This window comes from Aotus nancymaae, unplaced genomic scaffold (genome assembly GCF_030222135.1).
Source record: "Aotus nancymaae isolate 86718 unplaced genomic scaffold, 86718_ANA_hifiasm-v0.15.2.pri h1tg000049l, whole genome shotgun sequence".
NCBI classification, from domain to species: Eukaryota; Metazoa; Chordata; class Mammalia; order Primates; family Aotidae; genus Aotus; species Aotus nancymaae.
Window position 1 is genome coordinate 14,757,336 of NW_026988463.1, and position 142,456 is coordinate 14,899,791.

Consider the following 142,456-nt stretch of genomic DNA (forward strand, 5'->3'; position numbering starts at 1 on the left):
CACTGCACTCCAGCCTGGGCGACGTGAGACCCTATCTCAAAAAACAACCAAAAAGAAAAAAAGTGGCATGTAGAAAACAAGTAGCAAAATGGTCGGTGTACATGAACTCCCAACATGCTGGGCCTGGGTGGCTGACATGTTAAATGTCTGGCCAACCGAGCAAGACAGCCATTCATCACCCCATTCTACACCCACAGAAGCAGAACCAGACAGAAGATGATGATATTTGCACCTAGGTCACATAGCTGACTTGTGGCAGAAGTGGCAGCTCAACTGCTGGCTGTTAGCTCTTTGCCTTTTGTTTGTGGCTTAACACCATACTGCCTTAATGCCCTCAAAGTTTTATTTGTCTAGTTTGTAGTTACTGCATAGGAGACCAAGTCTTTCTTTTCTTTCTTTCTTCTTTTTTTTGAGACAGAATCTCGCTCTGTTACCCAGGCTGGAGTGCAGTGGCATGATCTTGGCTCACTGCAACCTTTGCCTTCTGGGTTCAAGCAATTCTCTGCCTCAGCCTCCCAAGTAGCTGGGATTACAGGCATCCGCCACCATGCCCAGCTAACTTTTTTTTTTGCATTTTTAGTAGAGATGGGGTTCCACCATCTTGGCCAGGTTGGTTTTGAGCTCCTGACGTTGTGATCCACCCACCTTGGCCTCTCATATTTCATCATGTTGGCCGGGCTGATCTTGAGGCATGAGGCACTGTGCCCGACCTTTTTTTTTTTTTTTAAACAGAATCTGGCTCTGTCATCCAGGCTGGAGTGCAGTGACATGATCTTGGCTCACTGCAACCTCAGCCTTCCAGGTTCAAGTGATTCTCCTGCCTCAGCCTCCGGAGTAGTTGAGATTACAGGTGGCCACCACCACATCCAGCTAACTTTTGTATTTTAAGTAGAGGCAGGTTTCACCATGTTGGCCAGGCTGGTCTTGAACTCCCGACTTCAGGTGATCCAGCCACTTCCCCAAGTGCTGGGATCACAGGTGTGAGCCACTGTGCCCACTACACCCTGCATGTTCTTGTTTTTTGAGACAGAATTTTGCTCTTGTCCACCCACGCCGTAGTGCAATGGCGCAGTCTCAGCTCACTGCAACCTCTGCCTCCCAGGTTCAAGAGATTCTACTGCCTTAGCCTCCCAAGTAGCTGGCATTACAGGCATGCACCACCACACCTGGCTAATTTTGTATTTTTGGTAGAGAAGGGGTTTCACAATGTTGGCCAGGCTGGTCTTGAACTCCTGACCTCAGGTGATCCACCCACCTCAGCCTACCAAAGTGCTGTTGTTTTTTTTTGTCTCACTCTATCGCCCAGGCTGGAGTGCAGTGGTACAATCTTGGTTCACTGCAATCTCCCCTTCCCAGGTTCAAGTGATTGTCTTGCCACAGCCTCCCAAGTAGCTGGGATTACAGTAGGTGGTGCAAGCCACTACACCCAGCTAATTTTTTGTATTACTAATAGAGCGGATGTTTCATCATGTTGGCCAGGCTGGTCTTGAACTCCTGGTCTCATGTAATCTGCCCTCCTCGACTTCCCAGAGTGCTGGGATTACAGGTGTGAGCCACCATGCCTGGTCATGGAGGTCAAGTCTTGATCTGGGCCCACGTGCCTTGGGGTACACTTGTTCCTCTCCCTCATGGAAATAATTTGTTCCTGTCATTCTCAAAGCACACTTCATCCTTCACTGACTTCACCTTTTTTAAATCAAAAAATTTACTTAGAAAGGATCTGACATTTAGAATCAGGGAGGAACACCCATTATTGAACACCCTCCTTGGGTGTGGCATTTTCAGGAACCTACGCGTATCTAGTGCAGCCAGCTATCAAAAAACTGGAGAAGAAACAACCTGGGTTATATAACCCACAGTCGGGATTCCAGCACTTTGGGAGGGTAGCCAAGCCTGAGACTCCCCAAGGAGCCAGCGATTCTCAGGCTTGGCTACCCTCCTTCAACTATTTCCTAAACAGCAAGTAACATAACCTTGACTTGTGCCCATAAAAAGAGCTGGTGAGACCTTTGGGGGCCCATGGTGCAGTGAACCCCTAGAGACTTCTTATGCCAGTCTGCATTTAAGGCTGAAATTCTTACCTACTAGCTTCATGACCTCAATGAGGTGACTTTTCCAAGTCTTGCTTTTCCCATCTACAAAGTGAGTGCAGGTCTGGGAGCAGTGGCTACTTGGGAGGCCAAGGCGGGTGAATCACTTGAGCTCAGGAGTTCAAGACCAGACTGGCCAACATGGTGAGACCCCTGTGTCTACTAAACATATAAAAATTAGCTGGGTGTGGTGGCTCCTGTGCCTGTAATCCCAGCTACTCAGGAGGTTGAGGCAGGAGAATCGCTTAAACCCTGGAGGCAGAGGTTGCAGTGAGCTGAGATTGTACCACTGCTCTCCAGGCTGGGCAACAGAGCAAGAGTCTATTTCTAAATAAATAAATAAATAAATAAAAGAAAATAATAATAGCTGGGAGCCATAGCTCACACCTGTAATGTAGCGCAAGCTTCTAATCTCATCACTTTGGGAGGCCGAGGCGGGGACCACAAGGTCAGAAGTTTGAGACCAGCTTGGCCAACATAGTGAAAACCCATCTCTACTAAAAATACAAAAATATTTACCTGGGTGTGGTAGCAAGCGCCTGTAATCCCAGCTACTTGGGAGGCTGAGGCAAGGAGAATTGCTTGAACCTGGGAGGCTGAGGTTACGGTGAGCCGAGATCGTGCCACTGCACTCCAGCCTGGGCGACAGGAGACTTCGTCTCAAAATAATAATAATAATAATAATAATAATAAAGTGAGTGCAGGCGGTACAGCCCCTCTGCCTCCTAGGGGCTGCGTGTAGGGAGATGGTGCCTGGACACACAGCACTCAATAGATGCAGGTCACAGAGTGGGAGACAGCAGTAACTAAGATTTATTGAACACTTACTATGGGCCTGGCACTTACCATCAATTCTGCAGGGTCAAGCCCCACAGGGTCTACTGGGTATTCTTTTGTGTGCTGAGACAATAGATCGCAGGAAAGACACAAGACCCAGAGATAAGAGAAGACTTCAGCGGGGCTGGGGGACAACTACTACAAGGTGCGGAGTCCAGCAGTGGCCCCTGATGCCTGGACGCGCTGATATTTATTGTATACAAGGCATGGGGAATGGGCAAGGAGAGTACGTTATTTGACATGATTGATAGGGTCAAGCAAATCACGTGCTTACAGTACAGGGAGCCCCTCCCTTTCAGGTAGCCGCTGCAAGGAGGGGAGGCACATACCTCAGCATCTTTCTATGCACTTAACAGAAAGATCAAAAGCTTTTAGGATTCCTCTGTTCTTACTTCTCGCAACTTCTAAGAACTTAAAAAGAGCACGGGGTAGGAAAGTGGACCATCAAAGCGGACAAGGATGGTGACCATCAGAGTACAGCACCAGAGAGAGGCATTTAAGCCTCTGGATGTTTGCGGCCGGCCAGGCTAATGTCAGGCCTTCTTCAAGAGTAGGGCAGAGTGTTCTCTGAATTCCCCCAGTGAAAAGGGAAACTCCCCTTCACGGCAGGCTAAGTAACGGGCGCCTTCCTAGGCGCTGGCGCTACCTCAAGGCTCTCACCCTTGCCTCCAGATCACTTCCCACAATGTCCCTTCAGTTCCTAATTATATTTCACCGGATTATGTCTATACTATACAACTAAGATGATTCTACAGTATAATACTAAGGCAAAGTTTAATAATAGAGAATAATGATTTAATAAGATTGATTATGTAATTATGTGATTGTTTCTAAATCTATTTGGTGTCATTGCTATAACTAAGTAATCAGGAAATATATCATTGCTATACTAAGTAATCAGGAAATATTTTTGGTATCATTGCTATATCTAAGTACTCATTTATTATACTGGGACGGATTGCCTTCAGTCTCTTGCCTTGGCACCTGGGCAACTTTCTTCCCACACAATTCACTCATTTTTTAAAAATGTAATATTTGTTTAGAGACAGGGTCTTGCTCTGTGGACTAGGTTGGAGTGCAGTGGCTAGATCATGGCTCACTGCAGCCTCAAACTCCTGGGCTCAAGCAGTCCTCCCGCCTCAGCCCCGCCAAGTGCTGGGACTACAGGTGTGAGCCACTGGGGCTGGGCAATGCCTCTTGAACCCTCAGAACAAACCTGTTAGAGAGGTCCCTCTCACTCTGTTACCCAGGCTGGAGTACATGGCGTGATCTCGGTTCACTGCAACCTCCGCCTCCCAGGTTCAAGCAATTTTCCTGCCTCAGCCTCCCAAGTAGTTGGGATTACAGGCACATACTACCAACCCTCGCTAATTTTTGTATTTTTAGTAGAGACCGGGTTTTGCCACGTTGGCCAGGCTGATCTCGAACTCCTGAGCTCAAGTCATCTGCCGGCCTCGGCCTCCCAAAGTGCTGGGATCACAGGATTGAGCCACCGCGCCCGGCCGTGTTTTTTCTTTTTTTCCTTCAGTTAAGTGGGGATAAAAAACGGCTCGGGAGGCTGAAGCAGGAGAATCACTTGAACCAGGGAGTCGGAGGTTGCAGTGAGCCGAGAACGCGTCACTGCACTCCAGTGCGGCGACAGAGCGAGACGCTGTCCCAAAAAAAAAAAAATGGCACCTACGTGCTTTGGGGCCTGTAGTGAGAACGGTGGACACGACTGCTGTTGTTGTTACGCCTCCTAAAACCCAGAGAGGCTAGCGGAGACTACAGTGGTGCCAAGGTTCACTTGCCCCCGAGGACCTGATCCGCGTCCCGCGACGGCTCCTGCACAGACTCCGTGGGCGCGGGCGGGGCCTGTGGGACGGGGGCGGGATGTGGGCGGGGCAAGAGTCCGCGTATTAACGTAGGGTGCGGGGCGTGGCCCATTGGGGCGGGGCTTTGGGGCAGTGTCGGCCTTCGCGCCGACTCCGTGAGCGGTGGGCGGAGCCGTGTGCGCTGGGGTGTTCGCTGAGGCTGCCCCCTCGGCGGCGGCGCGGCTGACGTGGAGCGTCCGGGTTAGTGGGCGCGGCGAAGCTGCGGGATTGGGGAGCGACTGGCCGGGTTGGGCCTTCGGGCCCGAGGCGGCGGCGGCGGCGGTATAAAGCCAGCTACTGGGAGCATGTAATGTCGGAATGCCGAGGCTGCGGCGGCGGCAGCAGCAGCAGCGAGGACGCCGAGGACGAGGGTGGGGGCGGCGGCGGCCTCGCGGGCTCCGACTGCCTCAGCCCGAGCCCGGCCCCGGCCACAGCGTCCTCGGCTGGCCGGCTCCGTCGCGGGCTGCGCGGCGCCTCCCTCATGGCGTGTCGGCGGCCAGAGCTGCTCTGCGGGGCCGTGGCACTCGGCTGCGCGCTCCTCCTCGCCCTCAAGTTCACCTGCAGGTGAGGCGGCCCGGACTCCGGGGCCCCGGCGCGGCGCTCCCCCTGCTCTGCCGCCTGGAGCCTGCAGGGCCGGGTGGCAGCGGCCTCCGCCAGGGAAGTCGGGCCTGACCTTGCCCGGACGGCTGACCCCTTCCGGAGCCTCCGGCCACGGCCTCCCAGCTTCCCTTCGTCCCGGCCGGCCCGCGGACATTATGGCGAGGCTTCCGGGTGCAGCCTCGTGCCGCATCGTCCCACTTTTGTGTCGGGGGAGGCGGGTCAGGGGTGCTCCTCACCTGTTGCAGTCTCTATGTGGGGACCTGTCACTTCTTTTCTGGCAGTAGGACCCTCATTTCTCACCGATTTCATTCCACTTAAGCTTCCCGTGCAGTGATCCACAACCGTCTGCGAGTTCCAGACCCCTTTGAGAATTCCCGCAGTCATTGATCTAATGATTATTATTTTTTTGAGATGGAGTCCCGCTTTGTCGCCCATGCTGGAGTGCAATGGCACAATCTCGGCTCACGCCAACCTCGTCCTGGGTTCGAGGGATTCTCCTACCTCAGCCTCCCGAGTAGCTGGGATTACAGGCAGCCGCCACCACGCCCGGCTAATTTTTGTGTATTTAGTAGAGACGGGGTTTCACCATGTTGGCCATGCTGGTCTCGAACTCCTGAGCTCTCGTGATCCACCTGCTTCGGCCTCCCACAGTGCTGAGATTACAGGCATGAGCCACCGCGCCCGGCATCATCTAACGATTAATTTATCTGCACCTACTGCGTGCTGGACACTCATCCAGATGAACTCCTTGTTCCCTTGAGTGACTAGGACAGTGAACAAGTAAACATGATAAATTTTTTTTAAAAGCTTCTGTGCTAGGCAGGGTATAGAAACAATGGCGGAGAGGAAAGACTTCCTAAGGAAGTGACATCTGAAGCTCATACAAAAAGGAGAAGGGACGAGCACTGGGAAGATCTAGGGAGGAGCGTGTCCAAGGTAGAGCGAACAGTAAATACAGAGGTTCTGAGGCTGGACGAGCTTGGTGTTTCCCTTCAGTTGATAAGAAGGCCTGACAGTAGGCTGGGGTATAGGGGGTAGGAAAAGGAAAGCTCATGTTTGTCTTTTCAGGAATGTACACACATACAAAATTTGCTCTATATTTCAGGTGTCCTTCTCGGCTCCCATATCCACAGTGAATCTTCTGGGTTTCCAATTTTATAAGATCTGTATTGCTACTGTGATATCTGTGATTTTGCCTCGCAATATTTTTGAGTTTATTTAGCACGATAGACGGCCGATTGTCAAACAGGTGTCAAAGGATTAGGGATTTTAGTGGAAAGATAAATTATGATAACTCTCAGCATTTTCCATATGTCAGGTACTGTTCTATCAGCAGGGTTTCTCAGTCTTGGCACTGTTGATATTTTGGGTCAGATAATTCTGTGTTGTAGGGGCTGCCCTGTGCACTGTAGGGTGTTTAGCAGCATCCCTGGCCTCTACTCACTAGATACAGGAAGATACCTCACAAGATGTAACAGCCCACAATGGCTTCAGACGTTGTTAGATGGCCCTTGGGAGCAAAATTGTCTGCTTGGGAACCACTGTTTACATAAATGCATTTATTCATTTAAAACATAGTTGAGAGCCTAGTATGGGTGTTATTTAAATCTTACAATCCCCATTAAAGTTTGAATATACTGTTACCTTTCCCAGTATACAGATGACGGAGTCCAGCCTTGGTGATGTTACAGAAAATGGCAGCCACCTGTTAAGTGGCTGAGCTGGAATTTGAATCCTTTACTGTCAAGACCTCCTAGATTCTTTTTTTTTTCCTCCCTCCCTCCTCGAGATTCTTTTTTTTTTTTTTTTTTGAGATGGAGTCTCACTCTTTTGCCCAGGCTAGAGTGCAGTGGCGTGACCTCTGCTCACTGCAACCTCTTCCTCCCGGGTTCAAGCAAGTGATTCTCCTGCCTCAGGCTCTGGAGTAGCTGGGGTTACAGGCGCACACCACTATGCCTGGCTAATTTTTTGTATTTTTGGTAGAGATGGGGTTTCACCAAGTTGGCCAGGATGGTCTTGATCTCCTGACCTCATGATTTGCCTTCCTCGGCCTCCCAAAGTGCTGGGACTACAGGTGTGACCCCACCGCCCCATTGAGGACCTCCTAGATTCTTAACCTTGCATTTTATTGTTGTCTCTCACAAGGACAATATACAAAATATTTTACAAGGTAGAGTGTTAGGAGGTGACATTTGGGTTCAAATTAGGAAGAGAGGTTCCCCCCTCCAGGGATGTGGAGTTAATTTTCAAGGGTTTGTTAAACTGTAGAAATAATGGTTAATGTTTGTTCTGAGACAGCATGGCTTAATTGATATAGAAGTCCTTTGAGGTGCTTAATTGATATAGAAGACCTTTGAGGCCTGTCGTGGTCGTTCACGCCTATAATCCCAGCACTTTGGGAGGCTGAGGTGGGTGGATCATGAGGTCAGGAGATTGAGACCATCCTGGCCAACATGGTGAAACCTCGTCTCTACTAAAATACAAGAAAATTAGCCAGGCACCTGTAGTCCCAGCTACTCAGGAGGCCGAGGCAGGGGAATTGCTTGAACCAGGGTGGCGGAGGATGCGGTGAGCCGAGATTATCCTACTGCATTACAGCCTGGGTGGCAGAGCAAGACTCTGTCTCAAAAAAAAAAAAAAAAAAAGAAGTTCCTTGAGATTCAGAAGGAAGGAAGAGAGTAAGTAAATCCAGTTACTGGAGTAGGCAGAATGAGATCCTTTCTTGCTTCAGGCAAGGAGAGTGAACCAGTAAATGGCTGCTGCTTCGTCTCCTTTCTGTGTCACTGGCAAATTTGACAGTCTTTTAATAGACTAATTTCTTTAGGGTCATCTTTGATTGAATAGTGTCATGATAATATACTATTGCTGTACAACTGGCTAACATTTCTAGTCCCCTTTTCCTCTTTAACTTTTAAGATCTTTGCTTTAATAAGGAGATAGGCTTAAGGGAGAATAGGATTTTTTTTTTTTTTTTTAGACGGAGTCTCAATCTTTTGCCCAGGCTGGAATGCAATGGCTCGATCTTGGCTCAGCCTCTGCCTCCTGGGTTCAGGCAGTTCTCGTGCTTCAGCCTCCCAAGTAGGTGGGTTTACATGCACACGCCACCACACCCAGTTAATTTTTGTATTTTTAGTAGAGACTAGGTTTCACATATTGGCTAAGATGGTCTCAATCTCTTGACCTCGTGATCTGCCCACCTTGACCTCCCATAGTGCTGGGATTTTGATTGACTGTTTACTTTATCTGGCTCATTTAGGAATGCTTCTGAACATGCAGAGCAAAAATACTGAGTTGCTCTTTATCCTGTCTTTGGCTGTCAGATCTACATTTTTTCCTCAGATTGCATTATTTGATGCTTACATTGCAATTTTTTTTTCTTTTGAGATGGAGTTTTGCTGTTGTTTCCCAGGCTGGAGTGCAATGGCATAATGTCGGCCCACTGCAGCCTCCACCTCCTGGGTTCAAGAGATTCTCCTGCCTCAGCCTCCCAAGTAACTGGGATTACAGGTGTGCACCACCATGCCCGGCTAATTTTGTATTTTTAGTAGAGATGAGGTTTCACTGTGTTGGTCAGGCTGGTCTTGACCTTCTGACCTAAGGTGATCCACCCACCTCAGCCTCACAAAGTGCTGGGATTATAGGCATCAGCCATCACGCTTGGCCATATGCAATTTGGATGGTAGAAAAATACTCCAAAGAGCAGAATTTTGGATCTCTTGAAATTGTCTCATTTTTTTTTTTTTTTTTTGCTGCAGTGCCCTTCCCACCTCTTACATGGCTGTCTTGTCATTCAGGTCTCAGAGCTTAAATTATAGCACCTCCCAAACCACCATCCCATCAGAGGAGCTACCATGTCCTTCTGTACATCACTTTGTTAAATTTTCCACATAGCAGTGAGCATTTTGTATATTTTTCTTGTTTACACATTTGATGGTTTTCTTGTCTTCCTCCCCTAGAAAGTGAGCTCCTCAACAACACACTGCTGCAGCCTCAGTACCTGTGCCAGAAGCACAGTAACAGCTGCTCAGTAAAGAGTTTTTGAATAATTGAGTAAGTAGTTGAGTTTTTCAGGTTATGAAGGCATTCTGTGTAGACTGAAAGCTCTCCGATTGAAGGTTAAAATACTAGTTTGAGTGAATAAATTGGTGACTTGCTTCACTGAATACTTCTGCCTGTTTTGGAATTTCATGTAAGTGCATGCATAGTACATAGTGCATGTACTCTTTAGCGCCTGTCTTTTTTCACTCAGCATAATTATTTTGAGACTCATCCAAATTATAGTATATATGAGTAGGTTTTGTTTTTTGTTTATATCGTGGAGTAGCATTTAAGTAAACTGGGGTAACAACATACCCCAGTTTATCATGTTACCTCATGAGTCATGCCAGCTTTCTTACGCAGTTTACATAGTTTTTCTTTTCCCATCCTTAATGCCTTTATCCTGTGTCTTTATATTTAAAATGTATCTCATCTAGATAGTGCATAATTGGGTCTTGCTTTATCCTGTCTGGCTGTCTGTTCCTCCTAACTGGGTTGCTTCCTATTTTTATTTTTTTATTTTTTATTTTTAGTTTTTTTTGAGACAGAGTTTTGCTCTTGTTACCCAGGCTGGAGTGCAATGGCTCAATCTTGGCTCACCGCAACTTCTGCCTCCTGGGTTCAAGCAATTCTCCTGCCTCAGCCTCCTGAGTAGCTGGGACTACAGGCGTGCGCCACCATGCCCAGCTAATTTTTGTATTTTTAGTAGAGATGGGGTTTCACCATGTTGACCAGGATGGTTGACCTCATGATCCACCCACCTCGGCCTCCCAAAGTGCTGGGATTACAGGCATGAGCCACCGTGCCCGGCCTCCTATTTTTATTTTTAATGTGATTGTTGATGTAGTTGGGTTTAAGTCTTCCTTCTTGCTCTTTGTTTTCCATTTGTACCTTCTGGGTTTTGTTCTTTTCTTCTTTCTCCACTTTCTTTTTTTTTTTTTTTTTTGAGATGGAGTTTTGTTCTCATCTCCCTGGCTGGAGTGCAATGGTGTAATCTTGGCTCACTGCAACCTCTGCCTCCCAGGTTCAAGCAATTCTCGTGTCTCAGACTCCTGATTACAAACGTGAGCCACTGCACCTTTACTTTCTTTGGGACTAATCTAATTGTTTTTTAAGGTTTCCATGTTTATATATTCTGTTTGTATATTAGCAAACATGCTATAATGGTTTTATGGTATGCAAGTGCAGATACATGGACAGCTCAGGGTGTTTATTAGGGCCCTTTTACATGGTGGGATGCAGACTGTGTCTAGACCTTTATGTCTTTTTTTTTTTTTTTTTTTTTTTGAGACAGAGTCTCACTCTGTCACCCAGGCTGGAGGGCAGTGGTGCATTCTTGGCTCACTGCAACCTCTGCCTCCTGGATTCAAGCGATTCTCCTGTCTCAGCCTCTCCAATACCCGGGACTACAGGTGTGCCACCATGCCCAGCTAATTTTTGTATTTTTAGTAGAGACGGGGTTTCACCATGTTGGTCAGGCTGGTCTCAAAACAGTTGACATCATATTCCGCTCACCTTGGCCTCCCAAAGTGCAGAGATTACAGGCGTGAGCCACTGTGCCCGGCTAGACCTTTATGTCTTGATGAGGAAAGTACTGGCAGATCCATTACTTTTGACTACTTGTTTGTTCAGTGTTCGTTTCTTTTTCCTCCTAATCTCTTTCTTCTGGGAAGCTCAAGTGTTCAGAAAGCCCATTTTCCAGTTAAATAGGCTGTTTCTTTGTTACTCATCTTCATTAGTTTTAGGATTATGATACATATATCTAGAGAAATGTATATTATTATTTAATTGTTACTGTTACCTGAATGCCCTGGATAAGTACAAGCCAACTCTAGCTAATAAGCTTAAAAGTTGAGTTGATTCTAAGTATCTCCCATAGAAATCTTATTGGTGATAGTGTACATGTTCCCTCACCATAATTCTGAGCTCGCATCCTGGTGGGTCTAAAGCCCTGGAGGTAAGTGGCTTCTGTGGAGAACCAGGCTGCAGAAAAACGAGAATGAAGTCTTTGAGTTGTTGGGGGCAGGAATATAGATTATTCAGAGACATCCTTCTGCTCTCCACTGCCCTCCCAGCCTATACCTAGGGGACAGAATCTCAGAGAATTGTTTCCAGTGTATTATTCATGTCTTGCATTTGCTCAGCTTCTTTTGCCTTTCTAGGGCAGTGATTTTGGGACTCTATTTTCTTATTCAAAAGAGGACTTTTCTTTTAAGCTTCATTCTACTTCTACAGAGCTACTTTTAGAAGAAGATAAACTAAGCAATCTTTTTTGTGTTTGCTCTTTTTTAGTCGAGCAAAAGATGTGATAATACCAGCAAAACCACCTGTCAGCTTTTTCTCCCCGAGGTCTCCAGTCCTTGACCTCTTCCAGGGGCAGCTGGACTATGCAGAGCACGTTCGCCGGGATTCAGAGGTGGTACTGCTGTTCTTCTATGCCCCCTGGTGTGGGCAGTCCATTGCCGCCAGGGCAGAAATTGAGCAAGCAGCAAGTCGGCTTTCAGACCAGGTAATGCTGACATTCAGCCTAAGAACCAAATGACTGTCAGTCCTTTGTGTAGGGCAGGATGTCCCCACAGAGGCACCTTGCCCAACAGGCAGGTATTGCTAAGGTAAACTCCAGGAGTCCTTTCTAAATTACAGCGCCTTCTATAAAGCAACAGAAAGGATTTCCAATTGTGGTGATTGTAGTCAGAGGCAAGTGTGGGAGCAGATTCTACACCTCGTAACACCAACCAGTGTTCATCCCAGGGTGCTATACTGTTTGTTTTCAGCATTGAAAAAGGTAGAGGGACTAAAAATCCTAGTTCTTCCATATCCATTTGATACTTGCTGGTTAGGTATTTTAGGGAAGAAAATTTATGTATGATATGACTGCCTTGTAACAAGGCTGACCTTTTAAATATGTGGACCAGAACTATATTCAACAGATAAGGAATGCCACCTTTGGGCTAGGTAAGAAGGAAATATACACAGATAAGTCACCTGTTACGGCAGTGGTTTTCAGCCCAGTGGATCCCAGTTGCACTTTTGAAAATAAGTACTGTATGATGTCCCCTTTTCTTCCTGAAAAGGAATTCATAGATGATAAAATTTTCCTATACATGTAATTTGAAAATAATCTAATGTACTGATTGTAACATAACGGGGGGGGGAAGAAAGTAATTTGTAACTAAATGATACTTATTTTAGTATATAAGTGCACACTTAGAACAGGTCCAGATACCGTTATGTAGAACCACTGTGTAGACTGATAGAGGTATGATATGTTGGTGACTTACATGTCACAGGGACATTGGTCTTAGTAGTTGATTATCCTAAATGGTGAACGGTTCTTGATAAAATCTTGAACCACACAAAGCCCTTTTTGCTCTCAGTTTACACAGAAGTTGCATTCCTGAAAAATTCAGTGAACACAAAAAGGATGCTTTAGATTCACATGTAAAATGCAGCTTGGTTCTGGGCTTGGGTAATAATAGTTTTTTCCCAACATCAGTGTTTGGCAGGCATTTTGAACTACTCTGGAATGATATGGATGACTCTTCCTTGTGCAAAGCCGTTATGAGTGTAGCAGGACATCTACCAGTGCCCCTGCCCCACCTATGCACTGTAGCTTCCCCCAGTCATTGCAGCAAGCAAAAAGCATCCCACAGATTTCTGAGACGCTCCTGATCAGAACTGCTGATCTGAAGTAATGTGTGTAGGCAGCTGAGTTCCAGAAGTTCATTTGGAACTCTCAGTTGGTTTTTCTTAGAAATAGTGTTATACATGGTGGCTAGGCTTCCTGCCCAGCCCAGCAAAGCCTTTTTAACCATTACATCCCTGAAAGTGGTACCAAGTACTGCTTAAATATAACTTTCCATTCCTAATATTTATGTTGATTTGGAGAGCAGGATTGGGAGGAAGTGCTGTGGACCCATGGAATTTATCTATTCCCTATTTATCTTTCCCCCACCCCCCACCTCAAAATGGATAATAGTAACCAAGCTGGCAAATACTTCCAGGGAGGAAACAGGAACTCTCAGGAGCGAGTGGGAGGCAAGCAGTATGTGAGCATAAAAGAAATCAACAGTTTGTCATTTTATGAGCCTTTTGAATTTAGAGAACAAAGTTCACCTTCTCCATGTTGGGCACAAGAGGGAAATCTATTGTGTTTTATTAATAAGTGTGTCCTTCTGTGTGATGGTATTAGTATAATATTAATAATGGTATTTTGGTGTGCCAGGCCCTGTGCTAATTCGCAACCACTTTGCAAGCTGATGCTGTTGGCCCAGTTTTTCTGAAGCAGGACCTCAGGCTTAAAGGGGTGAAGCAATTTGTTTACAATTACATAGTGATAAGTGATGGGGGTTATAGTGTAATCCAGTGACTGCTGCTGCTTTTTTTAAAAAAAATTTTCAGCTCCTTCCAGATGAAGATCCTATTATTCCATGTACTCAGTAGGGAAAAAAGTGGGTTTATTTTTGGAACACAACAAAAATTTTTTGAACTGTTTTGCATGGTATAAGATTGGTAAACATGGTCTAAGTCCTGGCTGGACATCATAGGTAAGAGTATGTCTTTCTTTTTTGTTATACTGGTAAACGATGACCTTTGAAAACTTGAGACAGTTATTTTCATACTTTCTGTTTCAGTGAGAGAGGAAGAGTTCCATTTTTAAATTTCATCTTTTAAGTCTTGGTAACTTTTCAGTTGTTATTCATAGTCATTTGAAAACCTTTTTTGGCTCTGCAGGTGTTGTTTGTGGCAATTAACTGTTGGTGGAACCAGGGGAAATGCAGAAAACAGAAACACTTCTTTTATTTTCCTGTAATATATCTATATCATCGAAGGTAAGAACTTTTTAAATAGTGTTTCTCATTCCAGTTGGGTTTGTCAGTTTATAAATGAATTTGCGTTTTTTCTATATTAAAGTATTAGATACTCACTATAGAAAATTCAGATAATACAGATAAGTAAAAAAAAGAAAAAAAACCCTGGATAATCTGCCCCACTTTTTAAAGCTAAACATGGGATTTGGCAGTAATACTGTTTCCTAAACTGCTTTTCTCACTTTTTTGAACATCTTTTCATGTCATTACACATTTTACAGCATTGTTTTTAAAAGTACCAATTACTTCAATGTATTGCTGTACATTTCAGATATTTTAAGAGTGTTTTGTAATATAAAAATACACCAAATTTCTTGTCCTTTCACCTGGAGGCATAGCAGAGTCCAGAGGGTATCTTACCATCTTTTCTAATGGGAGGAAAATTACTACAGGTACACAGTCCCATGCCCACAATTCTAAAGTCACAAACGGGGCTGAAAAACTGAAAGAGTCTTATTTTAATTTTTTTTCTTGTTTTGAGACAGAGTTTCGTTCTTGTTGCCCAGGCTGGAGTGCAGTGGTGCAAACTTGGCTCACTGCAGCCTCCATCTCTGGGTTCTAGCAATTGTCCTACCTCAGCCTCCCAAGTAGCTGGGATTACAGGTGCCTGCCACTATGCCTAGCTATTTTTTTTGTATTTTTAGTAGAGATGGGGTTTCGTGGTGTTGGCCAGGCTGGTCTGGAACTCCTGACCTCAGGTGATCCACTGAGCTCGGCCTCCCGAAGTGCTGGTATTATAAGCGTGAGCCACTGTGCCTGGCCAAGAGTTTTATAAATTTTGTCTCTAGTTGCATTCACCTGGCTTGAGGTAACAAGAGATACCTTTGGTCTGTATCCCACTTAAGGTTCCTCTTTAGTCATTTTGCTGCGGAAATAATTTGTGTTTGATTGTGGGGTACAGCCTACACCCAGCTGTGAATGATAAGTGATGTCTAAAAATCTGACTTGAAGGGCTTTGGAGATAGGAGATAGGACTTTGGAATTTGTTCAGGGTGATTGGCTGGAAGTTTGTTGAAGGTAAAATGGGTAAAGGAGATTTGATTAGTAGAGAGGTTTATTTTTTTTCTCTCTCTAAACTTCCTGGGCCATAGTCTATGGGGATTTATAGCAAACATCAACAAACAATGATTTGTGGGTTCTCTGTCACATTCCATCCCATTTCTGTGTCTGTAACATAAACTGTCATCTGGCACATAGTATTGACTCCCAGGAACTATCAGGTAGTATTTGGGCAAAAATACACTTTCCTACCCCATCTCCACCCCCATATTTTCCTCTGATATTAGATGTTTGTATTTTAATGTTTATAGTAATAAGCCAGTGTTTGCTTAGGGACCACTAAGACCATTTTCAGATATCTTCCCCACTGTTTGGCCAGTAATTTGGAGGTTCTGCCTTTACATGGAAGGTTCAAATACAGGTTTTTTCAGCTACAGGAGTACTTTCTCAGAGTTATATCGTTTTAAAGGAAAGTGTGAGGTGGTGTGCTTACTCTGTGCTCTGTAACGGGATGATGAGCTTGCCCTGCTGAGGTCCTTGCATTTCTTTTTGGCTTTGAAAAAGGGCATGGAAACCTAGTGGGGGTATAGTCCTTTTGAGCTGCTCAGAGGTGAACTTAATGTGATGTGACATTGAAATCAGAAGAGTTTCATGGAATCGAGTATAAATGTCATTTTGGGGTATGTGGGTATACAGTATTGTCATATGTATACTATTTGTTTGCTTAGCTTTTGCAGAAAGATTGAAGGGACCTTAGAGGAACTTTAGAAACATGTCTAACCTTCTTATTTTACAGATGAGGAATTTGAGGTTGGTACGCACCTTGAAATGCCTGTTTCCACACCCCTGTCTTTGCGTTGTTAGTTTTTACAAGTCACTAGGACCCTTACCACACCAGGAACACTCAGCAAAGCCTGTTTACCTGAGTGGTTGAGGTTCCAGATTGGTAGCTCCTTTTTACTGAACAAAATAAGTTAGATGTTTTTTTGATTTCTTCCTTTAAATTAAAAATTATTGGTGCTTGATGGGGGCTGGTGGTGGTGGTGATAATTTTCAAACTGAACTAATTTGTATTAAGTCTTGATTTCATTGAATTCTTAACTGTCTCCCAGCTGTACATGTAGAGAATGCTGTTTTTCATCTTTTTCATGCTAATATTCCTTTGACATCATGCTGCAGTGCACATCGAAGAATTGTGTTTATCTCATTATTGTGTGTGTGTGTGTGTGTGTGAATTCTGTAACCATGTATTATAGTATTATCACGGCCTTTATAAAATTCTTCACTGTGCTCTATTGTTGCTGTTAACCGTAAGCTTAGTGTCAGTTTCTGTGTAGAGACGGTTATACAGTTGTTGAATTTCACCATAACCCCCCACCTCTGCCACCTACCATCCAATTATATTTGGGCAGTGTCTGTATTGTCTGAGATTGAAGAGAGGCACATGAGAATTCCGATTAGCTTAGGAATGGTGATGGTATTACTTAGCAGCACTGAATCAAATTCTGTGTGTCCCAGGCACGACTGGAGGGGAAAGGAAGAAAGATCATTTATACAGGTCACTGACTTCAGCCCTTCACATAATTTGTTGTTGTAATAAAGCTTCAAATAGGTTTAAGGTTCATTCAGTGATCCTTTTTCTGCCTACTACTTTCTAGTAGGTCAAGGGCTAAGCGCTCAACCTGTTCCTTATCTCACAGTGACTAGTAGAAGGAAAGTCTGCCTGTTTACATTGAATTCTGTAGTGAAATCCTGGAATCCTTTAGCATGTGGTCAGTTTCCAGGGTTGTCTTTTTGTCTTGTTTTGTTTTTAAAGGCAATATTGTGGGAATTAATTTTTTTTCAGAGACTAGAATGAATGTTCTTTGTTTGGCAATTCAGTTTGCAGTTGAATTCAAGATCATAGAAGGGCAGGGGCTGCTTGCGCCTGTCCTCACCTAAAATGCTTATTCTGAATTATCTGGTCACCTCCTGAGCTGTGACTTGGTTGGATCCCAAAGTAAGACATTTTCATTTTGTGGTGGTGATGATTTTAGTTATACATTACAGGCTTAATGCATGGTGTATTATTTTTATTATTTTTATTTTTATTTTTTGGTACTAGTTTTGGACCAATCGAATACAAAGGCCCTATGAGTGCTGTTTACATTGAGAAGTTTGTCCGACGGGTGATGAAACCACTTCTCTACATCCCATCTCAATCAGAATTACTAGATTTTCTCTCAAACTACGAGGTACTTGTCTTTCATATCTCCTCCTCCATACTCAAGGCCTTTTACTGGGTTGTTATAGATTGTTTGTATTAAAAGTGTTTAAGAAAATACCTCCTGAATTGTGGCAATTAAAAGGTCATGTGGTAGACCCGCCCCAGTTAAATGCTTTTTGAGATACTAATTATAAGGATAGCTTGTCCAAGGGAGTTTTAAGAGAATAGAGTACTTGAAAAATCTTTTCTGTTTTTTGTTAGGGAATTTTCAACAAATGTTCATCTTGCCTCACAGTTAACTTAGAGTAGATGAGAATTAACTTACAATTTATGTGCAGCTGCACATTTCTAAGAGTATTGTTTGACACTTCTCATAGCACTGTACTATGAGATACCTGGTTTTTCTTGTCAGTTGTAGTTTTTTTTTTTTGAAAACTGGACATATGTTCCCTTCTGTATTATGAAGTCTATGACTATTTCAAGGTCTTATTTACAGAAAGTTTTCTCACTTTCCTAAAGCAGCTTCTTTCCTGCTTTCTCATTGCCAACTTCAACCCCTGACAAATTATTTTCATAGTATTTTTTTTTTTTTTTGAGGCAGAGTCTTGCTTTGACTCCTAGGCTGGAGTGTGATCTCAGCTCATTGCAACCTCCACCTCTCATGCCTCAGCCACCCAAGTAGTTAGGATTGCGGGCATGCACCACCACACCCAGCTAATTTTTGTATTTTTACTGTTAGCAGATTCCCCAAGCAGCAATATGAATATCTAGTTATTTTGCTTATAGTTATTAGCTATGCGTCAGAATAAATATTCCTTAACAACATAGATAGCAGATGGACTTCTGTGTACCTTCCAGGCCTATCTCTTATTTTCCCTGGGCAGGCTGGTGGGTGAGGGCTATATTAGGAGGCAGGGTACCGGGGCCTGATCCCTTTGGTACACTCACTGGGTCTGTGATTTGGGGTGGGTTACTCACTTCCTGGGCATCAGGGGCCTGGGCCAGGATATCCTTGAGATTCCTTCTAGCGGTAAAGTTGTGATAAGTGGGTTTTGACATGGATTTGCAGTGGGTTACAGCCAGAGCCACTGGAGATGGTACAGCAAAATGATGAAGAATCAGGAGTCAGACGGACCAACTTTTAGCAGTCCTCTGTTTTATTTATTTATTTTGAGACAGAGTCTTGCTCTGTTGCCCAGGCTGGAGTGTAGTGGCGTGATCTGGGCTCACTGCAACCTCCGCCTCTTGGGTTCAAGTGATTCTCCTGCCTCAGCCTCCCAAGTAGCTGGAATTACAGGCATGCACCACCACACCCGGCTAGTTTTTTTTTTTTTTGAGACAGAGTCTCACTCTGTTGCCCGGGCTGAAGTGCAGTGGCACAATCTCAGCTTACTGCGACCTTCGCCTCCCGGGTTCAAGCAGTTCTCCTGCCTCAGTCTCCCAAGTAGCTGGGATTACAGGTGCATGCCACCATGCATGGCTAATTTTTTGTATTTTTAATAGAGATGGGCTTTCACCATGTTGTCCAGGCTGGTCTTGAGCTCCTGACCTCGTGATCCGCCCGCCTTGGCCTCCCAAAGTGCTGGGATTATAGGTGTGAGCCACCATGCCTGGCAGTTTTTGTATTTTTAGTAGAGATGGGGTTTCACCATGTTGGCTAGGCTGGATTATTTTATTTAATTCTTTTGAGACAGGGCTTCACTCTTGTCACCCAGGCTGGAGTGCAGTGGGGTGATCTTGGCTCAAGTGATCTTCCTGCTTCCTCAAGCGATACTCCTGCCTTGTGGGCATTTTGAACCAAAGTGCTGGGATCACAGGCGTGAGCCACCATGCCCAGCCCAGCAGTACTTTGAAAGACTGTGCTCCAAGTATTGACGTGGAGTTAACTCACTAATCTGCTGATGACATTACTGCGGATGACATTTAAAACATTACATTAAAGTTTTTTGGCAGCACACTTAGAGTTATGTACAACGGTGATTAAACTAGACTGCCTTTAAAATGGAAACCACAAGAGGGCCACCAAGATGGAGTCCCTAGATCACTTCTGTCAGCCTTTAAAATGACTTTCTCCCAAAAGCTCTGGCTAGCTTTTATCGGGTTAGTATCATCTTTTGCTGGGCTTCTCACTGACATGAGATTGTCTTATTGGCAAAAGATAGATAGTACTTTATTAATTGTGAAATAACTTGCTAGTCAAGCCCAGCATGACACTTGTGAAACCATTTGTCTTGCAAAATATACCAAATAGCCCAGCCTAGAAAATGTGACAGTTTCACACACAGTCTGTAAGATAACATACAGAATTCTCGATCCGGAAATGAAACCACTGTCATGGTTTTGACGTTTGAATGATTAGGAAAGGTAAAGGAATTTTTGGAGTCTGAAGTAGAGTACGATAAGCTTTTGAATATTCTGCTAAGTTAGGGTTTCCCAACCTTAGCACAACTGACATGGGAGGTCAGATAATTCTGTGTTTTGGGGGGCTTTTCTGTGCTTTGCAGGATATTTAGCAGTATCCCTGGTCTCTACACACTAGATGCTGATAGGACCCCATTCTCCCCTCAGTTGTGACAACCAAAGATATCTGCAGACCTTGCCAAATACCCCTCAGGGGGCAAAATTCCTCCGGTTAAGAACTACTGCTCTGAATAATTGAGTTTTCTCAATTAAGGTCTTAAGAGGAAAAGCATATCTTTTTTCATGTAGCTCTCAGAAGGCCTTAATCTAATAGTTCGAAGTTTATCTGCTTATAATGGTGGCAGTAGAGAGATGAAAATTAAACATTGCCTTGACTACAGAATGCTGGAAAATTATTTGGGGGGAATTCTAGCTAGGGGTGAGTTAGATTGTCATCATTAGAGCTGTCTCTGATACTCAGCTTTTTACTCAAACTCCTTATTTTTTCTAAACAAACAATACATAGCTTAAATATGTGAAGGAGCTTGCTAAAGATACCTTGCTATGAAAGATACTTGTTTTGATCAAGAACCTTATCTCAGTTTATATTTTTTATTAATATGGATTTCAGTATCAAGTGTGTTTAAATTTAAGTGTATCAAAATTGGGTCAAAATAATGAATGTTTTCATGGAACTTCTGAGGTATGACATAATGGCAGATTTTTTTTCTTTTTTGCATGACTTAATGTCTGTAGATGTGTTTGTAACATCTTGTAGGAGTGTGTGTGATAATTTCCCCCTCGCTTAAAAAAAAAAATTTCTTGTGTAGGATCTGGATTTTAGGGAAGGACAAAAAAAAAAAAGAAAACATATTGATTGATTATAAATTTGTCTCTAATCCAGACATTTGTGAGCATTTTGGACCATTATAAAATTGTATAGTTAGCATTCATTACTTGGGAAGTGATGATGTCCTGAAATAAGTAATATTCTCTATTGACATAAACTCTTTTTTTGAGACAGAATCTCACTCTGTTTCCCAGGCTGGAGTGTGGTGGTGCGATCTCAGCTCTCTGCAACCTCCAGCTCCTGGGTTTAAGCAATTCTTGTGCCTCAGCCTCTTGAGTAGCTGGGAATACAGTCATGTGCCACCACGCCCGGCTGTTTTTTTGTATTTTTAGTAGACAAAGTTTCACCTTGTTGACCAGGCTGGTCTTGAACTCCTAGTCTCAAGCAATCTGCCCACCTCAGCCTCCCAAAATGCTGGGATTACAGGTGTGAACCACTGTGTCTGGCTGACATAAGCTTTTATTATATATATATGAAACTCTATTCATATATGCTTATTCCATGGTTATAAAAAGAAATGTTGTAATTCTATCTTGGTCTTAATTTTTTTTTTTTTTTTTTTTTTTTTGAGACGGAGTTTCGCTCGTTACCCAGGCTGGAGTGCAATGGCGCGATCTCGGCTCACTGCAACCTCCGCCTCCTGGGTTCAGGCAATTCTCCTGCCTCAGCCTCCTGAGTAGCTGGGATTACAGGCATGTGCCACCATGCCCAGCTAATTTTTTGTATTTTTAGTAGAGACGGGGTTTCACCATGTTGACCAGGATGGTCTCGATCTCTTGACCCCGTGATCCACCTGCCTCTGCCTCCCAAAGTGCTAGGATTACAGGCTTGAGCCACCGCGCCCAGCCGGTTTTAATTTTTTAAGTCCTATAGTTGAATCCTTTCAAAGGCCCATTCAGATGATTTGATACTGAATTACTTAGAAGAGTGGAAGTTTTTATCCAATGGAAAATATTTTATTTGGCTTAGATATCTCAAACTAACAATATCAGATTGCTAATCATTAACCATGGTGTATGTTTATAAAATATGACTCTAAGAGGCCCCGTGAGGTGCCTCACACCTGCAATCCTAGCACTTTCAGAGGCCAAGGTGGGAGGATTGCTTGAAGCCAGGGATTCAACACCAGCCTGGGCAACAAAATGAGACCCTGTCTCCAAAACAAAATGTGAAAAATTAGCCAGGTGTGGTGGCACATGCCTGTAGTCCCAGCTGCTTGGGAGGCTGAAGCTGGAGGATTTGCTTGAGTCCAGGAGTTTGGGGTTACAATGAGCTATGATGGCACCACTGCACTCCAGCCTGGGCGACAGAGTGAGACCCTGTCTCAAGACAAAACAAAGACTGAGCCCAGAAACAATTTCTGGGAGAACAGTTTTGCCTTTACTTAAAACATCACAGAAAGACATTAAAGGGTGAATACTAAAAATTCTTAATTTTGTAAACTGAAATACTTTAATCGTTATTAGCAAAGAAATGCATAAATGATCAGGTGTGGTGTCTCACGCCTGTAATCCCAGCTCTTTGAGAGGCTGAGGTGGGCGGATCACGAGGTCAAGAGATTGAGACCATCCTGGCCAACATGGTGAAATCCTGTCTCTACTAAAAATAGAAAAATTACCTGGGCATGTTGGCACATGCCTGTAGTCCCAGCTATTCAGGAAGCTGAGGTAGGAGAATGGCTTGAACCCAGAAGGCGGAGGTTGCAGTGAGCTGAGATTGGGCCACTGCACTCCAGCCTGGGAGGCAGAGCAAGATTCTGTCTCAAAAAAAAAAGAAATAATGTGTAAACCGCATTGTCAAATGCTCTTTAGTTTTCAAGTGCTTATTTCTGATGTTTCTAACAGCCGTATGAGGTAGATGGAAATTGTAGATCCTTTGAACAGATTGAGAAGCTAAGGTACAGGGAGGCTGTGATTTACCTCTGTGGAGGTTGGACAATTGCCCTGCCTTGTTGCTCCACAAATTCTTGTCTATCCTGTTTTTCCTCAAAAAACTATGTAAGGTTTTTGAGTTGAAACTTTAATATCTACCTAGAGGTTACAACTTCAAATACTTAACTATTTAATGTCATTTTTTGAACCTTTTTTCTTTCATCATAGAAAATTTTGAAGGTGTTGGCTCCTTAATTTGGCTGTAACTTTTTTTTTTTACTTAATAAATATGGATAAAGGATGATGCCATAGCTCTTAAGCACCCAATTTCCTGTTACTAATTGGGTCATTAACATTTATTCTGCATAACTGGGATTATTCTGTGTATGATAGTGAAAATATTGAGGCAGGGTAAGGTCTAGAATTTTCTTCCCAGGTAAGCACTACAATGATACTTACCTTACAAATAATGATTGTAGCTAAAAACTGAAATGAACTTGCCAGGGGATCCCATATAGGGAGATTAAGAGCTCTATGTCATTTCCTTGCAAACCATGTTAATAAATTTTACTGACTTCAGTTACTCCAATTGTGAATCCCTCTCCCTCGCAGGTTCTTCCTGCCAATTTAAATACAGATAGGAAAATGAAGTTGATTACTGTGGACTAACAGAACCAATGTCATTTTTATTTTTGTTTTATAGAGATGAGGTCTTGCCATGTTGCCCAGGCTAGTCTTGAACTTCTGAGGTCAGATGATCCATCTCAGCCCCTAAAAGTGCTGGGATTACAGACATATGCCACCATACCTGGCCAGTGTCATTTTTATTTCAGTGGACATTAAGTTGATTGGAAAAGGAAAAGGAGTGAGCAGTGGTAATTTAATTTTCAGTGACTAGTTTTTTGGCTTCTCTAATTTCAGTATTGTTTGGACATCATTTGTCTTAGGTATTGGTAGCTTCTATATCAATAGTGTTTGCTTCTTATTTATTTATTTGTTTTTTTGGGACAGAGTCTTGCTCTGTTGCCCAGGCTGGAGTACAGTGTTGCATTCTCTGCTTACTGTAACCCCCACCTCCCAGGTTTAAGTGATTTTCCTGCCTCAGCCTCCCAAGTAGCTGCGACTATAGGCGCTGGCCACCATGCCTGGCTAATTTTTGTATTTTTAATAGAGACAGGGTTTCACCAGGTTGGCCAGATTGGTGTCAAACTCCTGGCCTCAAGTGATCTGCCTGCCTCAGCCTCCCAAAGTGCTGGGATTACAGGCATGAGCCACTGCACCTGGCCTCTTTTTTTTATTTTCTGAAGTATTTGACAGATTTGGTTTGACTTGTACCTTATAATTTACTCACCAAATGCTAACAGTATTATTGTTTCAAATGCTTATCTTCTATCTGCAGGCAAAATATTTTTTTTTTTTTTTTTTTTTTTTGAGACGGAGTTTCGCTCTTGTTACCCAGTCTGGAGTGCAATGGCGCGATCTTGGCTCACCGCAACCTCTGCCTCCTGGGTTCAAGCAATTCTCCTGCCTCAGCCTCCTGAGTAGCTGGGATTACAGGCATGTGCCACCATGCCCAGCTAATTTTTTGTATTTTTAGTAGAGACGGGGTTTCACCATGTTGACCAGGATGGTCTCGATCTCTTGACCTCGTGATCCACCCGCCTCAGCCTCCCAAAGTGCTGGGATTACAGGCGTGAGCCACCGCGCCCGGCCTGCAGGCAAAATATTTTAAGAATCTTTTTGTGAATTTCTGTATCCATTTAAGAACACTTATTTAGCATACACTCATTCATTTATTTCTACCAACTTGGTAAACAAAATTGTTTTATATTTAAGTGGGATGGGAAAAGCCTTGTAAATCTTTTAGGGGGAAGGAGAGGGTTAAGTAAAATTGCCAGGTGACAGAAAACCTGAGCATTCTGTGCAAAATTGTAGAATGACTGGTATCCGACATTGTCATATTGTTTGTAAAATTCTACTCCGAATGTTGAGCACATAGGTACTGTTTCTGTTAGTTCATAGTTTTGCATTTTTTTGTTTTATTTTTTGAGACAAAGTCTCATCCTGTTGCCCAGGCTGGAGTGCAGCAGGACGATCTTGCCTTACTGCAACCTCCACCTCCTTGGTTCAAGCAATTTTTGTGCCTCAGCCTCCTGGCTAATTTTTGTATTTTTAATAGAGATGGGGGTTTCACCATGTTGGCCAGGCTGGTCTTGAACTCCTGACCTCAAGTGATCCACCTGCCTCGGCCTCCCAAAGTGCTGGGATTACAGGCATGAGCCACTGCGCCTGGCCTAAAGTTCATAGTTTTATAACACTGTGAATAGTTTTACATTTTCTAGGTGTGAGTTAACATTGGTACAAAAACATTTCAAGTGCCATTGAGCAAAAACACACCAGGCCGGGCTTGGTGGCTCCCGCTTATAATCCCAGCACTTTGGGAGGCTGAAGTGGGTAGATCACTTGAGGCCAGGAGTTCGAGACCAGCCTGGCCAACATGGTGAAACCTGTCTCTACTAAAAATACAAAAAAAAAAAAAAATTAGCCAGGCGTGGGAGGGCGAGGCAGGAGAATTGCTTGAACCAGGGAGGCAGAGGTTGCAGTGAGCTGAGATCATGCATTGCAGCTGGACAACGAGAGCAAAACTCAAAAAAACCAATACAAAACCAAAAAACCAAAACACACCAAGGTAACTGTTTTCATGGCCACTAGAGGGTGTGTGCACCATTTGCTGAAATTACTACTATTCTGCAAATGGTGCCTGCTGAGGGAAGAAATTACTTTATGTAAGTGAGGATTTGCTGGCCTCCTATGAATAGCCTGTTTTCAACTCTTCGTTATGATAGGTCCTGCACTTACTGTACCTTATTGGATGGAGTTAAAATATACAAACTGGATCAAGTTATAATCTGGCACTCATTGAGTCTTATTTTTTGCTAAATTGTAAACTTGATGGAGGAGCCTCGTATTATCCTTTTATCCCCATTCATTTGTTGGTTAACAAATAATTATTGTGTGCCTGCTCTGGGCTGGGTACTCTCTGAGCTGGAGGAATGTAGTGATGAGCAAGAGAGAGGCTTTGTTTCATGGAGTTAAAAGGGAAATAGACAGCAAACAGAAAACAACGTTTACTCGGTTGGTATCCTCTCAAAACTCAAGTCTATGTGGAACTTAAGAATCTGAGTTTATTTAGGGTGGGTCCTTGATCCAGTGGCTGGTATCTTGATGAGAAGAGGAGAGGACACAAACATAGGGAAGAAGGCCATATGAAGACAGAGGCAGAGATGAGAGGGGTGCAGCCTCAAACTAAGAAACACCCAGAGCCACCAGAAGCTAGGAAGAGACAAAGAAAGACTCTCCCCTCCAGCCTTCAGAGAGCATGACTCCTGATACCTTGATTTTGAACTTCTGATCACCAGAACTGGGAGAGAATGAGTTCTGTTGTTTTAAGCCACCCATTTTGTGGTCACTTATCACAGCAACCCTAGGAAACTAATGCATGGATAATTTCAGAAAAATCACCAAGAGTGATGTGATAGAATTGGGGGCCGGGAGAAAGGCACAGCTGTTTTAGAAGACATGGTCTTCTTTTGAGGAAATGAGACTTGAGCAAAAACATAAAGTAAAGCCTATATGATATGACCCATCCCTAGAAGATTGGAGAAGGTGCTCCAGGAGGTGGGAACAGTAAGTGTAAAGACCCTGAGGAAGTATAAAGACCCCAGGACAAGGACAGAACTGGTGGGGCCAGGGGAGAGGAGAGAGTGGTAGGAGATGAGGTGGCAGAGGGGTCTTGATCATCTGACCTGATGAAACCTTTGGTTTTCGGTGGAGTGAAGGGAAGAGGAACACTGATAGTGGAGCTCCTGTGGCTGCTTATCTAGTAGCTGTCTAAGCATCTGGTAGAGGGCTAATAGAAACACCAGCTGGAGGCTGGGCACAGTGGCTCATGCCTATAATCTCAGCACTTTGGGAAGCTGAGGCAGGCAGATCACTTGAGGTCAGGAGTTTGAGACCAACCTGGCCAACATGGTGAAACCTCATCTCTACTTAAAATAGAAAAATTAGCCAGGCTTGGTGGTACGTGCCTGTAATCCCAGCTACTGGGGAGGCTGAGGCAGAAGAATTGCTTGAAACTGGGAGACAGAGGTTGCAGTGAGCCAAGATCATTGGGCAACAGAGCAAGATTCTGTTTCTTTTATTTTTTTTGAGATGGAATCTTGCTCTGTCCCCTCCGGCTGGAGTACAGGGGCATGATCTCAGCTCCTTGCAACCTCTTCTCCCTGGGTTCAGGAGATTCTCTTGCCTCAGCCTCCCAAGCATCTGGGACTACAGATACGTACCACCATACCAGGATAATTTTTGTATTTTTTAGTAGAAACAGGGTTTCATCATGTTAACTAGGCTGGTCTCAGACTCCTGATCTCAGATGATGCTCCTGCCTCGGTCTCCCAAATTTCTGGAATTATAAGCATTAGCCACTGCGCCAGGCCTAGATGTTAGGTTTCTGTCAGAATGAAAACCAATGGATTCATTTACTGTTGAATCTTAGAACAAGCCAGTGGTTTAGATTGGAAAGATAGTATATTCCACTACAGATCAGTTTCCTCTTTTATGTAACATACTGATTTTAAACTTCACCAACAGATTAGATTTCTACCCTAACTTATGGATGCAATTTTGTTCCAATGATCAAGTTTGCTTCCACAATGACTTACTAATATAGAGTGTGGTGCTGAGTGTTTTGGGGCTCAAAAGGTTTCTTTTCATTTGCCTAGTGCTTTATGGTTCATCAGGCCTGCTCTTCGCTTAACCCTGTGAAAATTGTTCCTGTTTCCACATCAGGCAACTGAGGCTTCATACTGAAGGGTTCACCCAAGGCTGTTCTTTCAGCCACTAGATCTCAGAGTTCCGCTTAGGTCTTCTGACTCCAAGTCCAGCACTCTTTTCTCAGGGATCTCACAGTTTGACTTTTAAGGCAGATATGATTGTTACAGAAGAAAATCTGACTGAATGAGTGCCATAGTGCCTTCAAAGAAGGAAGAACATATCTGACAGGGGACAGTTAATTAGTTTCACAGAATGAAGGGGCATTCTATGCCCAGCTTAGAGAAGTAGAATGATCAGGTGGAAATGAGTGTAGGACGGAGGAGCCAGAGGGCCAGAGATGGGTCTCCTGCAGACCTGAGGGAAAGGAGAGTTGCCATTGTGGAATGCTGGGTTTTTGGCAGAGTGAGTGTGGGGGATTGGCGGGGGGTTCTATGGTTTGTTTCCCATTGAAGGGGCTTGATTACAGGTGAAGATTAACCCTGATTTCCAGCAAAGTATGAAGGTATGTTTGCAGTGAGTGAGAGAAAGTGATTCAAGAAGAAACTTAAGAAAGGTTAAAAGAAAATTATTGACATAGCTTGTCTAGAGTTACTAAAAGTGATTGAGAACATGAACTTGCTGATGAAGATTTGAGCCTGGGAGAATTGTACTGTCAACAGAGCATGGAAAGACCTACTCATGGGACAGAAGGAAGTTTTAGCTTTGAATGTTCCTGAATGACCACTGTGCAATCCTGTTAAAGCTGCTGCAACTCCATCCCTTACCCTCTTACTGTTAAATGGAGAGGAGGGCATGTTCAGCCCCAACCTGCAATCTTTCATATGTGGTTAGGCTTTTTGAAAAAATGAAATGCAACAAGATGCATTAATTGTCAATTATAATATGTGTTTCTTCTTTTGAAATATCCTCCATTATACTGTGGCTGACAGTGCCTCAGTTACCTAACTCTGCTCTTTTTCCTGCAGCCTGGAGTACTCGGGTACTTTGAGTTCAGTGGCTCACCCCAGCCTCCTGGTTATTTGACCTTCTTCACCTCAGCATTACATTCACTAAAGAAAGGTAAAAAATGATTCATATTAAGACATGGGTACTTCGGTAGAATTGATATTGACATCTTTACCATGTATTATTATGAATATGTATTTTAATTTGCTTGATTGCTTTCCTCAGTGTATTTTTATTTTTATTTTATTTTATATTTTTTTGAGATGGCGGCACGATCTTGGCTCACTGCAACCTCCGCCTCCCGGGTTCAAGTGATTCTCCTGTCTTAGCTTCACAGGCACCCACCACCACCCCCAGCTAATTTTTGTATTTTTAGTAGATACAGGGTTTTGCCATGTTGGCCAGGCTGGTCTCGAACTCCTGACCTCAGGTGATCCACCTGCCTTGGTTCCCAAAGTGCAAGGCTTATAGGCGTGAGCCACTGCACCCAGCCATCAATGTATTTTTAATAATTACATTGTTTAATGTTCCATCATTAGCGAACAGGAGGTACTGTTCTATTTGAAGTATAGTCTCTTAGATGTTTTGCTTTTTAAAAATAAAGCTTGAGGCGGACACAGTGGCTTATGTCTGTAGTTCCCCCCAGCACTTTGGGAGGCTGAGGTGGGTGGATTGCTTGACTCCGGGAGTTTGAGACCAGCCTGGCCAACATGGCAAAACCCCATCTCTACAAAGAATACAAAAATGGGGGGTGTGGTGGTGGTGCACACCTGTAATCTCAGCTACTTGGGAGGTTGAGGCAGGAGAATCACTTAAATCCAGCAGTCAGGGGTTGCAGTGAGCTGAGATTGCGCCACTGCACTCCAGCCTGGGGACAGAGTGAGACCCTGTCTTTAAAAATATACACACACACACACACACACACACACACACACACACACGCACGTCGGGCGTGGTGACTCACGCCTGTAATCCCAGCACTTTGGGAGGCCAAAATGAGTGGATCACCCGAGGTCAGGAGTTCAACACCAGCCTGGCCAACATGACAAAACCTCGTCTCTACTGAAAATACAAAAATTAGCTGGGTGTGGTGTCACCCACGTGTAGTCACAACTTCTTGGGAGGCCGAGGCAGGAGAATCGCTTGAACCCGGGAAGCAGAGGTTGCAGTGAGCCAAGATTGTGCCAGTGCACTCCAGCCTGGATGACAGAGCAAGACTCCGTCTCAAAAAAAAAAAAAAAAAAAATATATATATATATATATATATGGCTTGATCATGCTGTATCTGTACTTATATATTTTGTGCTTTAAAATTTGTTACATCCTTTTTTTTTTGTTTGTGTAAAGGTTTTGATCAGCATTTTTAGTGGTTATCAAATCTGTCAGATAGGTTGTAATTTAGCAATACATTTCCTTTGAGAAGTAGTTTTACAGGTATAAAACTCATGTCACATTACAGCATAGGCTTCTGCCAGCTTCTCACATCTGTATTTTTCTTTTGAATTAGTGGAATCGTACATTGTTTGGTGTCCTGCATTTGAAGTGAAAGGTCATATTCTCCCAATTTTTCCTTGTTGTTTTGTGCTCTCTCAGTCCTGACTCTAGAGCCTGTCAGTTCTGTGTCAGATACATTCTTATCTGCTCACTTGTCTCCATCCCCTTTGTTACCACTCCGGTCAGTGCCCATTCACACACACATGGACCAGACCAGTGGACATGTAACTGGTATCCACACACTACTCCTTCCTTAGACTGTGGCCTTTGCACATGCTGGGTCTTCTTCCTGGAATGTGCCTTCACCCTTAGGGCCCAGTTCTCCACCTGTCAGGGTCCAGTTCTACAATTAAATAACTGAAACCTCTACCCCAGTCTAAGTTGGGTACCCTGTTGTTTCTTTTGTAGCACTTAACACAGTTTGCATTTATGTATGTGGTTACAAGATGATTTATTTCATGTCTTTTTCTTTAGACTGTAAGATTTCTGAGGGTAGGGACCACATTCTTCAGGTTAGTATTCTTTCTGTACAGACTGGCACAAAGCAGGGGGATCATCAGTCTTTGTCAAGCAAGTGATCACATTATCTTCCCCAAGTAGATCAAGCCTATCATCTTTCCCCAGTAGATTAACCAAAAATATGTAACTATACTTTTATTATTTTTATTTTTAGGATATTAAAATAGTATGTATGAAACAATTACATGACTGGCCATTTTAATATATACCTTGAAGGTTTTATGCACTGAGAATCTACTATATTCACATTGTATGGGACACATTGGGGGAGAAAATCAAGCTGTCTTATGTCTGTGTAATTGAAAGACTTTGAGCTGTACAATTTCAAGTGTCTAAGAAGACAGCAAATAAAGTTTGAACTTTGAAAACAAAATACGCCAACTTAAATAAACTTAAGAAGCATCCATTCAAACTCTTCATGGAAAATTAAGTAAAGCCCTTCAAAGAAGACAAGACCTTAATGAAGATTATATATAAAAGGGTAACCTAGAGTTTTTCACTAAAGTGATGGTAGCATTCAAGTTCTTGAGCTGAAGAGGCTATTTCAAGGTTGTATTTTTGTTATTTAAGCTTATATTTTGTGCTGCTATGCTGTATTAGAAATACATTACTCATCTTGAATTATTTTTTCATTCAGAGGTTTCTAAAATGGTATTCCTTTTAGGAATACCCTTCTAATACGAGACAGTAGCCTTTTTTCCCTTTCTTTAAGCAAAAGAAGAGTAAAAAAAGTGATAGAGATAAAATAAGTCTGAAAGGGACAAATGATTAAAAATTACTCAAAGGTACAAAATGAACCTCCTGGGTCAAATCACTAATTTTGACAAATTTATATGCAAGTTGTTTTTATAATAAATGTGTGATCTGATTTACCTTTTCTACATATCTTCCCTATCCTGTGATTCTAGTAGGATCTTGTAAAATTCTGTTGCATTTCCAAGTTTGCAGGAGCCGAGATTAATTCTAATTAATCCTTTTCACTCCTTTTTTTTTTTTTTTGGTGTGTGGCTAAATTCACACATTTGGAAATGATGGTTTTTTATAGTATGTGCACTATGAATGATTCCCTAAAATGAATATTGCCTTGGGCATCTGAGGTTTTTCTCCCTTTCTTCTACCCTGAAGTCAAATGGTATTTTCCTTGTTATTAACAGCAAATGTGCAGAAAAGGTAGGAGAAACGTGTACACTTAAAAAAAAAAGATACAGTTTCAAATTCAATTCTAGGTCAATGTCATGTTTAGATTGTATATACAAATCTATGCTGGAGAAACATTTGACACATGTAACATTTGGTTGTAGAGAGCTGAACTGAAGATGTGTTTAATGTGGTGGTAGAAAGCAGATGCCTTGGTTCAGCAGGCCACAAGCATTTTTACAATGCACATGCCTTTCCCCTGCCTTAATGATTTTTTAAATTGTCTTAGAAATAGCCAGGCCACTTTCCAAGTTCTACATTTGTGTTTTGAAGCTAGCTGGCCGTCAGTGCATAAATAATTTGCCATTGTACCACATCTGAAGCTTCATAGGCCTATAGGGTGTGCTGTGAGGAGAGCTTATTTCTGCCCTTCAACATGCAAGGCTTGGGTTGTAAGATCGGGTTCTGTGGTCCTTCATTCCCCACTTAATGCAACTTGTCTAACATTTACTATTTTTACACATTAAAATAAAGGAAGTTCACTTACCACCTCAGTGCTGTAACAATAACTGCTTTCTCTTGTTTTAACTGTTTCCTTTTATCTAGGCTATTTTTGTCCTTCTTTGAGGGCTCGGCCTTTGTGCTGATCTGTCATTTTACCTAGACCCACATTTTACATGCTGTGGACAGGAACTCTTGCACGTATTTTTGTCCATTATTATGTTAGCTCTTTAAATTTTATCATTATTTATAACGCTTTCATATTTTCATGTAGTTAAATCTCTCTTTTTTTTTTTTTTTTTTGAGATTGAGTCTTGCCTGTCACACAGGCTGGAGTGCAGTAGTGTGATCTTGGCTCACTGCAACCTCTGCCTCCCAGTTTTAAGGGATTATCGTACCTCAGCCTCCCAAGTAGCTAGGACTACAGGTGCCCACCACAAGGCCCAGCTAATTTTTGTATTTTTACTAGAGACGGCTTTTTGCCATGTTGGCCCCTGTTGGCCAGGCTGGTCTCAAACTCCTGACCTCAAGTGATGCATCCCTCCCCACTACGCCCCAACCGGCTCCCATAGTGATGGGATTACAGGCATGAGCCACTGTGCCCAGTCTTCTGGTTAGTTTTTCTTGCCTTTTTTTTTTTTTCCCCCCTGAAAATCTGATGACTATATTATTTTCTTCTTCTTCTTCTTTTTTTTTTTTTTTAGACAGAGTCTCGCTCTATCGCCTGGCTGGAGTGCAGTGGCACGATCCTGGCTCACTGCAACTTCCGTTTTCCAGTTTCAAGCAATTCTCCTACCTCAGCCTCCCGAGTAGCTGGAACTACAGGCATGCACCACCACGCCTGGCTAATTTTTTGTACTTTTTTTTTTCTTTTTTCTTTTTTGAGACGGAGTTTCGCTCTTGTTACCCAGGTTGTAGTGCAATGGCGCAATCTCGGCTCACCACAACCTCCACCTCCTGGGTTCAGGCAATTCTCCTGCCTCAGCCTCCTGAGTAGCTGGGATTACAGGCATGCACCACCATGCCCAGCTAATTTTTTGTATTTTTAGTAGAGATGGGCTTTCACCATGTTGACCAGGATGGTCTCGATCTCTTGACCTCGTGATCCACCCGCCTTGGCCTCCCAAAGTGCTGGGATTACAGGCGTGAGCCACCGGGCCCAGCCTATTTTCTTCTTTTTTAAACTTAAAAACTATTTAGCACTTTATGCTCCCTGGCTTTACTTTGGCTTAAAATATAGAGCACAGTTGATTTTTCTGCCCTCTGATTTATAAAATGTTTCCTTTCTCTCTCATCTTGCTGCCTGTTTTACTACAGACGATACTCTTTTTCATGCGTTTGGGTCTATTTCTGTATTTTCTTCTGGTCTACATATCTATCTTAATCTAAGTAAACATAATCTAAGTTCTTGCTTTGTAAATTGTTATTACTTGGTAAAGTCTGGACTCCACTTCTTCCAGTTCTTGTGTTTTGTGGAATATTCTTTTATGTCCACCCTTGCCTTTGGCTGGAATTTTGTTGAAATTATGTTAAATATATAAATTGACTTGAAGGTAATTGACATGTTCATAACATTTAGCTTTCCTTTCTAGGTTCACAGCATGATTATTCATTTATTCAAACCTTTGTTTTAGTTTTTTATAGTAGGTCTTACATATCTCTCATTAATGTTTAATCATTTCAGAGTGCTAGGTGATTAATTATGGGCTGGCAATCTTTGTGTATGTTTCAGAAGCCTGGAGGAAATCACCTCTCTTGTACTTCTTTACTTTTCCAGGACTGCAAAACCTGTTCCTCTTGGAACATTTTTACATTTGATCTTGGCAGACAGGCTGCTTTATTGCCAAAAGAAAATTTGGTAGAGGGGTCATATACTGAAGTTGGTTGCTTGATTTTTAAAAATCTGATGGTTATTATTTGCTGTAAACATACGTTCTAGTAAAATGTTGTTATATTCTGCTATAATCAGTGACTTTTTTTTAAAAGAGAAGATTTGTAGCAAATTTTGATCCCGTTTTTTATCCGATCTACAAAAGTGCTTGCAGTGCAGTCTTAAGGAGAAAAGCAGTGGGCTGACAGCCAGCAATGCCTGGTCCTTACCCTTTGTCTGCCCCTGGTGGGGTCTGTAAACTTGGAACAAAATCTTTAACTTTTCTGTTTGAGTTTGTTTATCTGTAAATTTGGGGAAGGTGGAGATAAGTATAGAAATCCTTGTTTTATAAGGTCAAATCATATGAAATGCTTGTGTGTGAGTAAAGTAATAGTCTTTATACCTTAATTAGAAACTAAGCCATCTGGCTGAAAGCAGCTCAGGTAAGTATTTTATCTATTGTAAAAACATCCAAACCTCCTACCTGCTTCTGTTTGTAATGCATGGTTTTCACCCTGTCAAATGGACTGAATCTCTCTCCCACCAGAATAGGAGCTAATTTGTTCAGATAATATTTACTGAGTGCCATGATGGCAGAGTTTTGTCTTGTTGCTCCTACAGCTCTACTATGTTCCAGCATAGTTGCAGCAAACAGGGTAAATGAATGACTGGTAAAGGACGCGTGAAAAAGATTTCAGCTACAGGATTTTAAATGTCACTTTGGATCCCCTGTAACCACCTTCTCCACTTCTCGTGCCCAGCCCTTCAGGCTCCATAGACCATAGTGTAGGAATTCCCCTGCCTGGTTTATTCTTTTTTTTTTTTTTTGCAGAGACAGGGTCTTACTTTGTTGCCCAGGCTGGAATGCAGTGGTGCTCACTGTAACCTAGAACCTCTAGGCTCAAGCAGTTGTTTTGCCTCAGCCTTCTGAGTAGCTTGAAGTATAAGTATGCACCACCACACCACTAAGTTAAAACAAAAATTTTTTTTGTAGAGATCAAATTGAAATTCACATGGTACCTAAATGTCATCTTGGAAATACACTAAAATATTAACTAAAGATATTGTTTCCACTCCCTTCTGTCACCTTTGGGAATTCCTAAACTCAATTGATGAGGAAACCTACTAGCATTAGTTTTCTAAGGAACTCCCTTTGGGAAATAGTGTTTTAATGAGTTTTTTTAGAGGAATATATTAAATGGAGGAAGAATTTTGATTCCAGTATAGGGTTCCTGTACTCCACCAGGTGGTGTCTGATGCTGCTGAGATTTGCTTGTGGAACTGAGTCAGTACACATATAAAGTGCCCTCCTTCAAGGCCTTCTGCATGAAGAAAGCTTTTCTGGAGCATTGTTCTGTCAGATTGTGAGATTTCATAGAGCATCAAGAGATCTTGGCGGGGTGCGGTGGCTCATACCTGTAATCCTAGCACTTTTGCCAGGCTGAGGCAGGTGGATCCCTTGAGCTCAGGAGTTTGAGACCAGCCTTTTGCAGTGTGGTGAAACCCCGTCTCTACAAAAAATATAAAAATTAGCCTGTAGTTGCAGCTGCTTAGGGGGCTGAGGTCGGAGGATTGCTTGAACCTAGGAGGTCAGAGCTGCAGTGAGCTGAGATCATGCCACTGCATTTTGGCCTGGATGACAAAGTGAGACCTTGTCTCAAAAAAAAGAAAGATTTGAAGGATAGTGTTTTCTTTTTCTTTTTTTTTTTGAGACGGAGTTTTTGCTTTTGTTGCCCAGGCTGGAGTACAGTGGCATGATCTCAGCTTACTGCAACCTCTGCCTCCTGGGTTCAAGCGATTCTCCTGTCAGCCTCCCGGGTAGCTGGGATTACGGGCATGTGCCCCATGCTTGGCTAATTTTTTTTTTTTTTAAGTAGAGATGTGGTTTCTCCATGTTGGTCAGGCTGGTCTCGAATGCCAAACCTCAGGTGATCCACCCACCTCAGTCTCCCAGAGTGCTGGGATTACGGGCGTGAGTCACCGCGCCCATCGAAGGATGGAATTTTCTTACTCTGTATGTGACATTTTAAAAGGCACTGAAAAAACAAGGGACTGACAAGCAAGGCTGGCTTGGAGATTGCTTTATTTTCTCGGGAGTTTGGGTCTTACTTTTGGGTCTTTGGACCAGGCATTGAGTTTAACAGTTCTCGGTGAGTGGAATAGGTTCTAGGATCGCTTCGTTTTCTTGGGTAATTTCATTCATTGCCAGTATACCCACTCATGAGGGAAATCTTTTTCTAACACAGGCTGGAGTGCAGTAGTGTGATCTTGGCTCACTGCAACCTCTGCCTCCCAGTTTTATGGGATTATCGTACCTCAGCCTCCCAAGTAGCTAGGACTACAGGTGCCCACCACAAGGCCCAGCTAATTTTTGTATTTTTACTAGAGACGACTTTTTGCCATGTTGGCCCCTGTTGGCCAGGCTGGTCTCAAACTCCTGACCTCAAGTGATGCATCCCTCCCCACTACGCCCCGGCCGGCTCCCATAGTGATGGGATTACAGGCATGAGCCACTGTGCCCGGTCTTCTGGTTAGTTTTTCTTGCCTTTTTTTTTTTTCCTGAAAATCTGATGACTATATTATTTTCTTCTTCTTCTTTTTTTTTTTTTTTTTTGAGACAGAGTCTCACTCTATCGCCTGGCTGCCACTATACCCACTCATGGGGGAAATATTTTTCTAACTGTCTGCCTGCTTTAAGACTCTTCTGGGTACTGACTAATACAGATTAGAAATATTCCATACTTTATGTCCCCACACCTAAAACTGACTTTTTAACTCAGTTGTCATTATTTTAGCAAAGGAATCCTTGTATACTTTGTGGGAGATGCTTTTGTTTCCACTGTGATTTTTTTCCTTTCTTTTCTTTTTTCTTTTTTTTTGAGACAGTCTCTCACTCTTTCGCCCAGGCTGGAGTGCACTATCATGGCTCACTGCAGCCTCAGCCTCCCCAGGCTCAGTTGATCCTCTCACCTCAGCCCCTCAAGGACCTGGGACTACAGGCATGTGACACCACGCCTGGCAGGTTTTTGTATTTTTTGTAGAGACATGGTTTTGCCATGTTGCCCTGGCTGATCTGGAACTCCTGGGCTCAAGTAAACCGCCCACCTCGGTCTCCCAAAGTGCTGTGGTTATAGGCATGAGCCACTGTGCCCCGCCATGACTTATTTTTTAAGTCTTGTAAATAAGAACTAAGGCCAAAAAAGGTCCTCCCAGCACTTGAGGTTAGATTCAGAAGTATAATTTCTTATTAAATAATTCAGCAACCATTTGAGGATCTGCTATGTGATATAGCTGCAATGATGAATGTACCTCATTCCTTGCTATCAGCAGGAGCCACTAGCCAGTGTGGCCAAGAAATAGAGTTGCTCACAATTTGGTGATGGGTCTGTGACAGCCCTCCTTAGGTGGAGATGGGAAGATGGCTCAGTGGAGATGGGTACTGAGTGGGAGGCTTAGCCTCCAGTTAAGTGTGGAAGAAGCTACATACAGAGTGGAAGATTAATGGGGCCAGGGAAAGCAACAGGGGTTTCCACTTGTGTTTTGGCATCTAGAAGCTCAGAGCCAGTTTTAGTATTCACTTAGATATATTTTGATTCCTTGATCCCAGGTATTTGAAAAATTGCACCTTCACTTTCTAATTAGTGATATTTTCTACCCTTTTAAAGTTGTCCTCTTTTAGAGTATGGGTGTGGGTGTTGATCCAATTTCTCAGTTTGTTTTTTTTCATGTTTGGAAGTTGATAAGACTCCTAGATAAAGAACCAGAAGCATAACAATTTTAGAAAAAAATCTTAGGGATCACATAATAAAGTCATAAACTTACAGTCAAACAACTCCATGCAGTCAAGCCCAGTTCTGGTTGTCCTTGGCCACCTTTTATATACACTTGAATCAGATAAACTGACACTTGACTGAGCACTTTTTTGAGCCAGGGACTTGACCTGAATGACAGTCTTCACTATCACCCTTTGAAGTAGGAGCTGTTAATTATTCCAGTTTTGCAGATAAGAAACTGAAACTTTAAGGAGGTTAACTTAATCAAGGTTAATGTAGTAGGCAGGGCTAGAAGGGCTCTCTAAAAAGCTCCACTTCTTACTCACCAGAACCTATGAATATGTTATATACATGGCAAGGAGGAATTAAGGCAGCCAGTGGAATTGGATTGCTAATCAGCTGACACTGAGATTATCCTGTGTGATTGGGGTGGGCTCAGTGTAATCAGAAGGATTCTTAAGAATGAAAATTGGAGGCAAAATAACAGAGTGTAATGTGAGTTGGACAGTCCAGTTGTCACTGGCTTTGAAGGAGGAAAGGGCAAACAAACCAAGGAATGTGGGTGACCTCTGGAGATGGAAAAGTTAAGGAAATGGATTCTTTCCTAGAGCCTCCTGAAGGAGCATGACTTGGTAGTAGGCCAGTGTTGATTTCAGCCCCGTGAGACTCATTTTGGACCTTTGACGTGCAGAACTTTAAAATACGTTTGTGTCTGCTGTTATTTGTTAACAGCAGCAACAAGAAGCCAGTACAGTCACATGCCAGTAAATACAGAGCTGATGTGAGAACCCTCCTGCAGAGTTGTCTCACTCCAGTCCTACTCTGTTTTCTCTGCAGCTCCTCTGCTCTACTGAGGTACAGCAGGTGATATGATGTGGTGATTCCCTCTTGGCTTTGCCTGTAATACTGCTTTAAATATAATACATTTCCCTGGCTAATGTCTGCCTTCCTAATTTTTCAAGACCTAGTGGAAGTTCTGTGGATTGATAACTCTTGACTGTCTATCATGACGTCTGGCATACTGGATGTCCTGTGATTTTCATAACCCCAGCTTTTTTCTTGGAGCTCCTGTTGCACTAATAGACAAATAGGCTGTTTCTCCCACTTAGCAGCCTGTCTTGGTTTGTAGTTTTCCCCCGGCTTCAGTGTTATCTTCCTAACAAGAAGAACAGATAGGCAGGGGCCAGTGAGTCTTGAAGTCATTTTTTTTTTCTCCTTAATGTTTGTATTTGACAGGATCTCACTCTGTTATCTAGGCTAGAATGCAGTGGCACAATCATGGCTCATTGCAGCCTCAAACTCCCCAGGCTCAGGTGATCTTCCTAGAGGCTCATGCCATCACACTCAGCTAATTTTTGTAGAGATAGGTTTTGCCATGTTGCCTAGGCTGATCTTGAATTCCTGGGCTCAAGCAGCCCATCCACCTTGGCCTCCCAGAGTGGTGGGATTATAGGTGTGAGCCACTGTGCCTAGCCCTGAGGTCATTTTAATAGCAAATATCCTGGTGTAATCATGGCCCAGCCTTGATTTCTCACTGACCTTCAGGTTTCAGGTTCCCTGTCTGTAAAATAAGGGAGCTTTGCTCTAGTTATCTGTAAGGGGCATTTCATCTTGAAAATGCAATGGCCCTTCGCCTATTTTTGTAGGCCTGGGAGCTAAGAATGTTTTTTACAGTTTTAAAGCATTGTTTGGTGGGGAAAAAGAGAACATATGACAGAGACCTCATCTACCTGACTCCTGTGTTAGACCTTAAGAATAGCCTGAAATGGGGTCGAGGTGGTTTCTCATTGGATATATTTAGTTTGCAAAGTTTTTCCTTTCCCTGATGATTATCAAAAAAAAAAAAAAAAAAGGGAATTTAAGGGAAGTGCATACAAGGGAAGTTTTTTAATTGTTCATTTTATTTTTTATTTTATTTTTTTCTTTTGAGATGGAGTCTTGCTCTGTCACTGAAGCTAGAGTGCAGTAGCACAGTCTTGCTCACTGCAGTCTCCACCTCCTGGGTTCAAGTGATTCTCCTGCTTCAGCCTCCTGAGTAGCTGGGATTACAGGTGCCCGCCACCATGCCTCGTGAACTTTTGTACTTTTAGTAGAGACGGGGTTTCACTGTGGTGGCCAGGCTGGTCTCAAACTCCTGACCTCAAATGATCTACCCACCTTGGCCTCCCAAAGTGCTAAGTTTACAGGCATGAGCCACTGCGACTGACCTGAATTGATCATTTTAATATTGTACTTTAGACTTACTAAATGAGAACAGCTGGTGTGAGGATGTTTATTTTACTGTCAGGTTAAGTATATGTAACAATGCATATTTATCGCTATAGTTTACTTTCTCTAAAATAATGTATTCGGAACTACATTTCTCTTTCCTTCCTGCCTAGCTCACACACAAAAATAATCACAGCTTATAAGTTACTGTTTAGTAGTATCTTGGCAAGCACCACAGAGTATCTGTGATGTCCAAATGCCAGATTTTTTTTTTTCTAGATAATTGCTTTGTGCTTTATATTGAGAATTTTGAAACTATGCGAATCTCACTGTCACATTTTTAGGGGGAAAGTGCAAGTAATGATAGTTTATACATTGAAAACAAGCATTTCTGTAATGTTACATTTCTTTGAAGATTTTTTCATTTTGATGGACAGCTTATTGGAAATGTATGCAATCACCATCCAGTAAGTGGTTATGAAGAACCTGAAAAGTGAATCATTATGTAAATAATTACATTAGAGGGGTTGTTTTTAATCCCTTTTTGTATAATCCTATTTTCCTTTTTCTGACTTATTTAAAACCTTGGAAAGAAGAGTAGGAAAGTAGAAGTTAAAAATGATAGAGAGACTAAAATGAGAATTGTTTCCCAACAACTGGAAGGTACCATGATACAGGGATATCACTATTTTCCAATTTAAAGAAATGAGAAAAATTTCCCCATGGAGTAAACGACTTCTTAGCCATGCTGATTAAATGCCATATAACTTAATCCAGTGGTATTTTGTTTTGAAGTATATGTTGGTTTGTTAGCAGTTACCTTTATGAGCATTTTTCTTGACCTGATACTCCATTTTGTTCCATGATCCCTTAGAGATGAGCTCATATGGAAGTCTCCATGATAGCAGATGACCTTCCCCAGTGTAAGGAATTCCACATTGTTCAGACCTGGCGTTTCTGTCTGTTCTTTCAGTGTATCCTTGGGTACTTTATTATACCTTAGGCCTGTGAGAGAGAATTAATTTCAGATGCTCAGGCTAGAGTTACAGGTCTAGACCCTCCCTTTTTCCTTTTTGAAGAAGAGGAGACATGTACTTAGAGATAATTATTCTTTACTGTTGGAGGGATTTTCATGAAAAAAATTTAAGAAACATTGTCTCATGTGACCTTACCAAATATTATTAAGACTTTCTGGCTCCTGGATTTATCATCTCAGCCTAATTTTCTTCCTGAGATAAATGAATCTTGCTTTTTCATCATTACCATGCCAGCATAATCCAATGGAAATATAATATGAACAACATAGCTCATTTAAAATTTTCTTTTAATTTTGTTTTTGAGACAGGGTCTCACATTGCTGTCCAGGCTGGAGTGTAGTGGTGTAATTATAGCTCACTGCAGCCTTGACCTCCTGGGCTCAAGCAATCCTCCCACATCAGCCTCCTGAGTACTGAGGACTATAGGCATACATCACCATGCTCAGCTTATTTAAAAAAAATTTTTTGGAGGTAAGGTCTCACTCTGTTGCCCAGGCTAGTCTTGGGCAACAACTCCTGGCTTCAAGTGATCCTCCTGCCTCAGCCTTCTCAAAAGTGTTGGGATTATGGATGTGAGCTACCATGCCTAGCCTAATTTAAAATTTTCTAGTACCTCTGCTAAAAATTAAAAAGAAACAAATGAGGCTGGGCACAGTGGCTCAGGCCTGTAATCCAGCACTTTGGGAGGCTGAGGCAGGTAGATCACTTGAGGTCAGGAGTTTGCGACCAGTCTGGCCAGTATGGTGAAACTCTGTCTCTACTAAAAATACAAAAATTAGCTGGGCATGGTGGCGCATGCCTATAATCCCAGCTACTTGGAAGGCTGAAGCAGGAGAATTGCTTGAACCTGGGAGGCAGAGGTTGCAGTGAGCCAAGATTGGGCCGCTTTACTCCAACCTAGGCAACAAAGCTAGACTCTGTCTTAAAAAAAAAATTGAGTGGGGCGAGAAACAGGTGAAATTAATAATTAGCCCAGTGTATCCAAATTATTTCAACATATAATCAGTATAATAATGATGGAGATATTTTACATTCTTTTTTTTTTCACCTTCCATGTTCAAGCGAATCTCCTGCCTCAGCCTCCAGAGTAGCTGGAACTACAGGTGCCTGCCACCACACCTGGCTAATTTTTAGTAGAGCTGGGGTTTTACCAGGTTGGCCAGATTGGTCTCAAACTCCTGACCTCAAGTGATCCACCTGCCTCAACCTCCCAAAGTGCTGGGATTACAGGCATGAGCGACCGTGTCTGGCCCTAGACTGACATTTTAATATTTAAAATTAAATTTAAGTCAAATGATACTAAACTAAATAAAATACAGTTGTCCCTTGGCATAGATTGAGGATTAGTTCTAGGATCCTCAGATATACCAGAATTTGCATACTCAAGTTCCATGGTTGGCCCTTCAGAATCTGCATGTATGAAAATTGGTTCCCCATATTAGATGGACTTTACATTCTACAAATACTTTATTTTGGATCTGTGTTTGGTTGAAAAAAATCTGTATTCAAATCCATGTTGTTCAAGAGTCAGCTGTAGTTTTATACTAAAACATTGTTAAAAACCAGAAAGCGTTTATGCAAACTAGAGAGTAGAGTGAGCCAGATGAATGTGAGCGGAAACCAGATGGAGTTTCAGGTCTTTCAGGCACCCTTGGTAGCTGCCATGAGGTGAATGGTGACAGTGGTGCACGAAAGGCACAAGAAGAGCAGGGGAAGCTATACCTGGGGAGGGTGTGGGAAGCAAGGGGGAACATTCTCTTAGGGGCAGAGAAGAATTCCAGCCTCACAAGAGATGCCCAGGAGGAAACCTGCCTGCCTGCCAAAAGTAGGCAAGATTTCATGGGTCAAAGCACAAGACGATTTCTGCTCAAAGCACAGTAAACAGTATTAGCATCAGCATAATAAAGCTGGTTCCCCAGCCAGTGTCCATGGGAGATGTGCTGTGATGGGCCTAGATGGTGCCTCTGTGCACAGCTCTGTAGCCGATGATCGCAGGGCCCCGGACTCAGCACCCTCTTTAGCAAGCAGCAAAGGAGCACCCTCTCTCCCTGAGGAGTGAGGGGCACCAAGAGTCATGCTGTGGTCATCTTGACCTTTTTAGCCACCTGTGTGAGCAGCTGCAGAAACTGCTTAGTAACTAATTCTTTTACCCAGATGTTCCTTCAAGATCTTATTACATCTTGCAGTGACCATTGAAAACAGTTGTCACTTGTTTGACAGGGATCTTGAAGTGGCCAATCACCAGACTAATGGAGAATTTCTTTTTTTTTTTTTTTAATTGAATGGGATACTGCAACTTCTAGACCTTTTTGGGTGGAGGAGAGGAGAGTATGAGTTTTAGTTTATTTTTAATTATCTGACAGATTCCAAGTTCTTAATTAAAATATTGAAACTTCATTACTAGGCCGGGCGCGGTGGCTCACGCCTGTAATCCAAGCACTTTGGAGGCCAAGGCGGGAGGATCACCTGAGGTCGGGAGTTCAAGACCAGCCTGACCAACATGGTGAAACCCCGTCTTCATTCAAAAATAAAATAAAAAAATTAAGAAAAAAAAATTTTAAAAATAAAATAAATAATTTATTTTAAAAAAAGAAACTTCATTACTTTTAGGACAAAAGAATTCATTTTGTAAATGACAAAGACTTCTATTGTAGAAAGCCCTGGAGCTCTGCTTATCAGAGAATGCTCTGGATAAGGAGATGAGAGAATGCTGTTTTCTTGTGTCATCTTTATGCTATAAACTTCCTCTGCTAATCCAGGCATTCTTTGTTCACGTGAGACTGCAAATTTAAGCTGCTTCTTCCAGCAAGATTTCTACCATATGCTGGAACTTAAATAGAAGTGTGATTTTTATAAATTTCTCTATGTATGAAAAATAAAGTTTTGAAATTGTAATATGTTTGAGCATGTTAGAATCTGTTCTATCTGGGCAGACTGTCTGTTCTTATTAATGCAGTTACACAGGTTTTTGAACGGCCCCTTTTAACCTTTGGATCAGGCTGTCCTCTGCTCTAATAAATCGTGATGGTGACTTTGGCAGGCTATCAAATGAATTTCCTTACAGGCTACTTTTCCTTCTCTTCTTTTATCTGTGACTGTCCACCAAGATCAGCTGTTTCTGGAGAGGGATATTTTGGTCCTCCTAATTCACATCCTCTCTTTGGTCTGTTTCTTCTAACAGCTTTGGGATCTGGACTTGTATGTCATGCCCTTTCAACAAAATTTTAAAAATTTCTCAACTAATTCTATACTTAGAGAAAAGTTGCAAAAATAGAACAGGGAGCTCTGTAATTACCTGCCTTCAGCCAGTTTCCCCCATTGTTAACATCTTACATAACCAGTTGTTAGGTGGTTTTGTACAAACTAAGAAATTAGTATTAGAGCTGGGCGCGGTGGCTCACATCTGTAATCCCAGCATTTTGGGAGGCTGAGGCCAGGTGCGTCACTTTAGGTCAGGAGTTCAAGACCAGCCTGGCCAACATGGTGAAACCTTGTCTCTACTAAAAATACAAAAAAGTTAGCTGGATGTGATGGTGCACGCCTGTAGTCATAGCTACTCGGGTTGCTGAGGCAGGAGAATCGCTTGAGGGTGAGCCGAGATTGTGCCACTGCACTCCAGCCTGAGCAACGGAGCGAGACTCCGTCTCAAAAAAAAAAAAAGAAATTAATTAACATGGGTACAGTCCTATTCACCAAACTGCAGATCTCATTTGGATTGTCTCAGTGTTTCCATGAGTGTCTTTTTGTTTCAGGATCCGCCTGGGATCCCATATCGCGACGAGTTGGTTTTTTCTGTTTCCTCCAACCTATGACAAAGCCTCTGTCTTTCCTTGTGCTTTATGTATAACCTTGACACTTCTGATGAATACTTCTCAGGTATTTTGTAGAAAAATCACTCAATTTCATCTGTTTTCTTGTGATTATTGCCTTTTGACAACAATGCCATAGAAATAGGTCCTTTTCAGCACTTCTTATCAAGGGGTTCATACAGTGTCAGGATCACCTGAGGTCAGGAGTTTGAGACCAGCCTGCCAACATGGTGAAACCCCATCTCTACTAAAAATAAAAAAATGGGCCAGGCATGGTGGTAGGCTCCTGTTATGTGTCATCTCCTACAGGTGACGTTAACTTTGATCACTTGATTAAAGAGTGTTTGCCGGGTTTCTCCACTGAAAAGTTAGTATCTTTTCCTTTGTAATTAATAAATAAATTCCTTGGGGGAAGATCATTTGAGATTATGTAAATATATCCTCAAACTTTTGCCCACTAATTTTAGCCTCCATCAGTGGATCTTGCCTGCAGCAATTACTCTGGTATTCAAATGGTTATTTTGTATTTCCTTCATTCTTTTTTCATTATTAGTGGAATTCTCCTGTAAGAGCTGACTGTTCTCATTAATATCATTATGGAGCCACGGGTATTTATCTTATTCTTTGTACTGTCATTGTTTATTTTGTTGCTCACATTGTTCCAACTTTGGCTACTAGGAGGGCTTTGGCTTGGCTTCTGGGTCCTTTGGACAAACACTCATCTTATTATCAGCACTTCTTTCCGTTTTTGTTTTTTTTTTTTCAAGACGGAATTTCGCTCTTGTTGCCCAGGCTGGAGGGTAATGACAAAATCTTGGCTCACTGCAACCTCTGTCTCCCAGATTCAAGCGATTCTTTTTTCTCAGCCTCCTGAATAGCTGGAATTACAGGCGCCCACCACCATGCCTGGCTAATTTTTATATTTTTAGTAGAGATGGGGTTTCACCATGTTGGGCAGGCTGGTCTCAAACTCCTGACCTCAGGTGATCTGCCTGTCTGAGCTTCCCAAAGGGCTGGGATTACAGGCGTGAGCCACCTTGCCCGGCCCACTTCTTTACTTCTGATACAAGATATTTCAGGCTTATCTTGTACTTTCTTCGCCCCAGCTCTGGAATCAACCTCTTCTCCAAGGGTCCTGGTTTCTTTTACTAGAGAATGGCATTAGAAACCAAGATCTATGTGCTAGGTATGCTCTTTGGTATCAGGACATCATTCTAGGTCTTCTCAGCGGATAGATCTAGGAAGTGTATTTATACCCACACATATGCACATAATTGTATTTCTGTATCCATTCTCTCTTTGTGTGTGTGTGTGTGTGTGTGTGTGTGTGTGTGTCTGTCTGTGTATCAAAAGCTGTAAGATTATACTGATTGTCTCTGATTTCAATCAGAGACAAAAAATAAATCACAGGGTTTATTTTTGCCTTTCTTTGTTAATATATAAATTCTTTGTCCAACAGTGAGAGTCCTGGCTATAATTATCTATAATGTATTTACTGTGAAGAAGTAAGTTAGTAGTTGCAGAATTGCTAACTTATACCTCTTTAAGAAACACTACCTAGATTTACAGCACTTATGTATTTTTGCCTTTAGTTTTTCAGCATTGTTAAGATACTGTTTTCCAGTTATTAGGCTAGTTCTTTCTTCCCATCTCCTTCACTGTGGTGTTACCTGTTTGCAATAGTTAGGGTTATTTGTACGTGCTGTATTCCACATTGGGCTTGCCCTGTCTCACTTGGTTTTAATTACTTGTTTAATTTTGGAGTATGTGAAGGGTATGTGAAACATCACTCTGGCCCTAGGAGTCAGTTACTGAAAGGCCTACTCAGTGCCAGGCCTCTCAGCCCTGCTTTCCCATTCTCCTTCCCCTTATCCCCAGCCACCCATAAGTAACCAGACTATTTAATTTCTGGCTTATTTGTCCTGTATTTCTTTTGTTTTGTGCCATTTTAAACTCACCAGGTTGGTATGAAAAATTATTGACTCCGGCAGTAGGGACATATTCACTCTCACCTCATCCTTGTCGGCCACTCCTTACCTGAGGGAGAGAGGACCACACCGCTGAAAGGGGGGGCTCATGGGATGAAACTAGAAACTTTATGGGTTTAGCACCTCAATATTTTTATATCTTAGCTACTTATATATAATTTGGTAACATTTGATGTTTAACTGATTTTTTTCAAAAAAGTTATTTATTGTTTTGGAGACAGAGTCTCTCTCTGTCACCCAGACTGGAGTACAGTGGCACCATCTCAGGATCTCAGCTCATGGCAACCTCCACTTCCCAGGTTCAAGCAGTTTTTGTGCCTCAGCCTCCCGAGTAGCTGGGATTACAGGTGTCTGCCACAACACACCTGGCTAATTTTTGTATTTTTAGTGGAGACAGCGTTTCACCATATTGGCCAGGCTGGTCTCAGACTTCTCAGCTCAGGCAGTCCACCCACCTTGGCCTCCCAAAGTACTAAGACTAAGGGCATGGGCCACTGTGCCTGGCCTAAAGTTAAACTGATATTCTATTTAGCATGTGCTAATAAAGCAAAAAGGGGATAGGATAGAATGTACCTTGTTCTGTAGTATCTTATTCACCCTCCTTTAACACTAAATACTTTATAATCACACAAATATTATGATATACTCCATGAAAAAAATGAAAGTTTCACATAAAAGTTCCCTGTTGATGTTTGTTCCCCAGCATCAAACCACTTTTATTATCCTTTTAGATTTTTTATACATTTCTAAAGATATGAGTCTGTAGGAAAAAAAAATACACACACAAACTGTTTTATAAGTGTGAGTTTTTTTCTTTTTCTTTCTTTCATTAATATCAAAGGTCTACTCTAACTTCTTTGGCTTCTGTTTGTGGTGTATAGTCCTGCCTCATTGTTCTCAACATTTGCAGAGTGTTTGTTGGTGAATATCCTTGCCTGTGACTCCTGACACACATGTGGATGCTCAGCAGTGGAAATCCCAGCTTTGTCCATTCTTTATCTAGTCACTTCAGCAGCTGCTCTCCTGAGTGGCTGTGCCGTTTTGCCTTTTTTCCCCCTGCATCACAGCAGAATACTCATTTCTCTACTATTGGTCAATAATTGATGTTTCCTATGTCTTAAATTCTGGGCAATTTGAGGGTTAAAAGAAGTATTTTGTTTTAATTTGCTTTCTTTCAAGATAATGAGGTTGAGTTTATTTCCTATAATTATTAGCCATCTATACACATTTCCTTTTCTGTGATTTGCCCATTTTTATAATTTTCCTTTTCTTGTTGATTTGTATCAGTCTTTGTATATGCTAGATTTGTTCATTTAGTCAATGTTTTTTGATCTGTTCCTGTATACCCTGGCACTTCTGTAGGTGCTGGGATACCAGCATGAAGCAAAGTCGCTAATTTCACAGAAATTACAGTCAGAAGAGGAAATTGGGCCAGGCGTGGTGGCTCATACTTGGCACTTTATGAAGCAGAGGTGGTCAGATCACTTGAGGTCAGGAGTTTGAGACCAGTCTGGCCAACAGGGTGAACTCTTGTCTCTGTTAAAATACAAAAACTAAGGCCAGACACGGTAGCTCATGCCTATAATCCCAGCACTTTGGGAGGCCGAGGCAGGCGGATCATGTGGTCGGGAGTTCATGACCAGACTGACCAACATAGTGAAACCCCATCTCTACCAAAAAATACAAAAATTAGCTGGGCATGGTGGCTCGTGCCTGTAATCCCAGCTACTTGGGAGGCTGAGGTAGGAGAATTGCTTGACCCAGGAGGCAGAGGTTGCAGTAAGCCGAGACCATGCCACTGCACTCTAGCCTGGTCTACAGAGCGAGATTCCAATTAAAAAAATAAATAAAAAATAAATAAATAAATAAATATATATATATATAAACCAGCTGGGCGTGGTGGTGCACGCCTATAATCACAGCTAGTTGGGAGGCTGAGGCAGGAGAATCGCTTGAGCCCAGGAGACAGAGGTTGTAGTGAGTCAGGATCATACCACTGCACTCCAGCCTAGGCCACAGAGCAAGACTCTGTCTCTAAAAATCAAAAAAAGAGGATATTGGACCAAAGAAATCCAAATAAAAGAATGAGATTATGCAGATGTTAAGAGGTGCTATAAAAAACAGGGTGAGATTTTTTAGGTGAGAATGAGATTATGCAGATATTAAGAAGTGCTATTAAAAAAAAGAGAGTACCTGAGTGGTTTGGGAGCCCAGTTTCCCTTTGTAGACTCTGTCTCCTAAGTATTTGCTGTTGGGTGGGGTGGTCAAAGAAGGCTTCTCAGAGAAAGTAGGAAACCAGCCACAAGAAGTGTCTAGATAAAGAGAACAGCATGTGCCTTGGCCTGTGATCAAGGGGGACAGGTCAGACCATCATAAGATGGATACAGGGGACTCTTCAGCACAGGTGATTGTCAGAGAGTTTACTTAGAGACGTCCTCTCAGGAGCAGGCTTGATATCCCAGGGGCTGAGGTCTGTTTCAGGCGGAGAGGTTCCTCACCTCCTCTTCCTTCCCTCTCGAGGCTAGGTTACCAGAGGAGCTTTGCTCCAGGGGTTTGTGCATCAAGACTTGATCATTGGGTTTTGTGGTTGTTTTAAGGCATAGGCCTTTTCTTTAATAAAGGAAAATTTTCTGTTTCAGATTACCTAGGAACAGTACGATTTGGGGTTATCACAAATAAACATCTTGCGAAACTGGTATCCTTAGTACACTCTGGAAGTGTGTATTTACATAGACATTTCAACACATCACTTGTAAGTATTTTGAAATCATGTTTATATTAGTGCAGTGGTTCTTAACCTTGTTTAGGTCACGGACTCCTTTGAGAATTGGGTACAATCTATGGGAACTCTCTAGAAAAGTGCACATGATTTTATATTTGAATGGAGAGTTCTTAACGGCCCCACCCTAGAGCCCAGGCCCCAGGTTAAGAACCCATGCATTAGAGGGCTGTTGAATTTAACGTATAGAAATTATTTATTTATAGTCTTAGATTTTGGTACAGACTTGCAAAGTTTTCTTCTTGGATAAAATTGCAGTTATTCTCTTGGAGAATTGTTACTCTGAGCCCATGTTCTCAGAGGCTAAGCTTCCACTGAGTGATATTCTCTGTTTACTCCTTTTATGAAGAGTAGTCATGTGACATGCTTTTCTCCTTAGCTGATGTAATGGATTTTTGAAGTTCTTATCAAGTCACAGTGAGAAGCTAATGGCTTCTCATCCCAGAGAGCCTTGGTTTTCCATTGTCACCTTTGTTCCCTGATTTCATTTGCTTTCTTGTGGAACAGCCTGAACTCAGCTGTTACTGAGCTTGACCTGTGTCCTGCTCGGTCCTGTGCTTCTACTCTATTGATTGCTGCTTCCTCAGTCACATCACTGAGTTTACTTTCCTGAAGTATTCTGTCTCTCTCACGTCATTGTCAGTAACTCACAGGTTGTATACAGATCAATTTCCCTGCACCCAGAGTACCCAGCCTTTAAAACCTGTGCCCCGCCTTGGCACAGTGTATAAGTCTTGTGCCTTCGGAGGGGCTGTTGGGCCCATTCCAGGAGTGCCCCCTTGTTCGCCACTCACCCTGGCTTCTGCATGTCTCTGAGAGCCCAGATGTTGTGCTTTACTTCTATCAGTTTATATTCCAAAGATCAAATGTATTTTTGTGTTTTCCAAATAGAAATGTTTGAGGTAGTTCGAGTACAGTTTCTCAAACTCCCATCATCTCACCTTGACAGTCACTGCTGTGGTTGTTTCTCTGCTGCCCACCTACCTTTCTTGTGCTGCTACCTAAGCTGCTTTGACATCATCTGCGTTTGCTATCTGTCATTTTCCTACATCCTTCATTTTTAGCATGTTACACAGCCCACATATATTTATTTATAGTAAAGGGTACTGAGAAAGAAATTTAAAGTAGATGAGGGAAAAAAAGGTAGGACTATGAGATGAGATTGAAAATATGTCGGGTTTACTGCTTCGATTTGGTAGAATTTCTTTCATCAAATGCAATAATATTGGGATACACCATTATTTTTAAAAACACAAGTAGTGGGCATCCTTGTTATGAGTCAATTTAAATCTTCATTTTGAGGAGTTTTAAATATCCCATTTCGTAAAACCCTCTGAAGCATCCCTTTGGTAGTTCTATTTGAAGCCAGTGATTTATATTATTAGAATTCAAAAATAATTGTATATTCACATACATTGGTTGTTTATAGCAAAACAAAGCAAAAAATTTTAAGTGTCTTTTTTATTTATTTGTACACATAAAATGTGGTCCATGGCCTTGTGCAAGTTTAGGTCATTTGTTGATTGATTGAGACAAGTGTTGAGTTCCTGCTCTGTGCCTGGTGTTTGTCTAGTCATGGAGGACACAGGTGAACAGAACAGACAGCCTGTGCCGCACAGAGACTCCATTCTGCCCTTGTGGGGCAGCATTTAAAAGACTAAGGTAAAAATCTAAATGATCCTTGACTCTGTAATTTCTGTTCTCTTAGATATGTCTTGGTCCTTTTATAAATACCCAGTGACGTTTAATACCTGTCCTTGGACAGGGTGATAGAGGTTGTTATTGCCACCAGCCGGCAGGGAGAATGATTTGTTGATAGATGGGTCTGTGTCATGGCAGAAAGATGAATCATACGATACGGAAGTCACCTCCTGCAACCACTTTGGTTTTTTTCACCACTTGTGAGGAATGCTGTGTCTGGAGAAGAGGGTGTTAGCTGCACAGCAGGGGCAGGTCCCACTCCGAGCCTGGATTTGCTCACCTGTGTTGGTGGGGTTGGAACAGCGCCGATGTGCCTGGAGCCTGCCCTCCCTCACTTAGGTCTCCTTTATCCTCTGTGCCTTTGTCCTTCACAGGTTTTCCCCAGGGAGGTCCTGAACTACACAGCCGAGAACATCTGTAAGTGGGCCTTAGAAAACCGGGAGACACTCTTTCGGTGGTTGCGGCCACATGGAGGCAAGAGTCTCCTGCTGAATAATGAGCTGAAGAAAGGACCGGCGCTGTTTCTATTCATACCTTTTAATCCCCTGGCCGAAAGTCATCCTTTAATAGACGAGGTAAGAACCATGATGTTAAAAGCACCTCATAAGAAGTAGGAAAGCCTCATCTACCTGGCCCCTCTCATCCTGCACACAGTCATTTACTCTGGCAGATGATGTCCACCAGGAGGGGCAGTTATGGCTCTGAGCATTGCTCTTTTCCCCTCCAGATGGGCAGGAGAGAGCTCGTATCTAGGACAGGGACTGGCGCAGCCTCTCTGGACATGTTTATTGACAGCTGTTGGGGTCTGGGGTGAGTAGGAGGAGGCAGGGAAGCCATACTGTGCCCCTCTAGGGAAGGATGAAATGCCCTCTTCTGATGTGACTGCTGTTGAGCTTCCTGTTTAGGGGGTGAAATAAGGATTGACAGGAACACAGGCCAAGTTTAGTGTGGCCTAGGAGACGCCATTGTCTTGGGGGTTCTCAGAGAAGAGGAGCAGCAGCAGGCGACGTTGGGACACCTTATTTCTCTGAACCTTCCCTGTTGTGCAGAAGCCAGAGTGCTTTTCAGAGGCAGCGCCATCGGAGCTTGCTGTTCTTGCATGTCTTCGGCTTCATCTGGTGCACATGTTCTGGGCGAGAGTTTATTTTCTACACGGAGCATTTGGAGGCACTTTGAGACAGCAGGCACAGTACGCAGAGTGAGCCTTGGGGGGTGAAATTGCATTTACCGAGGGTTTTATTTTTTCTCTCCCTCAAGGATCCCCTAATTAGCCAAAACCAATTTCAGCCAGCCAGTGTACCACTGGCCAGCTAAGCAGATGCTGCGTATCCTTGAGCCCCTCAGCGCTCGCCTGGCTGCCTGCCTGGAAGGAAGGGGAGGCAGGACTTCTCGCCCAGCTGGATATCTCCCTTTGCTGTTGTGGAGGTCTTTTTGCTAAAGTTATAAGTCCCTCTGGGGAGTATTCTGAATGAATCCTGCTCTTTGGCTTAGAGGAAGAAAGAGGAGAGAAATAGGTTTGTTTTTTTCCCTTCTAATTAGGGAGGACTCAGAGTAATAGAACATTATTTCTGAATGAATGCTGCTCTTTGGGTTAGAGGAAGAAAGAAGAGAGAAATAAATAGCTTTGTTTCTTCTTCACTAATTAGGGAGGACTCAATAAAACTATTTCTTTAGAAAATTTTTACTACATGGATATTTTGTAAACTGAGACACCATTTCAAATGATTAGGCCTTTACTGTATCTAATATTAACAGCCTTAAAGCTCGTTGTAGGAAAGGGAGGATTTTCAGTCAATGTGGTATGGCTGTGGTTGTGGATTTGGAGGGTTCTCTCCTGTCTGGTTTGAGTGTGTCGAGGTCCTGTGGGAGTGGTATTTTGTGGCAGGAGCCCAGAGCCTCTGCCCAGAGGGTTGTGGTTGGATCTAGGTAGGCACTTGGTGGGAAGACTCTTTCTTTGCCACCTTTGTTTCCTGAATGACTGTCCCTCCAGCAACCTGCAACTCCTCCACCTATCAACATGCCCCCTTTTTTATCATGGTTTTGCCTGTGGCTCCTTTCCTTGGGGCTCCTAGTATCTCAGTGAGATGGGTGCATTCCCTTAACCTCAGCATGTGGGTGAGATGACCGAACACCAGGCGGTTTCTCACAGTATTATGAATTACTCAGGCAAGCAAAGTGCCTGTCCAGCACATTTCCCTCTTTGTTTCAGGTTGGTTTGGCAAATGTTTACTGAGCACTCTGCTGGGAAGCTCCAGGGTAGAAAGGATAGATGGGATGCCATCGCATCAGTCTGGTCCTGTGGTCTTAAAAGTGTGTCCAGTACAGGGAGTGAAAGTCTGCCTGTAATTCAAAGTGGAGGACTGTCAGGTCCAGGCCCAGGGTCAGGAGGAACCGGAGGAGACGGGGTGCCATCTCAGAGCGCAGGGGCCTGGGCAGGGGAGAGGTTAGCAGAGGCTTTGGATGAGGGAAGTATTCGAGACATACTTGTAGGGGCAGCCAGGATTTTGGTGGGTTGAGAAAAACTTACTGGAAGGAGCAGCCTGAGCAGAGGCATGAGGGAGGAGAGTTGCTGTAGGTCTAGGTGTTAGGAAGGAGTCTGGGTTTTGTGGTCTGCAGGAAAGGGTAATTGGAGAGATCCTGAAAAAGCCTTTGGAGGAGAGGGCCTTGGGCACTTCTCTGAGGATTTCAAGATTAATCATAGTTATAAAGTCGCCGTCTTTTTTTTTTTTTGAGTTAGGGTCTTCTTTTGTTGCTCAGGTTTGAGTGCAGTGGCATGATCTCAGCTTACTGCCTCCTGAGCTCAAGTGATCCTCACACCTCAGCCTCCTGAGTAGCTGGGACTACAAGTGCACGCCTCTACGCCTGGCTAATTTTTGAATTTTTCTGTAGAGATGGGGTTTCACCATGTTGTCCAGGCTAGTTTCAAAAGCTCTGGGCTCAAGCGTCTGCCTTCCTTGGCCTCCCAAAGTGTTGGGATTACAGGCATGAGCCACTGCACCTGGCCCACGCAAGTCTTATTGACAGTGAAGAGATGTGGCCAGAGCTGTGCATTACTATTACTAAAGTTTTTCCGACAGCAGGGTTCCAGAAAACTGAGAAGTAGTAAGAACTCAAACTTGGATGGTAGAGGTGGAGATTGGAAAGTAGGGTCTAGGATCAGGGAAACTGTGACACAGTGACTAGAGATGAAGAAGCCGTTGGGCATTCAGGTAAGGTGGGAAGGATGAATGTTGTACTTATATAAGGTAAGCTGTAAATTCATTAGCTTGTTGAATGTGAAAGAGTTAGGTGCCTTTATTTTTCCATTACCACCTTAGGCCTAATATTGGGCAGAAAGTTGAGGATGCTTGCATTGTTGAGAAGAGAGAGGTCATCTTAGAGTGAGGGGAATAGAGTTGGGGGCATGCCAAACACAACTGGTTGGACAGTTGTGCTGTGGTACATGTAGGATACCAGGCAGGAGTGACTGTATGGTGGCCACAGCAAGCCCAGACTGGGTAGCTGCTCTTACACACATGCATACCTGCATGTGTACCCATACACGTACCTGTGTGTACAGACACACAAAAGCATACATCCTGACACCAGCATAAGGCCACTGACACCCTAGTGTGTCTAGACAGTTCTAGAGAGGTTATACGACATCGCAGTGTGTATTGCACAATTTGTTAACCAAAGGAAATGCTTACCTCAGCCAGCAAAGAGTCTTCGTGACTTGTTTTCTATTTTAAAAGCATTTATTTGAGGCATTCACATCGTCTGAATCTGGTAAGCAAAGGCATGGTTATCATGTTCAGACTTACAGATTTCCCTGATTAAAGAAAATAGAAGGAGACATCTACTGTGCGAACAGTTAAAGTTATTTGCCAAGATTTCCTTAATTATTCACATGTAATTAAGTGACAATAAGTGATACACGTAATGTGACATAACTTGAGTTGTGTTTTCAAAATTGCATGTTACGTAAAAGGAATAGAAACATAAATACCACTTCATAAGAGAAAAATGATAACGCCTAACTCTTTAAGAGCATTGCTGGTGAGCACAGTGGCTCATGCCTGTAATCCCAACACTTTCAGAGGCTGAGGTGGGTGGATCACATCACCTGAGGACAGGAGTTCAAGACCAGCCTGGCTAACATACAAAAATTAGCCGAGCATGGTGGCGTGCACCTGTAGTCCCAACTTCTTGGGAAGCCGAGGCAGGACAATCGCTTGAACCTGGGAGGCGGAGGTTACAGTGAGCCAAGATTGTGCCACTGCACTCTAGCCTGTGCAACAGGAATGAAACTCCGCCTCAAAAAAAAGTATTGCTGGTTGGACGCAGTGGCTCACACTTGTATTCCCAGCACTTTTGGAGGCCGAGGCAGGAGGATCACCTGAGGTCAGGAGTTCAAGACCAGCCTGGCCAACATGGTGAAACCCTGTCTCTACTAAAAATACAAAAAATTAGCTAAGTAAAATAAAAATAGAAAAAATTAGTTGGGCGTGGTGATGCATCCCTGTAATCCCAGCTATTTGAAAGGCTAAGGCAAGAGAGAATTGCTTGAACCCATAAGGCAGAGGTTGCAGCTGAGATCAGGCCATTGCACTCCTGCCTGGGCGATAAGAGCAAAACTATGTCTCAAAAAAAAAAAAAAAAAAAAGCATTGCTATAGACAAAATACTTTCTTCAATTAAAAATATTCTTTACATGGCTGCTTTGTTTATGAGATACCAAAGATAAGAAAGATGAAGAAATATTTTTCTAGAAATTTTCTTCTCTATAATGTAATTAATAATCTACTTGGATTTCTGTAAAAGATTACGTAAATCTTGAAGTCTTACGGAGGTTTTTGTGGGAGTGGGTGGGAGTAATTGTCTATTACTGTGTCTTTGAATATAAAGCAGTACCAGGCTAGGGCCAGAGGGCATTCAGGCTCTTCACAGATTATATAGGCTTGACCTTGTTAGTACAGCATGCTGTCAGAGCCTCAGCCAAAAACGGCTGAGATGTTTTTGTGCAGGGAAATACAATTTCAAGCACTGGCCTGTCATCTAAAAAGACTTCTTTTCTTCACCCAGTAGCTCTCTGATGGGTTATAGTGACATTTTTATGCCAGTTAGTTTACAAGTTTTATGTAATATTTAGAGAGTTTAGAGAGTTAATTTAAAGCATACATATTTGTATAGGAAAATAAATTGTGTATTTGTCAAAACAATTTATTTTCCTGTACAAATATGTATGTTTTGAATTAACTCTAAATTTTACATACAACTTTAAAAAAATTTTTATGTATGTATTTTTGTAACTTTTTTTAATTGAAAATGCACTCATTAAATTGTTTTACACACACACACACACACACACACACACACACTCTTTAACGAAACAAAATCCTGAGTGACACCACCCTGTAACTAACTGTGGTGAGATTTGATTCAAGTTGACACACTCTTCTGTTTTAGAGAGTAAATGCCTTTGGATTATAACTTACTTGTCTTTCTCAAGAAACTAGAATAAGAGGTGAGTAATGAAAGATTCTTTTTGGAAGTGGAAGAGTCTTGGAATAAAATGTAAATCCAAATTGCCAATATGGCCTGAGAGTAAAGGGGCAAATCTTACCAAGAAAGGGGAATGTATCCATTACCCTGAGCTGCCACTCATTCATCAGGTTTACTGACATTTGTTACGTACCTGGCCCTGTGCTAGGCCCCAGGGATGGCAAGATAAATCAAATGTGGTTTCTGCCCATGAGGATCCATAAGCTTGTGGGGAAGAGGGATGTCTCAGCAGAAGCTTGTGAGACTGTAGAAGGGGCCTCAGGGACACTGGAGGTACAGAAACTACCTGGGAGTAGGGTTAGCTTCTCTAAAGCAGCTGCCCTGGTGCTGGACCTTGGGAACAGATAGAGGAGGTGGTGTCTCCTGCCAGGCCTCCGTGAAGGCGTGGCATTGCAGGAGGGCCTGGTCTGTTCTAAAGTGGGTCGGGTGAGACTGGAACACCAAACAGGCCGATTGTGTGGAGGTTTTATCTCACAGGCAGCATACCATTTGGCCCCCAGGAGTGTCATGCCTGGGGTAGTATTTTTTAAAATATACTAATCACCTCCCTTGCACCCTTCTCTACCCCACTGCATGTTCTTGGTGATATGTTCCAAGACCCCCAGTGAATGCCTGAAACCACAGATGGTACTGAACCCTGTGTAAACTACACATGAATTTCACTTTTCTTCATAATTTTATAAGTAGAAGATTCGTTCTTACGGAAGATTTTAGCAACCTTACCATTTTGTTTTCTTATTGAGACTTTCACCATTTGACTTAAAGGAAGCATTTTGGCTTCTCTTTGGCATATCTGAATTGCCAGCATCACTACCCTTGCACTTTGGGGGCCCTTGTAATAAATAAAGGGTCAGTTGAACACAAGCACTGCGATACTGAGACAGTTGATCTGATAACTGAGTTGGCTACTAAGAAACAGGCTGGTAGCATCCACAGCAGTGGACATGATGGACAAAGGGATGGCTCGCAGTTTTTGTAATGGCAAAAATTTCGTCATACTATGCAGAGCAATGTGTAGTTTAAAACTTAAGACATGTTTATTTCTGTAATTTTCCATTTAATAGTTTTGAACCAGAGTTGACCATGGATAATAACTGAAATTGCAGAAAGTGAAATGTGGCTAAGGGGGCGCTAATGCCTCAGTCATCCCCCAGCCTCTCACCAACTCTGCCCTATATTTCAGATCACCGAAGTGGCCTTGGAGTACAACAACTGTCATGGGGACCAGGTGGTGGAGCGTCTTCTTCAGCACCTGCGGCGGGTGGACGCTCCAGTGCTGCAGTCCCTGGCCCTGGAACCGCCGGCTCAGCTGCCAGATCCGCCGCTGATCACAGCATCCCCCTGCTGCAACACTGTGGTGCTGCCCCAATGGCACTCCTTCTCCAGGACCCACAACGTCTGTGAACTCTGTGTCAACCAGACTGCCGTGGGTGTGAAGCTGAGCTCAGTCAGCATGCCACAGTGCAGCTTTTTTGAAATGGCAGCAGCTTTGGATTCTTTCTACCTCAAGGAGCAGACCTTTTATCACGTGGCATCAGACAGCATAGAATGCAGCAATTTTTTAACTTCCTATAGCCCCTTCAGCTACTACACTGCATGTTGCAGGACCATAAGCAGGGGTATGGCAGGCTTCATTGATTCTGAACTTGAAGCCCCTACCATTGCATTTTCTTCCCTTGGGAAGAAATGTGAGGTTGATGCCCCAAGCTCCGTTCCTCACATTGAGGAGAACAGGTATCTCTTTCCAGAAGTAGACATGACTAGCACAAACTTCACAGGCCTGAGCTGCAGAACCAACAAGACTCTCAACATCTACCTTTTGGATTCAAATTTGTTTTGGTTATATGCGGAGAGACTGGGTGCTCCAAGCTCCACTCAGGTGAAAGAATTTGCCGCAATTGTTGACATGAAAGAAGAGTCTCACTACATTTTGGATCCAAAGCAGGCATTGATGAAGCTCACCCTAGGTACTGTAGGCAGTTTGTTTCTCCAAGCATTGTATGTTTTGTTTGACGTCATATGGGTAAATTTTATTGATGGCTCTCATTACATTTAATTGTGGGGTGATATCAGTTCTGTAGCTCATTTTAAGTCTTGAGACTACCATTGGTCATAATTTTCAAGAAGTTAATTTTGTCTATTAAATGGAACAGAAATATCCTCATTCTAAATTTTGGATAAGTTTGTTATTTATCCCATGGGGGTTAAAGTCCCACTTTCTAAATTGGCGATTAGACATTTCACATGTCTAAGGTAGAAGAAGCTGGAGGAATTGGGGACTTGGGGACTGGAACTGGCAGGGAGGTGGAGAGCCATTCTGATGGGATGTCCTGGGGGCTGATGAAAGTGAGCCTTGACAGCAGAGACGCCTTGCCTCCCTTTTTGTCTCACAGGTTAAAATGTCTAAGGATCAAGACCACAAGACCTAATTTGTTCTGCTGCCGTTTTATAACACTGAGGAATACTGCTAGGACCTGGGATGCCTAGATTGTATCAAGTGTAAAGTGAAGTAAACAAGTGTCAGTTGCAAACCAGCAAAAGCAAAACCCACTTTTTGAGGAGTAAGGCTCCATGATGAGAAAGCATCCAGGGCTTGCCCCGGGGCTTGGCAGCAACATTAGGCTGAACCACACTGGCCTGTTCCCAGGGCTTTGCTGACACCCTTGACTACACGCAATGAAGTGAGAATTCAAAAGCCATGTTAGTTCAGCCTCATTGGAAACGTGAGGGAGGGTCAGTGTATGCCAAATGGAGAAAGGAGGAATTTGGTAGGGAAGGAAACCTTTAATATTAAGTTTTATAAAGTATGAAATCAACAGTATGACTCAGAGCTTCTACATGCAAGTTTTTTTAGCCATCCTCTTTCAAATCCAGGTGAAGCTTGTTTCTTACATTAGACACATTTGTGAAAAGGCTTTATGTAAATGCTGATTTTTCTACATCAAATTACATATTATAAATTCAAGAGTTCTTCAGTGTTTAAAAGAACCCTATGACCAGTCACTTTTTGAAGGGCATAATCTAATGATAATACAGATTACTCCCAATTCATGTTTTCTAAAGTTATTTTGAGGTGTTTTCTTAAAATGAAACAATTTTTTTTTAATGGGAAACAGACTCCAGAGAAATGGGGTCAGTGCTCCCACAAGCATGTATTTTTGAGGTAGTGTGTATTAGATTTTCCTGAATTCTGTTCGATAATGCTCAAGTGTTTAATGACCTCATAATGTGTTCACTTTGAATTTAAGGGTAATTGAAAGAAGTCTTTTTTAGATTTCTTTCCATCTCTGTATCGCCTCTGAAACGTTCAGCGTCGCTGTTTTTTGTCCTGTAGTTGGTGACAGAATTTTTAGAGAGCTTGTAAAAAAACATCTACTGTGTGTCTTTGTCGGTTTAGAGAGTTAACTCATAAGTCAGCTATCTCTATGGCAGTTTCAGAATTTAGGCTTTATTCAGATTAGGAAATCTTGGTTTCATGTTTCAAAAACATAGCCAGCTAAGTGCTATTTAGATGCTGATCGCGAATTCTCTTTAGTATTCACATAACATTCTTCACTTCCTCCTCGATTCTGCACTGCATTGATTGGGACCTCAAAATGGAGGGAGTTAGAAGAAAGAAAAAGAACTGAAACTAGCTGAGTGCAGTGGTGTACACCTGTAGTCCCAGCTACTCTGGAGGCCAAGGTAGGAGGATCGCTTGAGCCCAGGAGTTCAAGGCTACAGTGAGCTATGAATGCAGCACTGTACTCCAGCCTGGGCGACAGAGTGAGACCCTGTCTCTTAAATAAAAAAAAAAAAAAGAAAAGAAAAGAAAAGTGAAATTCAAATTACTATTGCTTCTGATGAAGCAAAGGACTCTGAAGATGGCAGAATTTGTGGGAAGGATAAAACTGTTGGTTCAAGTTAGGTTTTTGATTATTTATAGGTTTTATTTATGTATTTTTTCACTACATATAATTTTTTCTTAACCTTTAAAAAAAAGAAACTTGAATAACCTTAATAAAGGAAACAAAAAAACCATAGCTCATCTTCAAATTAATGAGCATTTAAACACATTCCACATTACTGTAGCTTGTGCAATTGCTACATTTGTAGTTAAGCTTAAAGGTCTCCGTCTTATAGAGTGAAATTTCTTGAAAAGATTGTGGCTTGTTGATGATTTATATAGTCTTACCTGGTGTCTATTTGTGGAGCAGTCCTTTTAAAAAAAGAATAGTCTATGAATATTAGAACATCTAATCCTGCATAGTGTTTTGTTATCTAAATTACTGTGTCTGCTGAGTTAATACTCCCAGAGCTAAACCTGATGCCACCTGGGCAGCTTTGTTTGGGGTTTTGCTGATAGGTGAAATGTTAAAAATGTGAGCCTATGAAGTCATTTTGAGTTTTTAAAATGTGGAGTTTAAAAGTAGGCCAGCTATTTTCCTTGTACCTAGAGAAGAGTTGATCTCATTTTCTCTTTATTTTTAGAGTCTTTTATTCAAAACTTCAGCGTTCTGTACAGTCCCTTGAAAAGGCATCTCATTGGAAGTGATTCTGCCCAGTTCCCATCTCAGCATTTAATCACTGAAGTGACAACTGATACCTTTTGGGAAGTAGTCCTTCAAAAACAGGTATGTGGTCACGAGAGGCAAAAGTAAAGCCATCTATCCCCCTTAAAAAAATCATTTCCAAAGCTGCAGCTGTTGGGTGAGCAGATGTTTTTGATGTATAGTAGAAGAGCCATGTGATGGTTCGATTTCAGACCGTGAATGAATTACATGTGGTTTTAAATTTCCGAAAAGTGCTTGAGAAAGCACAGAATTAGAAGGACCTAAAGATGAAAATTTTCACTACAATATTTACATAGGTAGCATTTATCGAGTGCCTGCTGGATTCTAAGCAATGAGGAAGAGCTCATTTCCTGTGTAAGTAACAGCTGTCTTCCCCTTCCCACAGGACGTTCTCCTGCTCTATTATGCTCCATGGTGCGGCTTCTGTCCATCCCTCAATCACGTCTTCATCCAGCTAGCTCGTATCCTGCCGATGGACACATTCACTGTAGCAAGGTGAGCAGGCCTGTTGTGCAGTACTTTGGGCTGTGTGCCTATTTTCACTCGTCTTTGCAGCTTAGCCACATGCTATGCGAAGATCTGCCCGTTTTCCATTAACCTTTGGTATGACTTGGCTGGATTTAATTGTCAGGTTGAAGCTATGAGCAAAGCCTCATTGAAACTGAACTTTTCCTCATGAATTCTGAGTGTTCCTTCCATGATATTGATGTTTAGCCCTGACTAAATTTGTAGGTGGCCAAGTGCAGTTCTGTGGGGAGAGCCCTGACCTGGTTTTCAGGATGGCCTCTTGGAATACCATGGGACAGTTGCCCCAGGGAATGCCAGTTGGCCCTGGGATCTTGAGCAGATCTCTCCACCAGCCCTGGTCTTCCTTATTTGCGAAATTAAGCAGAAGGATCTGTAGATATCCATGTTCTAGTATTGTGATTCTGTGGGTACTGTATGTGGGCTTTTGAGTAAACAAAATTCTTAAAAATAATTTTTTGAAAAAGAAGCCTCAAGTACAGAGTTTTTAGATGGGGTATAAGCAGTTTTGGGTGGCGAAAATTGCTCACATTTAACCCCCTACCCCTGAAAAACCCTCCAGATAGATAAGAGTTAAATATAAAAAAAAACAAAAAATAGCAAGATTTGCCGGTTCCTCCGAGAGATGGAAACTTTCCAAAGTGGAAGCAGTTGAAAAAATAAAGAAAGAAAAATGGACAGATTCCACTAGAAATACATGCAGTGAAAACAGGGAAAGCAGACGATAAGGGGGACTATTAATATATTTTCCAGTGTCTGTATGTCACCTGATATATGCGCTGTAAGTAATAATTAGAGCCAAATCTGAGGAGTTACTCTGCTGGGAGACTTTTAGATATACATATTACCTGATTTAGTCCTAGGGACACTCAGCGAAGCCACTCTGGTTAAAAAAAGAAAGTGCTCTTTTTATTGAGGAAACCGAGGCATAGAAAAATTAGACAAGTTGCCAGAGTTTCAACCTGCAAATGAATGACCAGGATTGAATCAGGCATTTATACTCCAGCCTCCCCCAAATTAAAATGCTTTAGGAAACAGCTGAGACAGATGCCATTGTGAACAAAGGACGTCAGCAGGTTTTTCTTTAAGAAGAGAGAGTAAATAAACAAATGGGGAAATTATAATCTAATAAATGTAAATTAAAACAGTAACAAAGTGTCATTTAACATATTAAATTAATCAGTGCTTTTAAGTGGCAGAATCTTGTGTTGATAAAATAAAATGGAAACTGCAGTCAGATGTATCTAATAGAATGAGTATATTGCCATAACTCTTTTGGAACGGATTTTGGCAACATTCACAAGAAATCAACAAAAACAGTTAACACATTTTTGACCCAGTTAATTTTACTTTGGAGAAGTAATGGAATAGGAATTACAGAGAAGCATGAGCTCATCATTATAGCACTGTTTATATCCACCAGGAGAGGAATGTTTCAGTAAATTATGGTTGGGCATTTAATGGAGTTTTTATCCCTTAACAATGCTTTTCATACAATTAATGGAAAAGAATAGAGTATGAAATACATGACAACTGTTCTTTAAAGTATATAAGCATATAGGCCATGTGCCATGGGTGAGTTAGTATAGACATCATTTTCCGTATTAGAAAGTTAATGTAAAATCTGCTAAGAAAATAGTCTGTTTTTGGCCTCTATGCAGATTTCCAACATAAAGAGGGTAAAATTTTCCATCTTCAGAGAGGCTTGATTTTGCTCAATGATTTCCTTTCTTTTTCCAAAAATATTCAGGGATTAAAATACTTGGCTAGCTCCTGTCAGGTGAGACGTGAACTACTCTTCAGGTGTCAGTGCAGCATTTCCTGCAAGTTCATTTTTCCTTTCAGAACGTTGAGTTGCTACTCAGTGGAAAGTGTCCACGTAGTGGAAAGTTGCATGTCTTGGAAGTAGCATTGCCCAGCTCACACCTGGTAGTGCACTCATTGCGAAGGGGCTAGCCCAGTGTGGGGTATAAAAATTGCACCAGGTTCTTGAGGTTATCTGAGAAAGGTCTTTCAAGTTGGCATTTCTTGGACTGATCTTCTGCCATTTCTGTTCTTCTCTTTTGCCAGGATTGATGTGTCTCAGAATGACCTTCCTTGGGAATTTATGGTCGATCGTCTTCCTACTGTTTTGTTTTTTCCCTGCAACAGGTAATGCCAATTTTTTTTTTCACTAGTGGGCAGTTGGGATTCTTTTGTGGAGGTCTGAAAATGAAATGTGTTTAAGATGTAAATCATTCATTATGTTCAAAAAATGTTCCCTTAGGAGCCAGGCACTAGGGCTCATGCCTGTAACCCCAGCACTTTGGGAGGCTGAGGTGGGCAGATTGCTTGAGCTCAGGAAGTTGAGACCGGTCTGGCCGACATGGTGAAACCCCGTCACTACACAAAATAGCCAGGCATAGTGGCATATGCCTGTAATCCCAGCTACTCTGAGGCTGAGGCACGAGAAACTCTTGATCCTGGGATATGGAGGTTGCAGTGAGCCAAGATCACACCACTACACTCCAGCCTGGGCGACAAAGCAAGACTGTCTCAAAAAAAAAAAAAAGTGCCTTAGGGACATAGGGTAAAAGGGCTGTAGTGTCAAGATGTTATGTGTGGTACGGATCTTTTAAAAGAAGGTTGCGTTTCCCACAGTTTATCTCTTACCCACGCTTGAATGTGACTGTGAGAATTCTTAGCTTTCATGGCCTATGTGAACATATGGAGGACGCAGAGACTGACAAGAAAAGACCCCATGTTTGTGTGGGTCAAAACAGCAGAGAATCTGTGGAACCCTGCCTGCCTCAAGCCTTCCACATGCCTGTCTCTTAATTGGCCTCCCAGCAGCTCCTCATCCCTCTCATACAGAGGACAGGGTGGCTTTCTTGCCCATAGCAAGATGGAGAAGAAATCCCATCCTTGCCTTGGTTCCAGGAGCCCTGCAAAAGGGCTTTCTCCCATGCATGCAGACTGCTGTGAATGTCTGCCATGGGGTTGTTGCTTGATTTTTTTCATGCTTGCCTAGCCAGTGTTCCAGGTGCAGATCTTCACAGCAACTACCCCGAAAGCCCTAGCAAGCAGGACATTAATGGGGGAGTGGACTTCTAGTTAGTGAATGTAGATGGCAGATGTTTTAGAAAAGAAAATGAACTCTTGGTCCTTTAGCGCCTAATATACTGGATGTTTGCTCCCTTTTTATAGATTCCTTCTGGTTTTTAGAAAGTTGAGTCCTTCTGGGGACCCACTCACATGGCTTTGACAATATCCTCTCTCCAGGGGAAAGTGTCTGCAGCATCATTTAGGGAGTCCCTTACTCGCATGTGTGACTTTTGCTGTTTTAATTACCTGCCTCCCTTTTGCAATTCAGCTTGTCATGTTTCTCTAGGAGAGTGTTTGCTTCATATCTATTGAATCATTCCCTTGGTTTTCGCTCTGTATCTCAAAGAATATTTGCTGGAATACTTCTGTGGTAGTAGGGTCTTGTCAAATCATGCACTAAAAACAGAATGTGACTCACCCTTTTTTACTGCTGACTGAGTTGTGATGAGGCTTTTTCTTTCTAAGAAGTGTTTAAATTACCACATAGTCCAGGAATCACGGACAGTAACACTAACAGTTTCATCTCTGTGGGACAGGAGTTGGGCATGTAGTTTAATGACGAATAATTTTTGAATTATTTGAATTCCAAATAAAAAAGAAAAAAAATATTAAAATCATAGCACCCAGCACATTCCTTTTTAATGAAGAAGTTCTCAGCAGCTGGCAGAAATGCATCTATTTAGAAGACACAGGCAAAACAGGTGACAGGTCAGGGCGTCATCTGGAGACCTGTGTCTGGGCTAAGTGACCTTCGTTCTGAAGCTGCCGGGTGTAGTAAACATGAAGATGAGCGCATTTCTCTGGCCCCATGCTGGGCACTTGCTGCAGCCCTGCAGCCCCTTACCCTTGTCCTTGACCTGGAAAGGTCAAGAGTGTAAATATATAAGAAGACTATCCACTTACCTTTTAATGGAAGGAGGTTGGTAAACAAAGCCTTATGGCTTTGGAATGGAATTTTTCTCATTTCCTAAAAAAAATTGGTAGTCAGAAGTAAAGTATGCTCATCATGGACTGGTCCCAAGCGAGTGTTTGGTTTAGCCAGAAGGTAAATGGGCAAACAGCGACAGGTTGCAAAAGAGGAAATGAAAAAGGGTATTTGATAATATATAGTAAGACCTTTTTCACTGTCCACCTGCTTATGCTATTTTTAGTGAAAATAATATGAGATTGTATATTTACTATGATAAAATAGAAACTTGTACATGTGTTAGGTGGAAGTGTTCACAGAAGTTGAGGTGTTGATAGTGATTTCAGAGGAGTGAGATTGCAAGTGATTTGAAGGTGCTTCTTGTATGTTTTTACATCCCTTTTGAATTGTCTACAAAGAGCATGTCTTGATATATAAAAATCATGAAGGAAAAAATATGCAAGAGCCTGTCCTCAGGAGGAAGAGGCAGGGGAGGGGCCTTGAGGGAGACAGAGTCCTGTGCAGAGGCGTCTCAGAGCCACTTGCTCCACTGAGCAGGTGCTCCTCCAGCCAGCACTTGCATCAAACTCTGTGACAGTTCAAAATGTAGGTGCTCTGGCCTGGCCCTGGGCCAGGCAATGAGGGGGAGATGGGTGCCCCTGTCCATCATAGGGGAAGGATCACACTTTTTTTTTTTTTGGACACGGAGTCTCGCTCTGTTGCCCAGGCTGGAGTGCAGTTGCGTGATCTCAGCTCAGTGCAACCTCCACCTCCCTGGTTCAAGTGATTCTCCTGCCTCAGCCTCCCGAATAGCTGGGACTACAGGTACCACGACGCCCAGCTAATTTTTTATATTTTTAGTGGAGACGGGGTTTCACTGTCAGCCAGGATGGTCTCTTATCTCCTGACCTCATGATCCGCCCGCCTTGGCCTTCCAAAGTACTGGAATTATAGGTGTGAGCCACCTTGCCTGGCCAGAATCACACACTTTTTTAGAGGTGTGCCCTGCCAGTCCCTCAGGATTAGAGGAGAGTGGAATAGACATTGGGACCTCTTCCCACCACATTTTCACATTATTGCTTTCCTGGAAGTAGATGGTTGACATTCTGTGTCCTTGCTACTTTTAACAAAGTGTTTTAGCATGCCCATTAGGGACATTCATGGAGAGTGCACCAAGACCTCTTAGCAGATAGCATGCTTGCAAATGTCACTGTCCTGTAAATGTCTTGAGATAGACATACTGAGGGATCTTGGCAGCTTTTTCTGGGAAGTAATTTACCTTTACTCTGCCTCGTAAGACCAGTCTCGTGCTGCAGAACGATGGGGCAGGTCCAGCTTCTGTATTCTTCCATGGGCCCACTTCACAGGGCCATGATATGTTTTTAGTTGCTGTGGGGGTGTTTTTGTTTTTTTGTTTTTGAGACAAGGTGACACTGCAGCCTGGAACTTGGGCTCAGGTCATCCTCCCACCTCAGGCTCTCAAGTAGCTGGATCTACAGGCATGTGCCACTTTGCCCGGCCAATTATTTTATTTTTTTGTACAGATGAGGCCTTACTGTATTGTCCAGGCTGGTCTCAAACTCCTGGCCTCAAGCGATCCTCCTGCCTCAGCCTCCCAAAGTACTGGGATTACAGGCACTCAGGGCCATACCCAGCTTTGTCATTTGAATGGCTGGGATGCCCCACCTGAAGAAAGCTTGTATGTTAAGAAAACTAAGCTTGGCCAGGCGTGGTGGCTCATGCCTGTAATCCCAGCACTTTGGGAAACCAATGCAGGCAGATCACAAGGCCAGGAGTTTTAGATCAGCCTGGCCAATATGGTGATACCCCATCTCTACTAAACATACAAAAATTAGCCGGGGGTAGTGATGGGCACCTGTAATCCCATCTACTTGGGAGGTTGAGGCAGGAGAATCACTTGAATCTAGGAGGTAGAGGTTGCAGTGAGCCGAGATTGTGCCACTACCCTCCAGTCTGGGAGACAGAGCGAGACTCCGTCTCAAAAAAAAAAAAAAAAAGAAAAAAAAATGAAGCTTTAAAGGAGGGGATGGTGAAATGCATACCCCAAAATTTTATGCTACTTTTAGTGAAAAGAATATGAAATTGTATATTTACTATGATAAAATAGAAACTGTTTTATGGTTAGGTGCAGTGGCTCTGGGCAGCCGAGCTCTGGAGTCCCTGCTGTTGACTTCTATTCTGTTAACACCTGAGGGAGACAAACCTGGCCACTGGCCTGCCTCATACATAAGTGCATAAAGCTGGTAGTTTTGGTGGATTGCAGCCAGACTGTATAGGCACAGGTAAATAGAAGTGTGAGAGAAACTTCATCAGATGATTAAATGACAAGTTGTGGAGAGGAATTTTCTAGATCTCTAGATCAGGACCTGGAACAAAGCTGTGGGGAAACCCCTTCCTTTGTCACTTCCTTCCTTATTCTGTGCTCTCAGGGCCGGGCAGCCTGAATCATAGTCCCTTGGTTGTTCTGTTTGCCAGGGATCAGGTTGCCAGGTGTGAGCCAAATGTACCCAGGGATCGGGGGTAAAGTCACCCCCAGTTGAGAACCCTTGCCTTAGATAATGTGTAATAAATGCTTGCTAAAGGAACAGGCTGAATATCTTTCAAGTTCTTCCTATTTCTCTGGGCACTGTCAGTGGGCACAGAGGGACACAGGTGGGACAGTCCTGCCTCCCCTGGACGCTCTTCCCGACCCAGCCACTGGGCACCTCCGAGCACACAGAGGCCCCCTGCCTACACACTCCCAGGGCCCTGCATTACTGGCTTTAGGCCTGGGCCTAGGAACTCCTGTCTTTCTTGGACTGTGTGGGTGAATCTGAGCTCTGGCTTCAGGAACAGATAAGCCATGTAAATTACAGAATAAGCATATGGGACAGCCTCTGTAGAGAATTTCTTGCCCAAGCAACATTTTCCTTACTTTCAGTAAGTTAAATCCGTGGAATGTCTTTTATTGGTGAGAAGTGATGGCCTGGCCTTGGGTATAGTCTGCTTTTGGATGAATTGTGTTGGCCCGACTCGCGTCTTTGCTTCCTTTCCCTTTCTCTCCAGAAAGGACCTAAGTGTGAAATACCCCGAAGATGTCCCCATCACCCTTCCAAACCTGCTGAGGTTCATTTTGCATCACTCAGACCCTGCTTCCAGCCCCCAGAATGTGGCTAACTCTCCCACCAAGGAGTGTCTTCAGAGCGAGGCAGTCTTACAGCGGGGGCACATCTCCCACTTGGAGACAGAGATCCAGAAACTGAGAGCAGAAATAAGCAGCCTCCAGCGAGCACAAGTGCAGGTGGAGTCCCAGCTCTCCAGCGCCCGCAGAGATGAGCATCGGCTGCGGCGGCAGCAGCGGGCCCTGGAGGAGCAGCACAGCCTGCTCCGCATGCACAGCGAGCAACTGCAGGCTCTCTACGAGCAGAAGACGCGCGAGCTGGAGGAGCTGGCCCGCAAGCTGCAGGAGCTGGCCGACGCCTCAGAAAACCTCCTCACCGAGAACACGTGGCTCAAGATCCTGGTGGCCACCATGGAGAGGAAACTGGAGGGCAGGGATGGAACTGAAAGCCTGGCGGCCCAGAGAGAGGTCCACTCCAAGCAGCCTGAGCCCTCAGGTGCCCCCCTGCTACCTGGCAGCTCCCCTCCACTTGCTAACACCAGTGCCACACTGGCGTCTGAAAGGAGTAACGAGAATAGGACAGACTAACTTTTTAAATGACATGAAGAAATCAGAAGTGAAAATTGTACATTGGGAATATATTTATGCAAATTTTATTGAAATTTATTGTAAATAAAGATTTTCTCAGTGGTCTAGAAAATCAACTTGAATGTCATTCAGCATTTATTGAAGAGGGATGACATCCCTTCCACTTATTGCACAAACTTGGTAGCTTTGAGACAAAAACAGTAGCACAGTCCATTTGAATATTCGTCCAAAAAATTAGTCCATATTTTAGTGGCTCAGTGTCAAAAGTTCCCTCCCTGTCCCTGCACTGTTGCTTCTGCAGTGATACAAAGGATGAACGCTTAATTTCTTGATTAGTCAGAAAACTTGAATGCAACAGTTGGGCATTCAGAAAGAATTCCAAGAGAGGTCATAACCTACTAAGCCATTTGAGAGAGTGGCTCTGGTGTCTATGCTAAAAAAAAAAGTAGCTATTGAAAAATAAGAACAGTGAGCGCTATGATGTGGTTCACTAGTTCTACAGGCATTTTCATTTTCCTCCCAAAGACCCCCCCTCCCCCAGTGCCTCACTTAGTCTCTGACCTTCACCCAACACAGCTACCATGCTCAAATGGGCCTGATTCAAACTCCCAAGTACGTCCCTGGCACCAGGGAGTGGGATAAGAAAGCCTTCAGAAGTGAAACTGATGAGAAAGTGATGCTTAATCACTTCAAAACCCAGATTTCACTGGCAAGGTCAAAACCACAGGTCAAGTCTGATAATCGAGCACTGGTCAGTTCAGGGATCAGGCTCGGAATCTGAAAATGCAGATCCTAGCTGCTCCTGCGTCCCTCGGGTGTGGAGGAAGGAAAAACAGCCTAGGGTATGTGCTGGCTGCGGTGAGAGTCGAGGTAGAAAGCCTGGAAGTTCTGGAACATGAGGGGATGGGTCACATGCCCGCCTCAGCCTTTCCTCATTCACCAAGGCAAACCTTCTCCCCCATCTTCCACCTTTGGAACTTCTGTTCTCCCTCCTAGGCCTGGTTTCAGTGGCTCCTGCCATGTGTCCTGCCCAGCCAGCCTGCGGGGCCTCTGCGGATATCACACCTGCCCCCCCCACCACCTGTTCTGAGCTTGTCCACGTCAGTGGATAAAGGTGTTGCCTCTCCTTCCTAAGGGCTCTCAAGAGCCCAGCTGAGGTGTTTCATTACTACCTCCTGCTCAGATGGCCCCGCCAGCCATCCCTCTTCCCACCCCAAGCTACTACTTAATGTTTAACCCCTGCAATTTAGGTGTATGCTGCTTAAAAGGGCTCCGTACTTCTCCCCTCTTGAGGTTTCAGAATGTGGATTCATTCAACACGCTTTTTAGAAGAGTCTTGGGTGAGTCCAGAGGAGGTTCCTCTAGCCTGAGCAGGAGACCAGAGCTCTGAGCTCAGGCATTAAGGGCCAGCGTTCTGTGGTTAAGCCAGGGCTGGCCTTCCGAGGATGGCAGGCATGAGTCACGTCTGAATCATAAATTACTGTGTGCTTACGGTGGTGGGATTAAAAATCAAAGTGAGCTCACTGAAGTGTACACAGGAGAGGCCTTGGAGACGCTAGCTCACCTGAGAGCCACCAACTCACCACCTGTGGGAGAGTCAAGTCCTGAACTCAGCATTCACCTCTGCCCTGCCCCCTGCTGCAAGCACAGGCTGGCAGGAAGCAGTCTGGTGGCTCCTGTGGCAATGTGCATGTGAGAAATGGTGTTCCCCGGGTCCTCAGTGCCTTCAGAGCTGGGTCAGGAGACGGGAGACCCGCTGAGGACAGCAGAGTCAGGACCCTGCAGGCAGGTGGTTATCAGAGGAGAGGAAGCCAACTGGTGTGAAAAGGGAAGAGGAAAAGAAGAAAAAAGACCACCTCAACAGTCCCCTCCCTGTCCAGTGCAGAAACTAGGAAACACCAACACAAAACATACAACTTTCTCTTTCCTAGGCCAACTGGGTTTCAGACCAAAAGCAGCCACCACAGACTCTGGTGTTTCTATGAGAATCAGAGCAATTTCAGCGAAGCCTGCACTGCAGGGGGTTGGGGAGAACTCGGCATGCTGAAGACCAAAGGGGTGAGAAACTACTCTGCTACAAGGATGCTGGCAGCCTCTGGGACTCGTGCCCTGACTCGCCCTTCAATGGCTCCCAGGCAGGTCCGGTAGCTTCCCTGCAGTAACTCCAATCTCAACAGGAACTGCTATTTAACATGTGAGTCTAACTGGAGAAGGAACAGAAGGGTGTGGGGGGTGTGGTTCCTCTTCCACCCATGACTAACCAAGCAGAGATCACCCAAGCACCCCAATTGATTGGCCACGAGACCCCAAACTGGCATCTCACTTCCTTGAAATACAGACAGATGAATACACATGAGAGACCCCTGCTGAGTGCAGCGTGGGCCTTTACAAGCCTATGACCCTTCATGGTCTTGACTCAGCTTGTCATGAGTACAGCCAGAATCAAACCAGTCCCGTGTGCACTAGATGATATTTTAAAAAATCAGCAAAAGGGCTTAAGCACGTGCTTCCGGAGGCCTATTTACAGTTCACAGGTTTGTTAGTTCACGCATTACAGTAGTAGCTCCATCAAAAACAGGCTCAGCTAAACATTCAAGTAACAAAAGCGCTACGGGGCTGTGAGCCCCAGCAAGGTCAGGCCTGCCCACTGCCTGCAATGGGCAGCCTCACCCGGAGGCCGAAGGGACGCCCAGGACAGCGGGCCTTCGGGCGTCAGTGCATGCGATGACGAAGCCTGCAGAGGCCATGCCAGCAAGTGTCAGCCCTTCCTCTCAGACAGCAGCACGTCTGTGTGGTTTTGCCCCTCCCAGCACCTCTCGGCTGGCTGCAAACAGGACCAGGAGCCTCCCATCCTGGCTCAGCCATGGACTTCCGGGCCGTTGGGAGTCATCAGCTTGGCCTTTCTCTCCACGCACGGTCCTTTGGCTGAGTACTGCACCAGCAGGAAGGGCTCCTTAGTTTCCCCATCCCCCACGATGCTCTCCTCGTCCTCCGACTGGCTGATGCGCTGCAGCCGCAGGTAGCACCAGCAGCCCAGGATCAAGGCCCCCAGGGCTGCGATGGCAATGAGGATGACGATGACTGTGACCACGCCCGTGGTGGGGCTGTGGTCCATAATAGACATGGTCAGTGCTGGGGGCTTCCTCGGCTGGAAGTGCTTTGGGGGTGGCCACTCAGTGAGGCTGGAACTCAGGCTGGGCACAGTAGTCCTGAAAGACAAAGCAGGTGAGGTACAGGAGGGCCTCCGCCAGGGACCCAGACCACCCATGAGCTGCAGCTGGCACTTCCACAAGGTCTATTTTTAATCGTTCTTAGACCTGCCCATCACACCCTCACCCTGCCAAAAAGTATGCTGGCCAGCATTCGAAGACATCTGCTCGCCGGTGCTCACCCAGCTCCTGCTCACGACCTTTGAAACCCCGAGTACTGCTGTACCAGCCAGGCGAGTCACCCTTGCTGGCTGCAAAGCCGGGAACACTGCAACAGCAGCAGCTGCAGCAAAGGCTGCCAGAGAGCCAGGTGCGGTTCTGGTTCTTCTCTTGAAGGTACACCTTTGGGAAGCCCAGCCCTCCTACTCAATGTTCGTGACCACGAAGGGACTGAGGTCATGAGAAATGACCAGGCGCGGTGGCTCACACCTGTAATTCCAGCACTTTGGGAGGCTGAGGTGGGCAGATCACTTGAGTCCAGGAGTTTGAGACCAGCCTAGCCAACACAGCGAAACTCCGTCTCTACTAAAATACAAAAATTAGCTGGGCATGGTGGTACCTGCCTGTAATCCCAGCTACCCAGCTACTCGGGAGGCTGAGACACGAGAATCGCTTGAAGCCAGGAGACACAGGTTGCAGTGAGCCAAGATCCCACCACTGTACTCCAGCCCTGCAGCCTGGGCAACAGAGCAAGACTCTCTCCAAAAAAAAAAAGCTGAGAAATGACATCAGTCCCTGTCCCAAACAGACATCATATACAGAACAGTCAGGTCCTTTGGGGACACCTGTGAGAGGGTGTAGTGGACAACAGCCTTTGCCACCAGGCACTGCAGCTGGCCTGGGAAGACCCCTGGAACACGGCACACCATCTGAGGAGGAAGCTGGGCAGCGGAGTCCCTTGTATGGCTTGGGCCAAGGCCAACCAAGCAAGTGACAGGGTAGAGTGTACCGGGAGATGGAGACAGGCACTTGGGGAGCTTTGGGGAGGCAGGGAGGGTGGGACAGAGACTCCCCGCCGACGGAGCTTAGCATCTAGTGCAAGAGCCAGACCGCAACAGGTCAGTACCCCAGATGCTGGTCACTCACAATGCAGGGCACCATGTCAGGAACACGGCGACTAGGTACCACGATGCTAAACTGGGTGGGCAGGTGGGAGGCAGGGAGGCAGTGCTGATGGGTTAGAGTGTTCCTGGCAGGAGGAACGGTGAGGGCTAAGGCTCTCTGAAGGCAGAGGGGGTCCCCCTGGCAAGTGCCAGGAGTCGGATACCAGCTGGTTTGGGTGGGGGCAGGGACAAGGCCCCTCCCAGGCCAGGCCAAGCCTTGCTCTGCATGTTGAGGAAGTGATGCCAGAACTAGGAGGGCCGGAACCACCACCTCCACCTGGCCGAGCCACGGAGTTCACACATGCATGCGGCTGCCGAGTGGCTCAGGACAGCGCGGCTGTGGAATGCACACAAGGACTAAGAGTCCCCTGCTCCAGGTGCCCTGTCAACCCTCTAGGTGACACCCAAGGCACAACCAGTGACAGCACGCTGAGGCCAGGGCTTTGCCGCTGCTGCCCCTTGGTGCTGAGGCTGGCAGGCTCTCCGGCATCCCAAGATAACCTGCACTTTCTTCCCTCTTCTGCCTCGCTCACCACAAACAGAGCAAACACTCACTGCACCTGGGGTCAGTGAGGATAAGCAGGCCTGAGACACGTTCCGCACGGGACTGGGCGCGCAGTTGGCACTCAGGACTAGACGTCTGGCTTCTTTTTGTTCCCTTTGGATGAGACTGACATCAGCACAGGCAGACAGCCCTGGAAGGAGGTTTTCCCTCCAAACAGGATCGAACCTGCTGCATTCTTGAGCAACAGCAGTCTTAAGGAGAAATGATTCTTACCCAACAGGAGTTTCCCCAGAAGCCAGGTTTGCCTGAAGGTCAAAGCCAGCCGAGTCAGCATCCCCAGCACCTGTCTGGGGTCCAGGCCCCGGGAAACCGGCAGCCTCGCAGAGGGCCCTGGGCAGAGGAGGTGAGCTCCCTCCATTCCACTGCCTTTCCCCTGCCTCTAGGGGCCAGGCTGCTGCAGGCACTAAGGATCTCCCTGTCTGCTCCCAGACCACCCAAGTCCTCACAATGACCTGCAGGAGCAAACACTACACATCCCCAACATGCCCTGCTTGCCAGCCACGCTGACCCCCATGCACCCTCCCACCAGGCCCTGGTCCGGGCAGTTGCTCCTGCTCAGAACATTCCACCAGTTTATCCTTGTTCAGTGGTTCTCAATTGGGGGTCATTGTGTTCCCACCCTGGGGACATCTGGCCATGTCTGGAGCCACTTCTGCTTGTCAAAACTCAGGGGAGGTAGCACTCCTGGCATCTAGGGAGACTATGGATGCTTCTGGCACCTACTGTGCACAGGGCAGCCCCCACCCCACAGATGGACCAGCTGGAGAAAGAAACCCTGACCTGGTTAATGCCAGCTCCGGCAGGGAAGCCTTCCCAACCTGGAAGTCCAGGTCGGGCTCCTTCCCTCCGGAGCAGTGGCCCCGGTGTGCAGCCCTGGCTTCTGGCGCACGGCCACCTGATTAGCGCCCATCTCCCCCTCCAGTGGTCCATGAGCTCCACGGTGGCCCTCCCCTGTCCCCTGCATGCACAGACCACCCTGGCCTCTCTCCTGCCACCATCAGGTCCCACAACCCTGCTCAGCTATCCTCTCAGGCCTCCAGACTGGACAGGAGACCCCCCTAACCCCCTGGACAGCCTGCCCACCATGGCTGGGTGAGCCTGTGTACACTCATCCCAACTTCTGCGTTCTCTCCCTGCAGGGATAACACCTGCCTGGCCCGTGCCTCCCGCCACCCTCTCTCCTGCACCTCTGGTTCACAGAGCCTGCTGAGGCGCCTGCCCTCCCCCGGGGCTTCTGGACAGGAAGGCAAGTCAGTATCAGTTCGGAAGGGGAAGTGTGTGTGTTTAGGGGTGGGGGTGGTTCACAGACAGGAAGTACAAAATCAAACAATGGCACCATGACCTAGGGTAGGCAGAGCAAAGCCAGGTGGGCAGGCCAGGTCGAAGGGCCCCAGTTCAACCAGGACTAATGAGGAAACTGAGGCACAGGCAGCCCCAGCTCCAAGGGATTCTCTCAGAGGAGTGATGACCTCAAAACCCTGTCTGCTGCCCTCACCCCAAGCCGGGAGACATGGGCAGAACCAGGTGGGGGGCTCTGCCCCCCGTGAGCACAGAGCCCAGGGACTGAGCCACAGTCACGCCTGGCCTGTGGTCTGGCCCTTCTGAGTGCGTATCTGTTCCTTTGTTCACTCAGCAAATGTTTCCTGAGAAACCATCTTTGCAAAAATGTGATGGCATAATCCCCGCTCAGAACCCTCCCTGGCACCAGAAGAGAATCCAAGCTTCCTGCCTCCCCAGGTGTCCCCACGCCCTCCGCTGCAAGCCCACACTCCCACCTCTGCCCTGACTGCCCCGTGGCTGCAGCCTTCCTATTCGAGACTTTCTCAGAAGGCGCCTCTTGTAGGCTGCCCTTCCAGACCACCCTGGCCCAAGACCCCCTCCTCCCACGCCCCCACTGCAGCCTGGCCCTACTTCATTTGTTCTCCGTGCTACCTGCCCTTCTCTAGGCTCAGGGGCTGTCCCCTGGCTGTGTCGCACTCCTGGAACTGGACTCCAAGGCTGTCAGAAGAGGGCACCATCTGTCCCACCTACGACTGTACCCTGCCCTAGCACGGGCACATAGTGGGTGCTCAGTAAATGTCAGCTAAGTGTTCCCAGCCTGAGGATGCAGTGATGAGTTAGAGGAGACCCTGTTCCCAAGGGGATCATAGGTGAGGGTCCATGACACCCAGAGCACTCACAGGACCCTGAGCACAGGCCCCCATGTTTTGTCCCACCAGACTCAAGCCGGCAGCCTGCGTGGGAGGACAGGCCTATGCCCAAGTGCGGGGGCAGAGCAGTGAATGCCAGGATTCAGGCAAGCCAAGCTCAAGGAGGGGCAAGCTGGCTCCATGCTTGCTGGCAGGCAGGGTGACTGAGAAGCAGAACCCGGGGAAACTCAAAGCATGGAGGGCAGCAGGTCCCCACGAGCCCCTGTGCCTGGCTGGACCCCACCCGCCTGCTCTCTCTTTCCAGCCCCTCTGAGCAAAGCTGTGTCTTACAAGCTGGGTAACCCCTCACCCTGATCCAGTCAAGCCCACAGGATGCAAGGGAGAGGGACAGGCCACAGCTTGGGCTGGGGAGATGCCCAGGCTGGCACATGGGAATCCTCACTGGCCTGACAGCCATCATGACAGCAGCTCACATTCACTCCCACCAGCATCGAATCCAGCAAGCCTGCAGCCGCCTCTGCTCACCCGAGCCATCTCCATCTGGCAGGTGAGGAAACCGAGGCATATGCAGGGAGGTGAAGTGAAAAGCTAGAAGGCAGGATAGGAGCGCAGAGGGGAGCCCGGCAGAGCCAAGGGAGGCGTCTTCCAAGTGCAGAGGGGCCCAAAGCATAGCCTGGGCCTGCGATCTCTGGGCAGGTTGGAGTGTCCCCTCTGCCTGGCATTTGAAGCCCAAGGCCATCTGGATCCCCCAAACACACACCCTCCTGCTCCAAGTGTCCTCAGTCCTGCCATCCTCTGCCAAGGGGGTCCGCTGACTCTCGGATCCCACCCACCCACCATAAAAGCAAGCTCCAAGGCCCAGGCTCTCCAGTCTGCACACTCCCCCGGCCCCAGCACCCTCATCTCCAGTGGGGGTCAGCGGAAGCACAGAACACATTGTGTCTCCAGGCAGAGCCCACACTCATCCCACGGAATCACAACAGCAAGACAAGCCTGAGCCACGCAAGGTAAGCAGGGCCCGCACCACCCTGGGCCACTCCCCCTGCCACCCAAGCTTGCAGGTGTTATTGACACAGTCCTGCCTAGGCCCACAGAGATCAGTAACTGGGCCCCCAGGAGCGTGGGGGCAGAACCGGGGATGAACACCACCCCGTCAGAGCCATTCAAATGGACAGTCCCCGGCCCAGCTACCAGTGAGGGGAGGGAAGGGGAGGGAAGCGGAGAGGATCAGAGGGGAGCAGAGGGGAGGGGAGGGGTCACCTCCTGTCCTGTTCTCCCTCCCAGGGCCCCAGCTTGTCCTCTAGGTCCTCCACAGTATGGGGGGGAGGGGTCTGCTTATCCCTGCCCCCTCATGGGATCCCCAAACTGAGCCTGATCCTGCTTGATAGGCCACTCCAGGTGCTCCAGGCCCTGGGGGGCCCACAGCCTGTAGCAGAGCAGGCTGGAGTGCCCTCCGTCCTCCCAGCCCAGGACTCGCTTTTGTGCCCTGCTTCCGCCCAGCTAAGCAACCTGCTCTTCTTGGCCTCAGTTTCTCAATGTGCAAAGTGGGTATGAGTCCCTGACCTCATCTACCAGATTGTGGGGAGGATGAGAAATGGTAAAAGTGAAAACAGAAGGGCCGCGGGACCACCAGATTTGCATGTCACCAGCCACACCTTCCTGTGTGCCGCAGAAGGAAACTGAGCCTGAGGGACCCCAAGCCCACCCCCAGGACCGGGAGGGCACAGAGCCTGGCCCAGGCCTAGTGCCACAAATACCCTTTCTCCAGGGACACGCTGCCTCCTCCTAACTCAGCTGGGCACATCACGAGTGCTGCCGGGCTCACCACCAGCAAAACACCCCCGCCTGGCAGCCGTCACCTCCTGAGGCTCCTCAAGGGACGCCAGGAGGGCTGTCCTGCTTACAGGGGCCAGCCATCCCCACAGGGCTTCTAGTATCGGCCCCATAAAGCCACTTGCCAAGGGTGCCAACAAACTCTTCAATGAACCCCGGTTCACAAACCAGAAACATTTCCTGCCCCAGGTTCTGACTGGGAAAACAGGGATGTAGGGAGAAGAGGGCACTGCTGGACACAGGATGAGGCGGGACGTCCGCTCTGCCCTGGGCCAGAGCACCAATGGGACACAGGATGCATCACACAAGGCCCCAGACCTCCAGAAGCCAGGAGCAAGAGCAGCCAGATGCCCGTGGAAGCCAACACTGATGGGGCTGTGCCCAGCTCTCTGGCCAGTGTCATCTCAACCTCCACCCCCACCCATGACACCCCATCCTCAGAAGAGGAAACTCGCTCCAGAACCCCCTAGCTTCCCTGGTGGCAAAAGAGGAAGCCAGAGCCTGCAGAGTGCTGATACGGGACTGCCCCAAGGTCAGTCGGGGTCTTCCTGGGCCCGGAGGCTCATGCCCCCACTCTATGAATCACCCACTGGTCATTTTCACAGGCCACCCCAGGGTTGGTCTGTTTGGCCTAACAACTATGCTGGTAGATGCCCCAGAAAGTTGGTGGCAATTAGATGTGCCAGACATTGAGCTAAACAGTTCATGAAGACATCTCCTATCTGCCTCAAGACGACGGGGCAGTTGAGCTATTACTGTTCCCTCTTGGCAGATACAGAAATCAGTGGTTCAGAGAAGTTAAGTCCACTGCCCAAGGTCACATAGCTCAAAAGCAGACGCGCAGATTCAAACCCAGGCAACCTGCATCCCAAATCCCGCATTTCGACCCTGACTCTAAAATGCCACATTCAGCCGGGCGTGGTGGCTCACGCCTGTAATCCAAGCTCTTTGGAGGCCAAGGCGGGCGGATCACCTGAGGTCGGGAGTTCAAGACCAGCCTGACCAACATGGTGAAACCCTATCTTTAAAATAAATAAATAAATAAAATGCCACATTCTGCCCACCTCCTTTCCCGAGTGCCTGAGAGGACCGGGGACAGGTGAACCCCGGTGTGGCCCTTGCTGGGGCGGGCTGGGCGACCTGGGCTGGGTGCTGGGTACTCAGGGGTGACAGAGCCCCGGCGGCTCCCGCGTGCTGAGCGCAGGCGGCGTTGCAGGCGCGATGCCAGGCGCGCTCCACGCACCCTCCTATTCCACCCTGCCCGACGCCGCCAGCGTCTCCCCCACTCTACAGAGGAGCAAAGTCAGGCTACAGGGAGGCGGCGGCTCGGCCCAGGGGGCGACAGCTGGGAGGGAACGGCAGCTGGGGAGGCAGCTCAAATCGACCCGACGGGAGGCGAGGTGTGGGAAAGGGACCACGGGACCCAGGCTTGCCAACGCCGCGCAGCCACTGCCCACAGAACCGCGCGCCGAACGCTGCGGCTAGCCCTCAGTTTCCCTATTCGCGAGACCGGCGCCGGACGTCGCCTGGAGCCCTAGCCCCCGAGCCCTCCTGGCCACGCAGAAGGCTGCCAGGTTCTCCCCGCCCCCAGAATTTTGAAGAACCCCGAAGTGCGGGGGGAAGGCGGGCGGGCACGGAGCTGCTGGAGGGCGGGGGCTGCACGGGCGGGGGCGGGCAGATCGCGCTCCCCGCAAAGCGGCCTCCGCCCCCCCGTCCCCCGTCTCCTCCTTTGTCCCGATCTCGCCGCAGCGCCGTGGACAAAGGGCCCCAGCCCGCGGGCGCGGCCCCCCGAATGGACCCTCCCCCGAGCCGCGCTCGCCGCGCTGCCCCTCCCCCGCCCGCAGACCCCGGCCCGGCCCCGCCGCCGCGCGAGCCCCTCCCAGTCCCGGTCGCCCCCTCCTCGCCCCAGGGCCCCCGCATCCCCGCCCGGCTTGTGCGCGCGGCCCGCCCCGCCCTGCTCACCATGGCGCGGCCGCGGCCCGTCCGGATCGCCCCGCAGCAGCCCCGCGGGCCCGGCTCCGCCCGCCCGCTCGCCCGGTCCGGCCGCAGCGCACTCGGGACGCAGGAGCCCCTCGCTGCGGCGGGCGGGGCCCGGCTCCTCCCCGGCTGGGGGCGGGGCCTCCCAGAGAGACCAATGGGAGTCGGCGCTGGGACGGCGGGGCGGGCCGGGGCGGGCCGGGACGGAGTCACGTGCGCTTGGGACAGGCGGGCGGCGGGGCTGGGGCTTCGCGCGGTGGGCGGGGCAGGGGGCGGGGGTCGGGGGACGGGCTTGGCGCGGGCGAGCGTGGATTGGGCGCCCTTGGGTGCTGGGCCCCTCTGCAGGCGACCTTCCTCTGCCCGCCTCACCCTGACCCCAGCAGGCTTCCTGGTCCCGCCCGCTTACACCGGGGGAAACTGAGGCACGCTGCACGGAAGAGTGCTTCACACTCCCTGAGAGTTAGAAGTGGCAGGGAATCCGGAGGAGAGGCAGGGAAGAGGCGCGACCGTTGAGGTGAATGACCTTGCTTCCGGAAGGAGCTGGGCATTCTTTGTTTCGCGAATTCATTCACGTATCATTCATCTGCCCTTCACTTGATGGTGGAACACTGACCACGTGCCTGCCACGCCAGTCGTCGTGGGAACGGCTACAAGCCAGACAAGGTCCCGGCCCTAATGAAGCTCTCATTCCGCTGCGGTGTTGGGCTGTGAGACACTTGCACCCCTCAGCCACCTATAATGATGGTTATTTTTAGCATAATAACCCGTTGTTTTGGCTCCCACCAAATGCCTGTCCTGTATAAACAGCCCAACACATTTTATTAAGATGACGGAAGGAAGGAAGGAAGGAAGGAAGGAAGGAGGGAGGGAGGGAGGGAGGGAAGGAAGGAAGGAAGGAAGGAAGGAAGGAAGGAAGGAAGGAAGGAGAGAGAATCTTCCCATTTTACAGATGAAGAATCCTGGGTTCCAAAGAGCTGAAGTCCCACAGCCTGCTCCTGATGGAGAGGGGAATTGAGGCCAGGCCTGTCTGCCTGGGAACACAGAGGCTCCAGTACCTGGAGTAATCTCCATTCATCCACCTGAAGAAGGCCATCAGCGATAGGACACCCCAGCCCCGGGGCCCACAGCAGGGATGAGGATGGGTCTTTCAAGGCCTCTGTGGCCCAGGGTACTTGAGAAGACAGGATGGGGCAGGTCAAGCTGGGACCTCGTCCTGGGAGTGGGGGCCTTATTTGCTGGAAAATTCTTTCCCATTCTCAAGCAGAAGCCTCTGGAAGAGCATGGAGGGCTGGGGTCACCACTCCCTCCAGTCAGCCTCGCTGGGCTTTCTTCCCTATGCACCAAGCCTTTTCCACCTCCAGGCCTTTGCCCATGCAGTTCCCCTCAGCTGGAACTCTCTTCCACTTCATCTTCCAGATCTCAGCTTAAACGCCTCTCCTGAATAGGGCCCTACCTGGTTGCCCAGCCAAGAGTAGTTCCCTTTGGGTTTTTTGTTTTGGTTTTAAGACAGGGTCTTGCTCTGTCACCCACGCTGGAGTGCCATTGTGCAATCACAGCTCACTGCAGCCTCCATCTTCTTCCTGGGCTCAAGCTATCCTCCCACTCAGCCTATATCCATAAATGTGGACACATTTGACAAAGCATTTTTTTTTCTTTTTTAGAGATAAGGTCTTGCTCTGTCCCCTAGGCTGGAGTGCAGTGGTGCAATCATAGCTCACTGTAACCTTGAAAGCGTGGGCTCAAGCGATTCTCCTGCCTCAGCCTCCCAACTAGCTGAGACTACAGGCATATGCCACCATGCCTGGCTAGTCTCTTAGTTTTTTGTAGAGATGGGGTCTCTCTTTGTTGCCTGAGCTGGTCTCAAACTCCTGGGTTATCCTCCTGTCCCGGCCTCCCAAAATGCTGGGATTATAGGCATGAGCCACCATGCCCAGCCTGCCCATTGTGAAATTGTACATTTTCCGCAGTGTGTGATGAACCTTTGGTCTGTCTCTCCCAGGACTAGGTATATGGCACTCACTGCCATGTCTACAGAACAGTGCCTAACATGCAGTGGGAGCTGAATACATGGATGTTGAATGCACATCAAACTCCAGTTCCTGCAGAACTCCAGGGCTGGTCCAGCGGCAGACTAGCCAGGAGGCCAGGCCCAGGAGGTGAGCTGGGGGTTGAACAGGAAGGTAGGACAGAAAGGCAGAGGGGAGCCCAGTTCCAGCCAGCTGCCCCACAGGCCAGAGCCAGGTGTCTCAGAACAGCTCCGCTCCCACGTCTACCCAGCTTCTGCCCCATCAGCCACACCTGGGAGCCCCCAGAGTGGCAGGAAATAGGTTCTTCCTACGAAGCCAGTTCCAGCAGCCTCTGTAGTCCCTGCCTTAAGTTGGCAGAGACTCCATTAGTAGTGAGGACCTGAGAGGGGCAGGCTAAGAACCCCAGAGCCAGGACTGGCAACATGATGACAAGGGAGGCAGGGACACTTAAGGGGGAAAGAGTCTGGGGGGAAAATGGTGAGTGAGAGTCAGCATGGCATGAAAGCTGAGAGTCAGACTGCCAGATTCAAATCCAGGCTTTCCTGCTGGGTGGCTTTGGACAAATAGCCGAACATTTCTGTGCCTCAGTTTTTTTCATCTGAAAAATGGAGATGAGGCTGGGCGCGGTGGCTCATATCTGTAATCTCAGCACTTTGGGGGATGCCAAGGGAGGGGAATGGCTTGAGCCCAGGAGTTTGAGACCAGCTCTGGAAATACAGTGAGACTCCCATCTTTAAAAAACAAAAGTTAGCTGGCTGTGGTGTTGCACGCCTGTAGTCCCAGCTACTGGGGAGGCTGAAATAGGGAAGATTGCTTGAGCTTGGGAGGTTGAAGCTGCAGTGAGCTGTGATCACACCACTGCACTCCAGCTTGCGTGCCAGAGTGAGCCTTGTCTCAAAATTAAATTAAAATAAAATAAATAAAATAAAATACAGCCTCTGACCCAGTAGGTCTGGGCCCAAAATCCTGCACTTTTCTTTTCTTTTCTTTCTTTCTTTCTTTTTTTGAGGTGGAGTTTCACTCTTGTCCCCCAGGCTGGAGTGCAATGGCGCGATCTCGGCTCATTGCAACCTCCGCCTCCTGGGTTCAGGTAATTCTCCTGCCTCAGCCTCCTGAGTAGCTGAAATTACAGGCACTCATCAACATGCTCAGCTAGTGTTTTGTATTTTTAATAGAGATGGTGTTTCATTATATTGGTCAAGCTGGTCTTGAACCCCCGACCTTAGGTGATCCAACTGCCTCAGCTTCCCAAAGTGCTGAGATTACAGGCATGAACCACTGCAACTGGCCTTTAATCCTGCATTTTTCAAAAGCTCCCGAGTGGTCCTGATGATTCAGGGACTGCACTTTGAGAAGCAAGGGCAAAGTCACTTGCTGAAAATCACAAGGTAGCGGGCTCCAAGCCTGCATTGGCACCCATGAGGTAGGCTACAGGATCCTACACTTAACGGCAACCCTCACTGCCTGCTGCAGCCCTACCTTTCTCTCCCCAGTAAAGAGGAGGCAGGAAGTATCTAGCCCCTCCCCCAAGCCCATTTCCTCTACCTCCCTTTGTGGTGACATCTGGCCTCCAGTCCTGGGGGTTCATCCTTACAGAATGGGATGGAGGTTCTCAGATGCTCATTAGCCAAGAAGATAATTAAGGCCGTGGGATGAGCTCACCCCAGTTCCCTGGGGCTTGGTGGGGTCCAGCTGGTGTGCCCTCTGCCAGCCTGGCCCTGTGCCCACTCCCTCAGCCGCTATAAGGGCTGGGACAAGGAAGGGGCTTGCTCAGAGGTTGGAGAGGACCCAGCCTCAAGGGAAACTCTGCAGCTGGGACTCCCCGCAGAGCCCACAGCAATCGGGTGTGCAGGCCTTTGCTCCTGGGGCATCTCCATAAGGGATCCAGGCCTGAAAACAAAATGAAAACTGCGTGGCCAGAGGGGATTTTCCTGCAGGGTGAGATGCGAACCACTGGTGAGATCTGCAGAGTGAGGTTACATAGAAGGCAGAGAGGGCGTCACCCAGCTCTGAAACCCACAGCAGCTCCCATTCCAGGGGCAAAGCAGCCTCCTTTGCTGTTAGTGTGGCCTGAGCATCTCTGTAAGGCTGGCCCAACCCCCTTCTGTCCAGGAGAGAGCACAGACCTCAGGCTCAGAATCCCAGGCAGTCGACACTCTGCAGCTAGAATTGAACCATGTGTGGGTTTCTGTGTGTATGTTTCAGTTGCTTTCTGTGTATGGTGTGGGTATTGTATTTCTGTTTATGATAATGACATAACTGTTGCTTTTTATTTCTTTTTTTCTTAGTTCTTGAGGCAAGGTCTTGATTTTTTTACTGAGGCTGGAGTCCAGTGGCACAATCACTGCCCACTGCAGCCTTGACCACCCCGGATCCTCCCACCTCAGCCTCCTGAGTACCTAGGACCCCACTCAGCCTTTTTTTTTTTCTGAGACAGGGTCTCACTCTGTCGCCCAGGCTGGAGTGCAGTGATGCAATCTTGGCTCACTGAAACCTCTGCCATCCAGGCTCAACCAATTCTCCCGTCTCAGCCTCCCGAGTAGCTGGGACTACAGGTGTGCCACCACACTGGGCTAATTATTATTATTATTATTATTATTTTGACATGGAGTCTTGCTCTTGTCACCTAGGCTGGAGTGCAATAGTATGATCTCAGCTCACTACAACCTCCACTTCCTGGATTCAAGTGATTATCCTGCCTCAGCCTCCCAAGTAGCTGGGATTACAGGCACTTCCCACCACATCTGGCTAATTTTTTTTTTTTTTTTTTGTATTTTTAGTTGAGGCAGGGTTTCACCGTGTTGGCTAGGCTGTTCTCGAACTCCTGGCCTCAGTGATCCACCCACCTCAGCTTCCCAAAATGCTGGGATGACAGGCTGGTCTGGAACTCCTGACCTCAGGTGATCTGCCTGCCTTGGCCTCCCAAAGTGCAGGCATGAGCCACCTTGCCCAGCCCAGGGAACCTTTTTTTTGGTGATGGAGTCTTGCTCTATTGCCCAGGCCGGAGTACAGTGGCTTGAAGTTGGCTCACTGCAACCTCTGCCTTCCGGGTTCAAGTGATTCTCCTGCCTCAGCCTTGTAACTGTGATTACAGTCGCACGCCACCATGCCTGGTTAATTTTTGTATTTTTAGTAGAGATGGAGTTTCACCATGTTGGCCAGGGTGGTCTTGAACTCCTGACCTCAGGTGATCCACCCACTTCGGCCTCCCAAAGTGCTGGGATTAAAGGTGTGAGCCACCACACCTGGCCGGAATTTTTTTACATAAGTTTTTTTTTTTGAGACAGGGTCTTGCTCTGTCACCCAGGCTAGAGTGCCATGACACGATCGTAGCTCAACATAGCCTCCAATAGCCTCCAACTCCCGGGCTCAAGTGATCCTCCCACCTCAGCCTCCCGAGTAGCTAAAAGTACAGGTGCAGGCCACTATGCATGGCTAATTTTATTTTATTTTTGTAGAGATGGATCTCACCGTGCTGTGAAGCTTGTCTTAACTCCTCCTGGGCTCAAATGATCCTCCTACCTCAGCCTCTCAAAGCACTGGGATTATAGACATGAGCCACCATGCCTGGCCCTCTATTTTCAAATAAAGTCACATTTACAGATACTATATTTAGACATATTATATATATAATATTATTATATATAGTATAATAGTATAATATATAGTATACAATAATATATAATATATTATATAAAATATAATATATATTATATGTAATATTACATACATACATATATTACATATTACATATATAATATGTAATATAATAATATATTATAAATATGTTTAAACATGTTTTATATATTATTAAATATACATTTATAAATATGCATATATAAAAATATATTATATGTTATATAAAATGTGTCTAAATACTGTATCTGTAAATCTATACACACAGATATTTATACATACATTATATATTCATGTATAAATACATAAACACAGGTACAGGCTGGGCATGGTGGCTCACACCTGTAATTCCAGCACTTTGAGAGACTGAGGTGGGCGGATCATGAGGTCAGGAATGAGAGACCAGCCTGGCCAACATGGTGAAATCCCATTTCTACTAAAACTACAGAATCACCTGGGTGTGGTGGCACGTGCCTGTAATCCCAGCTACTCGAGAAGCTGAGGCAGAAGAATCGCTTGAACCGTGGAGACAGAGGTTGCAATGAGTCGAGATCGCACCACTGCACTCCAGCCTGGGTGACAGAGTGAGACTCCGTCTCAAAAAACAAAACAAGGCTGGGCAAGGTGGTTCACACCTCTAATCTCAGCACTTTGGGAGGCTGAGGCGGGCAGATCAGGAGGTCAAGAGCTCAAGAGCAGCCTGGCCAACACAGTGAAGCCCCGTCTCTACTAATAACACAAAAATTAGCTGGGCCGGGCGCGGTGGCTCACGCCTGTAATCCCAGCACTTTGGGAGGCCAAGGCGGGTGGATCACGAGGTCAAGAGATCGAGACCATCCTGGTCAACATGGTGAAACCCCGTCTCTACTAAAAAAAATACAAAAAATTAGCTGGGCATAGTGGCGCATGCCTGTAATCCCAGCTACTCAGGAGGCTGAGGCAGGAGAATTGCCTGAACCCAGGAGGCGGAGGTTGCGGTGAGCCGAGATCGCGCCATTGCACTCCAGCCTGGGTAACAAGAGCGAAACTCCACCTCAAAAAAAAAAAAAAAAAATTAGCTGGACGTGATGGTGCACGTCTGTAATCCCAGCTACTCGGGAGGCTGAGGCAGGACCATCGCTTGAACCCAGGAGGCGGAGGTTGCAGTGAGTGGAGACGGCACCACTCCAGACTGGGCAACAAAGCAAGACAACGTCTCAAAAAAAAAAAAGAAGAAGAAAAGAAACCCATATGTATTTTACTCTTATGTCCTTCTCAATCAGACCAGCCCCGTTTCCAGTGCTCAGTCACCACATGTGGCTGGGGTCGCTGGGTTGGGCTGCACAAGTTTAGGTGCTGGAGTCAGCAGCAAACACACCCCAGAAAACCCCTGCCGTGATGGAGTGTCTATTCTCCTAGAGGAGATAGATGATAAAGAAACAGGAAAATGCATCGTATGTTGCATACATTCCAGGAAGAAGAACTAAGGAGAGGAAGGGGGGCGGGAGTACGGGGGTGCACGATCCGTTTCCTCTGTGTATTCTTCCAAAGATATCCTGCATGAGCACAGGCATATATATACACACACACACATTCCCATTTTAAACAACACAGATGGTCATATTTCATACATACTGTTCTGTTCCTTCCGTTTCTCACTTGAAGGTATATATTGAAACTTATTCCCCATCGGCACACATAGAGTTCAGATTTTAACAAATAATTGGAAACACAAAAAGACACGGTACTGCTGAGGTAGCATAACAGAAGCTGGAGTTTGCACCAACATCCGATCCTCATCACAACCCTGTGAGGTAGGGGCATTTCCAAAAAACAGTTCAAGTTCACAGGCAGCGTTTGTAAACAGGTAGCTAATAAAAATGAGTAGCTTGAGGGCCAGGTGCAGCGGCTCATGCCTGTGATCTCTGCACTTTGGGAGGCCGAGGTGGGAGGAACGCTTGAGGCCAAGTTCGAGACCAGCCCGGGCAACTTGGTGAGACCTTGCGTCTATAAAACAATAAAAAAAATTAGCGGCCCCTGTGGTTCCAGCTACTTGAGAGGCTGAAGCAGGAGGATCACTGAAGCCTGGGAAGTTGAGGCTGCAGTGAGCCATTATTGTGCCACTGGACTCCAGCCCAGGTGACAAAGAGACCCTGTCTCAAAAAAGCGAAAAAAATCAAAACTACTAGCTTGAAGGAAATGTTAAGCCCTGGAATTTGGCACTTCCAAATGGTAAGAGAGCTCTTGTTGGGAGAGCTCTTATTGACAGTTAATACTAAATAATTAGTATTTTTTGTTTGTTTGTTTTCAGACGGAGTCTTGCTCTGTCACCAGGCTAGAGTGCTGTGGCGCAATCTTGGCTCCCTGCAACCTCTGCCTCCTGGGTTCAAGCGATTCTTCTGCCTCAGCCTCCTGAGTAGCTGGGACCACAGGCGCGTGCCACCACGCCTGGCTAATTTTTTTGTATTTTTAGTAGAGATGGGGTTTCACCATGTTGGCCAGGATGGTCTCGATCTCTTGACCTCATGATCTGCCCGCTTCGGCCTCCCAAAGTGCTGGGATTGAGCCTCCCAAAGTGCCGGGTGTGAGCCACCGCGCCCGGCCAATAATTAGTATTTTATACTAAAATGCTAACATAGGTCAGGTGTGTGCTGTGGCTCACGCCTATAATCCCAGCACTTTGGGAAGCTGAGGCAGGAGGATTCCTTGAGGCCAGGAGTTTGAGACTAGTCTGGGCAACATAGCAAGACCCCCATCTCTACAAAAAAAAAAAAAAAAATCAAAAAATTAGCTGGATGTGGCTGAGCACCTGCAGTCCCAGCTACTCGAGAGGCTGAGATGGGAGGATTGCTTGAGCATAGGAGCTGTAATGAGCTGAGACTGCATCACTGCACTCCAGCTGGGTGACAGAGCAAGACCCTGTCTCAAAAAAAAAAAAAAGTTTTTTCCCTGCCGCCTGCCCCCGCCGAGTCTTGCAGAGGCAGAGGCTTGGGTGCGTTCAAGATTCGGCTTCACCTGTAACCCACGGCCATGGCCAAGTAAGGCATTGATGCTGGAGGTATAATGGATGTTAATACTGCTTTACAAGAGGGGCTGAAGACAGCCCTCATCCACGATGGCCTAGCACGTGAAATTCACGAACCTGCCAAAGAGTACCAAGCCCATCTTTGTGTGGGTGCGTCCAACTGTGATGAGCCTATGTATGTCAAGTGGGTGGAGGCCCTTTGCGCTGAGCACCAAATCAACTTAATTAAGGTTGATGATAACAAGAAAGGAGCGGAATGGGTAGGCCTCTGTGAAATTGACAGAGAGGGGAAACCTCTTAAAGTGGTGGCTGCAATGTGTAGTAGTTAAGGACTATGGCGAGGAGTCTCAGGCTAAGGATGTCATCGAAGAGTACTTCAAATGCAAGAAATAAAGAAATCAATCTTTGACTCACATTCAAAGAAAAAAAAAACCAAAACAAACCAAAACGGAAAAAGCAAGGGAGCTGATGCTGATGCTTTTGTGATCTTCCTGAGCCCTGATGAGTCTACCAGACCCTGCAAGGCTCAGGAAGAGACCTTTGCTCCAGAACCAGACTGGCCCCGCCTGGGATGAGCTCTCTGGGGAATACTGTTCTGGGCTCCGAGCCACACAGGCTCTGGGTTCAAGCCTGGCTCTGCTGCATCAGCTTCTGAGCTCAACTCGGCTGAGCCTGAGTTTCTCCATCTGCAGCATGGGCTTGGTGCCTGGGCAGACTGAGCACCTGCTTAGAACTCTGGCGGGGAGGAGCGTGGAAGGAAATAAGAACCCCTGCCAAGCAGAGCGGAGGCCTCCCGGGGAGGGCGTTTCCTGACTCAGGAAAAATTGCCCACCCTGCTCGGGGCCCCTGCCAATCCCTGTCCCTGCTGCGCCGGCCCCTGAGGGAAGGGTTGGAGCCTGGTGAGCTATCTCCAGCAGGCTCTGGCCTGTCCTGGCTAGGAGGCTGGGTGGCTGGGCAGGACCAGGACAGCACCTCCAGGTCCCTGGATTCCACTGAGATCCGTGGGGCCACTGAGGTCCCCGCAGCATTTCCAACTGCCCTCGGGCTGTGTCTCCTTCCTCCTGCCTCCTCCCTCATGCCAGCCATGCAGTCCCCCAACTCTTTTTGTCTCCTTCCAGCTGCCAGCCTTTGCACAAGCTGCTCCCAAGGCCTGGGGATCCGTGCCTCTCCTTTCAGACTCCTACTCACCAGTCAAGAGTCACCTGGCAAAGCCCCTGAACCTCGCTTTGTGTTCCCTCAGCCCAGCCCAGATCTCACCTGTGGACCCCAACAGGCTGTGAGGCTGTGAGACCCCTGAGGGCCGGGAACCAGTCTGCCAGTCTGTTCTGTGCCAGTTCTGTAGTTGACCCCAGGGACTGTCGATTCTCAGTAAAGGCTTTTTTTTTTTTTTTTTTTTTGGAGATGGAGTCTCACTCTGTCACCCAGGCTGGAGTGCAATGGTGCAGTCTCAGCTAACTGTAACCTCTGCCTCCTGGGTTCAAGTGATTCTCCTGCCTCAGCCTCCCGAGTAGCTGAGATTACAGGTACTTGCCATCATGACTGCCTCATTTTTGTATTTTTGTAGAGACATGGTTTCACCATGTTGGCCAGGCTGGTCTTAAACTCCTGACCTCAGGTGATCCGCCCATCTTGGCCTCCCAAAGTGCTGGGATGACAGGCGTGAGCCACCTCAACCAGCCTTTTTTTTTTTTTTTTGAGATGACGTCTCACCCTGTCACCCACGCTGAAGTGCGGTGGTGCTATCTCAGCTCACTGTAACCTCTGCCTCTTGGGTTCAAGTGATTCTCCTGCCTTAGCCTCCTGAGTAGCTGGGATTACAGGTGCCTGCCACCACACCCAGCTAAGTTTTGTAGTTTTAGTAGAGACGAGGTTTCACCATGTTGGCCAGGCTGGTCTCGAACTCCTGACCTCAAGTGATCTGCCTGCCTCAGCCTCCAAGAGTGCTGGGATTACAGGTGTGAGCCATCATGCCTGGCCAGTAAATGCTTATTGAAAGTAAATGAATGAATGGATGCAGGCAGGTAGCCAGGAAGTAAATAAGGAAGGTGTCCCAGCCCCAAACTTTGTCTCTGAAGGCAAGGACCATGTCTTTCTCTAACACAGGGTGATGCCTGTAATTGGCACTCAGTAAATGCAGGTTCATGTTTAGTAGGTGTGAGGAGTCGGTCTTGCTCCAGTGATGTGGCCTTCTACCCATCCCCTCTCTCTATTTTAATTTATTTTATTTTATTTTGAGACCGAGTCTGGTCCTGTTACCTAGGCTGGAGTGCAGTGGGGAGATCTCAGCTCTGCTGCAGCCTCTGCCTCCCAGGTTCAAGTGATTCTCCTACCTTAGCTTCCCAAGTAGCTGGGATTACAGGTGTGGGCCACCACGCCTGGCTAATTTTTGTATTTTTTGTAGAGACAGGGTTTCACCACGTTGGTCAGGCTGGTCTGGAACTCCTGACTTCAAGTAACCTGCTCACCTGGGCCTCCCAAAGTGCTGGAAGGTGTGCCACTGCACCTGGCCTCTTTTTTATTTTTAATTGAGACAGGGTCTTGCTATGTTGTTGAGGCTAGTCTCAAACTCTTGGGCTCAATTGCTCCTCCTGCCTTGCCCTCCCATAGTGCTGGGATTATAGGCATGAACCACCACACCTGGCCCTGCCCCACATTAAATTTTAAAGAGCTGGCTGAGACTGATGTATAGAAAATAGTTCAGCGAGGCTAGGAGAGCAGAGTGGAGGCCCCTGCAGTCCCTGAGTGAGAAGGGTCCCTGCCTTGGACTGAGGCGGAGGTGAAGAGGTGCTGATAGATACAGGAGGATTTCAGAGAGGAGCAGGGGAACAGGGGGAGGCCAGCTGCGGACGATCTCAGGAACAGGGTCTGAAGAGCCTCCAATTCCTATCCAGTAGTCACAATCAGTGCAGCCACGGGCAGAGCCATGGACCTGGGGACAGTGGCGTGATGACAGGAAAACATATTCCAAGAGCCAAGACCATTCTCCCTCCTGGAAACAGGCAGGAAATAGGCCCAAGGAAGTCTTTTGGGAGGACAGGTTTGAGCCCCGCCCTGCCCTGGAACTGTGGCATCTCTGGGGGCTCAGAGCCTGGGTGCCCTCCCAAGGCCTCCTTGGGGACCTGGGGCTCCTGGAGGGTTCCTCCCAGGCAGCCCCAGCCCAGGCTCAGCCACTGTGGAAGTACAAGAAAATGCCTAACGATGGAACCTTGCACAAGACAAGATTCCAGACCCCCTCCTCAACCACAGTGGCTCAGGCCTGTAATCCCAGCACTTTGGGAGGCCAAGGTGGGTGGATCACAAGGTCAGGAGTTCAAGACCAGCCTGGCCAAGATGGTGAAACCCATTGCTACTGAAAATACAAACATTAGCAGGGCATGGTGGCAGGTGCCTATAGTCCCAGCTACTTGGGAGGTTGAGACAGGAGAATCGCTTGAACCCGGTCGGCAGGGGTTGCAGTGAGCTCAGATCTGTGCCACTGCACTCCAGCCTGAGCGATAGAGTGAGACTCCATCTCAAAAAAAAAAGAAACTCCATCTCTACTAAAAATACAAAAATTAGCCAGGTGTGGTGGCAGGTGCTTATAATCCCAGCTACTTAGGAGGCTGAGGCAAGAGAATTGCTTGAACCTGGGAGGCGGAGGTTGCAGTGAGCAGAGATGGTGCCTGCACTCCAGCCTGGGCAACAGAGTGAGACTCCGTCTCAAAAAAGATTCCAGCCCCCATGGCGCTGACCTTCTAGCGGGAGAGGCTGTCAGCATAGGAACAGGTAAGTTAATCAATGCATGGTGTAATGTAATTTCAGAGAGGGACAAATGCTTGGTGAGTGATGGAGACTAACTGGTAGGTGGGGCTGGGACTCCAATAGAGAAGGGACCAGGGTGGGGCCCCCTGAGGAGGCAGAGCTGAAGCCTAAAGGACACCAAGTATTCATGGAAAAAGTATTCCTGGGGCCTGGCACAGAGGCTCACACCTGTAATCCCAGCAGTTTAAGAGGCTGAGGCAGGAGGATTGCTTGAGGCCAAGAGTTCCAGACCAGCCTGGGCAATATAGGGAGACTCCGACCCCCCACCACCACCCTGTCCCTACAAAAAAACTAGCCAAGCATGATAGTGAGTGCCTGTAGTCCCAGCGCACAGTCCCAGCACTCAGAGGCTGAGGTGGGAGGATCTCTTCAGCTCACGAGGTCAAGGCTGCAGTGAGCTATAATCGCACCACTGCACTCCATCCTGGGCAACAGAGTGAAATCCCATCTCATTTAAAAAAAAAAAAAAAAAAAAAAGGCCGGGTTTGGTGGCACACGCCTGTAATCCCAGCACTTTGGAAGGCTGAGGTGGGTGGATCACTTGAGGTCAGGAGTTAGAGACCAGCCTGGCCAACAAAGTGAAACCCTGTCTCTGCTAAAAATACAGAAATTAGCTGGGCTGGTGGATTGCACCTGTAGTCCCAGGTACTCAGGCAGCCGAGGCACGAGAATCGCTTGAACCTGGGAGGTGGATGTTGTTGTGAGCTGAGATTGTGCCACTGTACTTCAGCCTAGGTGACAGAGCGAGACTGTCTCAAAATAAAGACATAGAAAAGAAAAAAAGCGGGAAAGAACATTCCTGAATGAGGGAAGAGCCAGGGCAAAGGCTTGAGGTGGAACAGAGAAGGAGAGGGTGGCTGGGAGGGTGAGCAGATGGGGTTGGAGGGTGTGGGCCAGGCCTGGAAGGTGAGTGGTGTTGGGGAGTGTGACCCTGGGGAGGCATGGAGTGTTTCAAGCAGGGGTGGTGTGTTCACCTCCTCTCACCCGCCAGAATCCTGCTCCCTGCAGCCTGGAAAGCCCCTACCCGGTAGTTCCCTGTTTCTCAGGGTCTTTCCATGGTCTCTGCCTCTCCCAGCCCCAAGACAGGTACTCTCTGAGCTAGAATTTCCCCCAAGCGTGAGCAGGATCTGCAGCCAGTGGGGGATATGAACACTCATCTCCCTCAAGGCCACGGACCTCCTACTATTCACCAGGCATGGACTGCCTACCGCGTGCCAGGTCTTGTGCTAGGGGCACCGCAGGTCTGGGTCCCTCTGCCCCTGGCAGCCCGCCTGTTGGAGGCAGAATTCATGGTCCATTTCACAGACCAGGAGACCCAGACTTACAGTGACTCGCTCAGGACCACATGGTTCAGAAGGCAGGAATCTGGATTTGAGGCCAGCTGCATTTGACCCCAAAGGCCTGAGATCTTATTCCAGCCTCACAACAACTCTGTGAAAATGGGGGCTGTGTGGCCGGGCGAGGTGGCTCACTCCTGTAATCCCAGCACTTTGGGAGGCCGAGGCGGGTGGATCACAAGGTTAGAAATTCGAGACCAGCCTGGCCAATATGGTGAAACCCGTCTCTACTAAAAATACAAAAATCAGCTGGGCATGGTGGCAGGTGCCTGTAGTTCCAGCTACTCGGGAGGCTGAGGCAGGAGAATCGCTTTAACCTGGGAGGCGGAGGTTGCAGTGAGCCCAGATTGTGCCACTGCCCTCCAGCCTGGGCAACAGGGCGAGACTCCGTCTCAAAAAAAAAGAAAAAGAAAAAAGAAAGTTGGGGCTATGGATTCGCTTGCTCCTTTCCTTCCTGCCCTCCTTCATTGGCCCTGTTTTGGTGGCACTGTCAGCTCCTTGGCCACTGAGCCAGACACCCCAGAGCCATGCTCAATTTTTTTTTTTTTTTGAGACAGTCTCACTTTGTTGCCCAGGCTGGAGTGAAGTGGCATGATCTCAGCTCACTGCAGCCTCTGCCTCCTGGGCTTAAGTGATCGACTCACCTCAGCTGCCTAAGTAGCTGGGACTACAGGCACCGTCACCACACCCGGCTGTTTTTGTATTATTATTATTATTGTTGTTTTGACACAGTCTCACTCTGTCACTAGGCTGGAGTGTAGTGGCGCCATCTCGGCTCACTGCAACCTTTGCCTCCTGGGTTCAACTGATCCTCCTGTCTCAGCCTCCCAAGTAGCTGGGACTACAGGCATGCACCACCATGCCCAGCTAATTTTTTATTTTTATTTTTAGTAGAGATGGGGTTTCACTGTGTTGGGCAGGATGGTCTCGATCTCTTGACCTCATGATCCGCCTGCCTTGGCCTCCCAAAGTGCTGGGATTACAGGTGTGAACCACCTAGCCTGGCCAATCTTTGTATTATTAGTAGAGGTGGGGTTTCACCATGTTGGCCAGGCTGGTCTTGAGCTCCTGACCTCAGCTGATCTGCCTGACTCAGCCTCCCAAAGTGCTGGGATTACAGGCATGAGCCACTGCGGGTGGCCAACTCCAGAGCCATTCTTGATTCCTCTCCTCCGCTGCCCCTTTGTCCAGGGGCCAGTGACTCAGTGGTCCTCGAGGGGCCTTGCGACACTTTAACGCTAGCCGTGTAGGTTGTAATCCTTTTTCCCCCCTCGAGATGGAAAAGAAGGAAATTAAACGGTGGCAGGTTATCAATGATCTAGAGAAAGCCACACTTAGCTCTGTGGGCACCTTTCTCTGAAGACATACTTCATGTGGTTGCATTAATGAAATGCAGCTGGAAGCTGGGCCAGCTGGCAACTCAGGGTGCCTTAAAGCATATCATGGGAACTGCCTGTTGGTCCCATCCCAGGGGAGCAGTGGGCAGATGGTTCCCCTATGGCCCACACCTTCAGCCATAAGAGAAGTCATAAGAAGGCTGAGGGGGCTGGGCGCGGTGGCTCGCCCCTGTGGGAGGCTAAGGCAGGAGGATCTCTTGAGGCCAGGAGTTTGAGACCAGCCTGGGCAACATAGCCAGACCATGTCTCTACAAAAAAAAATAAGAAAATTATCCAGCCATGGTGGTAGCTTTAGTTCCAGCTCTTAGAGAGGCTGAGACTGGAGGATTGCTTTAGCCCAAGAGGTTCAGGCAAAAAGAGAGAGAGAGGTCAGCATCGCCACCCACCTGACCACACTGAAGGTAGGCCCTCCTTTGGGGTAATGTTCTAAAAGTGCAGTGAGGGGCCAGGCATGGCGGCTCATGCCTATAATCCTAGCACTCTGGGAGGCCAAGGTGGGAGGATTGCTTGAGCTCAGGAGTTCGAGATCGGCCTAAGCAACACAGTAAGACTTTGTCTCTACAAAAAAAATTTAAAAAAAGCTCACAAAAATTAGCTGGGTGTGGTGGCATATGCCTGTAGTCTCAGCTATTCAGGAGGTTGAGGCCAGAGGCTCACCTGAGCCCAGGAGATTGAGGCTGCAGTGAACTATCATCACGTCACTGCATTCCAGCCTCAGTGACAGAGGAAAAGCTTGACTCAATAAAATAAGCCGGGCAGGGTGGCTCACGCCTATAATCCCAGCACTTTGGGAGGCCGGGGTGGGCGGGTCACTTGAGGTCGGGAGTTCGAGACCAGCCTGACCAACATGGAGAAACCCCATCTTTACTAAAAATACAAAATGAGCCATGCATGGTGGCGCATGCCTATAATCCCAGCTGCTCAGGAGGCTGAGGCAGGAGAATTGCTTGAACCTGGGAGGTGGAAGTTGTGGTGAGCCGAGATCGAACCATTGCACTCCAGCCTGGGGAACAAGAGCAAAACTCCCTCTCAAAAAATAATAAAATAAAATAAAATTCCAGTGATGGATACACAACTCCACAAATACACTAAAAACCACTGCTGTGTACACTTTACTTGGGTGAATTATATGTGAATTATAACTAAATAAATCTGTTGGCTGGGTGCGGTGGCTCCCGCCTGTAATCCCAGCACTTTGGGAGGACAAGGCAGGCAGATCACAAGGTCAGGGGTTCGAGACCAGCCTGACCAAATTGGTGAGACCTGTCTCTACTAAAAATATAAAAATTAGCCAGGCATTGTGGCACGTGCCTGGAATCCCAGCTACTCAGGAGGCTGAGGCAGGAGAATCACTTGCACCTGGGAGGCAGAGGTTATAGTGAGCTAAGATCGTGCCATTGCACTCCAGCCTGGGCAACAGAGGGAGACTCTGTCAAAAAAAAAAAAAAAATCTGTTAAAAACAAGCCCCCACCTCAGGTTCCCTGCATCTTCCCCCAGAAAGGTAGGGGATCTGAATCTGTTCAGATAAATACAAAGTTTTTTTTTTTTTTTTTAAACCATAGCCTGGGTGTGGTGGCTCAAGCCTGTAATCCTAGTACTTTGGGAGGCCGAGGCAGGCGGATCACCTGAGGTCAGGAGTTTGAGACCAGCCTGGTCAACATGGTGAAACCTCATCTCTAAAAAAAAAAATCGTAAAAACACCGCAGTATTTCCTAATAGCAAGAATCGGAACTGACATTTCTTTAGTGCCTTTGACATGCTCAGCCCTGTTTTGTTTCAACTCCTGTAATCCTCACCACAACCCTGTCAGGCAGAGATTGTCATTCCTCCATTTAACAGATGGGGAAACCGAGGCACACAGTGGGAACGTGAGTTGCCAAAGGTTGCCCTGCAGGATTTGAACCAGCTCTAAAACCTTTACTCTTGGCAGGGTGCGGTGGCTCACACCTGTAATCCCAGCACTTTGGGAGGCCGAGGTGGGTGGATCACCTGAGGTCAGGAGTTCCAGACCAGCCTGGCCAACATGGTGACATCCTGTTTCTACTGAAAATACGAAAATTAGCCAGGTGTGGTAGCAGACACCTGTAATCCTGGCTACCCGGGAGGCTGAGGCAGGAGAATCGCTTGAATGCAGGAGGCGAAGGTTGCAGTGAGCAGAGATTGCGAACCACTGCCCTCCAGCCTGGGTGAAAGATCAAGACTTTGCCTCAAAATAAAAAACCAAAGAACAATAATCAACAAGTAATACCACCCTGAGGTGGACCACCATCATATCCTCACACCGGCGAGCTGCCGGTTGGCCCAGTTTCCAAACATACCCTATTTACTGTGATCATGGGAAGTGTATCTTATTTTTCTTTCTTTCTCTTCTTCTTCTTCTTTTTTTCAGACGGAGTCTCACTCTGTCTCCCAGGCTGGAGTGCAGTGGCGCAATCTCAGCTCACTGCAATCTCTGCCTCCCAGGTTCAAGCGATTCTCCTGCTTCAGCCTCCCAAGTAGCTGGGATTACAGAAGCCAGCCACCGCACCCAGCTAATTTTTTTTTTTTTTTTTTTTTTTGTATTTTTAGTAGAGACGGGGTTTCACCATCTTGCCCAAGCTGGTCTTGAACTCCTGACCTCGTGATCCACTTGCCTCAGCCTCCCAAAGTGCTGGGATTGCAGGTGTGCACCTTCTCTTCTTCTAGTGACAGAATCTTACTCTGTTGCCCAGGCTGGAGTGCAGTGGTGAGAACACAGCTCACTGCAACCCCAAACTCCTAGGCTCAAGTGAGCCTCCTGCCTCAGCCTCCTGAGTAGAGGGGATGACAGGTGTACGTCGCCACACCCAGTTTGAGAGCGATTTTTTTATTTTGTTAATTTATGTTTTTAATTTTTTTGTGTGTGTGGAGACAGGGTCTCACTGTGCTTCCCAGGCTATTCTTGAACTCCTGGCCTCAAGAGATCCTCCTGCCTCAGCCTCCCAAAGGGCTGGAATTACAGGCATGAGACACTGTAATGAATTATATTCGATCCTCCCAAAGGGCTGGAATTACAGGCATGAGACACTGTAATGAATTATATTCGATCCTCCCAAAGGGCTGGAATTACAGGCATGAGACACTGTAATGAATTATATTCGATCTTCCCACAGTGCTGGGATTACAGGTGTGAGCCACTGAGCCTGGCCTGAAGTGTGTCTTTTGAGGAATGTGTAATCTTCTCTGGACAATGTTGTTTCAGTTCTACCCCACCCACTTCCTCACCTGCCGCCTGCTGAATCATTCTGTTTCAGGTCTCCAGCATTGTATCATTTGATATGATTCACTAATATCGTCTACAAATTCCATCTCTCCTCCATTGTTTCCTAAATATATTTTTATGGTTCGTTGGGCCAAATCAAGAGACAAAGTCCAAATGTCACATTTGGTTGCTGCATCTCTTAGAGCCCCTTGGGTCTATAACGAGTCCCTCCTTTGTATTTCCTGGCCCGTTAATTGTTAAAGTGTGGAGTCCTCACTCATGATCATTGATTTGCTGCCCCTGACAGGGCCTCCAGCAGAAAGACCTCCTGCCTTGGCCTTGTGGGGAGCCTGAGGATCCCGCCGTATTGCATAATTATCTCAAAAGAAATGAAATAGGCCTGGGTAGAGAAGGGAGTCACAGTGTTGTTGGTGACAGCTAAATATACTCATTTGTCCATTTCGTCACGAGCCCTGTCTATTCCACTTTCAAAGCATATGTGGAATCTGTCTGCATCGCTCTTGCAGAAAGCAGATTTGGGAGGTGAGGGAGGAGGCAGGAAGACCAGGGATGAGGGTCCCACAGTGCAGGCAAGAGCTCATGATGGCCTGGGCTGGGGCTGGGGCTTTGGGGAGGAAGGAATGGGGACAGGTTCCAGGAATCTTCCGGAGGTGGAATTGTCAGGTGCTTTGAGAGCTGGCTCCTTTCTCGCTGGGAGATGCAGCCTTCTTACCCCTAGTTGATTGGCTCAGACGCCTCCTCCCACCTCCCAGCTGCAGCTGTAGGGATGACACGCACAAAAAATGAGGGTGACTCACTTCTCAGCAAGGGCCATCAGCACCCCACGCTCACCCTCCTGGGGAGCATGAGCCTACAAGAGGGAGGCAAGGAGGAGCCACAAGGGTGAGGTACCAGAAGCAGCCACTTCACAGGTGCAAGAACTCGGCAGTTTGATACATCTCTAAGCCTCAGTTTCCCCATCTGGAAGTGGGAATCCTCATTCCCACCTGGCTGAGCATTTTCAGGAATTAAATGGTGATCCCTGTTGTTAAGGGGTGGCCTTGAGGAAGAGCCTAGGTGGCCCCAGGCAGGTCAGGAGGAGGTGAGATGTGGCTGGCAGAGAGGCTGGGTGTCATGGAAGCTTGGTCAGCAACTGACCATGATACGGGGCCAAGACTGGGCACGGTGGCTCATGCCTATAATCCCAGCATTTTGGGAGGCCGAGGTGGGTGGATCACCTGAGGTCAGGAGTTCCAGACCAGCCTGGCCAATGTGGCGAAACCCAGTCTCTACTAAAAAATACAAAAATTAGCCAGGCTTGGTGGCACATGCCTGTAATCCCAACTACTTGGGAGGCTGAAGCAGGAGTATTGCTTGAGCCTCGTGGAGGTTGCAATGAGCCAAGATCACACCACTGTACTCCAGCCTAGGCGACGAAGGGAGACTCCATCTCAGAAAAAAAAAAAGACGTGGGGCTGAACACATCCCAGCTGGCCTCTGCTCCCACTTGTGTCAGCCTCTGAAAGCCCCGGTTATAGGCACTGTGTGCTAACAGGAGGGTAGGGTTGGGGTGCTGTCCACGGTTCTGAACCCCACCCTTTACCCCACCACTCCCCAGTTTCTGCCAAGCCTCTGGACCTTCCCTTCCTGTTCCTCTTCCCTTCCTTCTCCCCTTCCCCCTTCTCTTCTCTCTTCCCTTTGCCCTTCCCTTCTCTCTCTCCCCTTTTCTCTTCACGTCCCCCTTCCCTTACCTCTTCCCCCTTCCCTTCCCCCTTCCCTTCTCTCTCTCTTTCTCTCTTCCCTTCCCTATTCTCCCAAATCCCTTCCCTTCCCTCTCTTCTTTCCTCTCTTCTATCTTCTTTCCTTTCTTTCTTTTTTTTTTTTTTGGAGACAGAGTCTCGCTCTATTGCCCAGGCTGGAGTAAAGTGGGACCATCTGAACTCACTAAAGCCTCTGCTTCCCACGTTCAAGCAATTCTAGTACCTCAGCCCCTCAAGTGGCTGGGACTACAGGTGTGCACCACCACACATCACACCTGGCTAATCTTTGTATTATTAGTAAAGACAGGGTTTCACCATGTTGCCCAGACTGGTCTTGAACTCCTGAGCTCATGCAATCCACCCACCTCGGCCTCCCAAAGTGCTGGGATTATAGGCGTAAGCAACTGTGCCCGGCTTATTTTCCTTTTCTTTCAAATTTTTATTTGTAACTTTTTTGAGACGGGGTCTTTTTCTGTTGCCCAGGTTAAAGCGTAGTAGTGAGATCACAGGTTGCTGCAGCCTCAACTTCCTGGGCTCAAGAAATCCTCCCTGCATCAGGCTTCCAAATAGCTGGGACTACAGGCATGCATCACCACACCTGGGTAAGTTAAACGTTTTTCTTCGGCTGGGCGAGGTAGGTCATGCCTGTAATCCCAGAACTTTGAGAGGCCGAGGCAGGCAGATTACTAGGTCAGGAGATGGAAACCATCCTGACTAACTCGGTGAACCCCTGTCTCTACTAAGAAGACAAAAAATTAGCCAGTCATGGTGGTGGGTGTCTGTAATCCCAGCTCCTCGGAAGGCTGAGGCAGGAGAATCACTTGAACCAGGGAAGCAGAGGTTGCAGTGAGCTGAAATCGCACCACTGCACTCCAGCCTGGGCGACAGAGTGAGACTCTGTCTAAAATTTTTTTTTTTTCCCTAGAGACAGCATCTCGCTATGTTGCCGAGGCTGGTCATAAGCTCCTGTTCTCAAGTGATCCTCCCACCTCTGACTCCCAAAGCAATAGGTTAGCCGGCATGAGCGACTGCAGCTGGTCATCATTTTCCTTTTCTACTTTAATGTGGAATCGCCTGTGTCAGTTAATAGGAAGCTCAGAAGATGGTTAAGGCCTCAGACTCTAGGATCAGAGTTCCTGAATGCAAATATTGGCTCAGCCACCCACCAGCTTCATGATCCTGGGCAGTTTTCTTAGTAATCTCCCTGTGACTCAGTTTCCTCATGTATAAAAGAAGCACAGTCACGCACTCTCCTAATAGGCTCGTTATGATGATTAAATGAGATTAGGCACATGTTCCTAGGGGTGAGTTAATACTTGTAAAGGGCGGGGCGCTATGACTCATGCCTGCAATCCCAGCACTTTGGAAGGCTGAGGTGGGTGGATCAGTTGAGGCCAGGAGTTCAAGACCAGCCTGGGCAACATGGTGAAACCGCATCTCTACTAAAAATACAAAAATTAGCCAGGGTGTGATGGCGCACCTGTAATCCCAGCTCCTCGTCTCGAAAACAAACAAAAAGCTTGTAAAGCACTCAGAATCACAGTCAATACTCTTTGCATAATGTTCTTCACCTTTGATGGGACCTCAGTAGTCTCTGAGAATTTGTTTTCTTCTTCTTTTTTTTTTTTGAGAGAGTCTTGCTCTGTCTCCCAGGCTGGAGTGAAGTGGCACAATCTTGACTCACTACAACCTCCCTCTCCCAGGTTCAAGCGATTTTCTTGCCTCAGCCTCCTGAGTAGCTGGGGTAACAGGTGCCCACCACCACACTTGGCTAATTTTTGTATTTTTCAGTAGAGACAAGGTTTCACCATGTTGCCCAAGCTGGTTTCTGACTCCTAAACCCAGGTGATCCGCCTACCTCAGTCTCCCAAAGTGCTAGGATTACAGGCATGTGCCACCATGCCTGGCATATAGCTCTTTCTTTCATAGAAAATCTGGGATCCTAACAGCATCAACACAATTTCTTTTTTTGTTGTTGTGGGGGGGCGGGGATCAAGGTCTGGCTATATCACCCATGCTGGAGGCAGTGGTGCAATCTTGGCTCACTACAACCTCTGCCTCCCGGTCCTAAGCCTTCCTTCCACCTCAGCCTCTGAAGTGGCTGGAACCACAAGCACACACCTCCAAGCCTGGCTAGATTTTGCATTTTTTTTTTTTTTTTTTTTTGTAGAGACAAAGTTTCACCAGTTTGACAAGGTCTCAAATTCATGAGCTCAAATGATCCACCCACCTTGGCCTCCCAAAGGTCTGCGATTACTGGTGTGAACCACCGTGTTCAGCCAATTTCTCATTTTCTTTATCTTATACGACAAAGACAATCATTTCTTTTTAAAAATTTACAAAGAAAAGAGGTTGAAAAGTTCAAGACTGGGGACAGGTGCCATGGCTCACACCTGTAATCCTAGCATTTTGGGAGGCTTGAGGCAGGTGGATCACTTGAGGTCAGGAGTTCAAAACCAGCCTGGCCAATATGATGAAACCTTGTCTCTACTAAAAATACAAAAAATTAGCTGGAGTGGTGGCGGGTGCCTGTAATCCCAGCTACTTGGAAGGCTGAGACAGGAGAATCACTTGAACCCAGGAGGCAGAGGTTGCAGTGAGCCAAGATCATGCCACTGCACTCCAGCCTGGGCAAGAGTGAGGCTCCATCTCAAAAAAAAAAAAAAAAAAAAAAAATTGAAGATTGGGCAGCTGCGTTAGGTGAGCACCTCAGCCAGTGTCCACTCATGGTGGATAGCAAAGAGGGAGCAGGTGTGTGCAGAGATCATGTGGCAAGAGAGGAAGCAAGAGATGGCAAAAGCCTGAGAGCTTCAATTTCACAGTGCCAGTATAATCACTACCTATAAGATGCGTGAGTGCAGGTGAGGATTTTACTGTGGTTTTGTTTCATAGTGGTTCTTCGATCCATAGGGTAAAACTCACTAGAGATATATAATATCTGATATAATACAATCAAAATGCTATTTTTTTTTTGAGACTGAGTCTCACTCTGTTACCCAGGCTGGAGTGCAGTGGCACAATCTTGGCTCACTGCAACCTCTGCCTCCCGAGTTCAAGTAATTTTCGTGTCTCCACCTCCCAGGTAGCTAGGATTTCAGGCATACGCCCCCATGTCCGGCTAGTTTTTTGTTATTAGTAGATAGAGATGGGGTTTCACCACATTGGCCAAGCTGGTCTCAAATTCCTGGCCTCCCAAAGTGCTGGGATGACAGGGGTGAGGCACTGCGCCAGCTCAAAATGCTATTTTAAAGTCACTTCCTGGGAGCTGAATGATGAGAACAGATGGACACAGAGAGAGGAACAACACACACTGGGGCCTTTTGGAGGGTGAAGGATGGGAAGAAGGAGAGGATCAGGAAAAATGACTCATGGGTACTAGGCTTAATACTTGGGTGATGAAATAATCTGTGGATTATTTCATGGTGGAGAACTGAACAATCCAATAGTTTAAAACAAGAAAAGAAGAAGGGAAAGCAACAGAAACAAAGAAAGAAAGGATCTGTAAAACAGACCCTCGGACACAGGTTTACCTTTGTGAGAAACCTGCACTGGCACCCCTGAACTTCGGATGAAAGTTGAAAAAAAAGAAAGAGGCTGGACGCGGTGGCTCACACCTGTCATCCCAGCACTTTCGGAGGCCAAGATGGGCAGATCATCTGAGGTCAGGAATTCGAGACCAGCCTGGCCAGCATGGTGAAGCCCCATCTCTACTAAACAAAACTTAGCTGGGCATGGTGGTGGGCACCTGTAATCCCAGCTACTCGGGAGGCTGAGGCAGGAGAATTGCTTGAACCCAGGAGGCGGAGGCTGCAGTGAGTCAAGAATGTGCCACTGCACTCCAGCCTGGGCAACAGAGTGAGACTCCATCTCAAAAAATAATAATAATAAAAATAAAGGCTTTCCGTACCGGTAGTGCTCATGCAAACATGTTGAACGTTCCTACAACCCGCCGGACTTTCTGTAAGAAGTGTGCCAAGCACCAACCCCACAAAGTGACACAGTACAAGAAGGCAAGGATTCTCTGTATGCCCAGGGAAAGCGGCGTTACAGCAGGAAGCAGAGTGGCTATGGTGGGCAGGCTAAGCCGATTTTTCGGAAAAAGGCTAACACTTCAAAGAAGATTGTGCTAAGGCTTGAGTGCGCTGAGCCCAACTGCAGATCTAAGAGAATGCTGGCTATTAAAAGATGCAAGCATTCTGAACTGGGAGGAGATGAGAAGAGAAAGGGCTAAGCGATCCAGTTCTAAGTGTCATCTTTTATGAAGACAATAAAATCTTGAGTTTATGTTAAAAAAAGAAAAAATAAAGGAGATCACCTGAGGTCAGGAGTTCGAGACCAGCCTAGCCAACATGGTGAAACCCCCGTCCCTACTAAAATTACAAAAATATTAGCTGAGCATGGTGACGCATGCCCGTGAACCAAGCTATGTCGAGAGACTGAGGCATGAGAATTGCTTAAACCCAGGAAGCAGAGATTGCAATGAGCCAAGACTGTCACTGCACCCCAGCCTAGACAAGAGAGTGAGACTCTGTCCAAAAAAAAAGGAAAAAAGTCAGTTCCAATAATCCTTCTTAGTGTGGTTATGCCAAGTTGACATATACTCAGGGTTTTCTACTTTTTTATTATTTTTATTTGTTATTTATTTATTTTATTATTATTATTAGTTTTTGAGACGGAATCTCACTCTGTCACCCAGGTTAGAGGTTGGCTCACCACAACCTCCGCCTCCTGGGTTCAAGCAATTCCCCTGCCTCAGCCTCCCGAGCAGCTGGGACCACAGGCACCCACCACCACACCTGGCTAATTTTTGTAATTTTTTTTTTTTTTTTAAAGACAGGGTTTCACCACGTTGGCTAGGCTGGTGTCGAATTCCTGACCTCAGGTGATCTGCCCACCTTGGCATCCCAAAGTGCTGGGATTACAGGTGTGAGCCACTGCACCCAGCCTACTTTTAATTTTTTTATTTTAAGAGATTGCTGTTTTTGTCTTTGGTTTTACTTTGTAACTTTGTAAAGTATTTACAGTTACAAAACAGAAACTCTGAAAGGACACACAGAGAAGCCTAGCTTCCACCCCTGCTCCATCGGCAGCCTCCTTCCTCTTACCCATAGACATCCATGTTTGCTTTATTGTTTCATTGAGTTTCTTTTGAAAATGAGCAAGCGTATACAAACCGCAGGCATACTCAGAAGGTAGGTAACGTGCTTTGCGTTCATAGTTCCGATCCTTAGATACTGCTATTTATTTATTTATTCTTTTTTTTGAGACAGAGGCTCACTCCGTCACCCAGGCTGGAGTGCAGTGGCGCAATCTCAGCTCGCTGCAACCTCTGCCTCCAGGGTTCAAGCAATTCTTGTGACTCAGCCTCCTGAGGGGCTGGAATTACAGGCACCCACCACCACGCCTGGCTAATTTTTGTATTTTTAGTAGAGATGGGGTTTTGTCACGTTGGCCAGGTGGTTCAGGAACTCTTGACCTTGGGTGATCCACCCGCCTTGGCCTTTCAAAGTGCTGGGATTACAGGTGTGAGTCACCACGCCTGGCCAGTTATTTATTTTTTGCTTAACCGTATATCCTGGAGACCTCTGCATTACAGGATAAGGAAACATTTTTTATTTTTTTGAGACAGAGACTCACTCTGTTGCCCAGGCTGGGGTGCAGTGGCACAGTCTTGCCTCACTGCAACCTCTGCCTCTGGGATTCAAGTGATTCTCCTGCCTCAGCCTCCTGAGCAGCAGGGATTACAGGCATGCGCCACCATGCCTGGCTAATTTTTGTATGTTTAGTAGAGACAGGGTTTCTCCATGTTGGCCAGGGTGGTCTGGAACTCCTGACCTCAGGTGATCCACCCACCTCAGCTTCTCAAAGTGTTAGGATTACAGGCATGAGTCACTGTGCCCGGCCTTCTTCATTTCCTTTTTTTTTTTTTTTGAGATGGAGTTTCGCTCTTGTTACCCAGGCTGGAGTGCAATGGCGCGATCTCAGCTCACCGCAACCTCCGCCTCCTGGGTTCAGGCAATTCTCCTGCCTCAGCCTCCTGAGTAGCTGGGATTACAGGCATGCGCCACCGTGTCCAGCTGATTTTTTGTATTTTTAGTAGAGATGGGGTTTCACCGTGTTGACCAGGATGGTCTCAATCTCTTGACCTCATGATCCACCTGCCTCGGCCTCCCAAAGTGCTGGGATTACAGGCGTGAGTCACCGCGCCCGGCCCTTCCTCATTTCTTTATATTGCTGCATAGTACTAATTTGTGTGACTGTGCCATAGATTATTGAACCAGTTGCTTCTTGGTGGATGTTTGAGTTTCTAGTGTTTTGCTATCACTAGTAGTGCTGCAGTAAAAAACCTCATGTATTTTTAGTCGAGATGAGTGTCAAACCTGTCTCGACTAAAAATACAAAATTAGCCGGGTGTGGTGGCATATGCCTGTAATCCCAGCCACTCAGGAGGCTGAGGCAGGGGAATCCCTTGAACTCAGGAGGCGGAGGTTGCAGTGAGCTGAGATTGCACCATTGCACTCCAGCCTGGCAACAGAGCGAGACTCCGTCTCAAAAAAAAAAAAATGATGAATTTAGGTGACCAGCAAGAAGCAAAATACACAGAATTTGGTGACTGTTAGTTGGATTTTGGTTCAGCTGCCATTTTGAAGACTTAAAATAACTAGTTAAACAAGAAAGGACTATGTTTTCTTTTTTTGTTTGTTTGTTTGAGACAGGATCTTGCTCTATTGCCTAGCCTGGAGAGTGGCCTGATCACAGCTCACTGCATCCTCCTGGGCTCAAGCGATTCTCCTGCCTCAGCCTCCAGAGTAGCTGAGATTACAGGCGCCCATCACCAAACCTGGCTAATTTTTGTATTTTTTGTAGAGACAGGGTTTTGCCATGTTGGCCAGGTTGGTCTCCAACTCCTGGCCTCAAGTGATCCACCCATCTCGGCCTCCCAAAGTGCTGGGATTACAGGCGTGAGCCACCGCACCCGGCCTCTGTTTCCCTTTAACATAGGGTCCTGGTGTAAGTGTCCCAGCTCTGGTTTGGCTACTCCAAGGCATCAGGGACCCAGGTTCCTGCTACCTTGTTGCTCCATTATCCCTGCTCTTATTGTCCAAATCAGATGACCACCCTCTCCTGCACTCCATCTACCAGGAAGCGGAAAGGAGAAGGGAAGGGAATGATGGAGGTTGACCTGCCTTTCCCTTAATGATACACGAGGGAACTGTGCAGGTCACTTTTGCGCACATCCTATTGGCCAGAGTTTAACTCCTTGGCCACACCTATATGCAAGGGTGGCTGGGAAATGTGGTTTTATTTCTGGATGGCTGTGCCCGGCTAGGTATTGGAAGTCCTATTGCTACGGAAGAAGGGGAGATTGGATATTGGGGAACAGAGCAGTCTTTGCTGTGCTATGTGAGGGTTTGGGAAAGGCAGGGGGTGGGAGAGGGCAGTGCTAAGGAGGAGATCTCACTCCCCAGCTTCGAACCTATGTGGGTAGAGGTGTCATTTGCCGAGGGAGGGGGCACTGAAGGGGTATCTCTTTTTAATTTTTCTTTCTTTCTTTTTTTTGAGACAGAGTCTCCCTCTGTTGGGCAGGTTGGAGTGCAGTGGTGGGATCTTGGCTCTGCCTTCTGGGTTCAAGAGATTCTCTTACCTCAGCCTCCAGAGTAGCTGGGATTCCAGGTAAGGGCTGCTACACCTGGCTAATTTTTTTTTTTTTTTTCGTATTTTTAGTAGAGATAGGCTTTTGCTATGTTGGCCAGGCTGGTCTCGAACTCCTGATCTCAGGCGATCTGCCTGCCTCTGCCTCCCAAAGTGCTGGGATTACAGGTATAAGCCACCGCTCCCGGCCAGGGCTGTCTCTTTGTAATCCTGCACTACATGGCTTCACAGGCAATCTGCCCTTTGGGCATAATGAAGGGGGCAGAGTTCAGGATATTGAGGAAACTGAAGCTGAGGAATGCTCCAGTTTCAGCTGATTGCAAAGACAGGGTGAGCTCAAACTGTTCCTTGAGAAAATGTAACTGCAAGACCAGCCCAGACGGAACCTACTCTGTTGATAACAGAAGGTCAAGTTAGCTGGCAGGTGTAATTGAGCCAACACTGTAAGTCAGGTACCCCGGACATGCACAGTTGAAAAAGCTTTGATGTCTGTCAACACCCAGAACTAGTGATTCCTCCCCACAAAACCAAGAAGTCTGAGACATGATCAGAACCTGACCACTGGAACTGTTTCAAAAGCGAGGGGTTCATTGACTAGAAAGATCTGAGGTTACACTTTGCCTCAACAGGCTCAGTGTGGTGGCTCATGCCTGTAATCCCAGCACTTTGGGAGGCCAAGACAGGTGAATCACTTGAGGTCAGGAGTTCAAGACCAGCCTGGCCATAATGATGAAACCCTGTCTCTACTAAAAATATAAAAAATTAGCCGGGCATCGTGGCAGGCGCCTGTAGTCCCAGCTTCTCAGGCAACTGAGGCAGGAGAGTCGCTTGGACCCGGGAGGCAGAGGTTGCAGTGAGCTGAGATCACATCACTGCATTCCATCCTGGGTAACAAAGCAAGACTCTGTCTCAAAAAAATAAATATAATAAATAAATAAAAATAAAATTCTGCCCTTGGCCTCTAGGGGGCCACGCTGGCCTGCTGAGAAGCCAGGGTTTTTGGTTTTGCTTTTGTGCTGTGGTGATCGGAATTCCTGTCTGCTAGCTTGCATCTGGCACCCACGTCACCTGTACACAGCCTGCTTTCTCCTGCTCATCACGCTCGTGTGGAGGCTGCAGCCCCATCTGCCTCCCACGTGGTCTGTCCATCTGTCCATCTGTCCGTCCGTCTGTCTGTCAGCATTGCTCCCTTGTTCAGCTCTCTTCATTCTCTGAAAGGGGCTCCCGGGAATGGGGGTCAGGCAGGAAGCTATACATGTCAGTATGGGGCTTTACCTTCTCCCCCCCTCCCCCCCTCATTCCACTCTCTTTTTCTTTGTTTCTTTGAGGCAGGGTCTCTCTCTGTCGCCCAGGCTGGAGTGCAGTGGTATAATCACGGCTCACTGCAGCCTCGACCTCCTGGGCTCAAGCGACCCTCCTGCCCCAGCCTCCCACGTGGCAGGTACTACAGGTGTGCACAACCATGCTTGGCTAATTTTTTTTTTTTTTTCAATAGAGATGGGTTTCCTTATGTTTCCCAGGCTGGTCTTGAACTCCTGGGCTCAAGTGATCCTCCCACCTCAGCCCCCACAAATGCTGAGATGACGGGAGTGAGCCATTGCTCTTGGCCTGGTATCATGACTGTGTTCTGTCTCCTCCACACTCAGGATCTTGTTCCTGGCCACCCACAGCAAACCAGTTCTCTTCTCTCCCTGGGCTTGGCTTCCTTCCTTCCTGGCAGCGTCTTTGCCAGTGTGCGGGCTTGAAAACAGCCAAGCATGAGGAGGGGCGGTGTAGATTGACAGGGGTTCACTTGAACTTGAGGAGAAGCCAAGCTGGGGCTGAGTTTGGAATCCATGCCATGGTTATAGATGACGTCATTCTGCTGTGTAGCTGTGACTCAGCAATTAGGATCAGATTTCCTATCCCGAGGGACATCCTTGTGACCTGCCAGATGGATGATCATCACCCCCATCCCAGCATCGAGTGAGAATACCTCCAGCTGGGGCCTGCAGAAGGGTGGCTACAGCAGTGATGAAGGGTCCATGATTTACAGAGCCTTGGGCTGCCTCTCTGCTGCAGGGACTGTGGCAAATTGAAGAGGAAGCCTTCTAGAGCCCTGCGTCACGCACGCTCCTTGGTACTTGTGAAATATTTCATAATCCCAATTGCGTAGGTAGCTCCAGCTCTGCCACCCACTGTCCATGTGACCTTGGTGAAGCCACTTCACCTCTGAGCTTCGGTTTCCCAGGCTGCAGAATGAGTATCAGGGTGAGAACCCCTTCGTTCGCTGACTTATGCATTCAATTATGCCACAAACGTGTTGAGCGCCTACTATGTGCTAGATGCTGTGCTGAGCCCTGGGGATCCAGCCATGAGCACCTAATAAACCCAGCCCTGGAAGAGTGGATCTCCCTTTCTAGTGAGAGGACAGTCAACAAACAAGGTTGTCTGCATTGACACATTGTTGGCCGGGTTCAGTGGCTCACGCCTATGATGTCGGCACTTTGGGAAGCTGAGGCAGGTGGATCACTTGAGCTCAGGAGTTCGAGACCAGCCTGGGCAACATGGTGAAACCCCATCTCTGAGAAAAATGCAAAAATTAGCCGGGCATGGTGGCATGTGCCTGTACTCCCAGCTGCTTGTTGGGGGCTGATGTGGGAGGATCTCTTGAGCCCAGGAGGCAGAGGCTGCAGTGAACCGAGATCGTGCCACTGCACTCTAGCCTGAGTGACAGAGCGAGACCCTGTCTTAAAAAAAAAAATATTAAAGGGCCAGGCGCGGTGGCTCACGCCTGTAATCCCAGCACTTCGGGAGGCCGAGGCGGGTGGATCACGAGGTCAAGAGATCGAGATCATCCTGGTCAACATGGTGAAACCTCGTCTCTACTAAAAATACAAAAAATTAGCTGGGCATGGTGGCACGTGCCTGTAATCCCAGCTACTCAGGAGGCTGAGGCAGGAGAATTGCCTGAACCCAGGAGGCAGAGGTTGTGGTGAGCCGAGATTGCACCATTGCACTCCAGCCTGGGTAACAAGAGCAAAACTCCGTCTCAAAAAAAAAATTTAAAAAAATTAAAAAATTAAATAAATAAAAATAGACGGACACAAGGTGTGTGTGTGCCAAGAGGGAGGAGAGTCACAGGCTAGGAACTGATCCCGCTGGGGCGGGGGAGAAGGCTGAGGCTGAAGTGTGAGAAGGAGCTGGCTGTTCAGGGCATTGGAGGAAGAGCATCTTGGGCAGGGAACAGCATGTGCCAAGGTCCTGAGGCAGAATGGGGCTTATGGTGTTGGAGCTCGCAGGAGGGTGAGGGAGCTCAGTGGGCAGGAGAATCGGGTGGGAAAACTGGTTCAGCCTCCTAAGGCAGCTGGTGGGATGTGGGCTCCATCCTCAAGGTCATGGGGCGCCATCACAGGACTGTTGGTTGGAGGGACATGATCACATCTGCCCGTGAAACCGTTTCTGGCCTCCCAGACATGGTCTGCGGGCCCTCTGGTGTCTGGTCCTCTGTGCTCAGCTCTGAATGCAGATGCTGATTATCGTAGTTAAACAGAGTTCAACACCTACGCTGTGCCAGGGGCCATAGTAGCCCTGATCTGTTAGTAAAAATACGCATTTGTAAATGTATGTGTATACATTAATAAAAAAACTCACCCCAGGCTGGGCGTGGTGGCTCACACCTGTAATCTCAGAACTTTGGGAGGCTAAGGTGGGCAGATCACCTAAGGTCGGGAGTTTGAGACCAGCCTGGTCAACATGGCAAAACCCCCATCTTTGATAAAATACAAAAATTAGCTGGGTGTGGTGGCAGGCATCTGTACTCTCAGCTACTCAGGAGGCTGAGGTGGGAATCACTTGAACCTGGGAGATGGAGACTGCAGTGAGCCGAGATTGCCTGGGTGACAGAGTGAGACTCTGTCTCCAAAAAAAAAACAAACAACTCACTTCCACTCATTTTACAGATGGGGAAACTGAGGCACAGAGCAGTCAAATGACTTGCTGCAGGTCACTGAGTTGGTGTGGAGGGGAGTGGTTAGAGACAAAGGGGTGAGGCTGGAGATATAGCAGCGGAGGAAGCATTTTCAGGCTTGGGGGTGTCTGCCTAGCTGGCTGCTGGGTGGTGATGGCCCTCAGGATGTGGGGCACATGGGTGTGGAGCAGCTTCCCCAAGTGGGAAGGAAATGAGTGGCCCAGGCGCCCTCCCAGGCTGGAGTGTGTTCATTGGGGTGGAGCAGTGAGCATTTGCTGCACCTGGGTTTCTGGCCCTTCCGCAAAGCAGCAGCATGGGGTGACCATCACTGTGCCAGAGCCAGGCACAAGTGGCTCATGCCTGTAATTCCAGTGCTTCGGGAGGCTGAGGCAAGAGGATCACGTGAGGCCAGGAGTTTCAGGCCAGCCTGGGCAATGTAGCAAGGCTCCATCTCTTAAAAAAAAAAATTAGCTGGGCTTAGTGGCACATACCTCTAGTCTCAGTCACTCAGAAGGCTGAGGTGGGGGGATCACTTGTGCCCAGGAGGCCAAGGTTGCAGTGAGCTGTGATTGCCCTCCTGTATTTCCAGCCTAGGTGACAGAGTGAGACTCCATCTCTGAAAAATTAAAAAAAGCAGGGAAAATTAATTTTAATGTATTTAACTTAGTCCAATATATCCAAAATATGGGCATTTCAAAAGTCATCAATGTTTTTAAATATTTATAATACATTTTACAATTTTTTTGGTACAGAGTCTGCAAAATTTGATGGATATTTTCTGGCACATCTCAGTTCTGACCAGCCACATTGCAGCTACTCAGTAGCCCTGTGGCCAGTGGCTGCCACATTGACAGTGTATAGCTCTAGACATTGAACTTTCTTTATAAGGAAAGCATGATTCTTTCCCCTTCATGTTATAATTACTTAGGATCTGTATCATGTGTTTGGCTCTTCTGCTTCTTTTGTTTGTTGCCTTCTCTTTATAATCTCATTTTGATAAGAACTGAATAACAAAGATTATTTATTTATTTATTTTTGAGACAAAGTCTTGCTCTGTCGCCCAGGCTGGAGTGCAGTGGTGCCATCTCTGTTCACTGCAACCTCTGCCTCCCTGGTTCAAGTGATCTTCCTGCCTCAGCCCCCTGAGTAGCTGAGATCTACTCACCGCCACGCCTGGCTAATTTTTATGTTTTTAGTAGAGATGGGGTTTCATCATGTTGGCCAGGCATGTCTCGAACTCCTGACCTCAAGTGATCCACCTGCTTTGGCCTCCCAGAGTGCTGGGATTACAGGCATAAGACAGCATGCCCAGCCTAGAAAGATTATTTTAAAGATGAATCTTTTTTCCCTACTGTTGTCAAACTTTGAATTTAAAAAAAAAAAAAAAATGAATCTTTTTTCTTTGCCCAGACTTTGAATGTCCTTTTCTCACTGTTTCATTCTTTTTTCTTTTTTTTTAAATTTATTTCAAAGTTTAATTGTGAAAATGTACAAAAAAAGTACAAATATAAAGAAAAGTTGAAAGAATTGTACGGTGAATACCTATGTACACATCACCTAGATAACATTTGTCCATCCATCCATCCATGCATCCCACCCACCCATCCATCCCTCCCTCCTCCTAACCATCCATCCATCCACCCATGCATCCCACCCACCCATCCATCCCTCCCTCCTTTTAACTATCCATCCATCCATCCACCCATGCATCCACCACTTACCCATTTATTCCTCCCTCCCTCTAATCATTCATCCATCCAGGGAAGGATGGGGCATCTATCCATGCCCCATCCCTCTCTCCCTCCCTCTAACCACCCATCCATCAATTTATACATCCATCCATTCCTCCCTCTAACCGTCTGTCCATCCATTCCTCTGTCTAACCATCTATCCATCCATCTCTCCCTCTAATCAGTCATCCATCTACCCATCCATCCATCCACTCATCCATTTATTCATCCATCCATCCCTACTTCTGAACATCCATCCATCCATTCCAGTCTCCCTCTAACAATCCCTCTAACCTCTACCCATTTATCCATCTGTCCGTCCGTCCATCTGTCCATCTCTCCCTCCCTCCCTCCCTTTACCTAACCATTCACCCATCTATCCATCACTCTACACCTCTTACTTTTTGGATGCATTTCAAAATAAGTCGTTGATGTCAGTACCCATTCCCTTGAACATTTTGTTACGCATTTAAATAACTAGAGTTTACTCCCCAGAATATTTTTTCAGTGCAAACAAATAAAATACACAGGTTAGAAAGGTAGCCAGCTATGTGTATTTAAAATGAGGTTGTGGGATTAAAAATACCTGTGATTCCTGTCGGAATCCTGCTAATACTACCATGAGAATTGCTCCATTAGGAATTGAAGTTAGGTGCTAAATTTTAATTGCAGGTGAGTGAAAATAAAAAGTGTATTTTTTTCCTATCCAAATTCACGGATCCTCTGAATTTGAGGACACCTACTCAGTTCTTATTTCATAAAACTCAAATGAATCATGCTGTTACCATGTTAAGGCAATGTGCATTATCTCATTTAATCGTCACCACAAACCTATGGGGAAGTGTGTCTTACTGTTCCCATCTTACAGCTGAGAAAACTGAGACCAGGAGGTGGTGTGATGTACTCGGGTTCCTGGCTGGCAGGTGACAGAGCTGGGCTAATTACATATATAATATATGTAATTATATATATTATATCATCTATATTATATACAATATATCATATATATTTTATATATAAATATATGTGATATCTTATATATTTATACATAATGTTTTTATTATATGTTTGTTTTTTTTTTGAGACAGGGTCTCACTCTGTCACCCAGACTAGAGGGCAGTGGCACAGTGATGGCTCACTGAAGCCTCAAACTCCTGGGCTCAAGTGATCCTCCCACCTCAGTCTCTGGAGTAGCTGGGACTACAGGGACCACCAGCATGCCTGGCTACTTTTTAAATTTTTTGTAGAGACAGGGGCTCATTATGTTGCCCAGGCTGGTATTGAACTCCTGGACTCAAGAGATCCTGCCACCTCAGCCTTGCAAAGCTCTGGGATTGCAGGTGTGAGCCGCTGCGTGTGGCCTATGTTGTGAATAGCAGGCTTGTCCACGTGCTGTGTGCCTCTCAAGGGAAGGCACTGGGCTGAGCCCTTGGTGGACTGTTTTATTTGCTCCCCATGGCAGTTTTATGAGGCCATAGATGAGCCCCAGTTCCCAGCTGCCAGCAGCAGAAACAGACCTGGCTGATGTAAGCAGAAGAATTTGCGGAAAGAGGACTGAGGAGCTCCACCCCAGAGCTGAAAATGGGATAAAGTGAGCCACAGATGCCTGCCCGGAACCTGCCCACTCTGCTGGGGCTCCATTCCCAGGCCTCACCCCTGGACCCACAGTGGCCCAAAGAGGTGGGCATTCCTGCCACCTGCCGAGGGGCCCCTTCTCCACTTCTCTGTGGTGCTAGTGATACGGGAGATAGAAAGAAATTATTTAGGCAGGCCAGGCACGGTGGCCCACATCTATAATTGTATGCTTCGGGAGGCCAAGGTGGACAGATCACCACATATCAGGAGTTTGAGATCAGTCCACCCAACATTGTGAAACCTCATCTCTACTAAAAATACAAAAATTAGCTGGGCGTAGTGGTGCGTGCCTATAATCACAGCTACCCAGGAGGCTGAGGCAGGAGAATCGCTGAAACCCAGGAGGCTGAGGGGGCAGTGAGCTGATATTGTGCCACTGCACTCCAGTCTAGGGAACAGAGTGACACTCCATCTCAAAGAAAAAAAAAAAAAAATTATTCAGGCAGATTGTAAGGGCAACAGTGTCCTCGGTGGAATTTCCCTTTTAATAAAAAGCAGCCCTAAATTATTTTTTCTAACAAAGAGCAGCCTGAAAAATCGAGCTGCAGACGTAGATAAGCAAGCTGAAATCTTGCATGGGTAAATGCCGGCAGGTGTGGCAACAGGAAAGGGCTACCTGGGGGCCAGGTATGTTCAACATGGAGGCTCCATCTTCCCTTTTCTTTGTCACCAGGTGTACAGTCAAGGAACAGGCAACACTGGCACTGGCCGGGTAGAGAGCTCATCTGCATAATAAAAGATTAGGGTGGGGCAGCCAGCTTCTTCGTGCACTATGCAAACAGCACACCTAACCCTAACCAGTTCTTCCCGTGCTATGCAAATAGTACACCTGGTCCAACCAATCTTCGTGCCCTATGTAAATCAGACACCACCTTCTCAACCTCATCTATAAAACCTTCCGCATTCCACCATAAAGCAGTAACCCCTTTTCTTTGGGACCTCTTTCTGTGACAGAGAGCTCTTTTCTTTTTTTTTATTGAGATGGAGTCCCACTCCGTTGCCCAGGCAGGAGGGCAGTGTCACGATGATCTCGGCTCATTGCAACCTCTGCTGCCCAGGTTCAAGGAATTCTGCCTCAGCCTCCCAAGTAGCTGGGATTACAGGCACGTGCCATCACACTGGCTGATTTTTGTATTTTTAGTGGAGACGGGGTTTCAGCGTGTTGGTCAGGCTGGTCTTGAACTCCTGACGTCAGGTGATCCACCCATCTCAGCCACTCAAAGTGCAGGAGTGAACCACCGCACTGCGCTCTTCTCTTTCTTTCGCCTATTTGACTTCTGCTCTTAACCTCACTCTGGCGTGTCTGAGTCCTAGTTTTCCATAGCTGTGAGACAACAAATCTTGGGCATTTACCCCAGAAAATGAGGCCGCTTTTCACTAACACCCATTCCCACTGGAGCAGGCACACCTGATTGCCTCAGCCTGGCTCCAGGGAGGCTGGAGAATTGCAAGCCTCCTCAGGTGGGAAATTCCTCCATGCTTGGGACGGGGCTCAGAGCCTGGGCAGCCCTATGCAATGTTCATGCTCAATGCAGATGGTGGTGCTTCTCACTGAGGACTGGGAAGGAAAAATAACCCAGACTGTAATGGCCCTGGTTTTTTGTGCTTTGTTTTGTTTTTGTGGTTTTTTTTTTTTTGAGACGGAGTTTTGCTCTTGACACCCAGGTGTGTCATGCAGTGGCATGATCTCGGCTCACTGCAACCTCCGCCTCCCAGGTTCAAGCGATTGTCCTGCCTCAGCCTCCGAGTAGCTGGGACTACAGGCATGTGCCACCATGTCTGGCTAATTTTTTGTATTTTCAGTAGAGACAGGGTTTCACTGTGTTAGCCAGGATGGTCTCGAGCTCTTGACATCGCGATCTGACCACCTCGGCCTCCCAAAGTGCTGGGATTACAGGCGTGAGCCACCGCCCTGGTGTTTTGTTTTTCCTGACCGTCCAGCCACCGCTCCTGTAAATGCCCCGTGTTTTTGTGCTGCCCAGAGCCCGAGTCTGGCCCCATGTGCCTGTGTGGGTGTGAAACCTACTGCCTGCAGCACAGGTCTTGGAGGAGTCAGAAGCACACCGGGAGCCTGGCTCAGAAATGCCCCGTATGTCCCGCAGAGGAAAGCTTTTAATCCACATGGTCTGGGCCAGGGCGCTGATGACAAAAAAGGGCCCCTGTGGGGACAGTGGCCCAGAGGAGGGGAGAGAGGTGGGAGCTCGTGCAGTTTGGGTGTTTTTCTTCCCCTTGGTCAGAGAGACAGATATGGGATCAGAGGCTACTGTGGCCTAGGGTCTCATTTCCTCCTTGAAGTGGGCCCTTTCGGGGTATCTGCAGTCAGGCAGACAGAAACTGACCTGTGTGTGAGCTGGTGTCACCAAGAGGTGACAAAGGAGCCTGTTGAGGGACACGGAAGTCCTCTTGTCCTCATGGCCACTCCCAGGTGTGTCCGGGTCACAGCTGAGCCAGGGTGGAGGGTGTGGGGGAGGGGAGAGGGAGAGGAAGCACCGGAACTATCATGAACTATAGGGCTGGCTCTGGCTGGAGGGCTGGTCGCAGACATTGCCCCAGTGTTGACTGGTATCCGCATGCGCGCATGGATGCGTGTGTGTCTGTGCAAGCGTTTGCGTAATCACTGTGGGTGCATCTGTCTTTATGCTATGAACATGCATCTGTGTATCTGTGTGACCACCTAATGGATTCATTTTGCCCGCTGCCCAGATAGAGCCGATTATCATGACAGGGGCATTTGCAAGAGAGAAAGAGTTTAATTCACACAGAGCTGGCTGAATGGGAGACTTGAGTTTTCTTTTTCCCTCCCCTCCCCTCCTCCTTCCTTCCTTCCTTTCTTTCCTCTTTCTTTTTTTTTTCTCTCTTTCTTTCTTTCTTTGAGTATTGCTCTGTTGCCCAGGCTAGAGTGCAGTAGCACTATCTTGGCTCACTGCAACCTCTGTGTGTCAGATTCAAGCAAGTCTCCTGCCTCAGCCTCCTGAGTAGCTGGGATTACAGGTGCCCGCCACTGCGCCTGGCTAATTTTTTTTTTTTTCTGTATTTTTAGTAGAGTTGGGGTTTAACCAAGTTGGCCAGGCTGGTCTCAAACTCCTGACCTCGTGATCCACCTGCCTTGGCCTCCCAAAGTGCAGGGATTACAGGTGTGAGGCACCACACCTGGCCTTATTTTATTTTATTTTTTGAGACAGAGTCTTAATGTGATGCCCAGGCTGGAGTGCAGTGGTGCGATCTCAGCTCTCAGCAACCTCCGCTTCCCAGGTTCAAGCGATTCTCCTGTCTCAGCCTCCCAAGTAGCTGGGATTATAGGTGCCCGCCACCACATCCAGCTAATTTTTTCGTTTTTAGTAGAGATGGGGTTTCATCAGGTTGGCCAGGCTGGTCTCTGTGAGGGTTATTGCCGAGTTTAAAAGGAGGAAACTGAGGCCAGTATAAGAAAATTAAATTCCAGTTTATTCAGCTCCTGGGTGAGGTTCTATGGTCCGGGGAGAGGGGCCAGAGAAGTTGCACTAACTTCTTGGGGCATGGGGTTTTTAGGGCTATGAGTGACGAGCAACAGCTGGGTGCTCTGATTGGCTTCAGGGGAGCAGGATTGGGACGGGGAGGGCTGCTGTTGGTTGGCGGGTTATTGGGTGGGTTTTTCTAATGCGAGAGCCGGCCAGGGTTGCATCAGCCGGAGTGTGCGTGGGGCTAGGTGCCGAGTGCAGAGCCGGGTACCGGGTGCAGAGCCGGGTGCTGGGTGCAGAGCCAGGTGCCGGGTGCAGAGCCAGGTGTGTCTGGCCTCCTGGCGAGGTAACCAGCCTTACAGTCTCAAACTCCTGACTGCAAGTGATCCGCCCACTTTGGCTTCCCAAAGTGCTGGGATTACAAGCATAGCCACCGTGACTGGCTGAGACTGGAGTTTTATGATTCAAGTCAGTCTCCCTGAAAATTCAGGGGCTAGGGTTTTTCAAGGATAGTTTGGCTGGCCAGGAATGCGTGCTGCTGATTGGCTGGAGATACAATCATAGGTGTGTGGAAAATGGTCCTTGTGTGCACTGAGACCTCAGTACGTTGTCAGAAATGCAAAAACCTGAAAAGACATTTCAAAAGGCTGATCTTAGATTCTACAATACTGATGTTATCTGCAGGAGTGATAGGGGAAGTTGTAAATCTTGTCACCTCTGGAATAATGGCTAGTAATCACGTATCTTGACATATAGCAGAATTTAGCTTTCTGTCATTCTTTAGCTTCCTAACCTGGTGGCCTTTTGTTAGCTTTACAAAGGCAGTTGAGTTTTGGGAAGGGAATTGTTATCATTAAACTATACACTAAAGCTGGGTGTGGTGGCTCACACCTGTAATCCCAGCACTTTGGGAGGCTGAGGCGGGTGGATCATAAGGTCAAGAGATCGAGACCATCCTGACCAACATGGTGAAACACCGTCTCTATTAAAAAACATAAAAATTAGTGGTGGCACGCTCCTGTAGTCCCAGCTACTCAGGAGGCTGAGGCTGGAGAATCGCTTGAACCTGGGAGGTGGAGGGTGCAGTGAGTCAAGATCGCACCACTGCACTCCAGCCTAGATAACAGAGCAACACTCTCTCAAAACAAAACAAAACAATACGCCAAAAACAAAATGGTCACTTAAACTATAAACTAAATATTCCCCAGAGTTAGTTAGTCCCAAGCCCAGGAATGATGGAGAGCAGTTTGCAGGTGAAAGGCAAGATGGCGGTTGGTTAAATCAGAGCACCTTCACGGTGACAACTTTGTTATAATTTTTGCAAAGATGGTTTCATCTGAGTGCACATGTGCACAAGGGCCTGTCTCTGCACATGTGTATTCCTGTGTGTCTATTTGCATGTGAGTTGCTCAGGTTCCGTACGTCCCTCTGCATGTGTCTGTGTATTGCTAAGTGGCCTTACACATGTCTGTGTGATGCCACTAATGACAGCAAACACATATGTGGCACTTCCTATGTTCCAAGGTGTGAGTGCTGCGCATGCACCAACTCAGTTAGTCCTCCCAACAACCCTTTCAGGTGGGGAAAAGAGTCCCGATCCAGACCCCCAGAGAGGGTTCTTGGATCTCCTACAAAAAAGACTTCAGGGGGCCAGGCGCGGTGGCTCAAGCCTGTAATCCCAGCACTTTGGGAGGCCAAGGCGGGTGGATCATGAGGTCAAGAGATCAAGACCATCCTGGTCAACATGGTGAAACCCCGTCTCTACTAAAAATACAAAAAATTAGCTGGGCACGGTGGCGCGTGCCTGTAATCCCAGCTACTCAGGAGGCTGAGGCAGGAGAATTGCCTGAACCCAGGAGGCGGAGGTTGCGGTGAGCCAAGATTGCGCCATTGCACTCCAGCCTGGGTAACAAGAGCGAAACTCCGTCTCAAAAAAAAATAATAATAAATAATAAAAAGACTTCAGGGGAAGCAGGTGGAGTAAAGTGGAAGCAAGGTTAGTAGGAAAGAAAAGGAATAAAGAATGGCCACTCCATAGACAGCGGACCTGAGGGTGCTGCTTGCCATTTTTACGGTGATTTCTTGGTTATATGCTGAACAAGGGGTGGATTACTCATGCCTCCTTTTTAGACCATACAGGGTAACTTGCTGACGTTGCCATGGCATTTGTAAACTGTCATGGCGCTGGTGGGAGTGTAGCAGTGAGGACGCCCAGAGGTCACCCTCGTCGCCATCTTGGTTTTGGTGGGATTTGACTGGCTCTTTTACTGCAACCCGTTCAATCAGCAAGGTCTTTCATTATTATTATTATTATTTTTGAGACAGAGTCTGGCATTGTCGCCCAGACTGGAGTGCAATGGCACGATCTCGGCAACCTCTGCCTCCTGAATTCCTGCGATTCTCCTGCCTCAGCCCCCCAAGTAGCTGGGATTACAGATGCACACCACCATACCCAGCTAATTTTTTGTATTTTTAGTAGAGATGGGGTTTCACTGTGTTAGCCAGACTGGTCTCAAACTCGACCCCGTGATCCACCTGCCTCGGCCTTTCGAAGTGTTGGGATTACAGGCGTGAGCCACTGTGCCCGGCCTATTTTTTTTTTTTTTTTAGAGATGGAGTCTCGCTCTGTCACCAAGTTAGAGTGCAGTGGCTCAATCTTGGCTCACTGCAACCTCTGCCTCCTGGATTCAAGTGATTCTTGTACCGCCTGAGTAGCTGGGATTACAGGCACGTGCCACTATACCCAGCTAATTTTTGTATTTTTAGTAGAGACAGGGTTTCACCATGTTGGCCGAGATGGTCTTGATCTCCTGACCTCGTGATCCACCTGCCTCGGCCTCCCAAATTGCTGGGATTACAGGCACGAGCCACCACGCTCAGCAGCAAGATCTCTAGACCTGTATCTTGTATGACCTCGTATCTCATCCTGTGACTCAGAATGCCTAATCGTCTGGGAGTGCAGCCCAGTGGCATTCAGCCTCACTTTGCCCAGCCCGTATTGAAGATGCAGTTGCTCTGGTTCAAACGCCTTTGACACTACTATTTGCAAATGAGGCGAGGGAGGCACAGAGAGGTTGAGTAACTTGCCTGAGGTTGCAGAGCTGAGATTGGAGCCCTGACTGGTTGCTGTGCCAGTGGCCCTGGGCTGCCCCAGGTCCATGTGGGTGGGTGCACTCCTGGGAACATGTCTATCCATCTTGCCTCCAGCATGATGTGTGCCTGTGTGGTCAGGCATGTCTCTGGTTCCCGTGTGCATGTGCGTTGGGGGAGGCACTTACGTGTATGCAGGGTGACGGGGCCGGAGAGACCTCCTTTCCCAGGCTCCAAAGCAGGGACTCCAAGACGGGCCCATGGTTGCAGGATCCTGGGCCGTCCTTTCCTATCTAAGACAGCAAATCTCCGGAGTGGCCGCGAGCCCAGCCCTCCCACCCACGGGCCTCAGAGCTGGCCTTTGTTTCTTTCACTAGGGGGCTCAGAGCGGGGTGGGCCTCGATGGAAATTCCTGTGGAATTCCAGGCATTCGGCAAAAGAAGGACGAGGAGGCGGCACACGGAAAACTCTGACCCATGCGGGGGCTGAGGGCACCGCGTGGTCTTGTGCGGGGGCCGGGGGAGGGTTGGGCTCTTTGTTCTCAGAGCCAGCAGAGCCAGTGGCGTTTGCAGAACCGAAAGAAGGGCCTCGGTGGCGTCTGCCTTGGGCCTGGGGTGCAGCCAGCAGCCCTCCTCCTGGCTCTGGCTCGGTGGGGCTTCCTCCAGACCGGGCCAAGGGATCCCACGTGCCAGGGAGCCCAGCCAGAGGGGCCGCAGGGGCCGGCTGGCAGTGATCTACTCTGGTTCCACAGAGTCAGGCGTAGCTGTTTGTTCTGAGCTGGGACCTTCGGGCGCTCCCCCGGGCTGCTTCCTCCTTTGTAAACAGGGTTTCCAGCACAGAGTGGAGCAGAGTAGCCCTCTCTGTCCCTCTGTCTCTGTCATCTTGGTGCCTGTCCCACCTTCTCTTCAGGGTTGAGCCAATCGTCCTCATCTTTCTCAGTCCATGTGGGGAAGTGCTAGCAGATTGCCTAAGCCTGTTCTCCACCGCAGCTGGAGTCACTTGATAGTGACCCTTCCCCTGAAAGACACGTCCATGTCCTAACTCCCCACACTTGCGAAGGTGATCTGGTTTGAAAATAGGGTCTTGGCAGATGTCATCAAGTGAAGAATCTTGAGAGGAGATCATTTTGGATTTAGGGTGGGTCCTAAACCCAGCGACAGGTAACCACATAAGAAAACCCAGAGGGGCTGGGCGCAGTGGCTCACGCCTGTAATTCTAACACTTTGGGAGGCTGAGGTGGGTGGATCACCTGAGGTCAGGAGTTCGAGACCAGCCTGACCAACATGGAGAAACTCCATCTCTATTAAAAATACAAAATTAGCTGGGCATGGTGACACATGCCTGTAATCCCAGCTACTTGGGAGGCTGAGGCAGGAGAATCGCTTGAACCCGGGAGGCGGAGGTTGTGATGAGCCGAGATTGCACCATTGTACTCCAGTTTGGGCAACACAAGAGCAAAACTCCACACACACACACACACACAAACCTAGAGATAGAGCTTTAAGTCACAGACACAGGGGAGAGAAGGCCATGTGCTGACTGGGCACCGTGGCTCACGCCTGTAATCCCAGCACTTTGGGAAGCTGAGAAGGGTGAATCCCTTGAGCTCAGGAGTTCAAGACCAGACAGGGCAATGTAGTGAAACTCCTCCTCTACCAAAAAGACAAAAAAATTAGCCAGCCTTGGTGGCGTGTGCCTGCAGTCCTGGCTACTTAGAAGGCTGAGGATCACCTGAGTTCGGGAGTTTGCGGCTGTAGTGAGCTATGCTCACACCTCTGCACTCCAGCCTGGGCAACAGAGTGAGATGCTGTCTCAAAAAAAAAAAAAAAAAAAGGAAAAGGCCGTGTGCAGAGCAATGCAGCCCCCAGCCCCAGGATGCTTGGAGCCACCAGAAGCTGAAAGAAGCAAGAAGGCACCCTCCCTAGATCCTCCAGGGGGGAGGTGGTCCCGATGACATTTTGATTTTAAGCTTTTGGCCTCCAGAACAGAGAATACGTTGCTATTGTTTTAAGTGACACTGTTTGTGGTAATGTGAGAACCGCAGCCACAGGACACTGATACCGACCTGTAATCAACTTCTCCTGCAGTGCACTTACCCCATCGTAACCTGGTTATTTATTTTCTGCAGCCCTGAGTCCACATCCCTAGTCGGCCACGTGCTGTGGGCAGTGACTTTAACGTTGTTAAGCCTCGCTTTCAAATGTAAAACAGGGACAGTAATATTAAAAATCAGCAGACAGGGCTTAGCTGAGTCGGGCGCAAAGAGAAATGATTCTGTTATCGTGGCTGCTGCTACTCACGGGAGACTACCTGTTGTCCATGCATCAAAGTAATGGCAGGCTGGGCACTGTGGCCCATCCCTGTGATCTTAGCACTTTGGGAGGCTGAGGCAGGAGGATCGCTTGAGGCCAGGAGTTGGAGACCGTCCTGGCCAACATAGTGAGAATGCCCCCGCCCCTGTCTCTACAAATAATAATAATATTATTATTATTATCTAGATGTGGCGGTGCGTGCCTGTAGTCCCAGCTATCCAGGAATCTGAGGTGGGAGATAGTTTGAGTCCAGGAGTTTGAGGCTGCAGTGAGCTGTGATCTCACCACTGCACTCCAACCTGGGTGACAGAATGAGACCCTGTCTCACCACCAAAAAAAAAAATAATAATAAAAATAAAAAAAGACGAGTTGACCAGGAGCAGGTAGGGGAAGGCACTGCCGGCAGAGAGATCTGCAGCTGTGGAGCGACAGGGACTCCCGTGTGCCTGGAGCAGCTGGGGCACAGGACGTGGGTCGTGTGGTTTGCAATGAGGCCCAAGAGGTGTCCCCGCACAGAGCAGGACCTGCGGGAGGCTGGGATTTGTCATCAGGGCTTTAGGGCATCATTGGTGAGTTTGAAGCAAATTCAAAAAGTAGCACTCCGGCCAAGGCCAAGGCCAGATGCCTGCACCCCTGCCGAGCTGCTCCTCAGAGAAGACCTGGCTTTGTGCCCCAAAGCAGCCAGTCGTGCCATTTGGGGGCGCTTGTCCATCCATGGGGCTGAGGCTAGGAGGGGAGGTTGGGGAGCCAGGATTCCCAAACACAGAGGTTTGCACCCCGCAAGGCCAGGGGTCTGGTTCCTATCTGGACTCCGATGATCTCCCTTCTTCTGGGGTCCTGGGTGCCCGCCTCGCACTTGATGAGAAGGAGCAAGAGCTGGTCCAGATAGAAGTGTACTCAGCACCTGTGGGTGCTGAAATGAGTCCAGAAGATGCCCAGACTCCTTCTCTTCCCTCCCCACCACCTGGCGACTGATGTTAGGTCTCCCACCATAGCGTCCAGACTATGACACTTGGGGATGTTTGCAAAGCCATGATTTGTTGAGCACTTGCCATGCGCTGCACTGTGGGGGAAAGAGCGCCTAGCACATGGTCATGCTGATCCCTACCATACCCCACGGGCTGTGCACCCCTGGAGCTCCACGTGGCAGATGGAGTCAACCCAGAGTCAACATTCGAACCTAGCTCCCTCTGCCTCCGAAGCCCTGGGCCCTGCACCACTGAGCTCAGTAGTCTCTCTCTCTTTTTTCTTTTTTTGAGACAGTCTCACTCTGTCACCCAGGCTGGAGTGCAGTGGCACGATCTTGGCTCACTGCAACCTCTGCCGCCTGGGTTCAAGCAATTCTGCCTCAGCCCCCTGAGTAGCTGGGATTACAGGTGCCTACCACCAGAATGGCTAATTTTTTTTGTATTTTTAGTAGACATGGGGTTTCACCATCTTGGTCACGCTGGTCTTGAACCGCTGACCTCGTGATCTACCCGCCTCGGCCTCCCAAAGTGCTGGGATTACAGGCGTGAGCCACTGTGCCCCACCCAGCGGTCTCTCTTCAATTCTTCCCAACCCAGCTGCAGCCAGTCCACGAGTTCCTTCCCCAAAAAGCAGGTGTGCAGCCAACAAGAGGAAGGAAGGGGCCGGTTGCTGTGAGTGTGGCCGCTGGCTGCTCACAGCTGTGTTTCCCACCCCTCACCCATCCTTCTTGGCAGCCCAGAAGGGCCCCAGAGAGACTGACTGGCCGAGGACAGGTCCTCAGCAGGGCTCCCTTGCCTCCGGTCGGGGCTGACTCAGAAAACTCCTGCTTCGGGGCTGCCCTGGGATCAGGCCTCCAGCTGGGGCCTGTCTGTCATTCTTCCTCCTGCCCCTTCTGTCTCCTCCCCTCCTCGGAGAACCCCCACTTCCAGAAAATCACGTGCACCCAATTCTCCATCTCAGGCTCTGCTTCTAGGGAACGCCAACTAGGATGAGGTCATGTCTGACTTCCCAGGGCTGAATGCCTTCCCCAAAGTCCTCAGTGTCCTGCAGACAGAGTCTCATTCTATGGCTCAGCCTTTAGAACCTTCCTCATCTGACGTCTGCTAAGCTCCCTTTGCTGCTGAGGTCCTGGGTGCCAGCCCAGCACTTGGTAAGGGAGCCTGAGGCCTGGTGTGGTGGCTCATGCCTATAATCCCAGCACTTTGGGAGGCTGAGGCCGGAGGATCACTTGGGGCCAGGAGTTCAAGGCCAGCCTGGGCAACATAGTGAGACGCTGGTAAATAAAATAATTAAAATAGGCTGGGCACGGTGGCTCATGCCTATAATCCCAGCACTTTGGGAGGCCAAGCGGGCAGATCACTTGAGGTCAGGAGTTCGAGACCATCCTGGCCAACATGACAAAACCCCGTCTCTACTAAAAACACAAAAATTAGCTGGGCATAGTGGTGTGCACCTGTAATCCCTGCTACTTGGGAGGCTGAGGCAGGAGAATCGCTTGAACCAGGGAGGCAGAGGTTGAAGTAAGCTGAGAACACGCCACTGCATTCCAGCCTGGGTGACAGAGCGAGACTCGGTCTCAAAAAGAAAGAAAGATAGAAAAAAATATTAGCCAGGCGTGGTGGCACACACCTGTAATCCCAGCTACTTGGGAGGCTGAGGCAGGAGGGTCCCTTGACCACAGGAATTTGAGGCTGCAGTGAGCTGTGATCGTACCACTGCGCTCCAGCCTGGGCAACAGAGCAAAATCTTGACTAAAAGAATAAATAAATAAGTTAATTAACTAATTTTTAAAAAGGGTCAAGACCAACTTTTTCTGTCTGTTCTCCTTTCATGAGATACTTTCAGTAAAAGCAAGATCTCCAGATGTCTCCTCGTGTGCTGAGAGTGTCTGTTGGGGTTCATCTGGGCTGGATGTTCTGCAAAGTGTTTACTTGGAACTCTGGAAAGAGTTCCCAGGACTCTTAGCTGGAAGAGAAAGGAGAGAAGACATGCGAACATGGAAAATCTGGGGCAGCCCCAAGTGGAGTGAGTTCTCTGGGGCCCCACCAACCTCAGGGCTGGTCGGGGCTGGGATGAGTCATGGTGCTGGGCAGGATAACCTGTTTGAGACATGAACCAGGTCTTATTTGGGTATTGATTCATCACAACAGAATGGGAAGCATTCTTCCCTTCCTCTGAATCCCTCAAGGAGCAACGATGTCTTTGTGTTCTGCAGGACTGTGCTTGCCACACGCCTTGTTCTCTTTTCTCAGAGGCTTGCTCTGTCGCCCAGGCTGGAGTGCAGTGAATCGATCTCAGCTCACTGCAACTTCCACCTCCTGGGTTCCACTGATTTTCCTGTCTCAGCCTCTCGAGTAGCTGGGACTACAGGCATGCACTACTACACTCGGCTAATTTTTGTATTTATTTATTTATTTATTGATATTTATTTATTTAGAAACAGAGTCTCGTTCTGTCGCCAAGCTGGAGTGCAGTGGCGTGATCTCAGGTCACTGCAATCTCCGCCTTCCATGTTCAAGCAATTCTCTTGCCTCAGCCTCTCGAGTAGCTGGGATTATAGGCGTGTGCCATCACACTGAGCTAATTTTTGTATTTTTAGCAGACTACAAAAAAACATGAAGTAAAAAAATAGTTTCACCACATTGGCCAGGCGGGTCTCGAACCCCTGACCTCAGGTGATTCAACTGCCTTAGCCTCCCAAAGTGCTGGGATTACAGGCGTAAGCCATTGTATCTGGCCTAATTTTTGTATTATTTGTTTATTTATTTATTTTTGAGACAGAGTCTTGCTCCGTCACCAGGCAAGAGTGCAGTAGGGTGATCTTGGCTCACTGCAATCTCCGCCTCCCGGGTTCAAGTGATTCTCCTGCCTCAGCCTCTCCAGTAGCTGGGATTACAGGCATGTACCACCACACCCAGATAATTTTTGTATTTTTAGTAGAGACAGGGTTTTATCACGTTGGCCATGATGGTCTCAGTCTCCTGACCTCATGATCCCCCCACCTTGGCCTCCCAAAGTGCTGGAATTGCAGGCCTATTTATTTATTTTTTGAGATGGAGTCTTGCTTGTTGCCCAGGCTGGAGTGCAGTGGCACAATCTTGGCTCACTGCAACCTCCACTTCCCGGGTTCAAGCAATTCTCCTGCCTCAGCTTCCTGAGTAGCTGGGATTATAGGCATGCACCACCACACCTGGCTAATTTTTGTATTTTTAGTAAAGACGGGGTTTCGCCATGTTGGCCAGGCTGGTCTCGAACTCCTGACCTCAGGTGATCCACCCATCTCAGCCTCCCAAAATGCTGGGATTATAGGTGTTAGCCACCACACTCAGGTCTAGTACCTGTGTGTGGTACTAGACCTCACTTAGGTACTTTTCTGTCTAGTACCTTAGTCAGGAAGAATAGCAGAATGCTGCAAAAACCAGAATCCCACTGGAATTGGCTTATGCGTTTGCAGAATATATTGTGTCACTTGGAAGTGGGGAGGGCAAGAGGCCTGGCTGGATGCAGACGCTCAGACCACGCTGTCAGGGATCTGTCTCCATCTCCATGCCCTGCTGTTCTCTGTGTTGGCTTCATTCTCTAATGGGCTTGCCCTACCTGCTGGCAAAGATGGTGTCAGGCAGCTCCAGGATTTCATCTCTCCAGCCTTGTAAAGAATTCATCTTATTCACAGGCCGGGCTTGGTGGCTCACGCCTATAATCCTAGCACTTTGGGAGGCTGAGGCATGTGGATCATGAGGTCAGGAGTTCAAGACCAGCCTGGCCAGTATGGTGAAACCCCGTCTCTACTAAAAACAAATACAAAAATTAGCTAGGAGCTCCTTTAATAAGAATTCGTCTTGTTAAAGGGTCTTGGGGTTGATTGTCATTGGCTCAGCGTGGGTCTCATGCCCATTACTGGAGCAATCACTGAGGCTGAGGAGATGCTGGGTAGTCACTGGCCAGCCTTGGTCACGTGATTAACACAGCCCCTGGAGTCTGGGGTGGGGCTAGGAGGAAGGGATGCTTCTGCAGCAAAGGTAAGAGAGGCCATCTACTCCTGGGTTCCTAGGGGGATGGGATCAGACTGGAAGAAGCTTGTTTAGCCAGGTGTGGGGGTGCATGCCTGTAGTCTCATCCACTTGCGAGGCTGAGGTGGGAGGATCCTCTACCGGGAGGTAGAGACTACAATGAGTCAAGATTGCATCACTGCACTTCAACTTGGTTGACAGAGCAAGACCCTGTCTCGAAAAACAAACAAAAAGAAGCTTGGCAGGGGGTGTCTGGGGAGGGAGGCATCTGAGAGGCAAGGGCGTTCTCCCTGTAGCAAGGTGGGGCTCAGATCCCGATTTTATCCGGCTTAAAGAAGTGAACTTTCAGCCGGCGACAGTGGCTCACACCTGTAATCCCAGCACATTGGGAGGCCGAGGTGGGTGAGTCACTTGAGGTCAGGCGTTTTAGACCAGCCTGGCCATTGTGGTGAAACCCCATCTCCACTAAAAATACAAAAAATTAGCTGGGCATGGTCACGAGACCCCGTAATCCCAGCTACTGGGGAAACTCAGGAAGGAGAATCGCTTAAACCTGGGAGGTAGAGGTTGCAGTGAGCCGAGGTTACACCATTGCACTCCAACCTGGTGACAATAACAAAACTCTGTCTCAAAAATAAATAAGTAAACAATAAATAAATACATAATAAGAAGTGAAGTTTCCATGGAAGATTAAAGGCACTGAAATGTAAGATGCATGAAAAAATCAAAGTGGAGAGGCCATTTGTAGTTGACTTAGAACCATGTTGTGCATGATGCATTAGGTTGGTGTTCAGGATAACACTTTTTTCTGCATTAAAGTAGGAAACAGAAACATTTTGGATTTTAAAAATAAATTGTTGGGTGGGCGCAGCGGCTCATGCCTGTAATCCCAGCACTTTGGGAGGCCGAGGTGGGCGGATTGCTTGAGGTCAGGAGTTCGAGACCATGCTGGTCTACATGGTAAAACCCATCCCTATTAAAAATACAAAAAAAAAAAATTAGCTGGGTGTGGTGGCTCACGCCTGTAATCCCAACACTTTGGGAGGCTGAAGCGGGCAGATCACCTGAGGTTGGGAGTTTGAGACCAGCCTGGCCAACATGGTGAAACCCCATCTCTACTAAAAAAAAAAAAAAAAACATTAGCAGGGTGTGGTGCACCTGTAGTCCCAGCTACTTGGGAGGCTGAGGCAGGATAATCGCTTGAACCTGGGAGGCGGAGGTTGCAGTGAGCTGAGTTTGTACCACTGCAGTCTAGTGAGACTCTGAATTGGTTGGAAAAAAAAAAAGTGTATGTGTGTTTTTTTTAAATATAGTAGTAGGATATTTTTCACAAGTATTAGGGAATGAACTCATACCATTTATTGGAACAAGTCCTAAATTCTGCAACTTTCATCAATCAGCCCAGTCTCTGAAACTTTTGAGGATCTGGAATTGACTCCCAGGTTCAAATCCTGGCTCTGCCACTCTTTAGCTGTGTGACCTTGGGCAGGTCACTCAACCTCTCTGTGCCTGCATTTCCTCATGGACACTGGGGGTCATGAGGTTTCCTGCCTTGTAGGACAATTCTGAGGATCACATGAGGCTCCAAGAGCTCCCGGGACTTGCCTATGTCTCAGGGCTGGAGTTAGAACTTGCTTGGCTGACTTCAAGTTCTGGGCTCTTTCTGTCTCCAGTGCTGGGACATAGCAGGGACTGGCTGACTGTAGAATAAATGAATAAATGAAAGATTAAAAAGGAAGGTCGATCTCTTTCTGCTCTGATTTCTGTCACTGCATATATTCAGCACACAACCTGGGGAACTCAGGGTTTCCTAAGAAGCCCGTCTTGCTAGGCCTGGTGGCGCGTGCCTGTAGTCCCAGCTGAGGAGGCTGGGCTGGGAGGATCACTTGAGCCCAGGAGTTCTGGGCTGTAGTGTGCTATGCTGATCGGGTGTTCGCACTAAGTTTGGCATCAATATGGTGACCTCCCGGGAGCGGGGGACCACCAGGTTGCCTAAGGAGGGGTGAACCGGCCCAGGTCGGAGACAGAGCTGGTCAAAACTCCTGTGCTGATCAGTAGTGGGATCGCACCTGTGAATAGCCAGTGCACTCCAGCCTGGGCAACGTAGCGAGACCCTGTCTCTAAAAAAATAAAAAAATAAAAAATAAAAAATATGAAAAAAGAAGCCTGTCGTAGAAGAGGCTGATACTGAGACAGAAATTTGGGTGCAAGTAATTTATCTGGAGCCAGGCCTGGTGGCTCACACCTGTAATCCCAGCACTTTGGGAGGAGGAGGTGGGCAGATTGCTTGAGCCCAGGAGTTGGAGACCAGCCTGGGAAACATGGTGAAACCCTGTTGCCACTAAAAATGCATTAATCAGCTGGGATGTGGTGGTGTGCGCCTGTAGTCCCAGCTACTTAGGAGGCTGATGTGGGAGGATTGCTTGAGCCTAGGAGGCAGAGGCTGCAGTGTGCTGAGATCGCACCACTACACTCCAGCTTGGGCAACAGAGTGAGACCCTGTCTCAAAAAAAAAAAAAAAAAAAATAGGCTTCTGGGAGGTGATCTCGGGAGACACCATCATCACACTTGACCACATTCACACTGACTTTCAGAGAGTCATGGCCACTGCTTTGCCTCCACCCTCCAGATTTCATTCATGTTCCTCTTTTGGTCAACTCTAACCAGAACCACATGCGGAGGGAGTTCTGGGAAATGGAGTTCTCAGCTTCAATGAGTTGACACAGGACAGTTCACCCCAGCAGTTGGTCTCAGCTTCCTGGGTCCTCCAGTCCAGAGCTGGTTGGGTGGGGTGCCTTGGGTCTTCCTCACATGACCTCTCACCCTCCTGGGGGTTGTTTGCCTTCTTATGGGGTAGTCTTTTTTTTTTTTTTTTTTTTTTTTGAGACAAACTCTTGCTCTGTCACCAAGCTGCAGTGCAATGGCACGATCTTGGCTCACTGCAACCTCCACCTACCGGGTTCAAGGGATTCTCCTGCCTCAGCCTCCCAAGTAGCTGGGACTACAGGCTTGCACCACCACACCTGGCTAATTTTTTGTATTTTAGTAGAGATGGGTTTTCACCATGTTAGCCAGGCTGGTCTCGATCTCCTGACCTTGTGATCCTCCCACCTTGGCCTCCCAAAGTACTGAGATTATAGGTGTGAGCCACCGCGCCCGGCCCTTATAGGGTAGTCTTATGGGGCAGTCTCAGGCAGCACTCCAGGAGGGTCACAGTGGAAAGCAAGCCTCTTAAGGGTTAGCCTCAAAATGTGTAATGTCACTTTCACTACATTCTATTGGTCAAAGCAAGTCTCGAGGCCGGCCAAATTTGAGGGGTGAGGAAACAGACTCTACCTCTTGACGGGAAGAGTTACACAATACTGTGGCCATGTTTTTCATTTTCGGTCAATCACACTTCCCTCTCTGAAGATGCTTAACTGCAGTCTGTGGGAAACTTGTCATGATAAATCTATAAACATAGGGTGACAGTGAACGTAAATGGAGCCCCTCTAGAGATGTGCAGTGCACAACCTGTGCAACTGTCATGACAGTCTTGCTGTGCAAGATGTTATGGGACTCACTCGTTCTTCTCACATGCCCCACTGTGGTAGGCATCTGTTATTTCTTCTGTTTTTTTTTTTTTTTTTTTTTTTTTTTTTGAGACAGAGTTTCACTCTTGTTGCCCAGGCTGGAGTATAGTAGCACAATCTCGGCTTACCATAACCTCTGCCTCCTGAGTTCAAGTGATTCTCCTGCCTTAGCCTCCCGAGTAGCTGGGATTACAGGCGCACAGCACCATGCCTGGCTAATTTTTGCATTTTTAGTAGAGAGGATTTCACCATGCTGGCCAGGCTTGTTTCAAACTCCTGACCTCGTGATCTTGCCTGCCTCGGCCTCCCAAAGTGCTGGGATTACAGGCATGAGCTACCATGTCTGGCCCGAGGGATTCTTGATGATGGCATTTGTGCTCCTGGATCCAACCATGCCTGAAATCCTTACCACAGACTTTCCAACTATATGAGCAAATAAATTCCTTTTGCTATCTGAAAAATATATTCATTATTCAAAACTATACAACTAATTGGGTCATGATGACGATTAAATGAACTAATGATATATGAAATTCCTGGTTCACAGAGACCCACGAAAGGTCACCTCACAGGAATTTCTTTCCCTTCAATGAATATTGCTCCAACTTAACATCCACCAAGCATATTCCGCAGTTTAGAGCAGGCATGGGTGGGTTTGGCTGGTTTAGAACAGTAAATGCATAGAACTGAAATTTCACATCACCACATACCCTCCAGTGTCCTTCATGACACCTTGTATTCTTAATTTATATTCTGAAAACACAGCAGAAAAGCAACGGCTTTGAATAACCCCGTGAAATGGTGCAAAAGCAATCTCAAGCGACACCGTTTTTGTTTTCTTTGCAAGAGGAAAGAAGGGGACTGTGTAGGGAGGTGGAAATCTGTAAGACAGCCTCTTCCATCTGCAGAGAATTGTAAGTTCACAAGTGTGCTTTCTAGAAGTGGCTCTCCTGTGACTGCTGGCTCTTCCCTGGGGGACACCAGGCGCCTGGGGTTTGTTTTTCCTGGGCCTGAGCACAGACATCAGGCCAGCAGAAGGGTCTTGGGATATCTCCCCACCCAGGGAGCAGGGGGAGGCTGCAGGCGGCTTGGAGTCTGTGTGTTTGCGAAAGCGTTCAGGCTCTGTTTACTCCGGGTCTCTTGACAGCCTGAGGGCAGCTGTACCAGGAGGTCCAGATGCTTCCAGCTGGGGTCCCATGAGCAAGCCACACCTCCTGGTTCACAGTGGCACCTCCTCTGAGCTGTCCCCACCAGGCTGCCATTGTGGGTCTCCCAAGAACACCCTCTGCCAACCTTCCCACTGCCTCCACCCCCACCGGCCACCGACAGCTCTGAACTGGCATGGTTGAGAGCTGGAGCCGGCCTGCAGACGTGTTTTGTTTTATTTTGTTTTGCATTGTTTAATTTGAGCAGGCAATGAACCCTAGAAGGTTTCACAGGAAACTCTGGATCTTGGTTTCTTTTGAAAAGAAATGGGAAGGTCTTGCCTTCCAACCCAGCAAAAATGGGCTACAGCGACATAGCAGCTGATCACTTATCTCAGTTCGCATTGCCCCAGAGGCTCTGAGAGCAGCTCTTAGGATCTGGGTGCCAGTGGTTTACGAGGGAGGGGATCTCAGGAAGCACTCACAAGCAGCTGGGAAGAGAATCAGGGCAGGGAAGGAATCAACACACACTACAGGGTGTCAGGAAGCAGGCCATGCTTGTGGGCGGCCGGGGTCCATCCTGCCGGGGACTGCAGGGGGGCTGCGTAGAACATGGGTTGTGCTTCCTGAGGGATAGGAGAGCTGGGATATTTCCTTCTCACTCCTGTTTATCCTTGGTGTAGGGCTGCTTCTGGGGTGAGTTAATACCAGTCTGCTCTGCACATAGGCCGAGAAGAAAACTTCAAGTAGAGAGTCATGGGTGGGCCAGGAGCAGTGGCTCGTGCCTATAATCCTAGCACTTTGGGAGGCCGAGGCAGGAGGATTGCTAGAGCCCAGGAGTTAAAGACCAACTTGGGCTACATAGCAAGACTCCATCTCTGCAAAAAATGTAAAAATTAGCTGGGTATGGTGGAGTGTGCCTGTAGTCCAGCTACTCAGGAGGCTGAGGTTGGAGGATCACCTGAGCCCAGGAGATTGAGCCTGCAGTGAACCATGATGGCGCTACTGCACTCCAGCCTGAGCAACGGAGTGAGACCCTGTCCCAAAGACGAAAGTCACAGATGGAGAGCCCAGCCTGCAGTGTTGACATGTCCTGGAACAGCAGCTGCTGAGGGGATGTGGACAGGACCGTGGCAGTGCCCGCTGTACCTGTTACATGAGGCCTTGCCCTTCAGTTTGTCACAGTCCCCACCACTCCCTATTGTCTGTCTCCCTGACCAGAGGCTGAGAATAAGTTCCTAATATCATCATACGTGGGCTGCTTCTTCTCTCACAGAATAGAAATGACCTGTTTTGTCCACATCACCTTCAAAAGTGGGAAAATGGGCCGGCCACAGTGGCTCATGTCTGTAATCCCAGTGCTCTGGGGGGCTGTTTTAGGCATTCTTGCGTTGCTGTAAGAACATACCTGCGACTGGGTAATTTACAAAGAAATGAGGTTTACTGGGCTCATGGTTCTGCAGGCTGTACAGGAAGTGTGGTGCTGGCATCTGTTCTGCTTCTGGGGAGGCCTCAGGAAGCTTACAGTCGTGGTGGAAGATGAAGGGGGAGCAGGCATGTCCCATGGTGAAAAGCAGGAGAGAGTGTAGGGAGGAGGTGCTGCAGTCTTATTTATTTATTTATTTTTGCGACAGTCTCATTCTGTCGCCCAGGCTGGAGTGCGTGGTGTGATCTCAGTTCACTGCAAACTCTGTCTCCCGGATTCAAGCTATTCACCTGCCTCAGCCTCCCAAGTAGCTGGGATTACAGGCTTGCACCACCACGCCCAGCTAATTTTGTATTTTTAGTAGAGACAGGGTTCTCCGTGTTGGTCAGGCTGGTCTTGAACTTCCAATTTCAGGTGATCCACCTGCCTCGGCCTCCCAAAGTGCTGGGATTACAGATGTGAGCAGTCGTGCCCGGCAATGCTACATTCTTAACCAGATTTCCTGTGAACTCAGAGTGAGAGCTCTCTCATCACCAAGGGGATGGCCCAACCCATTCATGAGGGATCTGCCCCATGATCCAAATACTTCCTAGCAGGCCCCATCTGCAACACTGTGGATTACATTTGTTTTGCTTTTTCTTTCTTTTTTTTTTTTTTTTGAGACAGAGTCTCGCTGTGTCATGCAGGCTGGAGTGCAGTGGTGGAATCTTGGCTCGCTGCAGCCTCTGCCTCCCGGGTTCCAGGGATTCCCCTGCCTCAGCTTCCTAACTAGCTGGGATTACAAGTACCTGCCAACAAACCCAGCATTTTTTTTTTTTTTTTGTAATTTTTTAAAAATAAATAAAAAGATTTTATAAACAGAGACAGGGTTTCACTATGTTGGCCAGACTGGTCTCGAACTCCTGACCTTAAGTGATCCACCGGCCTCGGCCTCCCAAAATGCTGGGATTACAGGCGTCAGCCACCACACCCGGCCTTTTTTTTGTATTTTTAATAGGGATGGGTTTTACCATGTAGACCAGCCTGGTCTCAAACTCCTGACCTCAAGTGATCCATCCACCTTGGCCTCCCAAAGTGCCGGGATTACAGGTCTGAGCAACTGTGCCCGGTTGTGGATTACATTTCAACATGAGACGCAGTCTGGGACAAATATCCCAACTATATCAGAGGCCAAGGTAGGAGGATCGCATGAGGCAGGAGTTTAAGACCAGCCTGGGCAACACAGCAGGACCCCGTCTCTATAAAAGAAAAAATAAAAACAATTAGCCAGATGTGGTGGCATGTACCTGTGGTTCCAGCTACTCAGGAGGCTGAGGCAGGAGGATGGTTTGAACCCAGGAGGTCAAGGCTGCAGTGAGCTATGATCATGCCACTGCACTCCAGCCTGGGCAATAGACTGAGACTGTCTCCAAAAGAATAAAAAACTGGGAAAATGGAAAATAAGCCAAGACTGCCCTGTGGTTATGATAATTACACTTGGCTCACTTGTCCTGTTTCTGTCTCTTGCATGACCCCTGAAGAGGGCTAAGTTGGCACCTTCTTGCCGTAGGGTGAAGTGCACATAGGTCACGTGATGTTTAGGGCCCTTGGGGCACTGGTCTTTGCCTCATCATGCCACGTGGAGATGTGTCTTCTGAGCCCAGCAGTGCTAGGTTTTCAATTTGCAGGTCTACCAAGCGCCCCTTCCCAATCCCCAGAAATGCTCCACCCACTGGGAGGTGGGGACGATGGCCATTGGCTCCGTGGCTAGAGAGAAACCGTCTTGCTATTAGCTCATCGCACACAAGGAAAGCCCTGGGTGTTAGATGTGTCTCTTGCGTAAAGAGACCTCCAGGCAGGCTTTGTGTGAGCAATATGGCTGTTTATTCACCAGGGTGTGGGCGGGCTCAGTCCATAAAGAGAGTCAGCAGAGGGCGGTGGGATTTGGTTGGAGTTGGCTTTGTAGGTTGGGGCAAGTGGTCAGTTAAAGGTGGTAATCTGTTTTAGGGAGGGCGAAGGTGTCACAGGATGCATGGTCACAAGGGTAGGGGTTATCTATTATGAACAGGCATGATCATAAGGGTGGGGGGAATCAGTTGCAAGCAGAGGGGTGGGTGCAGTAAATTACATGGTTACAGGGGTGTGGCTCCTGAGAAACCCAGTGTCCAGGGGGGAAATTTCCCAAGGCTGAGCAGGAACAATGGTTGGAGGTTGCAGGGGGAGAGCAATCAGTTGAGGCAGAAACCAGTTGTTCCACTTTTCTTTGTGGTCACCTGGTTACTTTAGACTTTCTGGCTCCTGGGGACCATCCAGAGGTGTATATGCGGGTCACCAAGGCTATAATGGCCAGGCTTGGACTTGGAGGCCTGACATAGGGGAGCCCATCAAACACACTCTCCAGATTCTCTGGCACCAACTCTATGTCCAGTAATTCAGTTCAGTTCCGACAGAAGCTGCCCACAGTCAGTGCAGACTACACAGTGGCAGAACGAATGTCCCTTCCAAAGGTGGAAAAGTTTGGGCATAAATGGAAAGAAAAAAGAAAAATAGCTGCGGGTAAAAGAGTGAATAAATAAATGGGGTATGGCCGGGTGCAGTGGCTCATGCCTGTAATCCCAGCAGTTGAAAGGGGAGCATCACTTGAGCCCAGGAGTTTGAGACCAGCTTGGGCCACATAGCAAGACCCCATCTCTGGAAAAAAAAAACAACAACCTTTTTTAAGCTGGTTGTAGTGGCATGCACCTGTAGTCCCAGCTGCTTGGGAGGCTGAGATGGGAGAATTGCTTGATCTCAGGGGGTTGAGGCTGCAGTGAGCTATGATCGAGCCACTGCACTCCAGCCTGCATGACAGAGCAAGACCCTGGTTCCAATAAATGAAATGAATAAGTCAATAAATAAATGGGTTGTGGAAGGAAGAAATTTAATATTACATGAACACCTTCAAAAAGGCTTAGATTGAGAGATGGCATTATCTGTTGGCTCAGTTACACCGGATGCCTGAAAGATGAAGCCGTATATCGCTAGCACTGCCCCTGCTTTTGGAACTTGATAAGATAGAATGGTAGCCAGCAAGCGTGGGCAGCCTTACCCTAGGGGACTTTTTTTTTTTTTTCCAGACAGAGTCTCACTCTGTTGCCCAGGCTGGAGTGCAGTGGTGCGATCTTGGCTCACTGCCACCTCTGCCTCCCAGGTTCAAGTGATTCTCCTGCCTCAGCTTCCCAAGTAGCTGGGATTACAGGTGCCCGCCACCATGCCTGGCTAATTTTTGCATTTTTAGAAGAGACAGGTTTTCACCATATTGGTCAGGCTGGTCTCAAACTCCTGACCTCCAGTGACCCGCCTAGGCCTCCCAAAGTGCTGGGATTACAGACGTGAGCCACTGTGCCTGGCATCTAGGGGACATTTGTATACATTTCATGGAATGATGGGCTAGATCATTTTTAAGGACTGATAGGATTTTAGCAATGTGCTGGCATGTTTTTTATTTCTGTTTATTTATTTTTTGAGATGGTGTCTCGTTCTGTTGCCCAGGTTGAACTGCACAGGTGTGAAGTTGGCTCACTGCAAGCACTGCCTCCCAGGTTCAAGCGATCCTCCCAGGTTCAAGCGATCCTCCTGCCTCAGCCTCGAGTAGCTGGGACCACAGGCTTATGCCACCATGCCTGGCTAATTTTTGTATTTTTAGTAGAGATGGGGTTTCACCATGTTGAAGAGGCTGGTCTCAAACTCCTGACCTCAGGTGATTCACCTGCCACAGCCTGCCAAAGTGCTGGGATTATAGGCGTGAGCCACCTCGCCCTACTGGCATCTTTTTTTTCTTTTTTTGACAGAGTCTTGCTCTGTTGCCCAGGTTGCAGTGCAATGGTTTGATAACAGCTCACTGCAGCCTTAACCTCTTGGGCTTAGGTGATCCTCCTGCCTCAGCCTCCTGGGCAGTTGGGATCACACTTGTGCGCCACCATGCCCAGTAAATTTTTAAGAATTTTTGTAGAGATGGAGTTTTCCTATGTGGCCCACTCTGGGCATCTTTTGACTTTTATGATAATCTGGCTGTAAGGGATCTGTGTTCAAAGGCCAGAGGATAGCCTGTGACATTGTGGTACAATAGGAAATATGTATTTGGTCTTTGCTTCAGATACCTGACAGAGCTTCTGAAATCCTTGTAATTTCCTGAGTGACAAAGATGAGAGGTATGTACATCTTTTGTTATTCATCATAAGCCCCTTTCTTTTTTTCTTCTTGTTTTGTTGAGACAGGGTCTCACTCTGTCACCCACAACTGGAGTGCAGCGGCAGAATCATGGCTCACTGCAGCCTCGACCTCCTAGGCTCAAGCAGGCCTCCCACCTCAGCCTCCTGAGTAGCTGGAAACACAGTCATGCGCCACCATGCCTGGCTAACTTTTTAAAACATTTTTTTGTAGGGATGAGGTCTCACTGTGTTGCCCAGGCTGGTCTCAAATCCCCATCCTCAAGCGATCTGCCTGTCTCAGCCTCCCAAAGCACTGTGATTTCAGGTGGGAGCCGCGGTGTCTGGCGCTATTACAGTTTATTATAAAAGATACAAACAGTCAGATGCAGAAGAGCATAGGGTGGGGTCTGAAAGGTCCCTGATTGTAGTGCTGCTGTCCCTGTGGAGTTGGGGTGACCCACCTCCCAGCAAGTGGATGTATTTGCCAACCTGGACGCTCCCAGAGCCCTATCTAGTGGTTCTTATTGAGGTTTCATGACGTAGGCACAATAGATTAAATCATGGCCATTGGTGATTGGACCAAACTCCCAGTCCCTCTCCCCTCCCAGAGGCGAGGAGGGGTGAACTGAACCTTCTAACCCTCTAAGCATTCCAAGGCTATCTGTCTACCCCCCACACTGAGTCATCTTGAGTCATCTCATTAGCGTACGAAAGATACTCTAATCAGGAAGGAGGTGAAGGGCTTTAGGAGCTCTGTGTCAGGTGCGGGTGACAAGGGACAAAGACCAGATAGATATTTTTTATTATATCACATAGGTCTTTTCTGTTTTGAGATGGAGACTTGCTCTCTCACCAGGCTGGAGTGCAGTGGCGCAATCTCGGCTCGCTGAAACCTCCACCTCCTGGGTTCAAGCGATTCCTGTGTCTCCCCATCCAGAGTAGCTGGGGCTACAGTGCACACCACCACGCCTGGCTAATGTTGTGTATTTTAGTAGAGAGGGGTTACACCTGCTGGCCAGGATGGTCTCGGTCTCCTGACTTTGTTGTCTGCCTGCCTCAGCCTCCCGAGGTGCTGGGATTACAGGCGTGAGCTACCGAGGCCTACTTTTTTTTTTTTTTTTTTGAAATGGAGTCTTGCTCTGTTGCCCAGGCTGGAGTGCAGTGGCACAGTCTTGGCTCACTGCAACCTTCACCTCCCGGGTTCAAGTGATTCTCCTGCCTCAGCCTCCTGAGTGTCTGGGACTACAGGCATGTGCCTCCACAGCTGGCTAATTTTTATATTTTTAGTAGAGACAGGATTTCACCATGTTGGCCAGGCTGGTCTTGAACTCCTGAACTCTAGTGATCTGCCCTCCTTGGCTTCTCAAAGTGCTGAGATTACAGGTGTGAATCACTGTGCCCAGACCGTTTTTTTTTTTTTTTTTTTTTTTTTTTAGACAGGGTCTTACTCTGCTATAAGACCCTAGTGGCATGTGCCTATAATCTTAGCTACTTGGGAGGCTGAGGCAGGAGAATTGTTTAAACTGGGGAGGCTGAGGTTGCAGTGAGCCAAGATCATGCCACTGCACTCCAGCCTGGGGGACAGAGTGAGACTCTGTCTCAAAAAGAAAAAAAAAAAAGTCCAGGCGAGATGGCTCACGCCTGTAATCTCAACACTTTGAGAGGCCAAGGTGGGTGGATCACCTGAGGTCGAGAGTTCAAGACCAACCTGACCAACATGGAAAACCCCATCTCTACAAAAAATACAAAAATTGGCCGGGCATGGTGGCGGGTGCCTGTAACCCCAGCGACTTGGGAGGCTGAGGCAGGAGAATCACTTGAACCTGGGAGGTGGAGGTTGCAGAGAGCCAAGATCATGCCATTGCACTCCAGCCTGGGCAACAAGAGTGAGACTCCATCTAAAAAAAACAGAAGAAGAAGAAAAGAAAGGCCTCCAGACGGACCAGCGTGCTGACACCTTGATTTTCTACTTCTGGCCTCCAGAACTGTGGCAATCAATTTCTTTTGTTTGAAGCCACCCAGTTGGTGGTCACTTGTCACAGCAGCCATAGGAGGGAGAAAGGATAGTGAGAGAGAATAGTCCTTCTGAGCCTGCACAAGCCTCAGCTGCCCCATCTGTGCAATGGGCATAATGGCTCCACTGTTTACTGGTGTTATTGGGAATGAATGAGATGGGTCATGTGCAAATGCCCAAATCTCAGGGCCTGCCAGGGAGCAGAGGGACCCCACAGAGCCCAGGTGTTGATCTCGCCTGTTTCCATTTTAGAGGTAAGGAAATGAACATTGAGTGAGAGAAGTGGCCTGCCCGGTCATGTGACAACTTGTGGCAGGGTGAGGCTGGCTCTCAGAGTACAGATCCTGGTTTCTGAGATGTCCTTTCTGTCTGGGCTTTCCCCAGCCACCTCTGTGCCCTCAGTTCCACCAGTGTGAACTGCCGAGCCGGCACATGCCACACCCTCCATCTCTCCGTGGTCCCTGCAATGACACCCTTCCTTCTCCTCTCTCACCTGGCTTGGCCTTAAACAAGAGCCACTTCCTCCTGGAAGCCTTCCTTGACTGCACGCATCCTCTGGGAGCTCTCCTAGGAGCCCAGCTTGAATCAGCAGGGGCCCCACCCTCCAGGAGTTGTCGGTCCTAGGGGAAACTGTGATTCACTGATGCCTTTGAGGTGGGGCACGTCCAAACAGGCGGAACAATACAGTATGGGTCCTCAGAACCGGTTGTGTCTGAATTGCCCAGATGATCAGAGAAAGCAGCCCTGGGAATAAGAATGCAGGTGGCTGCATTGCTTACCCCCCGGGTGACCCAGGAG

General features: G+C 47.3%; 2 protein-coding genes, 1 long non-coding RNA gene and 2 pseudogenes across 4 annotated transcripts; 4 read left to right on the forward strand and 1 right to left on the reverse strand.

Annotated features, from left to right (window-relative positions):
• The first annotated feature begins 4,959 nt into the window (after positions 1-4,959).
• TXNDC11 (thioredoxin domain containing 11) lies at positions 4,960-69,643 on the forward strand. Of its 2 annotated transcripts, XM_064362495.1 has the most exons (12): positions 4,960-5,344; positions 11,711-11,927; positions 14,153-14,250; positions 17,393-17,522; positions 28,411-28,504; positions 49,366-49,478; positions 51,581-51,781; positions 57,933-58,716; positions 61,220-61,362; positions 61,688-61,797; positions 63,898-63,978; positions 68,885-69,643. In XM_064362495.1, the coding sequence occupies exons 1-12, from the start codon at positions 5,091-5,093 to the stop codon at positions 69,525-69,527; spliced, it is 2,868 nt and encodes a 955-aa protein (XP_064218565.1). In that variant the 5' UTR covers positions 4,960-5,090; the 3' UTR covers positions 69,528-69,643. The 2 variants fall into 2 exon arrangements, with proteins under 2 accessions (XP_064218565.1, XP_064218566.1); XM_064362496.1 differs by lacking the exon at positions 17,393-17,522.
• SNN (stannin) lies at positions 69,577-80,443 on the reverse strand. The gene is made up of 2 exons (XM_021668003.2): positions 80,350-80,443; positions 69,577-72,736 (listed from the first exon to the last, which is right to left on the reverse strand). The coding sequence occupies exon 2, from the start codon at positions 72,649-72,651 to the stop codon at positions 72,385-72,387; it is 267 nt and encodes an 88-aa protein (XP_021523678.1). The 5' UTR covers positions 72,652-72,736; positions 80,350-80,443; the 3' UTR covers positions 69,577-72,384.
• LOC135269026 (uncharacterized) lies at positions 76,343-79,427 on the forward strand. The gene is made up of 3 exons (XR_010337365.1): positions 76,343-77,101; positions 77,503-77,561; positions 77,943-79,427. It is a non-coding gene; the product is annotated as an uncharacterized LOC135269026 (long non-coding RNA).
• Positions 80,444-89,036: 8,593 nt separating the features above from the next.
• Positions 89,037-89,424, forward strand: LOC105717862 (small ribosomal subunit protein eS12-like; annotated as a pseudogene).
• Positions 89,425-104,473: 15,049 nt separating this feature from the next.
• On the forward strand, positions 104,474-104,793 carry LOC105717861 (large ribosomal subunit protein eL42-like; annotated as a pseudogene).
• Positions 104,794-142,456: the final 37,663 nt, after the last annotated feature.

What these genes read in the sequence shown, in the direction of transcription:
- SNN (XM_021668003.2), bottom strand. Translation starts at nt 72,651, where the DNA reads ATGTCTATTATGGACCACAGCCCCACCACGGGCGTGGTCACAGTCATC.
- TXNDC11 (XM_064362495.1), top strand. Translation starts at nt 5,091, where the DNA reads ATGTCGGAATGCCGAGGCTGCGGCGGCGGCAGCAGCAGCAGCGAGGAC. An exon ending in ATATATCTATATCATCGAAG is followed by an intron (nt 14,251 to 17,392) that starts GTAAGAACTTTT and finishes TTTTGGTACTAG; the next exon opens with TTTTGGACCAATCGAATACA. An exon ending in ATTTTCTCTCAAACTACGAG is followed by an intron (nt 17,523 to 28,410) that starts GTACTTGTCTTT and finishes TTTTTCCTGCAG; the next exon opens with CCTGGAGTACTCGGGTACTT.